The sequence below is a fragment of the Chiloscyllium plagiosum genome, unplaced genomic scaffold (genome assembly GCF_037043375.1).
Source record: "Chiloscyllium plagiosum isolate Xiang-an unplaced genomic scaffold, Cpla_swu_hap1 HiC_scaffold_8, whole genome shotgun sequence".
In the NCBI taxonomy this organism is placed as follows: domain Eukaryota; kingdom Metazoa; phylum Chordata; class Chondrichthyes; order Orectolobiformes; family Hemiscylliidae; genus Chiloscyllium; species Chiloscyllium plagiosum.
The window spans coordinates 77,958,327-78,102,505 of record NW_028270146.1 but is presented as its reverse complement, the minus strand read 5'-3'; positions in this window follow the sequence as shown (position 1 = coordinate 78,102,505).

Here is a 144,179-nt window from a genome sequence, read left to right as displayed (position 1 = left end):
TCACACAGTGAGTAGTTAGGGTCTTGAAAGCACTGCCTGGAAATATGATGGAGGTAGGTTCAATTGAGGCATTTAAGAGGGCATTGGATGATAAATAGTGTGCCAATATATGGGGAACAAGCAGAAGCTAGGCACTAGGAAATTATTTGAAGTGTTGGGCTGAATGGCCACCTTCTGCTCCATGACAATTCTGTGATTTTTGTGAAGAGGAAGGGGAATGAGTTCCATGCCTCTGAGATTTCTGATTGCTTTTGCAAATTGTGCCTGCAGTGACATTTTAAGGTCAATTGTGATTATTTCTGTTTCACAGCGATGACCATGGTCAATCTGTAGTCACCAATGATGTGGTAAAGATTGCTAGTGACCAGGAAATGTATCCCATTCCATTGGATTCTGCATGTATTTTACATGCAAGGTGCAACCTGGACTGTGAAAGCACCCGATTGATGCGATAGAAGGGCTTCACATTGCTCACAGCTACAACCAGACAGACAAAACAATACTTCCTCTGTCCATTCCACAAATGGCTGCAACCATTTTACAATTCCATTGTGCATTTATATATCGCATAAGGATGAAGCGCAACACAAGGAAGGGGCCAACTCACATTGTAATGGCAGCAAGTTCAAAATTGGCCTTCTGCACCAATGGGATCAGAGGCTGATTTGCATAATTAAAAGCCCTATTAAAGGCAATTCTATGTATCAGCTAGTGTGTAATAGTCAGGGCGGGGGTTAGGGGTGAGGGGGGGGTGGTGGGGATGGGTGGGTGGTGTGTGGTGGTGTAGGGGTGTGCATTGGCCCAATGGCCAATGGCCCAAAAGATGGGCCTTAGACAGGGAAAGCGGCTTCTGGGCCCCAACATTTTCCACAGGAGGGGTTAACCTCTTTCCTATGATTCTGGATTTTTTTTTGTTCTACATGTAATCTGTTTACTTGCAGGGACCACAAGGTCTCCCAGCTCACCCCAGCAGCATTCTCTTCTTGAGGTGACACTACTGAGGTTTCAGAGTGCTGCCCTCTGTCAAATCGGTGCAAATCAGTAGCTTGTTCATTCCTTAATTGGTTGGGGATGGCGGAGGGAGGAGAGAGGGAGCTGCGGTGAACAGGTAGAGACCACCAGTGACAAAATGGCTGAGCTGGTGCTGCAGCTGGCTATTACAGGGCTGGCAGATGTTTTTTTGTCCTGAAGCAGGGGTTCCAAATCCTGAGGTCAGTGTCAGCCAGCCCATTGTTACATTGTCTCCATTGTTGACATCACACTTCGCTTATAATATAACTTCAGTCATTTCATTCACTCAACAAGGCACCAAATTTAAAGGGAATGTGTTGCAGAATCACATTACAGTGTTGTCAACACTTCAAGTTGGGGCTTGCCCTGGAAAGCATGGACCCTGTGTATTTGCTTTATAAAGCCATGCTTCTGTCTTTCGATTTTTCAGCTTTGAATTGAATGTTTATTCATGAAATCTTCACACTTCATAGTATCTTTGTGGAAGCATCAACACGAACATACTTTATTTGATGCGTTTTTTTTTGTTGTCACATGTACCGCGATACAGTAAAATGTGTTGTTTTTGGTGTTGTACAGGCAGATCGTACCATACAAATTGCATCAGGTCGCAGGTCAGAGTGCAGATACAGCCACTGGGAAGGTGCAGAGAGAGAGAGAGAGAGAGAGAGAGAGAGATAACAAAGTTAACATTGAGAGGTCCAAAAGGTTTGATAACAACGGGGAAGAAGCTGTTCTTGAATCTGTTTGTATACGTATTCAAACTTTTACATCTTTTGCCCAACAGAAGAGGGTATAAGAGAGTATAACCAGGGTGGGAGGAGGTATTTGATTTTGTTGCTTGCTTTCCTGAGGCAGCGAGAAGTATAGATGGAGTCAATGGAAGGAAGGCTGGTTTGTGTGATGAACTGGGCTGTATTCGTAACTCTCTAGTTTCTTGCAGTGTTGGGAAAAATAGTTGCCATACCACACTCTGATGTACCCAGATAGGATGCTTTTCCTTGAACATTGCATTCCAATGTAAGATGATTTAAACATAACTGCTTTTGTTCTGTTCAAGTAATAGGATTTTACAAATCTTGTGTAATATATTTTTGAAGGTTTAAAAAAGAAATTGTGGCTTTTCATATTGGACCATGCCACTCTATACACGTTCAAAGCAAAATTAAGAACTTTCGGCAGAATCTGCTGTCAATCTCCTCTTTCCCAACCAGAACATTAAAACAATCTTCTTCTTGATGTCTTTCTGGATATGATCGAACCATCTGGTTTTTGGATTTTGTATTGGGAGACCAATGTTGGAGTCAAAGAAGGCGTCCTGAGTCATCCCACATTGTATTAGGAGCAGTCACCCGACAGTGAATTTCCCTGAACTGAGAAGTTAGGAATCAAAACATATGCTCACTGTCCAAATTGGGACATTATGCAGGTTTTTGATACAATAGGAGTCCCTCTAGAATGCTAGGAAGTGTAACCTGATGTTTTAAGTAAGGGAGAGATGGAAAAGGTTCCTCTTGGGGTGTCAATTTAGCAACTTTAAAATTGTTTAAAAACAACCACAACTGGAAGGCCAGCATTGTGGAAGGAGAGTTGCTTTACAGGGAGACACCACCAGTTGTGGTCAGTTAAGCAGGGAGATGACCTCAGAGATTACTATGAGCATTGGCTCATGGTTTGCCACAGAAAGCAGAGGGACTGCTCCTGACCCCACTGGGACCCTCCAAACTGATTGAAAAATTCTAGTGGGCCCTCTGGTAATTGGCCCCAAACATACCTTCATAGGTTGCCTGCTGCTTGTGAAATTACAAGGCTGCCCCTCTCTCTTCTCGTCTCCATATTGGAATGAAAATTCTCCCCTCTGCCAGGTTCTGCTGTCCATGTGGATTACTTTTACCATGATGCAATCTCTTCTCACAGGCTTTATCCTGGCGTGTGATTTAAGGAAATTTCTAAATGGAGCCATTCCAGTGATCTCAGCCTCATCAGGGCTGGGGCACAATGAGCACTAAGAGTGGGTTTCCTGTTTCTCAGTATTTTCCAAACAGCTCTGCTGGTGTAGTTCCAGTTCAATGAAATAATCATCGAGTGCCTCATTTTCTCCTTTATGGTGTAAACCCTTGATGATTTTAGCTATACATTGACTGTATATCTTGACTTGTTCACAGCATTAACTCGAGACATGTATGGTATTTTCCAGTGTTTTCGCCAGGTAGTAAGCTTCTCCATTGATCCCTGTCCTTTTCAGCTGCCTCAATTTCCATAATACTCACATAGTGCCTCCTATGTTGCTGAAGAATAGTGTATTCCCTTCAGAGTATAATCAGTCTGGAATTTCTCCAATAAGGAATGAGCTAGTTGAGATGATTTGTTTTACATTTTATAACTTAAAAAAAAAATTGCGAGAGAAAAATGGGTTCGGATGAAGAACCGCAAATGGCCACTTAAAAGGATTTTTCAGACCATAAACATACTGTCTGGATTAAATATCTGAACAGTTAATATAATCATGGTTCACAGACCTGTATATTGACACTTTGTATATGCAGTTATAACTAATCCAGAAAAGTCTCCCTTTGATTAAAAGCTGTAACACATTTACTGATAGCATGTAGATAAATGGCTCTATCTTTGGGGTTGCTTTTCCCAGTTAAGTCAGATCATTAATCTTGTCCTATAACAGCAGTCGAAAAAAGATGCAGGAGAGTGTGTTCCCTTCATAAAATGACAAAAGAACTCATTCAGAAACACCTGTGAAAGGAGGACAATTGCTGGTATTAGCAGCAAAACCAAACAGTGTAGGTCAATTGATCAAAAGATGAGTTAGTATGCTCTTTATCAGAGAGTGCTTATTAAAGATTTGGAAGATTCCATTGAATCTGAATGAAAGTCATTGTCAAACGCATTGAGAGTTCTGCATAACTAACAAAGCACAGTTAGCATTGTTGCTGCAAATGTCTGAATGTGAAAACCAGGAACAACATTGTCCACTGAGATTCATCAGGGCATTTACATCACACTCAGATTTTCTACAATTCCCAATTTAACAAAAACAAAACATAAGTTCTTACTTTTCATTTGTAATGTGCACCACTTGTTTAATCATATAATTGGCAACTTTTTTTTCCCCTTTTGTAGGGAGTTCCAGATAATAGGGTTCAGTCCAATGTACTTTACTTTTAATGGTTCCAGGGTGGATATAAAAATCATTTTCTTTGAACCATTATTAAGCAATAATGTTTTTTAGAGACTAGCAAAGTACTAGCAAAATCTTTATCACAATAATCCAAAATGAAAAATGCAGCAGCTTTTCTCTGTAGATTTAACTGGACCAAACACATTCATAGTTCTCTTGGCTTCATTCACTGCTAATGCATTATCATTGATATAATAAATAAACCATAAATCACCCCAGTATAAATAAACTCACTGCAACTCTGAAAGTTCACATGGTTAAGGAAGAAGATAACTATTATCCAAGTGAAAACAAAACCATTCAAATCTATATAAACTCCCTAGCTCCTACATTTACATTAAAAAAAAGAAATTTCAAGAAAAGCAAACATGAATGAAACTTAATCAAGAGAGATTTTGACCAGGTAGGCATTCAAGGTAATTGCAGAATTCAACCCATAATTTAACTTCTCTCCTTCATTTAAATGCTGCCACTTAATTTTACCTCGTGCCTGGAATGGCTGACCTAAGTGGAGTCTTGATGTCTTGTGGCCACCCAGCAGTTTTGGAATGGATGAATGTGGGGGAAAGTCAGGAGTGTTGGATTTGTTAGTGTCAATATGAGGAAAGGTGATGAATTACTGGGAATCTGGGACCCTGTGGAGCACTTCTGTTCCACTGGCCTCACAGGAAATATCTTCATAAACGTGGAAGACCTCTTAATTTTTCTTGCTGCCTGTTGAGGTTGTGAAAGATGTGAAGTCTTTCTTTCTTGCAGCCTTGCAGAAAAGCTGGCCACCCTCATCGCTAAGGCCCCATTTGAAATGCCTGCAAGCTTTTACTTTTACTCATTTGTGAGAAGTGGGTGTTTATAGGCAACGTATTGCAAATCTCTAATTGTCCTTGAGATGTTGGCAAGTCATTGCCTTGATTCACTGCATTTTGGACAGCCACATTGCTCTTAGGGAGGGAGTTCCACAATTTGACACAGCAGCAGGAAAGGCACACTCATACATTTCTAAGTCAGAATGGCGAGTGATTTGGAGAAGACTTGGTTCTGATGGTTTTCTACGCTCCTGTCATCCTTGTTTTGCTAGCTGATGGACATTGGGGTGTGGAAGGCACTTTTGAAAGAGCATTGGTGAATTGCTGCAATGCATCTTGTATACTGTTGTTACAATGATTTGATTCTGGAAGGAATGTATGCTTAGGATGGCAGACAGTGTGCCAATTCATTGCGCAGCTTTGTTTGTATTGAGTTGAGCCTCTGAGTGTTGTTAGATCTGTACTCATCCAGGCACATGTGGAGTATCTAATAATACCCCCAAACTTGTGCCTTGTAGATGGTGGACCTGGATTTTGGGAGTTAGCAAGTGAGTTATCTGACACAGAATTGCCAGCATCTGACCTCTTCTTGTATTATATGGCTGGTCCCACTCAGCGTTTGGTCAATTTTAACCCCTACAATGTTAATAATGAGTTAATCTGTAATCGTAATGTCATTGAAAGTCAAAGAGAGGTGACTAGAGTCTCTGTTGTTGGAAATGGCAATTTCCTGACAATTTTGTGATGTGAATATTACTTGCTTCTTATCAGCCTAAATCTGAATTTTGCAAATGTCTTGCTCTCTCAGACAACAATTAGGATTTATGTAAGATGCTACTGTCTGATTGTCATCTACACACAAAACCAGTGGAACAAAGAATACAAATAACTGATAACAAAGTGGGAGAGCCTCCCATGTGCTTCATTCCTGCCTAGGTGGGAAAGTTAGCATTCACCCCATTGTCCAGTCTTTCTTTTATTCAATAAAACTAATCTGAAAATCTTACAGAATCTTCATTTCCTGTTAGCTACAATTTCATCATCATAAATGACAATGATTACAGTGAGAATTGTACAACATCACCTTTGCTTATTAAAATATCTTCACACAATTAATATGGGTCCATACAAGCCTTTATACATTTATAATGAGCCCTTTTAATAGCACAGTCAGATTTACAGAAGTCATATTACAACCATGTTTATGTGTTAGGGGAAGTTCAGCATTGAAAATAAAAGCTTAATGGCTGATCAAGTTAATGGACTTCCCACCCTGATTTAAATCTTAACTTCTTGCAAGGTCTCAGATTCAATCTCTGTTCTGTGCTAACTTACCTGATTGTGGGTGGTCAGCATCAAACATCCAACAGTTGGCTTCAGCACTACTGGGAAAGAAAGCGAGAAATGCCCTCCTAGCTTCCTGTTCCAATTGGTGCATGTGCAGTTTTGCCAGAACCAATGGAAATAGAAGTTGGGCAAGCTCCATAACTGGTTCAAGATCTGCTTTGCTGGTTAACTGACCAAGTAATGAACCTGAAAATGAATCTCCTCATATTGAAGGTTCACACAGTAAGAATGTCACCTTAGAAAATGCATCAGAGGTTGACCAGCTCATGAAGTTACACTACACAAGGTTGAAACTAAGGAGAAAGAAAAAGGAAGAAATAGGAGATAAATATTACAAAAATATTACGTTATACATAGCAAATTTTTAAAAATCTATATATAGTAGCCTCCTTTGGAAGTTAACAGAATAAGTATACCAGCAGGGCATAATGTTTGGTATCTTGCTTTTGCTTGCTAAATCATTTCATATCAAAATAACATATGGTTAAAATATTAGCAAAGAAGTGTTTATTCTTTGACTGTTTAGATTCCTGGTGATGAGATTTTAAAAAGTATAGGGTAAAAACAAAAGAGGTAGTAAATGTGTTGTCATTTGATCAGACTCAGAAAGCATTTCTTCATTTGTAATTTAAATAAAAATAACAGGATTCAACGATATATAAAAAATGTGCTGATTACAGGAAATTCCTAGCTCAGGCTTCCCTCATCTACATCTCTTAGATCTAAGAAAAAAAGATAAAATATTGTGTAAGTACTCTTTTCACTAACACTGGAACAATAATTTTCAATTTCATTGCATACACTTAGACATTATGTAAAAGCAACCTTTTCATTTTCTGTCTGCTAGTTTAATATTTACATTAGTGTTTTATCTTGAAGCTTTGTCAGAGCACAGTTTGTCAATATAGGGGAGGGATAGTCAGAAACAAAGACAACCATTTACTTAAGGAGCCAGAAGTTTTTGATTGGCAAGGACTGTGCTCTATATAAATTACTGCAATGTTACAGGTAGCAGATTGCTTCTTCATTAATTGAGAGTGCCTGTACCTGTTCCAGATAAGTGAACTCTGGAAGCCAGACTATAATGAATTTGCTAATGATAGAACACATGGATGAAAGCTTTTGTGATGACCAATTCTAGTGCTAGTGATAGAGAGGATACTGAATACACAAATCACAGCAATTGAAAGTATAGAGAATCATTATAAAAAGTGTTGGTTTTAAAACTCAAAAGGTTTAATTTTGTATATAATTGAAAATAACTATTTGTTTAAGCTTATTTTCCAACTGGAAAACTGAAGTTTCATGTATTACATTAGAACCATTTGGCTCAAAAGACAATGCCAAGAACCTTCCTTTGCATTTGAACATTTCCAAAAATTGTGAAAACATTTTTTTAAAAACTTATTTTCTCCCAGGAATTTGTTTGGATCAGTATTTATCATATTAAATGGGTACAAAAGTTTACCTCATGAAAGTCTCAGTTATATGAAGGGGAGAGCATGAACAACCCAAGAGAAACTTCAAAGACTGAAATATTCTATCCTAAGTTATGGAACTGCCAAACCTTTCTAATATTACATGGAGAAATATCTATCATAAGACACCAGATGATTTAGATCCTAAAATTTCTCAATTGTTGCAAAGTTGTGAATTACATTGAAAACCAATCAATAAAAATGATCAAAATTGATTACCTAACTAATAACTTACTCTTATGTAAATCATTTCACCTCAAAAATTGCACAACAGAGTATTTGTAAATTTTTCGAATTTCCACTGAGCAGATAAATTGTATATGAAATATGCGTAAATGATTAAGTTAATGTATTCACGTGTTTAATTCTGTAGATGGTAAACCTATTTTTTTCCTTTTCTAAAAATTTCCCTAACAAAGAGAACATTATTATAGATTCTAACATATCTGCTTGCCTATTATCATTAGTCATAAGCTAAGCCCTGCACTAAATGTCTAGCTAGCACAGATAATGTTCATTTTGTCTGGAAGACAGGTTGCCGCCTGTCAAGAAGAGATGGAATAAATGACAGGTTTGGACTTTGTGCCTTGCAGGCATATTAAGCTAAGAAATCGGCAACATGATGAAAAATTATTTTGTCAAAAATTTGTAGGTCACCCATCACTGTCTAATGTATTCTGTGATTAATTGCTAGCATAGATCAGCATTATGTCTTTCCACTGAATCGCTTAATTGTTGCCTGCTCAATGCTCTTAATGTAATGACAGGGCATCTGGTCCTTTCAAATATGCATTTAAATAGTGAATTCTCTGCATCCAGGTTATGAGAACTCTAACATTAACCGAATAGTCCTTGTGAAAAATGAAAATTTACAGAACGTACTCTCTTTATGTTTTTTAACGGTTATGCACATGGAAGGCTGAGTGTTAGTGTTAATATATGTAGATTTCATTTCTGATGAGTGATTATTTGACTGCTCATTTTACGAAGATTTATAGTGTGCTTTCTATCTCCTGACTGCAGTGCTACTCTTATCTTTAATAAAAGAGATGAGGACATTAATCAGCTGTTGTCAGGAGACCTGACTAAGACATTAAATGTACTGTATGGGATAGGTAAACACGCTCCAGATCTCGCTCTACTTCACTAGATCAGGCAAAAACCTTCATTATATTTATCATAATTTCACATCTGCTGTTTTTGAAGCAATGTACCATGAGGCCATAAACTGTGTTACAACCGTGCATAAATTCAACTGATTTGTGGTTGGAGTAACTAATTCCTAAAGTACATTTTAGAAAAACAAGCAGTGAGCCCTGAAATTGCGATTGCGTATAGGTACTAAATTACTCACTGCAGATTCAGGAATTTGCTTGATGTGGTTTTGCAGTGGCCATATTACAAAAAGAGGCAGCAAATGTGTAATGAAGTCATTGAAACAAGAATGAAAGAATAAGAGACACCGGGGACAAAGAAAATAAGACAAAGAGTGAAAAGGGGACAGAAATAAGTATTTCCTTAAGAAGCATGGATACAATAATTAATTGGTTTCTTGATATTAAAGATCATCCTTGTACTCTAAATTCTCATAACCTTTAATCCTTTATACAGCCTTGCAACAACTGTTCTTTGCACCTCTGCTTAACACATAGGACCTAATTGCTATGCAACATTCTGAGCACAAAGCAAAGATTAGCATTTACTCTTAATAACAACTGAATGTGTAGTAATCCATTTCATTACTAATCATCAGAAAATGTAAAACAAAATGTTCTTAATGCACTTTGATAACTTTTTTCCCCTATTAATGAAACTTCATGTTGGAAATACAAATCCTTTTATTTTGCCCACTAATTACATTTTGAAAATTACTTTAAGCCATTGCAAAATCTACTCAACGTATCGCCATTACTGTCCAGTACATAGCAGACAGTGTAATATTATAATAACTTCTCTGCAGTGTATAAAACAAAGTGCTCAATTCCCTTTATTAAAATATCTAATAATAATTGATTTAAAGACTGTAAAATGTGTTCATTAGAGGGTTTATACTCAAGAAATATTGAAAGTATACCTAAAACTGTCATTTTTATTGTGAATGAACAGGATAATATAATTTGAAAAGTGTGTGATCATACTGAAGATTTGTCCTGCAGCATTATCTGATAGCTCGTAAAGCGCTGAAATTTAATATGATGCATTCAGTCAGTTTAATTGAAATTTAATTGCCACTTTGGGCAGAAGGTTTAGATCTGATCAATAAAATATTAAAGAATCTGTGCTTTCGGTTGGAACAGCTTCAGACCAAATGCAGCAAGGGAGGTCTACATCTGAAAATTATCTGTTTATTATGCATCAGACAAGCTCTTGAACTGACTTCCTTATCTTCATGTAGGCAGAGAATTGGCTGTTTTAATATGCAGCATGGATAAATAATAAAAATGAATGATTGCAGATTTTATTAATTGCACTATGGTTAAAAACCACCAATCACCTTACGATCTATAAGGAATGCAGTAATGCAGAAGAGCAATAAATATTTTGAAATGTCAGACCTCAGAGAGACAGAGTCCAGCATTATGAACCTCATGATTTTGTGCTGTCTGGCCTTAAATCAAATGCTTAGAAGAACTCTGGAAAAAGGTGGCTCTCCTGTATTTTAGAAATAATTACTAATATAAAAAAGATAATGAACTAAACTATAAATCAAATTAAACAAGGGATTAATAGAAGTTGTGTTTGTGGGGTTAGGCCTAAATCTTTTCGAGTGATCGCATTGAACATTTGTCCACTTTTCTTTATATTAATACAGCATAGGAATAAGCTTGAAAGGAGCTTCAAGCTCTGTGATAGATTAAATTAAATAAGCCTTTTCATCAGTCATGGATTTTGAAAAAAAACTGGAGTATCTGAATTGTACAGAAGCATGGATTGAATTACATGCAACTACAATGTACACATTGACCTTCACTGCCTCTGGATGTTCATTGTTAGATGATGTGCGCGTAACAGAAAGTACCCATATTATGGTTCTGTTGCATACACTTGCCCAGCTTGTATCAGGTTTTTTCAACTTGCTCATGTTGTGGTTGCAATGTGTAGCTCCTGCTCTCGTAGAAAACATAACACCATCATGACAGTTGTAAACCTTGGACAACATCTTGATCAGTATGTAACTGGGCAGTGTAACCAACTCATTAATTAACTGCATATATAATTTTCCCACAATTTAGTACAACACATAAGGCAAAATTTCTGTCTGTAAGCCTATATACTATACTCCAAAATTTTATCTGAATAATTATACAATCATAAATTGATTTTCTACAAAACAATATACCATTCAGAAACAGACATTTCGAAATCCATTTCAGATTTCCTCCCAACATGTGTCTAACCTCCATTCAATTTCTTTGCTGCCAATTCCCTGTGTGTCAGGATAACAACCATGCTTACATATGTGCCAGACAAGCTCCAGAATATTGAAGGAAATGTATTAAAATAACGCTGAAATGCCCCTGACTGACTCTGCTCAGGAGAGAAAATAACAATACAGTTCTATTTATAATGGACAATTGTGTTTGACATGGTATCCATATGCCGAGCTTAATATGCAACCTATGAATGTCATTGCAACCTTGGCTGCTACTTTTTGTATTGAATGATAATGTGAATTCTTTGTGTCAGCATGATAATATATCTGAAATACACATGCTCTTCTATAAATACATGTAATTCATGTACACTAAAAGTGACTGCATTGAAATTGTGCACAGATAGATGTTTATTTAAGTTCCATCTGTATCACTACAAATCTATTTCCAACAAAGTTGGTCAGTGACTATTTGGTCATTTTCCATAGTTCCATAATCACCGAATTATAAATAAGCACCTGCATGTAATTTTATGGATGGAGAAATGTCTTGTTCTTTTCTGTATCTCATCAAATATCATTTTCTAACTTTTTAAAGTGCAAATATTTGAGAAAATGCCATCAGTTAATGATAGTCTCTTCTTAGTGAAAACAGAAATTTACAAACATCTGCCAAACAATATTGACTGCCCTGCGAGTAGGGAAGTGGACAGCAGCACGTTGGTCATCTGATTTACACTGTATTGGCTATTCTTTTCTTTTCCTTTCAGTGGAGACTTGCCAGCTTCTATATCCTGGCCAGTGAGTACTGTTAAAATGCACCCCCCCCCCAACCTTCTGCTTCATTCATTATAAAATTGCATTTAATTGATTCATTATGATGGTAAAATAAACCCCTGACTGCAAAGAAAGCATCACAATCTAAATAGCCAGATACCAGCAAATAAAGTCCAAAATCATTTGCAGGGTTCCTGGCAAGTAATGGCTTTTTACAAATTTTTTCCAGTCAGTGAAGTTGGCCAGGTGTCACATTTACAAGAGTAAGCCAGAGTAGCATTCAGCAGGATAAATTGCTGAGGAAAATCATGAGATATTGATAGTCACTTTAAATTTTGGTTAATGCCCACAGTCAGTCTTCAACTCCAATTATGCAAGTCATTCTGGATAAGATGCATTGCTTTTGTATTCCTCTGAAAGGAAAGGACATCCTTCCTTTTTATTTCAATCAACATTCTTCGTATAAACATTCTTCATTCAATTATATCTCTGGCTCCTTCTGTTCTGATGAAAGATTATCGACCTGAAAAGTTAGGCTGAGGTTTTCCAGCCCCTTGACTGACACAGGCAATGGTGAGTCAGTGGGAATATATTCAACATCAAAAAAATGAAATTCCTGAGGTTGCAACAGCAAAGTCTGATTTTCCACCCCAGGTTTGAACAATGGAATGAAAAATCTTGCTAGTGAGTGACAAAGACCCTTTGCATGCATTTACATTTCATTACTTCCATTCTCATCTCATTTGTATGCAGTTTGCTAATCTCCCGCACGATCAAGAGACATTATTCAGTGACAATTCTCATCATGAAAGTCAGAGCAGATACTCAGTGGCTCCAACTTTCCATATGCTCCTTGGGCCACCAGCTTGGTTTCAAGCTATGATCCTTAGCCAGTGACTGGTTGCAACCTTTGTCCATGGAAACTGGCATCAAACACACATCAGCCTGACCATTTCAACATGGCATTTCTCTGAATCGCTTAGAATGCAGTTATCCACTTCAATACTGAACTTTGGAACTCATCAACACCTTGTAATTAAAGGCTACTGCCAGGCCACTTTGTGTATAGGATAGAGACATATTATATCAATTGGAGCAGGGTGCATGGATGTTGGATTGCTCTCTCAATGCCCACTTACTCTGTACCTACTTGGATGCTCACAGAATCTCTGCCTTTCCTTGTCTTGCCATTTTGTGCAATGCCTCATCATTCAGAAATTAGAGGCTCACCATATTTCTGTCTTGTCTTGCCTTTTAACACAAGTAAAATGCCACTTAGCTTATTACATTTGCCAGAGTGATCAGTTGATAGGATGGATATATTTATTGCTTTATGGCATCATGCCATGTTAATATCATACCTATAGCATGTGCCAGCAGCCTATGTGGCAAACATAGTAAATGTGTTTCAAAAAAATGGTCACATCTGCAAGTCTAAGGGGAGCAGTGTTTTTCGCCAAACCATAACCACCTGACGCCTGGAGGAAGAATGCCTCATCTTCCGCCTTGGAACCCTGCAACCCCATGGGATTAATGTGAATTTCACCAGTTTCCTCATTTCCCTTCCCTTATCTTATACACGGCCCCAAGCCTCCAACTCGGCACTGCACTCTTGACCTGTCTGTCATCTTTTCCATCCATCTACTCCACCCTCCTCTCCAACCTATCACCTTCTCCCTCACCTTCCTCTACCTATTGCATTCTCAGCTACCTCCTCCCCAGCCCCACTCACCTTCCATTTATCTCTCTGCCCTCTTGGGCCACAAGCCTCATTCCTGATGAAGGGCTTATGCCCGAAACATTGATTCTTCTGCTCCTCGGATGCTGCCTGACCTGCAGTGCTTTTCCAAAGCCACACTCTTGATTCTGATCTCCAGCATCTGCAGCCCTCACTTTTTCCATAGGGTAGTTAGGGTCAATGGTTCCATTTCATTACATTTCAGGGAGTGGGCCGCAGTCATTCCTCAGCAATGATGAGATGTTATGCTACTCTGGGTGTTGAGGGAAGTATGACAGTTCCTTAGACATGAAATGGCATTGAGGAAGGGTAGCTTATGTAGCTTCATTCCTGTACCTGCAGTAATGTAGGCTTTCTCTCCATGAGGCCTCTCATCACATCTTACCAAACTCACCTTATTAACTATTTATCCCACCCCAATGGCACCCTTCCTATCCCCATTCTGCCACTTGTCATAGCTGGAACAACTCACCACTGCTGGGATATTCCAGAATGGATTGCCAACCCTGAGGCTGATGCCAGCTTTAAAAGCACTGTTAGCCCAGCGCTGCCCTGCACAGTTCCTGACATTACTCTGGATATGGCAGACAAGGGAAAATTGGTGCCCTGCTTTAGGGCCAGGAACCTGGAAATCCTGATGAATGGAATGGTGCGGGACACCCTCTTAGTTGTTTCACATTTCTTGTGCTGCTGCTTCTTTTGAATGCCACTCATATAAGGATGATGAGTTCCCAAACAAGCAGTGTCAAGACCAAAAGCAGCGACCCGTACTGACACCTGGTTACCACTTCACATATAGCACCTGTGCTAGAACCTGCCTCTCATGCTATGGTTTCTTCAGTCATCAGCAATAGCGCACCATATGAAGCTGAACCATCCCCAAGCATTTAATTTGATGCATGCCCATCATTTGCATAAAAAGAAGATGCCAATGATGATGGTTTCACCAAGTGGAATAATTCTTTGCTTCTTGTTTTTTGAAGATGGAGAGATAGTTGCCTGCGCAGCAGATACACGTTGTACCTCTCTTTAACCAACATTTACAGATTGACGTTTAATTGACTGGTAGTGACAGTTTGAGTTTGATCACACAGGCCCCAAATAAGTCAGGTTCAGTGCAAGACTGTTTGCTTGAAGAGCCATGCTGGTGAGAATTCATGTTGACATCAAGTTGACATCAAGTCCTAAGAGGTGAAAGTGAGTACTGCAGATGCTGGAGATTAGAGTCAAGATTAGAGTAGTGCTGGAAAAGCACAGCGGGTCAAGCAGCATCTGAGGAGCAGGAAAATAGACGTTTTGGGCAAAAGGCCTTCATTTTCATGCTTCTCGGATGCTGCTTGACCTGCTGTGCTTTTCCTGCGCTACTCTAATCTTGATCATAAAGTCCTAAGAGGATGCCTTATTGTGGTGAACAGGGCCACCCACTTCAGTAAGATGTTCAGCCATTCCTTCTACAAGCATGAGTTAATGTTCAAAGTTCTGTTGTTGATATCCAAGCAAATGCAATTCTAAAAGGTAGCTTAAAAATAATTTCCCTTTCCTCTTTTCTATCTCAATGAAATTTTAATGACAAACTCAAAATAGGCAAGGAACTTCATGATGCAATGAAATCATTATCAATGATGTAATGAGATTTAATTGGAAATCATAGCCCTAATTCAGTTTAGTTATATGTTTGGTACCATCACTGACTTTTGAGAGTTTATTACTTTCTGTTTTTCCTAGTTGCAGGTCAAGCACTACCAGTGACACCAGTAAAGATTTGAGCTTCTAAGTGTCTCACTAACCCAAAAAGAAATCAATTAAGTATTCAGATACAGGTTTGTTGTCAGTAACTTTGGAAAAGTGTGGTTTAGTTTGTTATTTTGTGTCCAAAGTGGGAGCTTATGTAAAATATTCTGTCGAAGTAATGCAAACCTCTCTGTTATCTTTGGTATTACTTGTCTCATAATTAAAGGCTTCAATCCAACATGTAAAACGTAACCATAGTCTGCTTTTACCACCACATGGAATGAAATGATAAAAGTATCCCACCTCATTTGCTAATAACAGTAACCAGGATTTCAACTCAATGCTTGCACTCACAACATTACTAAGTACTGGCTTTGCAAAAATATACTTTGGAACACAGGCAGCAAGGGCTTGTTGATACAAGTGCCATTTAAATATAAGAAAAAATTAGGAATCCTAAAAAGCATCAGCAATGAGAGGAAATTGGGGTTAGGTGTCAATTACAAAACAAAAATAAGTTATTTCGATTTGGAACATTCAGAGTAAATTGAGTAATAGAAAACAGCATGATCTAAAATGAGAATAAGTAATGCAGACCATGAGCTGAGTTGGCCTGGTTCAATGGAAGAAGCAAATGGAGAAAGAACATATTTAATTAGAAGTCCTTTAACTAGAAGAGGGAAAGAACATTTGAGGCATGTACCACTGCAAACCCAAGATGAAGTGAGAATGGCTCGTGAAAAGGAGTAAAAGTAGCAGCATGTTGAGTATGGGGGAAAATGAAGCACAGACCCACAAACACACAATGGTGGATATTTCATGATAAATAAGGTCCAAGTGAATGTAGGCATGTAAATGAACATTGAAATAAGATCAGATGTAGACCATTCAGCCCCTTGGCATTCAATAAGATCATGGCTAATCTGATTGTGTTTTGAATTCCATGCTCCCCCAAATAATAAGAATTCACTAAAAATATTAAACTTCCATACCTCCACTGCTTTCTGAGGCAGAAGGTTCCAAAGTTGCACAAGCCTCTGAGAGAAAGAAATTCTCCTCATTTCTGTTTTGAAAGGGCAACCCTTTGTTTTGAAACAGCACTGTTCAGTTCTGGACTGACCACAGAAGAAAACTCCTTTCCATCCCCACCTTGTCTAGACCATTTAGGATCTTATGCACTTCGGCCAAGTTTCCCCTCACTTTTTCTGACTGCAGTGGAAACAAGCTCATCTTGTCTAGTCTATCCCCATAAGACAATACACACATTCCAAGTATCAAAGTAGTAAATTTCCTCTGAACTGCCTCCAAAGCATCCTTAAAGGATGGCTCAACAAGTTCATGTTGTTATATTATGTATTCAATTGACCTATTTTGAATTTAAACTTGAAAATTACATCACGGGGTTTATTGGACATTTGAATTGTTATTGCACCATCGAAATGGGATTGTGGTATTACATCTGATAGTTGGCCTGAAGGGCTTAATATAAAACATTTACATGAGTTATATAGGACTGTCTCTGTGAGGAGCTGGTCATTATGTTGTGTATGTCTGTTTGTCTTATGTTTATCATTAAAATTATGTAATTTAGATTTGCCTGGTATCTCAAGTGTCAAGTGTCATATAATTAATCAGTCTTAAGCTAATAGAACTCATAAACTTAGTTAGTACACAATACAATACTTTTTCCTCAGGTTCTGCATGGTGACTCTTCCTTCACCACTCGTGAATCCCACAGATTTATTATAGGAACAGTTAGTGGTAGCATACCTACCCAAAGGAGATCCTAAAAGAACCAGGTGCCAACACAGGCATCTTTTACAACATGTGGAACGTATGCAGAGAGATTGGCATAGCAAGTGGGAAAGTCTTAGCAGCATTTTAACCTGGGGAGCCAGTATTCCACCCAGACTATGAAGCTAAAATATATAACCATTGCATTTAAATGCAGGCAAATTGGGAAGACATGTTCTCCCAATTTTTTACTATAAGCATTTCTGGAAGACCTTTGGAAAGAATAATAAAAATAGACTGTCAACAGATCTTCTGCCAAAGTTACAGTGAACAATTTGGAAAATCCTATGGAAATCAAGCTGTAAAGATTTGCTAACTCCAACTAAATGCCTGAAACATGCAGCTGAAATTCAAAAAGTTGCAGGCCATTTTCAATTACATGGGCTGTTAATGTTATTGGAAACCAATATCAACAAGAAAGGTGCCTGATAATAAGACCTGAACTGCATTTTCTCAGTTAAGTCATCATATTTTGTAAAAAAAGACTTCAAAGCAGACTTGTTTCCCTTAATTAGTTCCTACTTATTAAAGCTAGTTTGCTTTTCTTGATGTACATTTTGGCAGCTCTATATCCAAACTGTACAGTATTGCTGAAAAGGTAAACGTGTTGCCGAAGTTTTTTTCTCTTGTATTCAAACACAAGAGTAACAAATTTCAAATCATCATGAACATTTTTATTAAAGAAGGAAAGAATCACTACTTGGTTCAGGCATTGCTGTGGAGATGGCAATAGTGAACTATAGGCTTCTCAAACTCCCAGGTAATTCAAAAAACTATGCATGGCTTGAACATATTATTTCTATTTGCAGATAACTGGTTCTTGTGTATGATTACATGTTGCTTCTAGCAAGCCTAAATGAACCATATTATAATCTTGACTGATCATCTTAAATTGATTGCTAGTATAACTATGGTCACACTCATGAAAAATGCCTGTGTGCAAATTCTGTTAATGTGTGATGGCCATTGCACACCAGCTACTGCATGGGCTTGGGCCAGATGTAAGGATATCCAAGATAACTGGAGCCCAGAGTCTGCTGTGCGAGCCTAAGGCATATATACTTCTACTGTCTTCAATGCAGTCCAAACATTTCCTTCTGTTGATAGGTGTATCAGCAGTAGTTATCCAAACATATAATCTAGCAGGAGACATTTTGCTAGCATATGATTATTAGACAAAGGATATTATAGTTCCAAACCATAATGACATAGTTACATATGGGAGTAGGGTAAACCATTGAAACTGTACTGCGTCTTTTCTCATTCTAGATTTATACAGTTATTTCTGTGGAATGACCCTGAATCTCTCATTTTCCTAAATACAGCTGTCTCTTTTTCTAGTGTATGGAGGTGTAGAATCAGGGAACACATACCAAAGCAAGTATATTTGCCCGTTAGATTCATCCTTGTACCAACGCTTCAATCTAGACAGCCAATGATGATGGTTCCTGATGAATGTTGAAAGAAAACTATGAATGAAACTGCAGCCAAACAAGACAAACAGTTCCAACACAGGATCTTGAAGGTTACAGCTGCATTGAGCATTTGCATGACATGCTCCTTTCAGACATGTGGGAGATTTATATCACATTTCCCAACCTTTAATGAATACAAGTAGGTCACATTTTGAGTGGGGTTTCACAATTTCTTGTTGGAAAGCAGCCAGAAGCAAGAACATGCTTCCAACTCATACTGAGTATTAGATTCTTATAAGTTCAATGCATAAATTAGTGGAAAGGGACATCGCTCCATGAATTCTAGATGGATAGTAGGAACAAAATTGTGCATGTGGTACCTGTTACTCTGGCAGTTCCCATAATGACTCTATCCTATGCACGTTAATGTGCCAGTGTTATTTGAGAAGCTAAGAAAAACCCAGAAATATCCAGGCCACCATGTATATGCATTGTCACTATGTACCGCTGCTACATTCAAGGACCAGCCCTGACATGTGGTATTTTCCAGCAATCTATTAAGAAAGCTATGGAATATCAGGTTTTATTGCAATTGGATTTGAGACCAGGGATAGTGAAGTGTTGCTTCAATTGTATAGAAGTTTAGTTAGACTGCACCTGGAGTACTGAGCACAGTTTTCATCTCCTTATCTCAAGGCATATATTCTTGATGTAGAGGGAATGCAACAAAGGTTACCAGACAGGTTCTTAGGATGGTGGTATTATTTTATAAAGAACGATTGAGTAACTGGGATTGTATTTGCTAGAGTTTTGAAGGATGAGAGATGATCTCATTTAAACTTACCTAAAGGAATAGATAGGTAAATGCAGATAAGGTGTTTAGTTAGGGAGTCGAGAACCAGGGGACATAATATCAACATTAGGGGAATGTTACTTTGGCTTGAGATGAGGAGACAGTTTTTACTCAGAAGGTGTTGAGGTTTTGGAATTCTTCACCCCAGAGGGCCACAGGAGTTCAGTCATTGAGTATGTTTAATGTAGATATTAATAGATTTCTGATCATGAGTGGCATAAATGGGGTTAGGGATGGGTTGGGTAAACGGCATTGATGTTTTGATCAGCTGTGTACCTATTGAATAGGGGAGCAGGTTCAATGGGCTGAATGGTCTAGGTCTGGCTCTAATTCACTTAATAGAAATTCAACTGTAGGCATAGCAGTGAAGGAGCCTAGCCCGGCCCAATGAGGGCATTAATCTCAGTTCCTAATTGACTTGTCAGAAAAGGAACAAAACTTGAAACAGAGGAATGGTGCTGAACATTGTCCAAATCATCAACAAACATCTCCACTTCTGATCTTATGACGGGAGGATTGAAGCAACGGACGATGTACGTCATTCTCTGAGCATCTCCTGCTGTGATGTCTTGAAGCTGAGGTGACAGGCATCAAACAACCAGACACATGTTCAGAAGGTCAGGTGGGGAAGTGAGTAAATGTGAAGATATAAGTTGGTGATTGTGCCAGGAGTTCCTGGAGCAAAATGGAGGTCTGCCTGAAAATGTTTCTGGGCATGCCGTCTCTCTCCTCCTCATTTCTCAACCAATATGTTTTAATAGATATTCATTGAGGCTGCATATTGAACACATCATTTTGTGTATTGTAAAATGAATAATAAAGTATTGTTATTGCATCATAGCATTGATTCAAATATTCAAAGTGTAATCATAAAAGGATGCCTGAGGAATTTTTAGTCTTCTGTCCAACAGAGAAACTAGGCAATATCAACTGTTTCTACTATATTTAACAACTACTTGCATTTACATATTGCCTACAACATCTCAATGTATTTCCCAGAGGTGTATGGAATAAGATATTGAGAGGAATGACTAATTGGATTTAAGAGTGGCTTTAAATAAGGAGGAGTAGGTGGATTGTTTTGAGAAGAAATTCTGGACAGTTTATCCAAGGTGACTGAAGGCACAGCTATCTAAGGTCAAACAAGAACTGAGGTGGTCAGGAGAGAGTCAGGGACAAAGAGGTTGTCATACTAAGAAACATTGCACAGATAAAGAGCGGCAGAACCCTAGATGGATAATGCTGTGAATGGATTCCAACTTAGAAATGAAAATATTACATTTAAGATTTAGAATTCAGATCTTAAAGTAAAATTAAAATGTTGGGCGCAATGATCCAATGAAGACAGGGACAATGGGTAAGTGTGATGCTGTGCAGGATAGGATACTGGCAGGAAAATATCTATGAATAGGTAAAGTTTTTGGTGGTTGAAAAACACAAGACAACCAGGAGAATATTGGAAATTAAATCAATCTGGATAAGGTTTCAAAATATATTTGGTTTGGTGTGGGGTGGTTGAAATATTTGATTTGATTTATTACTGTCTCATGTACTGAGGTAAAGTGAAAAATGTCATCCTATGTTCTTTAAAGGCCGATCATACTATACCCATTTATCAGAACAGAGTGCAGCATGCAATGTTACAGCTGCTGAAAAGATGCAAAGAGAGAACAATATTAACATTAAAAAGGACCAATCAAAAATCTGATAACAGCAGGGAAGAAGCTGTTCTTAAATCTGTTTGTATGGGTATTCAAACTTTTATATCTTCTGCCCAACAGAAGAGGGCGGAAGGGAGTATAACCCAGGATGGGAGAGGTCTTTGATTACGTTGATTGCTTTCCCAATGCAACAGGAAGTATAAACGACGTCCATGGATGAGAGGCTGGTTTGTGTGATGGACTAGGCTGTGTTTACAACTCTTTGTAGTTTCTTACAGGCTTAGGAAGAAGAGTTGCTATACCATTCTCTGATGCATCCAGATAGAATTCTTTCTAGGGTGCATCCATAAAAATTTGTAAGAGATTTTATGGACATGCGAATTTCCTTAGCCTGTGGCAAAACAGGTCCATGGCGAAGCCATTTCCCTTGCCCTGCACTTATCCCCGGAACATCTGGATAACAAGAAAGTCTAAGTCAAGCTCTTACTCATCTACTACAGTTCTGCCATAATTCCCTCCAGACTGATCTTAAAACTCTGAGACCTGGATCTTGGCTCCTCCCCCTGCAAATGGATTCTCAGCTTCCTGACCCTCAGATCGCAATCAATGAAGATTGACGACTGCACTTCCTTCACAATAATCCTCAACACTGGCACTCTGAAAGAATGCGTTCTCAGCCCCCTACTATATTGCCTGTACACCCACAACTGTGTAGCCAAATTCCGTATGAATGCCATCCCCAAGTTTGTTGATGACACCACAGTGGTAGGCCAGATAGCAAACAATGATGAGTCAGAATACAGAAAGGAGATTGAGTTCTTGGTGTCACGGAGCAATTATAACAATCTCTTTCTCAATATTGGTAAAACTTAAGAACCGATTATTGACTTCTGGAACAAAGAAGAAGGACATGCCCATATCTACATCATTGGAGTTGAGGTGGAGAGGGTCAAGAGCACGAAGTTCCTAGGAGTAACAACAGCCAACAATCCATCCTGGACTTCCCACGTAGATGTGACGGTCAAGAAGGCATAACAATGCCTCATCTTCCTCAGGCGGTTTCAGAATTTCAGCATGTCCATCAGGACCCTCACCAATTTTTACAAATGCACCATAGGAAGCATTCTATCCAGGTGCACAACGTCCTGGTATGGCAACTGCTCTGCTCAGAAGCAGAAAAATAAACTACAGACAGTTGTGTGCACAGCCCAGACCATCATGGAAGCCAACTCTCATCCATGGACTCCATTTACACTTCTCACCGCTATGGAAAGACTGTCAACATCATCAAATATCCCTCTTACCTGGGCAATGCTCTCTTCCAACTTATTCCTTCAGACAGAAGATATTGAAGCTTGAACGCATGTATTAACAGGTTCAAGAATAGCTTCTTCCCTGCCGTTATTAGACTGGCAGAATGGACCTCTCTAACTTCAAATAATGTTGATCTTGCTGATGTTGATTTGTGCACCTCCTGTGCAGTGTAACCTGTATGCCTCGCTCTGTCTAAGCACCCTGTGATCTGTATGTCCTTGTTTGCTATGATCTGCATGTACTGCTTGCAAACAAAGCTTTTCGCTAACTTCGGTACATGTGACCTCAATAAATCAAATCAAATCAAATCTTGAGGAAGTAGAGGTATTGCTGTGCTTTCTTGAGCGTAGTGTCAACATGGGTGGATGAGGACAGATTGTTGGTAATTGTCACTCCCAGGAACTTAATGATCTTGACCACCTCCCCCTCAGCACCATTGATGCAGCCAAGGGCGTGCCCACTACTATGCTTCCTGAAGTCAGTGCCCAGCTTCTTCATTTTGCTGACATTGATGGACAGACTGTTGCCTTTACACCATGACATTAAGCTGTCTCTTTCTCCTTTCTGTACTCAGTCTAATCGTTGTTTGAGATTCAACATACAACAACGGTGTTATCAGCAAAATTGTAATGGAGTTAGTATAGAATTTGGCCACAGAAACATCTGTGTACAAGGAGCACAATAGGGAGTTGAGTATGCAACCTTGTGGGGCACCAGTGTTCAGGCTTGTCGTGGAGGAAGTGTTGTCACCTGTCCTTTCTGACTGTTTATTTTTATGATGATAAGGTATATGGTCTGAAGCTCAACTTTGGATCATATAGGATGTTGAGGTGTGATTGAGATTAGATTAAACTAATACAGTAGGCTAGATTGTACTGAAGTGAGTAGCAGAGGTATGGAATAAGTAACAGCAGGCAAAGAGTTTGTGTTGGATAAAATGACCAGTCAACTAAGAATGGATATCAGAGAAGTAGTCTATGACATAGAGATATTACAGAAAGGTTGGGGGATGGGTGGGCAGGGTCAGATGCTGGGTAATATAGTAGACAAATAGAACTACGTAAATGCATAAGCAGTTCAATATATATGATCGGATTTTATACAATGAGGAAGCTAAGGATTTTTGTAAGCCGTCTAAGATAATGGTGATGAGTGGAAGATGAAACTATTGTTAAAAATGATTGGCTCAATTAGAAAAGTTCAATAGCGAATTAAACAAAGACCTTCCCATTCCTGGTAGGAAGAGACTTGCAGGATTTTGACCCAGTGACAGGTGAAGGAATGGCAGTGGAATTCTAAGTCAGTGTGGTGTGTGGTTTAGAGGGGAACCTGCAAATGGTAACATTCCCTTGCAACTACTCTTTTGCCCTTCTAGGTGATGGAGTTTACAAGTTTGAAACATACAGTCAGAGGTCCCTTGGTGAGTCATGGAGTCATAGAGTCATTGACATGTACAGCACGGAAACATACCCTTCGGTCCAACTCGTCCATGCCGACCAGATATCCTAAATTAACCTGGTCCCATTTGCAAGTATTTGGCCCATATCCCTCTAAGCCCTTCCTATTCATAAACTCATTCAAATGCCTTTTAAATGTTGTCATTACACCGGCCTCCATCTGTTCCTCTAGCAGCTCATTCCATACATGCACTATCCTTTTATATTTTTCCCCTCTCATTTTAAATTTGTGCCCCCTGCCCCCCCCTCCCCCCCCCCACCACCAGTTTTGGATTCCCCACCCTGGGTAAAAGACCTTGTCTATACCCTATCCATACCCCTCAGGAGTTTATAAAACTTTATAAGGTCACCCCTTAGTCTCTGACGATCCAGGGAACTGCAGGGCCTTGTAGCTGGCACACACAGTTGTGAAGAAAATGACTGTTGAAGATGAAGGATGAGGAGCTAATAAAGTGAGCTGTTTTGTTTTGGATGGTGTTGAACTTAAGAGTCTTGTTGGAGGTGAGGCAAGTGAAGAATATTCCATCAGACACTTGACTTGTAAATGATGGACAGGCATTGGGGAGAAAGGTGTTGAATTACTCAACATAGAACCCCAGCCTTTGACCTGTAGCCAGTGCAGAGCAGACTCAAAGGCACAAGACCTATTTCCACTCCTATTTTCTTTGTGCTCTGTGTTATATGGCTGTTCCAGTTCAGCTTCTGGTCAATGATAGTTCCCATGTTGATGATGGTAAAATGCAGTTATGATAATCCAATTAAATGTTAAAGGGTGATTGTTAAATTCTCTCTTGTGGGATATGGTCATTGCCTGATATTTGTAAGACATGAAAATTACTTGCTAATTAACAGATCCAGGCCTGCTGTTGTTGCTGCATATGGACATGGACAGTATCATTATCTGAGGAGTCACGAATAATGCTGAACATTGTGTAGTCGTCAACAAACATCCCACTTTTAACCTTATGATGGAGGAGGGGAAATGAAGCTGCAGAAGATAATTTGGCTAGGACACAATCTCCTACCGTGATGTCCTAGTGCCGCATTGATGGACCTCAAAACAACCACAACCTCAATTTGACTCAAACCAGTGGAGAATATTCCCCTCCTCTCTTTGGGCCGAATCTTACCAGAAATTGGTTAAGTGCCAATTTTGGTGAGTTTCATAGAGGGATTCTATCTCTGTGAGGCTGAGAGAGTTGTATATTCCCAAACTTGCCCATTACCCATGCACCACACTTTTATGGCACCCTGATTGTACATACCCTCACTTGCCATGTACTTGACCCTTACAGAAGAAACTGGATCCTTGCAAATTCTTTAAAAGCTTAGCCATACACCAGACAAGCACTGGCAGGCTACAGCTGCCCTTCACTGCTCACATTCCTTTGTTGTTGCTGGGTCAAAATCCTGGAATTCCCTCCCTTAGGGCACTGTGGATCAACCACTAGACTGCAGCTATTCAAAGAGGCAGCTCACCACTACCTTCTCAAGGACAACAAGGGACCGGCAATAAATGCTGGTCAGCCAGCAATGCCCACAAATGAATAAGTAAAAACAAAATTGTGGTAGAGTAACCACAAATCCAAGGTTCTGAGGGCATAGTGACATGTTCTTACATCTTTCTCTATTTAGAAACCAAACCTCTCACCTAGCCCTTCCTTAGCTTCATTGCACTTTACCACCCTGTCTAAGTGAGAGCTACTCTTTCCTCAATGGCCAGGATAGCCCAGCATCTTCTCATTGTTCAACATGGAACCATCACACACGGGAAAACCTTCAAATGTTCAAAAGGTTCACTTTTATTCAGCAACAACCAAGTTGAAGAATGAACAAACAAACAGACAGAAGCTGCATTTGGCTTTGGGAACAGGTAGATGAGTTGGCTTTTAGGCTGCAACAAATTTACACTCAATAAGCAATCATTGCATGCAGCTCACATCTACTGTAACTGGCTTTTCAGTTAAGTCCTGTCTTGATTAATGCATCTGCAGCACTCTCTTATGTAGAAGATGCTATTCCTCTCACTCAATGGTTTTCATCTTCCTCACTCTTTCAGCTCCTCTGTGACCATAACATTCCCTTGTTGCCTGCTCCATTTGTGCAGAACATGACATTCTCGGATGATGTCACCAATTCTGTCTGTAGTGTACATGAAACATAAGAACAAGAGCAAGAGTAGGAAATTCATGCCCTTGAGCCTGCTCCACAAAATAAAATACAATCATGGCTGCTATCAACCCAGCCTCAACTACATTTTCCTGTCCACTCCCCATAACCCTTCAACCAGTTACTAATTAAAAATCTATATATCTCCTCTGTAAATTCATCCGTTGCCTCAGCACAACCGTACTCTGGCGGAGTGAATTCTGCAGATGCATGATCCTTTGAGAAGTAATTTCTCATCATCAGTTTCAGATCTTCTACCCCCATTCTAAAACTATGGCTTCTCATTCTAGATTGCTGCACAATCTAGTGAAGTGTACAGCAAGACCTGCCCAGATCAATTGAAGCAGCAGAGCCTCACCTTCAGCAGGCTTATTGTCCGCTCCACAATGGCCCTGATGGAAGAGTGGGCTGCATTGCAACTTGCCCTCAGTTACAGGGATTGTGTAATGGAGTCAACAGCCATGGTTGCAGAGGATTGCCTTTTTCTGCCATGAACTATCTTTTTAAGGCATCCACCCCTTAAAACAAGCAAGAATATGAGAGTTCTCAAGGATATAAGCATCAAGATTGCTCCCAATGTGCATGACACAAACTAAGATGTAGTAACAATGAACGCAGATACTTGTGCATTGATGGAATTGGATCTTTTCTATTGATAAAGTCAACTGTACTTTAATATAATACTCTCAACATAACATGTTTACAGTCTATAGTATCCTACACCTGAGTCAAGCCAATTATATTTCCAAAGTGTACTGCCTAGGCTACAGCACTGAACTTGACACAGGGAAATGAAACGAAACAATGTGACCTGGCAAAAAATTATATTGGGAACAGCCTTTTGTTGATTAAGGATTGCCAGTGCCAGATGTGCAGTGGCTTCTTTACATATTGTGCAGTGGAGCTGTCTTGTTGATGGAATGGCTGCCCACTCTTTCATGTTGCAGGTCTCACACACCAGCAGCTAGCACAGATCTGTGACAACATCTCGGGACATCCTCAGTTTGTGGTGACACTAAGCCTCACTCAGCTGGAGAAAATGGAGCCTCCTGCACATCCTGAGGTGACCTTCTCCTGCAATCTCTTCATGTGAATGCTGTTTGGCATTTGCTGGAGATTATTGCTGGTGTTGGGCTTGTTGATGTATCTGTTCCTTTTTCATTTCTCTGTATCTTTGCTGCACACCAGCAATAATCCCCGCAGTGGATGGACCCACCATTTCATCCTCCTTGTGAACCTGTGTGTGGGCAGCTTAAGAGCATGTCCTTCGTGATGTGAGCAGTCAGCTTTCACATGACTCACAAATAATGGTTCAGTGTAAACCTTCATCCAGTAGGAGATGGAAGGCTCCAACAAGAAGGCCCATGAATGCCTCTAATGGTTCACATAGGGGCCTTAAACCAATGAATACAGCATAGGTCATAGCACAACAAGGCAATGGGAGATTGTAAATGCAGTATGAGTGCAGAGACTTTAGCCTCCCAGCCCCACATCATGCAAGAAAGGCATATAAGAACACATTGACAAATACTTACAGTTGAAGCTGCAATGACATCAGTCCTTTGCTCCAGTGTAGCCAGCGTTATCTGAAGCATTTTTGAATCAATCCCTTCACAGCGATTATTACACATTTCTGGAGCAGGTGAGACTTGAACCCAGACAGCCTGGTTCAGAGGTAGGGACACTACCACTCTCTGCAAGCGACATGAAAACTTCTTTTTAATATCCAGAAGTGATCTTAAGCTCACAACTGAATATTTAAATATGTATATAGCCTAAATGGTGCCTCTAGAATTTGGTACTTCTCAGTAAGTGGTGTATCTAACTCAGGGAGCCTGACTGGAAAGGAGCACCATCTAATGTTGAACACCAGAATACAGCTGCCACTCATGGCATATATAAGCGAGTCCCTGCCCAGGACAGGCAGTTCTGCAGACCCATTCCTGGGTTTGCCTTTTTATGGCATTTTTATTTCCTTCTATTAACCACCACAAGGAAAATCACCCATGGTTTTCAATTGATTAATTTAAGTGCAAAGCCTATCAAGGGCAATTCAAATCATACTATGAAAACTTACATCATCTGTGTGAATTGTGGTCCACAGATGACATTTTTACTGCTGCCTGTGATTACCTCTGCTTCACAGAGATGATCATCTTCAATATGCAATGACTGATGGCATGATCAAGAATACTTGTGTTAGGGTTAGCACTCAGTTGTTAGCACTACTGCCTTATAGCATCAGGGACCTGGGTTTGATTTCAACCTTGGGCGACTGTCTGTGTGGAGTTTACATATTCTCCCCGTGTCTGCGTAGGTTTCCTCCAGGTGCTCCGCTTTTCTCCCACAGTCCAAAGATGTGCAGGTTAGGTGAATTGGCCATGCTAAATTGCCCATAGTGTTTTGGGATGTGTTATTTAGGGGTAATTGTAGAGTAGTAGCGTAGGGGAATGGTTTGGGGGGGATACTCTTTGGAGAGTGTGTATGGACTTGTTGGGCCAAAGAGCCTGTTTCCACACTATAAGGATTCTTTAATCTAAATATTCCAAACATTTGCACTGTACACTGTTATACATTGCATGCATTTCACATGCACAGTGCTACGATTAAGACAACTTCAGCCGATACTGTAAAAGTACCTGATTAATGCAATTGCCCCTTGAAGGGTCTCACATTATTCACAATCATTAGAGCCCACATGATCAGAGAGAAAGAAAACATTGTCTATTCCAGGTGTGCTCACAGGGATTTCCCAATTTCCAGTGTGCATTTACAAATCTCATGAATAGGTTTGTTCATAACTCTTTAATCCTTTTTCATTTAGCTAAAAACCATCGTTGTGAATTTGATTTTTTAAAGTTTCCTTATTTAGTTCATAATAGTGTTTACAATTGAAATACATTATCAATTTGCATTTTCAATTTTCCATTTGAATAAATTTATGACACTATGACCTGAAAGTTCACGTTATTTTCTGATCTGTTTAGCATCCTTTTTATATTTCTTTAGAACAAGTTGAATTTCTTTCCCAAAATATAAAGGGAAGAGTCACTAGATAATTCTATTACTTTTTTTCAGCTGTTGCCTTGCTACATAGAATAATAGAATAGCCGCTGTGCAAAAGGGCGCGATTCAGTTTGTAGTGTCTGTGCTGGCTCTCTGCAAGAGTAATTCAACTTAATTCCACCTCTTCCTCCCCCTGCAGCCCTACAAATCTCTTTTGAAGGCCTTGTGAATTGGCTCCCATCACTCCCTTCGTCAGCTACCAACCACTTGCTTAAGCCAATCACCACCCACAACCTTTCTCTCACACTTGTTTAATTGAATAACCATTATTCATCTGTAGAATGTTATTTCCTCTGTTTGCCCATCACTTCCAATAACATCTGCATTTTCCTTGTAATATTGGTTAGGTAACTAATTATTTGCAAGTGATCAAAATATAGTGATTTGTCTTTGTATTATATAAATGTATAAGCTTCATAAAACTGTTTTATTAAAATAACTGTTCACAGTTTATTACCAGTTGGATGTATTTGCAATTCTTGAGTTAATGATAGATCAAGTGTCTGTAATCTCCAGCTTTGAATTTCAGCAGATGCCAAGTTGATAATAAGCTTGTGCAAAATTCCACGATACCTCCTAGGTTGAGAATTGCACTGTGTTAAATTAATGATATCAGTTTTGTGTTGTGGTGATGAGGTCTCATACTTATGACCATCTGTCACATTGCAAAATATAATGGGTTCTATCTCTTAATATAGTAGAACATAATCATGAGGTTTAGTTTCAATTAGAAAATGGAATCAAGTAACAGATAGTAGGATTTTTGTTTTTTATTGTGGACATAAGGTTGGAACACAATTGTTCTTAATTTTATTTTTTTGCATTTCTGTTTTCTTAATAATAGTAAGGTAGATTGGTTGAAGAGTTGCTTTATTTTGATTGAATTTTGAATAAACTCTGGAAGCTATTGTTTTCTCTGTCAATGTGTTAATATTTTGCAGGTTATGATGGTGCTCACCCTTTTAATCCCAATTTATGTGTTTCTTTTATCAATTCGAATTCAGTTCGTAAGTGATCTATTTTAGAAAGAGAAGAGTAGCTTATTCATGATCTGTTCATAGGTAGTCACTTATATGTAGTTGATATTTTTTATTGCAGTTTTCTTGTAGCGTGAGAATCCATCACTGTAAAACAGCAAATATACTGAAATAATGTCGCACATGATTGGCACTGCAAATATATTACAATCCTAACTGATACCGCAAAATATGGGGCCCCATGGGTATAGTATTATGTATTTAACACTTCATAAATCTTGGTTAACATCAAGAAATTTTGCTTTCCTCTTCTTGCACCTTTTGGATGTTAAGCAATTTAAATTACAAAATGCACCTTTGTTTGACTTTCCATGGTGAGTTTGTGGTAATTCTTGCTTTCAAGAAGCATTTTTGTTAAGTTTTAGCATAGTGATAAAACATATATTTTCCCTCTACTTTCTTCCTAAAGTGGATTTGTAATTCTTGTTGAATTTATTGTTGCTTAGAATTATGACAGTGTTAATTACATAAAGTAGGGCTAAGAGTATACAAGTGGGGCTAACTCATCGGATAATTATTTGAGCGTATATAAAGAGAAATTTAACAGGTCCAGGCAGAGACCTGTGAAGGGGACATTACATCCAATAGCCTGCCTCTTTTCTATGGTCATGCCCATAGCTTGTACCCTTGGAAATTAAGCACAGAATAACTCCTGGTCATAGGGGTCAACAGGAATCCGTGCTGTGATCGGGGGTCCATGCTGTGATCAGGGGTCCGTGCTGAGATCGGGGATGTGTGATCGGGGGTCTGTGCTGAGATCGGGAGTCTGTACTGAGATCGGGATTCTGTGCTGAGACTGTGAGTCCGTGCTGAGGCTGAGAGTCCGTGCTGAGGCTGAGAGTCCGTGCTGAGGCTGGGGGTCCGTGCTGTGATCGAGAGTCCGTGCTGTGATCGGGAGTCCGTGCTGTGATCGGGAGTCCGTGCTGAGATCAGGAGTCCGTGCTGAGATCGGGAGTCCGTGCTGAGACTGGGAGTCCGTGCTGAGGCCGGGAGTCCGTGCTCTGATGGGGAGTCCATGCTGAGATGGGGAGTCCGTGCTGATTTGGGGAGTCCGTGCTGAGACTGGGAGTCCGTGCTGAGATCGGAAGTCTGTGCTGAGACTGGGGAGTCCGTACTGAGATCGGGAGTCTGTGCTGAGATTGGGAGTCTGTGCTGAGATTGGGAGTCTGTGCTGAGAGTGGGAGGCCATTTTGGGGCTAGGAGTCTGTGCTGAGAGTGGGAGTCTGTGCTGAGTCCGAGAGTCAGTGCTTTGATAGGGAGTCCGTGCTGAGATCAGGAGTCTGTGTTGAGGCAGGAAGTCCGTGCTGAGACTGGGAGTCAGTGCTGAGATCAGGAGTCCGTGCTGAGGCTTGGAGTCTGTGCTGAGGCTGGGAGTCTGCGCTGTGACCAGGAGACCGTGTTGAAGCTGGGAGCCCGTGCTGAGGCTGGGAATCTGTGCTGTGATCAGGGGTCCGTGTAGATATTGGTAGTTCATGCTGAGGCTGGGCATCCATGCTGAGGCTGGGAGTCCATGCTGAGACTGGGAGTTTGTGCTGGGATCAGGAGTCTGTGCTGAGACTGGGAGTCTGTGCTGGGATCAGGAGTCTGTGCTGAGACTGGGAGTCTGTGCTGAGACTGGGGGTCCGTGCTGAGGTTGGGGGTCCGTACTGAGGCCGGGAATCCGTGCTGAGGCCGGGAATCCGTGCTGAGACTGGGAGTTTGTGCTGAGGCCGAGAGTCCGTGCTGCAGCGGGGGGTCCGTGCTGAGATGGGGAGTCCATGCTGAGGTTGGGAATCTGTGCTGACACTGGGGGGTCTGTGCTGTGATGGGGTTTCCGTGCTGAGGTGCGGATTCCGTGCTGAGACTGGGAGTCCATGCTGAGGCTGGGAGTCTGTGCTGACACTGGTAGTCCATGCTGAGGCTGGGAGTCTGTGCTGAGGCTGGGAGTCTGTGCTGACACTGGGAGTCCATGCTGAAGCTTGGACCCTGTGCTGAGGCTGGGAGTCCATGCTGAGGCTGGGAGTCCGTGCAGAGATGGAGTGTCCTTGCTGAGATCAGAACCCGTGCTGAGGCTGGGAGTCTGTGCTGTGATCAGGAGTCCGTGCAGATATCGGAGTCCATGCTGAGGCTGGGTGTCCATGCTGAGGCTGGGAGTCCGTGCTGAGACTGGGAGTTTGTGCTGGGATCAAGAGTCTGTGCTGAGACTGAGAGTCTGTGCTGATACTGGGGGTCCGTGCTGAGGTTGGGGGTCCGTGCTGAGGCCGGGAGTCGGTGCTGAGGCTGGGAACCCATGCTGAAGCTTGGAGTTCGTGCTGAGGCCGGGAGCCCGTGCTGAGGCCGTGAGTCTGTGCTGAGGCTGGGATTCAGTGCTGAGGCTGGGATTCCGTGCTGTGGCTGGGAGTCCATGCGGATACTGGGAGCTGTGTTGAGGCTGGGAGTCCATGCTGAAGCTTGGAGCCAGTGCTGAAGCTGGGAATCCATGCTGAGACTGGGAGGCTGTGCTGAGATGGGGAGTCCTTGCTGAGCTCAGGAGTCCGTGCTGAGGCTGGGAGTCTGTGCTGTGATCAGGAGTCCATGCAGATATTGGATGTTCATGCTGAGACTGGGAGTCCATGCTCAGCCTAGGAGTCCGTGCTGAGGCTGGGAGTTTGTGCTGAGGCTGGGGGTCCGTGCTGAGGCTGGGAGTCCATGCTGAGATCGGGAGTCTGTGCTGAGATTGGGAGTCTGTGCTGAGGCTGGGAATCTGTGCTGAGACTGAGAGTCTGTGCTGAGATGGGGAGTCCTTGCTGAGATCAGGAGTCCATGCTGAGGCTGGGGGTCCATGCTGAGGCTTGGGGTCCATGCTGAGGCTAGGAGTCCGTTCTGAGATGCGGATTCTGTGCTGAGACTGGGAATCCTTGCTGAGGTTGGGAGTCCGTGCTGAGATGGGGAGTCCGTGCTGAGGCTGGGAGCCCATGCTGAGATGGGGAGTCCGTGCTGAGGCTGGGATTCCGTGCTGAGGCTGGGCGTCCATGCTGAGGCTGGGAGTTCGTGCTGGGATCAAGAGTCTGTGCTGAGGCTGGGAGTCCGTGCTGATACTGGGGGTCCGTGCTGAGTTTGGGGGTCCGTGCTGAGGCCGGGAATCCGTGCTGAGACTGGGAGTCCGTGCTGAGGCTGGGAGTCTGTGTTGAGGCTGGGAGCCCATGCTGAAGCTTGGAGCCTGTGCTGAAGCTGGGAATCCATGCTGAGGCTGAGAGTCCGTGCTGAGATGGGGAGTCCTTGCTGAGCTCAGGAGTCCATGCTGAGGCTGGGAGTCTGTGCTGTGATCAGGAGTCCTTGCAGATATTGGGTGTGCATGCTGAGACTAGGAGTCCATGCTGAGGCTGGGGGTCCATGCTGAGACTAGGAGTCCGTGCTGAGGCTGGGAGTTTGTGCTGAGGCTGGGGGTCCGTGCTGAGATCGGGAATCCGTGCTGAGATGGGGAGCCTGTGCCGAGATCGGGAGTCTGTGCTGAGGCCGGGAATCTGTGCTGAGACTGAGAGTCCGTGCTGGGATGGGGAGTCCTTGCTGAGATCAGGAATCCATGCTGAGGCTGGGGGTCCGTGCTAAGGCTTGGGGTCTGTACTGAGGCTGGGATACCGTTCTGAGATGCGGATTCCGTGCTGAGACTGGGAATCCTTGCTGAGGTTGGGAGTCCGTGCTAAGGCTGGGAGCCCATTCTGAGGCTTGGAGCCTGTGCTGAGGCTGGGAGTCCGTGCTGAGATGGGGAGTCCGTGTTGAGGCTGGGAGACCATGCTGAAGCTTGGAGCCTGTGCTGAGGCTGGGAGTCCATGCTGAGATGGGGAGTCTGTGCTGAGGCTGGGAGTCCGTGCTGAGGCTGGGAGTCCGTGCTGAGGTTGGGAGTCCATGCTGAAGCTGGGATTCCGTGCTGAGGCTGGGAGTCCATGCTGAGGCTGTGAGTCTGTGCTGAGGCTGGGAGTCCGTGCTGAGGCTGGGAGTCCGTGCTGAGGCTGGGATTCCGTGCTGAGGCTGGAATTCCGTGCTGAGGCTGGGAGTCCATGCTGAGGCTGGGAGTCCGTGCTGAGGCTGGGAGTCCATGCTGAAATGGGGAGTCCGTGCTATGATCAGGAGTCTGTGCTGAGATGGGGAGTCCGTGCTGAGATCGGGAGTCTGTGCTGAGATCAGGAGTCCGTGCTGAGATGGGGTGTCCGTGCTGAGACTGGGGGTCTGTGCTGTGATGGGGAGTCCATGCTGAGACTGGGAGTCCGTGCTGTGGCTGGGAGTCCATGCTGAGATGGCGTGTCCGTGCTGAGATCAGGAGTCCATGCTGAGACGGGGAGTCCGTGCAGAGAGTGGGAGTCCATGCTGAGGCTGGGAGTCCGTGCTGAGACTGGGAGTCCGTGCTGAGGCCGGGGGACTGTGCTGAGGCTGGGAGACAATGCTATGATTGGGAATCAGTGCTGTGTTCGGGAATCTGTGCTGAGATGGGGATTCCATGCTGAGATGGGGAGTCCTTGCTAAGATCAGGAGTCATGCCGAGGCTGGGTGTCCGTGCTGAGGCTGGGGATCCGTGCTGAGGCTGGGAGTCCATGCTGAGATGCGGATTCCGTGCTGAGACTGGGAGTCCGTGCTGAGGCTGGGAGTCCGTGCTGAGGCTGGAAGCCCATGCTGAAGCTTGGAGCCTGTGCTGAGGGCGGGAGTCCATGCTGTGATCGGGAATCAGTGCTGTTTTTGGGAATCCGTGCTTAGATGGGGATTCCGTGCTGACATGGGGAGTGCGTGCTGTGATTGGGAATCCGTGTTGAGATGGGGATTCCGTGCTGAGATGGGGAGTCCTTGCTGAGATCAGGAGTCTGTGCTGAGGCCAGGAATCCGTGATGAGACTGGGAGTCCGTGCTGAGATCAGAAGTCATGCTGAGGCTGGGTGTCTGTGCTGAGGCTAGGGGTCCGTGCTGAGGCTGGGAGTCCGTGCTGAGGCCGGGAGCCCATGCTGAAGTTCGGAGCCTGTGCTGAGACAGGGAGTCCGTGCTGAGACTGGGAGTTCATGCTGAGATGGGGGTCCAAGCTGAGATAGGGAGTCTGTACTGAGATGGGGAGTCCATGCTGAGATGGGGAGTCCATGCTGAGATGGGGAGTCCGTGCTGAGGCTGGGATTCCGTGCTGAGGCTGGGAGTCCATGCTGAGATGCGGAGTCCATGCTGAGGCTGGGATTCCATGCTCAGGCTGGGAGCCCATGCTGAGATGGGGAGTCTATGCTGAGATCAGGTGTCCATGCTGAGATGGGGTGTCCGTGCTGAGGCTGAGAGTCCGTGCTGAAATGGGGAGTCCGTGCTGAGGCTGAGAGTCCGTGCTGAGAGGGGAGTCCTTGCTGAGACGGGAGTCCGTGCTGAGGCTGGGATTCCGTGCTGAGGCTGGGAGTCCATGCTGAGATGGGGAGTCCGTGCTGAGGCTGGGAGTCCGTGCTGAGGCCGTGAGTTTGTGCTGAGGCTGGAGGTCCATGCTGAGATCAGGAGTCCGTGCTGAGGCCGGGAGTCGGTGCTGAGGCTGGGAACCCATGCTGAAGCTTGGAGTTCGTGCTGAGGCCGGGAGCCCGTGCTGAGGCCGTGAGTCTGTGCTGAGGCTGGGATTCAGTGCTGAGGCTGGGATTCCGTGCTGTGGCTGGGAGTCCATGCTGAGATGGGGAGTCCGTGCTGAGACGGGGATCCGTGCTGAGACGGGGAGTCCGTGCGGAGAGTGGGAGTCCATGCTGAGATGGAGAGTCCATGCTGAGATGGGGAGTCCGTGCTGAGGCTGGGATTCAGTGCTGAGGCTGGGAGACCATGCTGAGATGGTGAGCCCGTGCTAAGATCAGGAGGCCGTGCTGAGATGGAGACTCCGTGCTGAGATCAGGAGTCCATGCTGAGATGGGGTGTCCATGCTGAGATGGGGAGTCCGTGCTGAGGCTGGGATTCAGTGCTGAGGCTGGGAGTCCATGCTGAGATGGTGAGTCCGTGCTAAGATCAGGAGTCCGTGCTGAGATGGGGAGTCCGTGCTGAGATGAGACTCCGTGCTGAGATCAGGAGTCCATGCTGAGATCGGGAGTCCGTGCTGAGATCGGGAGTCCGTGCAGAGACAGGGAGTCTGTGCTGAGATCAGGAGTCTGTGCTGAGATCAGGAGTCTGTGCTGAGGCCAGGAATCTGTGCTGAGACTGAGAGTCCGTGCTGGGATGGGGAGTCCTTGCTGAGATCAGGAGTCCATGCTGAGGCTGGGGGTCCGTGCAAAGGCTTGGGGTCTGTACTGAGGCTGGGAGTCCGTTCTGAGATGCGGATTCCGTGCTGAGACTGGGAATCCTTGCTGAGGTTGGGAGTCCGTGCTAAGATGGGGAGTCCGTGTTGAGGCTGGGAGACCATGCTGAAGCTTGGAGCCTGTGCTGAGGCTGGGAGTCCATGCTGAGATGGGGAGTCTGTGCTGAGGCTGGGATTCAGTGCTGAGGCTGGGATTCAGTGCTGAGACTGGGATTCTGTGCTGTGGCTGGGAGTCCATGCTGAGATGGGGAGTCCGTGCTGAGATCAGGAGTCCATGCTGAGATGGGGAGTCCATGCTGAGACGGGGAGTCCGTGCTGAGACTGGGAGTCCATGCTGAGGCTGAGAGTCCGTGCTGAGATGGGGAGTCCTTGCTGAGCTCAGGAGTCCATGCTGAGGCTGGGAGTCTGTGCTGTGATCAGGAGTCCTTGCAGATATTGGGTGTGCATGCTGAGACTGGGAGTCCATGCTGAGGCTAGGGGTCCATGCTGAGCCTAGGAGTCCGTGCTGAGGCTGGGAGTTTGTGCTGAGGCTGGCGATCCGTGCTGAGATCGGGAGTCCGTGCTGAGATCGGGAGTCCGTGCTGAGATGGGGAGTCTGTGCTGAGATCGGGAGTCTCTGCTGAGGCCGGGAATCTGTACTGAGACTGAGAGTCCGTGCTGGGATGGGGAGTCCTTGTTGAGATCAGGAGTCCATGCTGAGTTGGGGAGTCAATGCTGAGATGGGGATTCCGTGCTGAGACGGGGAGTCCGTGCGGAGAGTGGGAGTCCATGCTGAGATGGAGAGTCCATGCTGAGATGGGGAGTTCGTGCTGAGGCTGGGATTCAGTGCTGAGGCTGGGAGTCCATGCTGAGATGGTGAGTCCGTGCTAAGATCAGGAGTCCGTGCTGAGATGGGGAGTCCGTGCTGAGATGGAGACTCCGTGCTGAGATCAGGAGTCCATGCTGAGATGGGGTGTCCATGCTGAGATGGGGAGTCCGTGCTGAGGCTGGGATTCAGTGCTGAGGCTGGGAGTCCATGCTGAGATGGTGAGTCCGTGCTAAGATCAGGAGTCCATGCTGAGATGGGGAGTCCGTGCTGAGGCTGGGATTCAGTGCTGAGGCTGGGAGTCCATGCTGAGATGGTGAGTCCGTGCTAAGATCAGGAGTCCGTGCTGAGATGGGGAGTCCGTGCTGAGATGGGGAGTCCGTGCTGAGATCAGGAGTCCATGCTGAGATCGGGAGTCCGTGCTGAGATCGGGAGTCCGTGCTGAGATGGGGAGTCTGTGCTGAGATCGGGAGTCTGTGCTGAGGCCGGGAATCTGTGCTGAGACTGAGAGTCCATGCTGGGATGGGGAGTCCTTGCTGAGATCAGGAGTCCATGCTGAGGCTGGGGGTCCGTGCTAAGGCTTGGGGTCTGTACTGAGGCTGGGAGTCCGTTCTGAGATGCGGATTCCGTGCTGAGACTGGGAATCCTTGCTGAGGTTGGGAGTCCGTGCTAAGGCTGGGAGCCCATTCTGAGGCTTGAAGCCTGTGCTGAGGCTGGGTGTCCGTGCTGAGATGGGGAATCCGTGTTGAGGCTGGGAGACCATGCTGAAGCTTGGAGCCTGTGCTGAGGCTGGGAGTCCATGCTGAGATGGGGAGTCTGTGCTGAGGCTGGGAGTCCGTGCTGAGGCTGGGAGTCCGTGCTGAGGTTGGGAGTCCATGCTGAAGCTTGGAGCCTGTGCTGAGGCTGGGAGTCCATGCTGAGATGTGGAGTCTGTGCTGAGGCTGGGATTCAGTGCTGAGGCTGGGATTCAGTGCTGAGACTGGGATTCCGTGCTGTGGCTGGGAGTCCATGCTGAGATGGGGAGTCCGTGCTGAGATCAGGAGTCCATGCTGAGATGGGGAGTCCATGCTGAGACGGGGAGTCCGTGCTGAGACTGGGAGTCCATGCTGAGATGGGGAGTCCATGCTGAGATGGGGAGTCCATGCTGAGATCAGGATTCCATGCTGAGGCTGGGAGCCCGTGCTGAGGTGGGGAGTCTATGCTGAGATCAGGTGTCCATGTTGAGATGGGGAGTCCGTGCTGAGACTGGGAGTCCGTGCTGAGGCTGAGAGTCCGTGCTGAGATGGGGAATCCGTGCTGAGGCTGGGAGTCTGTGCTGAAATGGGGAGTCCGTGCTGAGGCTGAGAGTCCGTGCTGAAAGGGGAGTCCGTGCTGAGACGGGAAGTCCATGCTGAGGCCGGGAATCCGTGCTGCGGCTCGGATTCCGTGCTGAAGCTGGGAGTCCATGCTGAGGCTGTAAGTCTGTGCTGAGGCTGGGAGTCCGTGCTGAGGCTGGAGGTCCATGCTGAGATCAGGAGTCCGTGCTGAGGCCAGGAGTCGATGCTGAGGCTGGGATTCCGTGCTGAGGCTGGGATTCCGTGCTGAGGCTGAGATTCCGTGCTGTGGCTGGGAGTCCATGCTGAGATGGGGAGTCCGTGCTGAGATGGGAAGTCTATACTGAGACGGGGAGTCCGCGCGGAGAGTGGGAGTCCATGCTGAGGCTGGGAGTCCATGCTGAGGCTGGGAGTCCGTGCTGAGGCTGGGAGTCCGTGCTGAGACTGGGAGTCCATGCTGAGATGGGGAGTCCATGCTGAGACGGGGAGTCCGTGCTGAAACGGGGAGTCTGTGCAGAGAGTGGGAGTCCCTGCTGAGACTGGGAGTCCATGCTGAGATGGGGAGTCCATGCTGAAATGGGGAGTCCATGCTGAGATCAGGAGTCCATGCTGAGATGGGGAGTCCGTGCTGAGACAGAGAGTCTGTGCGGAGAGTGGGAGTCTCTGCTGAGGCTGTGAGTCCGTGCTGAGACTGGGAGTCCATGCTGAGATGGGGAGTCCATGCTGAGATGGGGAGTCCGTGCTGAGGCTGGGATTCAGTGCTGAGGCTTGGATTCAGTGCTGAGGCTGGGTGTCAATGCTGAGATGGGGAGTCCGTGCAGAGATGGGGAGTCCGTGCAGAGACAGGGAGTCCGTGCTGAAGCTGGGATTCCGTGCTCCAGCTCGGATTCCCTGCTGAGTCTGGGAGTCCGTGCTGAGCTGGTATTCCATGCTGAGATGGTGAGTTCGTGCTGAGATCAGGAGTCGGTGCTGAGACGGGGAGTCCGTGCTGAGGCTGGGAGTCCGTGCTGAGGCTGGGAGTCCGTGCTAAGGCTGGGAGTCTGTGCTGAGGCTGGAGGTCCATGCTGAGATCAGGAGTCCGTGCTGAGGCCGGGAGTCCATGCTGAGATGGGGAGTCTATGCTGAGGCTGGGCGTCCGTGCTGGGGCCGTGTGTCTGTGCTGAGGCTGGGAGTCTGTGCTGAGGCTGGAGGTCCATGCTGAGATCAGGAGTCCGTGCTGAGGCCGGGTGTCGTTGCTGAGGCTGAGAGACCATGCTGAAGCTTGGAGTTCGTGCTGAGGCCGGGAGCCCGTGCTGAGGCCGTGAGTCTGTGCTGAGGCTGGGAGTCCGTGCTGAGGCTGGGATTCAGTGCTGAGGTTGGGATTCAGTGCTGGGATTCCATGCTGTGGCTGGGAGTCCATGCTGAGATGGGGAGTGTGTGCTGAGGCTGGGATTCAGTGCTGAGGCTGGGCTTCAGTGCTGAGGCTGGGATTCAGTGCTGAGACTGGGATTCCGTGCTGTGGCTGGGAGTCCATGCTGAGATGGGGAGTCCGTGCTGAGATCAGGAGTCCATGCTGAGATGGGCAGTCCATGCTGAGACGGGGAGTCCGTGCGGAGAGTTGGAGTCCATGCTGAGACTGCGAGTCCGTGCTGAGACTGGGAGTCCGTGCTGAGATGGGGAGTCCATGCTGAGATGGGGAGTCCATGCTGAGATCAGGATTCCGTGCTCAGGCTGGGAGCCCGTGCTGAGATGGGGAGTCTATGCTGAGATCAGCTGTCCATGCTGAGATGGGGAGTCCGTGCTGAGACTAGGAGTCCGTGCTGAGGCTGAGAGTCCGTGCTGAGATGGGGAGTCCATGCTGAGGCTGGGAGTCTGTGCTGAAATGGGGAGTCCGTGCTGAGAGTCCGTGCTGAGAGGGGAGTCCGTGCTGAGACGGGGAGTCCGTGCTGAGACGGGGAGTCTGTGCAGGGAGTGGGAGTCCCTGCTGAGACTGGGAGTCTATGCTGAGATGGGGAGTCCATGCTGAAATGGGGAGTCCAAGCTGAGATCAGGAGTCCATGCTGAGATGGGGAGTCCGTGCTGAGACGGGGAGTCTGTGCGGAGAGTGGGAGTCCATGCTGAGATGGGGAGTCCATGCTGAGATGGGGAGTCCGTGGTGAGGCTGTGATTCAGTGCTGAGGCTGGGATTCAGTGCTGAGGCTGGGAGTCCGTGTTGAGATGGGGAGTCCGTGCAGAGACAGGGAGTCCGTGCTGAAGCTGGGATTCTGTGCTCCAGCTCGGATTCCCTGCTGAGTCTGGGAGTCCGTGCTGAGCTGGTATTCCATGCTGAGATGGTGAGTTCGTGCTGAGATCAGGAGTCGGTGCTGAGATGGGGAGTCCGTGCTGAGGCTGGGAGTCCGTGCTGAGGCTGGGAGTCCGTGCTAAGGCTGGGAGTCTGTGCTGAGGCCGGGAGCCTGTGCTGAGGCTGGGAGTCATGCTGAGATCAGGAGTCCGTGCTGAAGCCGGGAGTCTATGCTGAGGCTGGGAGTCCATGCTCTGATCGGGAATCAGTGCTGTTTTTGGGAATCCGTGCTGAGATGGGGATTCTGTGCTGAGGCTGGGAGTCCGGGTTGTGATTGGGAATCTGTGCCGTGTTCAGGAATCTGTGCTGAGATGGGGATTCCATGCTGAGTTGGGGAATCCTTGCTGAGATCAGATGTCTGTGCAGAGGCCGGGAATCCGTAATGAGACTGGGATTCCGTGCTGAGATGGGGAGTCTTGCTAAGATCAGGAGTCATGCCGAGAATGGGTGTCCGTGCTGAGGCTGGGGGTCCGTGCTGAGGCTGGGAGTCCGTGCTGAGATTCGGATTCCATGCTGAGACTGGGAGTCCGTGCTGAGACTGGGAGCCCATGCTGAAGCTTGGAGCCTGTGCTGAGTATGGGAGTCCATGCTGAGATGGGGAGTCCGTGCTGAGATCAAGAGTCCGTGCTGAGATGGGGAGTTGGTGCTGAGATGGGGAGTCCGTGCTGAGGCTGGGAGTCCGTGCTGAGGCTGGCAGTCCGTGTTGAGGCCGGGAGTCTGTGCTGAGGCTGGGAGTCTGTGCTGAGATGGGGAGTCCGTGCTGAGGCTGGGAGGACGTGCTGAGATGGGGAGTCCTTGCTGAGGCTGAGAGTCCGTGCTGAGATGGGAAGTCCGTACTGAGACGGGGAGTCCGTGTTGAGGCTGGGATTCCGTGCTGTGGCTCGGATTCCGTGCTGAGGCTGGGAGTCCATGCTGAGATGGGGAGTCCGTGCTGAGATGGGGAGAACATGCTGAGATGGGGAGTCCGTGCTGAAGCTGGGATTCCGTGCTGAGACTGGGCGTACCTGCTGAGGCTGGGAGTCCGTGCTGAGATGGGGAGTCCGTGCTGAGACAGGGAGTCCGTGCTGAGGCTGGGAGTCCGTGCTGAGGCTGGAAGTCCGTGCTGAGGCCTGGAGTCCATGCTGAGATGGGGAATCTGTGCTGACAGGGGAATCCGTGCTGAGACGGGGAGTCCGTACTGAGGCTGGGATTCCGTGCTGCGGCTCAGATTCCGTGCTGAGGCTGGGAGTCCGTGCTGAGATGGAGAATCCATGCTGAAACTGGGAGTCCGTGCTGAGGCCAGGAGTCTGTGCTGAGGCTGGGATTCCGTGCTGGGATCAGGAGTCCGTGCTGAGATGGGGAGTCCGTGCTGAGATGGGGAGTCCGTGCTGAGATGGGGAGTCCGTGCTGAGGCTGGGATTCCGTTCTGCGGCTCGGATTCCATGTTGAGGCTGGGAGTCCGTGCTGAGGCTGGTATTCCATGCTGAGATGGTGAGTCCGTGCTGAAATCAGGAGTCAGTGCTGAGATGGGGAGTCTGTGCTGAGGCTGGGAGTCCATGCTGAGGCTGGGAAACGTGCTGAGGCCGGGGGTCCATGCTGAGATGGGGAGTCCGTGCTGAGCCTGGGAGTCTGTGCTGAGGCTGGGAGTCCTTGGCGAGATGGGGAGTCTGTGCTGAGGCTGGAAGTCCATGCTGAGGCTGGGAGTCCATGCTGAGGCCAGGAGTCCATGCTGAGATGGGGAGTCCGTGCTGAGACGGGAAGTCCGTGCTGAAGCTGGTATTCCATGCTGAGATGGGGAGTCCGTGCTGAGATGGTGAGTCCGTGCTGAGATGGGGAGTCTGTGCTGAGGCTGGGAGTCCATGCTGAAGCTGGGATTCCGTGCTGCGGCTCGGATTCCGTGCTGAGGCTGGGAGTCCATGCTATGATCGGGAATCAGTGTGTTTTTGGGAATCCGTGCTGAGATGGGGATTCCGTGCTGACATGGGGAGTCCGTGCTGTGATTGGGAATCCGTGCTGTGTTCGGGAATCCGTGCTGAGATGGGAATTCCATGCTGAGATGGGGAATCCTTGCTGAGATCAGGAGTCATGCTGAGGCTGGGTGTCCGTGCTGAGGCTGGGGTCCGTGCTGAGGCTGGGAGTCCGTGCTGAGATGCGGATTCCGTGCTGAGACTGGGAGTCCGTGCTGAGGCTGGGAGTCCCTGCTGAGGCTGCGAGCCCATGCTGAAGCTTGGAGCCTGTGCTGGGAGTCCGTGCTGAGATGGGGATTCCGTGCTGAGGCTGGAGGTCCATGCTGAGATCAGGCGTCCGTGCTGAGGCCGGGAGTCTGTGCCGAGGGTGGGACTCCGTGCTGAGATGGGTAGTTCATACTGAGATCAGGAGTCCGTGCTGAGACGGTGAGTCCGTGCTGAGGCTGGGAGTCTGTGCTGAGGCTGGGAGTCCGTGCTGAGGCTGGCATTCCGTGCTGAGGCCGGGAGTCTGTGCTGAGGCTGTGAGTCCGTGCTGAGATCAGGAGTCCGTGTTGAGGCCAGGAGTCCGTGCTGTGATCGGGAATCAGTGCTGCTTTTGGGAATCCGTGCTGAGATGGTGAGTCCGTGCTCAGATCAGGAGTTTGTGCTGAGATGGGGAGTCTGTGCTGAGGCTGGGAGTCCATGCTGAGGCTGGGAAACGTGCTGAGGCCGGGAGTCCATGCTGAGATGGGGAGTCCGTGCTGAGACTGGGAGTCTGTGCTGAGGCTGGGAGTCCTTGCCGAGATGGGGAGTCTGTGCTGAGGCTGGAAGTCCATGCTGAGGCTGGGAGTCCATGCTGAGGCCGGGAGTCCATGCTGAGGCCGGGAGTCTGTGCTGAGGCTGTGAGTCCGTGCTGAGATCAGGAGTCCGTGTTGAGGCCGGGAGTCCGTGCTGTGATCGGGAATCAGTGCTGCTTTTGGGAATCCGTGCTGAGATGGGGAGTCCGTGCTCAGATCAGGAGTTCGTGCTGAGATGGGGAGTCCGTGCTGAGACTGGGAGTCTGTGCTGAGGCTGGGAGTCTGTGCTGAGGCTGGGAGTCCGTGCTGAGGCTGGCATTCCGTGCTGAGGCCGGGAGTCTGTGCTGAGGCTGTGAGTCCGTGCTGAGATCAGGCGTCCGTGTTGAGGCCGGGAGTCCGTGCTGTGATCGGGAATCAGTGCTGCTTTTGGGAATCCGTGCTGAGATGGTGAGTCCGTGCTGAGATCAGGAGTCCGTGTTGAGGCCGGGAGTCTGTGCTGAGGCCGGGAGTCCTTGCTGAGATGGGGAGTTCATACTGAGATCAGAGGTCCATGCTGAGATGGGGAGTCTGTGCTGAGGCTGGGAGTCCCTGCTGAGGCTGGGAGTCCATGCTGTGATCGGGAGTAAGTGCTGTTTTTGGGAATCCGTGCTGAGGTGAGGATTCTGTGCTGACATGGGGAATCCGTGCTGTGTTCGGGAATCCGTGCTGAGATGGGGAATCCTTGCTGAAATCAGGGGTCTGTGCTGAGGCTGGGAATCCGTGATGAGACTGGGAGTCCGTGCTGAGATGGGGAGTCCTTGCTGAGATCAGGAGTCCATGCTGAGGCTGGGTGTCCGTGCTCAGGCTGGGGGTCCATGCTGAGGCTGGAGGTCCGTGCTGAGGCTGGGAGTCCGTGCTGAAGCTTGGAGCCTGTGCTGAGACTGGGAGTCCATGCTGAGATGGGGAGACCATGCAGAGGCTGGGATTCCATGCTGAGGCTAGGAGTCCATGCTGAGATGGGGAGTCCATGCTGAGACTGGGAGTCCATGCTGAGATGGGGAGTCCATGCCGAGGCTGGGAGTCGGTGCTGAGGCTGGGAAACCATGCTGAAGCTTGGAGTTCGTGCTGAGGCTGGGGGTCCATGCTGAGGCTAGAAGTCCATGCTGAGATGGGGAGTCCATGCTGAGACTGGGAGTCCATGCTGAGATGGGGAGTCCGTGCCGAGGCTGGGAGTCCCTGCTGAGATCCGGATTCCGTGCTGAGACTGGGAGTCCCTGCTGAGACTGGGAGTCCGTGCTAAGATGGGGAGTCCGTGCTGAGACTGGGATTCCCTGCTGAGGTTGGGAGACCAGGCTGAGATGGGGAATCCATGCTGAGGCTGGGATTCCGTGCTGTGGCTCGGATTCCGTGCTGAGGCTGAGACTCTGTGCTGAGATGGGGAGTCCGTGATGAGATCAGGAGACCGTGCTGAGATGGGGATTCTGTGCTGAGGCTGGGAGTCTGTGCTGAGGGCGGGAGTCTGTGCTGAGGCTGGAGGTCCATGCTGAGATCAAGAGTCCGTGCTGAGGCCAGGATTCGGTGCTGAGGCTGGGAACCCATGCTGAAGCGTGGAGTTCGTGCTGAGGCTGGGAGTCCATGCTGAGATGGGGAGAACGTGCTGAGATGGGGAGTCCGTGCTGAGGCCGGGAGTCTGTGCTGAGGCTGTGAGTCCGTGCTGAGATCAGGCGTCCGTGCTGTGGCCGGGAGTCTGTGCTGTGATCGGGAATCAGTGCTGCTTTTGGGAATCCGTGCTGAGATGGGGAGTCCGTGCTCAGATCAGGAGTTCGTGCTGAGATGGGGAGTCTGCGCTGAGGCCGTGAGTCCTTGCTGAAATGGGGAGTTCATACTGAGATCAGAGATCCATGCTGAGATGGGGAGTCTGTGCTGAGGCTGGGAGTCCCTGCTGAGGCTGGGAGTTCATGCTGTGATCGGGAGTAGGTGCTGTTTTTGGGAATCCGTGCTGAGATGGGGATTCTGTGCTGACATGTGGAGTCCGTGCTGTGATTGGGAATCTGTGCTGTGTTCGGGAATCCGTGCTGAGATGGAGAATCCTTGCTGAAATCAGGGGTCTGTGCTGAGGCTGGGAATCCGTGATGAGACTGGGAGTCCGTGCTGAGATGGGGAGTCCTTGCTGAGATCAGGAGTCCATGCTGAGGCTGGGTGTCCGTGCTCAGGCTGGGGGTCCATGCTGAGGCTGGAGGTCCGTGCTGAGGCTGGGAGTCCGTGCTGAAGCTTGGAGCCTGTGCTGAGACTGGGAGTCCGTGCAGAGACTGGGAGTCCATGCTGAGATGGGGAGACCATGCAGAGGCTGGGATTCCATGCTGAGGCTAGGAGTCCATGCTGAGACTGGGAGTCCATGCTGAGATGGGGAGTCCATGCCGAGGCTGGGAGTCGGTGCTGAGGCTTGGAAACCATGCTGAAGCTTGGAGTTTGTTCTGAGGCTGGGAGTCCATGCTGAGATGTGGAGAACGTGCTGAGATGGGGAGTCCCTGCTGAGGCTGGGAGTCCATGCTGAGATGGGGAGTCCATGCTGAGCCTGGGAGTCCTTGCTGTGGCTGGGAGTCCATGCTGAGATGGGGAGTCCGTGCTGAGATCAGGAGTCCATGCTGAGATGGGGAGTCCATGCTGAGGCTGGGAGTCCATGCTGAGATCCGGTTTCCGTGCTGAGACTGGGAGTCCCTGCTGAGACTGGGAGTCCGTGCTAAGTTGGGTTAGTCCGTGCTGAGACTGGGAGACCCTGCTGAGGCTGGGAGTCCGTGCTGAGATGGGGAGAACGTGCTGAGATGGGGAGCCCTTGCTGAGGCTGGGATTCCGTGCTGAGGCTGGGAGTCCATGCTGAGATCCGGATTCTGTGCTGAGACTGGGAGTCCCTGCTGAGACTGGGAGTCCCTCCTGAGGCTGGGAGTCCATGCTAAGATGGGGAGTCCGTGCTGAGACTGGGAGCACATGCTGAAGCTTGGAGATTGCTGAGACTGGAGCCTGTGCTTTGACTGGGAGTCCCTGCTGAGGCTGGGAGTCCGTGCTAAGATGGGGTGTCCGTGCTGAGACTGGGAGTCCCTGCTGAGGCTGGGAGACCAGGCTGAGATGGGGAGTCCATGCTGAGGCTGGGAGCCTGTGCTGAGATGGGGAATCTGTGCTGAGGCTGAGAGTCCGTGCCGAGATGGGGAGTCCGTGCTGAGGCTGAGTCCGTGCTGAGATCAGGAGTCCGTGCTGAGATGGGGAGTCTGTGCTGAGACGGGGAGTCCGTGCTGAGGCTGGGAGTCTGTGCTGAGATGGAGAGTCCGTGCTGAGATCAGGAGTCTGTGCTGAGATCAGGAGTCCGTGCTGAGATGGGGATTCCGTGCTGAGGCTGGGAGTCTGTGCTGAGATGGGGAGTCCGTGCTGAGATGGGGAGTCCGTGCTGAGGTTGGGTTTCCGTGCTGCGGCTCGGATTCCGTGCTGAGGCTGGGAGTCTGTGCTGAGATGGAGAGTCCGTGCTGAGATCAGGAGTCTGTGCTGAGATGGGGATTCCGTGCTGAGGCTGGGAGTCTGTGCTGAGATGGAGAGTCCGTGCTGAGATCAGGAGTCCGTGCTGAGATGGGGATTCCGTGCTGAGGCTGGGAGTCTGTGCTGAGGCCGGGAGTCTGTGCTGAGGCTGGAGGTCCATGCTGAGATGGGGAGTCCGTGCTGAGATGGGGAGTCCGTGCTGAGATGGGGAGTCCGTGCTGAGGTTGGGTTTCCGTGCTGCGGCTCGGATTCCGTGCTGAGGCTGGGAGTCTGTGCTGAGATGGAGAGTCCGTGCTGAGATCAGGAGTCTGTGCTGAGATGGGGATTCCGTGCTGAGGCTGGGAGTCTGTGCTGAGATGGAGAGTCCGTGCTGAGATCAGGAGTCCGTGCTGAGATGGGGATTCCGTGCTGAGGCTGGGAGTCTGTGCTGAGGCCGGGAGTCTGTGCTGAGGCTGGAGGTCCATGCTGAGATCAGGAGTCCGTGCTGAGGCCGGGAGTCGGTGCTGAGGCTGCGAACCCATGCTGAAGCATGGAGTGTGTGCTGAGGCTGGGAGTCCATGCTGAGATGGGGAGAACGTGCTGAGATGGGGAGTCCGTGCTGAGGCTGGGATTCCGTGCTTAGGCTGTGAGTCCGTGCTGAGAATGAGGAGTCCGTGCTGAGATGAGGATTCCGTGCTGAGATCAGGAGTCCATGCTGAGATGGAGAGTCCGTGCTGAGACTTGGAGTCCGTGCTGAGGCTGGGATTCCGTGCTTAGGCTGGGAGTCCGTGCTGAGATGAGGAGTCCGTGCTGAGATGAGGATTCCGTGCTGAGATCAGGAGTCCATGCTGAGATGGAGAGTCCGTGCTGAGACTTGGAATCCGTGCTGAGGCTGGGAGTCCGTGCTGAGGCTGGAGGTCCATGTGGAGATCAGGAGCCCGTGCTGAGGCCGGGTGTCTGTGCTGAGGGTGGGAGTCCGTGCTGAGGGTGGGAGTCCGTGCTGAGATGGGGAGTTCATACTGAGATCAGGAGTCCGTGCTGAGATGGGGAGTCCGTGCTGAGGCCGGGAGTCCATGCTGAGGCTGGGAGTCCATGCTGTGATCGGGAATCAGTGCTGCTTTTGGGAATCCGTGCTGAGACTGGGAATCCATGCTGAGATGGGGAGTCCGTGCTGAGATGGGGAGTCCGCGCTGAGATCAGGAGTCCATGCTGAGGGTGGGAGTCCGTGCTGAGGCTGGGAGTCCGTGCTGAGGCCGGGAATCTGTGCTGAAGCTGGGAGCCCGTGCTGAAGCTTGGAGCCTGTGCTGAGACTGGGAGACCATGCTGAGATGGGGAGACCATGCTGAGGCTGGGATTCCGTGCTGAGGCTAGGAGTCCATGCTGAGATGGGGAGTCCGTGCTGAGACTGGAACTCCTTGCTGAGATGGGGATTCCATGCTGAGATGGGGAGTCCGTGCTGAGATCAGGAGTCCGTGCTGAGGCTGGGAGTCTGTGCTGTGATTGGGAATCCGTGCTGTTTTTGGGAATCCGTCCTGAGATGGGGATTCCGTGCTGACATGGGGAGTCCATGCTGCGATCTGGAATCCGTGCTGTGTTTGGGAGTCCGTGCTGAGATGGGGAGTCTGTGCTGAGATTGGGAGTCTGTGCTGAGGCTGGGAAACTGTGCTGAGGCTTGGAGTCCATGCTGAGATGGGGAGTCTGTGCTGAGGCTGGGAGCCTGTGCTGCGATGGGCTGTCCGTACTGAGATCAGGAGCCCGCGCTGAGATGGGGAATCCGTGCTGAGACGGGGAGTCCGTGCTGAGTCTGGGAGTATGTGCTGAGACTGGGAGTCCGTGTTGAGATGGGGAGTCCGTGCTGAGGCCTGGAGTCCATGCTGAGATGGGGAGTCCGTGCTGAGATCAGGAGTCTGTGCTGAGGCTGGGATTCCGTGCTGAGATGGTGAGTCCGTGCTGAGATAGTGAGTCCATGCTGAGATGGGGAGTCCGTGCTGAGGCTGGGAGTCCATGCTGAGCTGGGGAGTCCGTGCTGAGATCAGGAGTCTGTGCTGAGGCTGGGATTCCGTGCTGAGATGGAGAGTCCGTGCTGAGACTTGGAATCCGTGCTGAGGCTGGGAGTCCGTGCTGAGGTTGGGAGTCCGTGCTGAGGCTGGAGGTCCATGTGGAGATTAGGAGCCCGTGCTGAGGCCGGGTGTCTGTGCTGAGGGTGGGAGTCCGTGCTGAGGGTGGGAGTCCGTGCTGAGATGGGGAGTCATACTGAGATCAGGAGTCCGTGCTGAGATGGGGAGTCCATGCTGAGGCTGGGATTCCGTGCTGAGGCTGGGAATCCATGCTGAGGCTGGGATTCCGTGCAGGGATCAGGAGTCTGTGCTGAAATGGGGAGTCCGTGCTGAGACGGGGAGTCTGTACTGAGATGGGGAGTCCGTGCTGAGGCGGGGTGTCCATGCTGAGGCTGAGAGTCTATGCTGAGCTGGGGAGTCCCTGCTGAGATCAGGATTCCGTGCTGAGACGGGGAGTTTGTGCTGAGGCTGGGTATCTGTGCTGAGGCTGGGAGTCCATGTTGGGATGGGGAGTCCGTGCTGAGACTGGGAGTCCGTGCTGAGGCTGGGAATCCATGCTGAGGCTTGAATTCCATGCTGAGATCAGGAGTCCATGCTGAGACTGGGAGTCCGTGCTGAGGCTGGGAGTCCGTGCTGAAGCTTGGAGCCTGTGCTGAGACTGGGAGTCCATGCTGAGATGGGGAGACCATGCAGAGGCTGGGATTCCATGCTGAGGCTAGGAGTCCATGCTGAGATGGGGAGTCCATGCTGAGACTGGGAGTCCATGCTGAGATGGGGAGTCCATGCCGAGGCTGGGAGTCGGTGCTGAGGCTGGGAAACCATGCTGAAGCTTGGAGTTCGTGCTGAGGCTGGGGGTCCATGCTGAGGCTAGAAGTCCATGCTGAGATGGGGAGTCCATGCTGAGACTGGGAGTCCATGCTGAGATGGGGAGTCCGTGCCGAGGCTGGGAGTCCCTGCTGAGATCCGGATTCCGTGCTGAGACTGGGAGTCCCTGCTGAGACTGGGAGTCCGTGCTAAGATGGGGAGTCCGTGCTGAGACTGGGATTCCCTGCTGAGGTTGGGAGACCAGGCTGAGATGGGGAATCCATGCTGAGGCTGGGATTCCGTGCTGTGGCTCGGATTCCGTGCTGAGGCTGAGACTCTGTGCTGAGATGGGGAGTCCGTGATGAGATCAGGAGACCGTGCTGAGATGGGGATTCTGTGCTGAGGCTGGGAGTCTGTGCTGAGGGCGGGAGTCTGTGCTGAGGCTGGAGGTCCATGCTGAGATCAAGAGTCCGTGCTGAGGCCAGGATTCGGTGCTGAGGCTGGGAACCCATGCTGAAGCGTGGAGTTCGTGCTGAGGCTGGGAGTCCATGCTGAGATGGGGAGAACGTGCTGAGATGGGGAGTCCGTGCTGAGGCCGGGAGTCTGTGCTGAGGCTGTGAGTCCGTGCTGAGATCAGGCGTCCGTGCTGTGGCCGGGAGTCTGTGCTGTGATCGGGAATCAGTGCTGCTTTTGGGAATCCGTGCTGAGATGGGGAGTCCGTGCTCAGATCAGGAGTTCGTGCTGAGATGGGGAGTCTGCGCTGAGGCCGTGAGTCCTTGCTGAAATGGGGAGTTCATACTGAGATCAGAGATCCATGCTGAGATGGGGAGTCTGTGCTGAGGCTGGGAGTCCCTGCTGAGGCTGGGAGTTCATGCTGTGATCGGGAGTAGGTGCTGTTTTTGGGAATCCGTGCTGAGATGGGGATTCTGTGCTGACATGTGGAGTCCGTGCTGTGATTGGGAATCTGTGCTGTGTTCGGGAATCCGTGCTGAGATGGAGAATCCTTGCTGAAATCAGGGGTCTGTGCTGAGGCTGGGAATCCGTGATGAGACTGGGAGTCCGTGCTGAGATGGGGAGTCCTTGCTGAGATCAGGAGTCCATGCTGAGGCTGGGTGTCCGTGCTCAGGCTGGGGGTCCATGCTGAGGCTGGAGGTCCGTGCTGAGGCTGGGAGTCCGTGCTGAAGCTTGGAGCCTGTGCTGAGACTGGGAGTCCGTGCAGAGACTGGGAGTCCATGCTGAGATGGGGAGACCATGCAGAGGCTGGGATTCCATGCTGAGGCTAGGAGTCCATGCTGAGACTGGGAGTCCATGCTGAGATGGGGAGTCCATGCCGAGGCTGGGAGTCGGTGCTGAGGCTTGGAAACCATGCTGAAGCTTGGAGTTTGTTCTGAGGCTGGGAGTCCATGCTGAGATGTGGAGAACGTGCTGAGATGGGGAGTCCCTGCTGAGGCTGGGAGTCCATGCTGAGATGGGGAGTCCATGCTGAGCCTGGGAGTCCTTGCTGTGGCTGGGAGTCCATGCTGAGATGGGGAGTCCGTGCTGAGATCAGGAGTCCATGCTGAGATGGGGAGTCCATGCTGAGGCTGGGAGTCCATGCTGAGATCCGGTTTCCGTGCTGAGACTGGGAGTCCCTGCTGAGACTGGGAGTCCGTGCTAAGTTGGGTTAGTCCGTGCTGAGACTGGGAGACCCTGCTGAGGCTGGGAGTCCGTGCTGAGATGGGGAGAACGTGCTGAGATGGGGAGCCCTTGCTGAGGCTGGGATTCCGTGCTGAGGCTGGGAGTCCATGCTGAGATCCGGATTCTGTGCTGAGACTGGGAGTCCCTGCTGAGACTGGGAGTCCCTCCTGAGGCTGGGAGTCCATGCTAAGATGGGGAGTCCGTGCTGAGACTGGGAGCACATGCTGAAGCTTGGAGATTGCTGAGACTGGAGCCTGTGCTTTGACTGGGAGTCCCTGCTGAGGCTGGGAGTCCGTGCTAAGATGGGGTGTCCGTGCTGAGACTGGGAGTCCCTGCTGAGGCTGGGAGACCAGGCTGAGATGGGGAGTCCATGCTGAGGCTGGGAGCCTGTGCTGAGATGGGGAATCTGTGCTGAGGCTGAGAGTCCGTGCCGAGATGGGGAGTCCGTGCTGAGGCTGAGTCCGTGCTGAGATCAGGAGTCCGTGCTGAGATGGGGAGTCTGTGCTGAGACGGGGAGTCCGTGCTGAGGCTGGGAGTCTGTGCTGAGATGGAGAGTCCGTGCTGAGATCAGGAGTCTGTGCTGAGATCAGGAGTCCGTGCTGAGATGGGGATTCCGTGCTGAGGCTGGGAGTCTGTGCTGAGATGGGGAGTCCGTGCTGAGATGGGGAGTCCGTGCTGAGGTTGGGTTTCCGTGCTGCGGCTCGGATTCCGTGCTGAGGCTGGGAGTCTGTGCTGAGATGGAGAGTCCGTGCTGAGATCAGGAGTCTGTGCTGAGATGGGGATTCCGTGCTGAGGCTGGGAGTCTGTGCTGAGATGGAGAGTCCGTGCTGAGATCAGGAGTCCGTGCTGAGATGGGGATTCCGTGCTGAGGCTGGGAGTCTGTGCTGAGGCCGGGAGTCTGTGCTGAGGCTGGAGGTCCATGCTGAGATCAGGAGTCCGTGCTGAGATGGGGAGTCCGTGCTGAGATGGGGAGTCCGTGCTGAGGTTGGGTTTCCGTGCTGCGGCTCGGATTCTGTGCTGAGGCTGGGAGTCTGTGCTGAGATGGAGAGTCCGTGCTGAGATCAGGAGTCTGTGCTGAGATGGGGATTCCGTGCTGAGGCTGGGAGTCTGTGCTGAGATGGAGAGTCCGTGCTGAGATCAGGAGTCCGTGCTGAGATGGGGATTCCGTGCTGAGGCTGGGAGTCTGTGCTGAGGCCGGGAGTCTGTGCTGAGGCTGGAGGTCCATGCTGAGATCAGGAGTCCGTGCTGAGGCCGGGAGTCGGTGCTGAGGCTGCGAACCCATGCTGAAGCATGGAGTGTGTGCTGAGGCTGGGAGTCCATGCTGAGATGGGGAGAACGTGCTGAGATGGGGAGTCCGTGCTGAGGCTGGGATTCCGTGCTTAGGCTGTGAGTCCGTGCTGAGAATGAGGAGTCCGTGCTGAGATGAGGATTCCGTGCTGAGATCAGGAGTCCATGCTGAGATGGAGAGTCCGTGCTGAGACTTGGAGTCCGTGCTGAGGCTGGGATTCCGTGCTTAGGCTGGGAGTCCGTGCTGAGATGAGGAGTCCGTGCTGAGATGAGGATTCCGTGCTGAGATCAGGAGTCCATGCTGAGATGGAGAGTCCGTGCTGAGACTTGGAATCCGTGCTGAGGCTGGGAGTCCGTGCTGAGGCTGGAGGTCCATGTGGAGATCAGGAGCCCGTGCTGAGGCCGGGTGTCTGTGCTGAGGGTGGGAGTCCGTGCTGAGGGTGGGAGTCCGTGCTGAGATGGGGAGTTCATACTGAGATCAGGAGTCCGTGCTGAGATGGGGAGTCCGTGCTGAGGCCGGGAGTCCATGCTGAGGCTGGGAGTCCATGCTGTGATCGGGAATCAGTGCTGCTTTTGGGAATCCGTGCTGAGACTGGGAATCCATGCTGAGATGGGGAGTCCGTGCTGAGATGGGGAGTCCGCGCTGAGATCAGGAGTCCATGCTGAGGGTGGGAGTCCGTGCTGAGGCTGGGAGTCCGTGCTGAGGCCGGGAATCTGTGCTGAAGCTGGGAGCCCGTGCTGAAGCTTGGAGCCTGTGCTGAGACTGGGAGACCATGCTGAGATGGGGAGACCATGCTGAGGCTGGGATTCCGTGCTGAGGCTAGGAGTCCATGCTGAGATGGGGAGTCCGTGCTGAGACTGGAACTCCTTGCTGAGATGGGGATTCCATGCTGAGATGGGGAGTCCGTGCTGAGATCAGGAGTCCGTGCTGAGGCTGGGAGTCTGTGCTGTGATTGGGAATCCGTGCTGTTTTTGGGAATCCGTCCTGAGATGGGGATTCCGTGCTGACATGGGGAGTCCATGCTGCGATCTGGAATCCGTGCTGTGTTTGGGAGTCCGTGCTGAGATGGGGAGTCTGTGCTGAGATTGGGAGTCTGTGCTGAGGCTGGGAAACTGTGCTGAGGCTTGGAGTCCATGCTGAGATGGGGAGTCTGTGCTGAGGCTGGGAGCCTGTGCTGCGATGGGCTGTCCGTACTGAGATCAGGAGCCCGCGCTGAGATGGGGAATCCGTGCTGAGACGGGGAGTCCGTGCTGAGTCTGGGAGTATGTGCTGAGACTGGGAGTCCGTGTTGAGATGGGGAGTCCGTGCTGAGGCCTGGAGTCCATGCTGAGATGGGGAGTCCGTGCTGAGATCAGGAGTCTGTGCTGAGGCTGGGATTCCGTGCTGAGATGGTGAGTCCGTGCTGAGATGGTGAGTCCATGCTGAGATGGGGAGTCCGTGCTGAGGCTGGGAGTCCATGCTGAGCTGGGGAGTCCGTGCTGAGATCAGGAGTCTGTGCTGAGGCTGGGATTCCGTGCTGAGATGGAGAGTCCGTGCTGAGACTTGGAATCCGTGCTGAGGCTGGGAGTCCGTGCTGAGGTTGGGAGTCCGTGCTGAGGCTGGAGGTCCATGTGGAGATTAGGAGCCCGTGCTGAGGCCGGGTGTCTGTGCTGAGGGTGGGAGTCCGTGCTGAGGGTGGGAGTCCGTGCTGAGATGGGGAGTCATACTGAGATCAGGAGTCCGTGCTGAGATGGGGAGTCCATGCTGAGGCTGGGATTCCGTGCTGAGGCTGGGAATCCATGCTGAGGCTGGGATTCCGTGCAGGGATCAGGAGTCTGTGCTGAAATGGGGAGTCCGTGCTGAGACGGGGAGTCTGTACTGAGATGGGGAGTCCGTGCTGAGGCGGGGTGTCCATGCTGAGGCTGAGAGTCTATGCTGAGCTGGGGAGTCCCTGCTGAGATCAGGATTCCGTGCTGAGACGGGGAGTTTGTGCTGAGGCTGGGTATCTGTGCTGAGGCTGGGAGTCCATGTTGGGATGGGGAGTCCGTGCTGAGACTGGGAGTCCGTGCTGAGGCTGGGAATCCATGCTGAGGCTTGAATTCCATGCTGAGATCAGGAGTCCATGCTGAGACTGGGAGTCCGTGCTGAGGCTGGGAGTCCGTGCTGAAGCTTGGAGCCTGTGCTGAGAGTGGGGGTCCATGCTGAGATGGGGAGTCCGTGCTGAGGCTGGGATTCCGTGCTGAGTCTGGGAGTCCATGCTGAGATGGGGTGTCCGTACTGAGATGGGGAGTCCGTGCTGAGACTGGGAATCCCTGCTGAGACTGGGAGTCCGTGCTGAGATGGCGAGTCCGTGCTGAGATCAGGAGTCCATGCTGAGATGGGGAGTCCATGCTGAGACGGGGAGTCCGTGCTGAGACGGGGAGTCCGTGCTGAGGTGCGGATTCCGTGCTGAGACTGTGAGTCCGTGCTGAGATCAGGAGTCTGTGCTGGGACAGGGAGTCCGTGCTGAGACGGGGAGTCCGTGCTGAGACTGGGAGTCCGTGCTGGGACAGGGAGTCCATGCTGAGGCTGTGAGTCCGTGCTGAGGCCGGGAATCCGTGATGAGACTGGGAATCCGTGCTGAGTTGGGGAGTCCTTGCTGAGATCAGGAGTCCATGCTGAGGCTGGGATTCTGTGCTGAGGCTGGGATTCCGTGCTGAGGCTGGGATTCTGTGCTGAGGCTGGGATTCCGTGCTGAGGCTGGGAGTCCGTGCTGAGGCTGGGAGTCCATGCTGTGATCGGGAATCAGTGCTGGTTTTGGGAATCCTTGCTGAGATGGGGATTCCGTGCTGACATCGGGAATCCATGCTGTGTTCGGGAATCCGTGGTGAGATGGGGATTCCGTGCTGAGATGGGGAGTCCTTGCTGAGATCAGGAATCTGTGCTGAGGCCGGGAATCCGTGCTGAGATGGGGATTCCATGCTGACATCAGGAGTTCGTGCTGTGATCGGGAATCTGTGCTGAGATGGGGATTCCGTGCTGACATCTGGATTCCGTGCTATGATTGGGGGCCTGTGCTGAGACTGGGAGCCCGTGCTGAGGCTGGGAGTCCGAGATTACTTTACTCAACGCTTTCAAGGTTGGGAGTCCATGCTGAGGCCTGGAGTCCGTGATGACTTCAGGTGAGGCTCAAAGAGAAGAGGCTAAAAGAAAGAAGGAAAGAAAACCACAAAAAGAAAGAGAAAAAGAAATGGAGGAATCATACTCTGCCACCAGCTATGCTGTGGAATTCTGTTTTTTCCAAGCTGGGACTAAGGCTTTAATAAAGGATGGAACAGAATGGCCCTGGAAAACGCGAACTAAACATCGGTGAGTTATTAGTGACTCGATGTCACTTGAAAGTGCAGTTGATGAAATCTTCCATCATTTTAATTGTTGAAAATAAGCAGATGGGTTGATAATAGACTATTGGATTGCTTCTACTTTTTTTATTGACAGGACTTTGCTACAGTTTTGGGAAAATACTAGATTTGTGGCTGTACTGTTACAGATTGGATAGAGACAAGGCCACATATTTAGTCCATATCCTCAGTGCTGTAGCTGGGATATTGCATTTGCTGTGTCCAGTGCAGGTCAGATGTTTCCTAATTTCATACTGAATTCGTGGATGATGGATATCTGTGGGCGGGACTTCAGTAGGAAATCATCTACTTTGCACTTCTGAGCCTGGTTACAATTGCTTCAGTAATATATCTTGCTCATGTGTACTGGGATCAAGCATTACTGATGGGGTTATTCATGGAATTACTTTATCAAGTTAGTTGCTTAATTGTCCACCACCAATTACAGTATGGCAGAGTTTAGTCAAACCAGTTAGTTTTGGTATTTCTGTTTCTGTCTATTGTCTGTTGTTTCAACTGGTTAATAGGTATACTGACTTGCATGGGAGCTTCAACAGGTTGGCACCTCTTTCAGATAATATGGTATTACTTAATGGCATGCTCATCTACATTCCTCATTGAGCCAATGTCTGGCTTTATGGTGATAGAGAAGTGAGCAATATACCAGGATATGAGGTTACAAAGCAGATTTAGAGATCATGGTCATGGGCCCATCCTCAGCCACTCTGCATCCCTTCAACCCAATTTAGTGCTACTTAGCTGCTCAGAGTCTGAAGGCCTCAGCATCCCTGGGGTATCTCCTGCCTCTGAGAGCTGTAGATTCCATTCGGGGGCAGAGAGATTGATAATAAGGTCAGGCAGGAATCTTCACCTGTAGGTCACCCATGCCATGTATCTCCTTTGAGTAAGGTTTCCAAGTTGACAGAAACCCCCAATCCACCACTGCCAGGTTGAAGGCACGCTTATGAGGCTTTACATGGTGAGTTGGCCTTATGACATGGGCCTTGCTCATTGCTGGTTGAATACTAGCAATATTGGCACAACTTCGAAGGGTTTCATGATTGGTTTCTTGACAAGATGGCTGTTCTAGAGTCTTGCTGCACTGGACTGAAATGTGGCAGTGAGTCTAGATTAGAGTGGTGCTGGAAAAGCACAGCAGGTCAGGCAGCATCCGAGGAGCAGGAAAATCGACGTTTCAGGTGAAAGCCCTTCATCAGGAATGTGGCAGTGAGTGTCTACCCCATACCATCTCATCTTAATCAGGTAAATGAGCCCCTTCACCTCCTAAGCTACCATAAGGAGAGAATGGAATTCTACACACAATTTGATGCTATGCAGTTTTACTGGTGCTGATGGCCCACAGCGACTTATCAGTTTTGAGCTGCTTGATCTGTTCTTAAGCTGACTCACCTTGTATAGCATTATGCCACAGGATAGAAAGGGAAGATATCCCCAATACAAATATGGGACTTTGTTTCAATGACGATATATGAAGTAATTTCTACCAATACTGACCTGGCTGGAAGCATCGTCTACAGGTTTAAGCAATGTCAAATTAGTCTTTCCTCATTATAATAATTATGTCAAGATTCAGCTAGCTCAGTTGGTCGTGTTGTTAATTAATACTTTTGGTGAAGGACATCGCCATACCCCACTATAGTTCTTGTTACTGTTAACACTTGATCCAACTGGCGTTCAACATATAGAAAGACAGATTCATCCACTGACGAAGTGTAACAATAGGAAAATATCTGTTTGACCTGATTAAGGCTTACAGTGAGCACTTCAATGTTTGGGACAAACACAATGAAAATAACACAACCACAGTGAACAGCAATTGTTATGAGGGCTTTTCACAAACAGTAGGAATTCCCCAATGCTCATATTCATAAAATTCAAAGCTGAGTTTTGATTGTGAGCAAAGTGTATATTTTTTAGATCCTAACAGGACAAAATTTCACAAGTTATTTTTGTTTCAATTTGAAACCAGCTTTTGGAGGTTTGAGAGATTATTTTTAACTCCCTGCCATTGGTTTATTTGACATCAATACCAGTGTAAACCATCAAAAAAGCTTTGCTCCTTCCATGCATATAATTTCAATAAATAAAATGATAACTGTTGGTAAATAGAAGGGTGTACTGTTTGTCTTTTTATTTTTTTAATTTGACCAAAGTGAAACTTTCAGCTTGGTTTGAGCATTCATTATATTCATTTTAAATTAGCGCTTCAGACATCAGTCTGAACTCTTCAACAATAGTAATTAAAAGTGAATCTGATGGCTTTTTAAAATAGATTGTTAGTCAAGAATTCAACACAGGAATATGAAGAAAGTTGTTATCTATGTGTCAAAGGGTTATGTCACAGAATGAGTACAACGTGGTAAATAGGTGAGGTTCGGCCTCAGTTGAATCAGCAGCTTTAACTCGCTATGGCTTCCATTTGAAAGTCATTGCATGCTTCTAAAAATGAGGTAACAGCTGAATACATATATCATTTAATCCTTTTCATTTTCTTTTACATTAAAATTATATTCACAGTGATACCAGTGAATATAAATTCAGAATAATGAGGAGTGAATATGAGGCAATCATCAAACCAAGGGTTAGTATGATGTCATAAAGCATGGGAGCAATGCTTGTGCAGTTTGTAACTTGTCATTTTAAACACAAGTATTAGATTACTGACTTGGAACTTACCTTGGGCTATCTGTTGCTTTATATACAATGCAATCATAAAGTTTTGCACATTGTTTAATTCAGGTTTTTTGCCCATTTCTTGTGCTGAGCTTGTTTGACACTTAAGGTGTTGACAGCCAGTTGATGATTACAATGAAACAGAGTTTACAGTTGTGATGCTATTAGTGTAAGCTGATAAAATAAATATTCTGCAACCAATTTGCTAGGAAATCTGATGGACAATATACCTTCAAAAAATGACAATGCACACTAATGGAAATTAAAAGTAACCATAGCAACTATATTTAGCATTTACATAATCCACAAAAGAATTAATGGTAAGATGCAGGACATAGCATAAAATGTTGAAATGCTACTGTGATGAAAGACAATAACTGAACACTGGAATGTATTTTTTGATACACTGGAATAGGGCTGAGAAAGCAGAAGGGCTAGTATTATGGTAGAGGAAAGCATTAGGGCTGGGGAATTCCAATTGTATATTGCCAGCGGTGGGAACCTTAGTGGCTTAGTGCCCTCCAGACAGCCAATTAAGACACTTAATAACTCTATTAAGAGCCATTTCTGTTATAGTCAAAAGAGCCCACTGTTATTGATAGATAAACTCTGGTAGCCTTCCAGTAAGTTCATCAGAGAGATTCAACATTATGGGCAGTGCATGTTCCATGGAAGAGGCCTGAGGCAGTGATGGCTGGCCCACCCATCCCACAATAGGAATGACATTACTGGTGGAGTGTGCTTCCGAACTCCACAGCCACTTGATTATCAGGATGTCCTGTCTGGTCCAACCTTGTCCCCAAACAACAACCAGTATCCGAATGTGCTTTACCATTAAGGCATCCTCACCATGGCACTGTGGTCTGAGTAGTGCTTACCATGAGTCGAGGTGCTATCAAGAACTGTTGACCCTCTGAGGGTTGCCACCTGTTCTTGTCCTTGATATTGACATTTCCATATAAGCCAAAAAGTTAATTCCATTACAGAACATGATTAATTATTTCACAAGTTAATGTCTAGTCATCTCTCAAATCTCTGAAAAGACATGCCACATAAGGGAACGGGAGAAGTCACTTAGCATTTTGGGTTTTTCTAGCATCTCATTGGGCACCTGAGAGAAGTTTACACTGACATAGCTTGTGTTCTATGGACTGAAGCTCTGATTGAAAGAGAATTGTCACCTAAACAATTACAGTTTGGATTTAGTTTGGGCAGTACTTAATCCAATCAGTAATGGTAACTATTGTTGGCTATACTTGGTCCCGTAAATTGAAACACACTGATGCTTGAACAGGAATAAGACACATTGAGTATACTGTACTTGCCCAGTGCAGAAAAAATGAGTATATTTGTTCATCCTAAAGCTTAGTATTCTTATTCATTGATATTTCAAATTCTAGATTTTTTGTTTAATAGGAAACGTGGATTTTCTGAAGGAAAGCACTATCTATCATCGATTTAGGGAGGCAGAAACAGGGCCTCCCTGTAACAGTCTGCGATTTGTTGATAACACTGCTCAGTCCTACTATTTTGACCATGAATAAGGGAATACAGGGATATATGTTACTTAAAGTTTAAAACACCCAGACATATGGGTTTCGTAGTGTATCGTGTAAGTGCATTTGCTTTTAAGTGATAGAATGCTGATTGTTGCAACAATTCATCATTCAGAAAGCTCCTATTTGTTTAATGGTCAGGGACCAGTCACAAGTCAGTGTGGGGCCAGCTTTTCAATAGGAAAGGCACAGTGGTGAGTGAGTAACCCTGGGACATTCCACTTCCCCTCCCAACAGTTGGTTCAAGAACAACACTGGCAGGGATCTATTGCACATTGCCTCTTTTCTCAGCCACAAACAAATGCATGATGTCAAGAAGAAGCACCTGATAGGGCAGCAAGAGAAATTATTAAAACTGAGGCCATCTTTCTCATCATATCTTCATCGTACACCTCTATAGAATTAAAGTGCATTAAAGTGCATTGCAGAGTTATGCAACAGTCGATACGTAGCTTGCAACAGGGAAGTTTGTTTTGTGCTCCATGACATTTTAGTAAGTTATCAACAAAGGGGAGTTCTGCCCTTTAAGTTCTGGTCATTCATCAGTTATTCATTTTGTTTTCATGCTGTCTCACTCATACTTATTTTGGCATGTAAGAAGATAATTTGATTTATTTTATTTGACTTAGAAGTCAAATATTTGATTTCCTAAAAATATGGAAACTATACAAGTATAAGTTATCCAGGATGCATGTTATTCAAACCCAATTGAATGATTATGAATGTTAAGTAGATTAGATTACATTACAGTGTGGAAACAGGCCCTTCGGCCTAACAAGTCCACACCAACCCGCCGAAGCGCAACCCACCCACACCCCTACATTTACCCCTTACCTAACACTACGGGCAATTTAGCATGGCCAATTCACCTGACCTGCACATCTTTGGACTGTGGGAGGAAACCAGAGCACCCGGAGGAAACGCAGACACGGGGAGAATGTGCAAACTCCACACAGTCGGTCGCCTGAGGCGGGAATTGAACCCGGGTCTCTGGCGCTGTGAGGCAACAGTGCTAACCACTGTGCCACCGTACTGCCCACAAGTAGTTGCTACAAGTATCAGAATGGCAGATTTTCTGAGTCAGTAAGTCTACTGTGCGTCAGTTATTGCTGCATATTAAGAAATAAAGGGGGACATGCATACAAACTTACAGAGAAGCATACAATTTAGGAGCAGGAGAAAGCCATTCCATCCATTAAGCCTGTAATGTCATTCAATGAGATCATCACTGATCTGGTTCTAGCACAGACCCGCATACTTACCTACCCCCAACCACTTCACTTAACAAACATTTTTTCACCTCTGCCATCAAAGGCAACAAGGACTTTTCTTCCACTAGGTATTAGCTGGGATAATGAAATATGAGTCCAGGGTCATTACCGCTATAGCACCGCCTTCCTGTGATATTAGTGATAACAACATTTAGGTTTTTTTTGTTTGTAGTTGTCCATTATGAAGCTCTGGCCAGCTAGTTGAAAAGGAATATGCACATTTTATAGACAAATGGCTGCATTTGTGGGCAAATAATGTTTTAAAATGTCATTTTAGATAGCCAGTGTGTGCCATGGCTGGGAACAGGAAAAGAAGGAAGAATCAGCAAATCATAGAATCAGCAAATTATAGAATTTTACAGGATGGAAGGAGGCCATTCTACCAATGCTGTCTGTAAGAATAACAGGTGTAAATGAACTGAAAGAACACCCAATGTGGGGGTGGGTACATGCCGTATCAATGGCTGGCAAAATGGGCATGCAGCAGCGAAAGGTAAGTGTGGTGAGGACATTGGTACTTCAGTCAACCCACAGCTGGGTATCATTCCTTGCAGCGGGTGGTGAATATGCTTTATACCAGTTCTGCACATTCCAGGAACATTTCATTGCAGCTCTTCAGGCTTTGTGCACCAGTATTCTACAAGGCACAACCTCAGGATTAATCCTACAAGGCAAAAAGTTGCTACCCGCAAATCTTCCAAGATTGTCAGTGCTCAGGTTTTTGTCAATTAGCCTATTTCTGTGATGTATTTTACTGGCACATAGGTGGGTTCCACGTGACTATCATTGTGCTTGGGCAGCTTTAACTTCCAGCATTTCAAGACTACATTTCTGCTCATTCAGCAAATTGGTTTTCTGAAAGCCCACTCCCTACTTTCAGAGATACATTCCTGATGAAACTTAGGTAAGGACATCAGTGTATGCAGCTAGTTTGAAATTAAGCTCATTTTATGAACACACTGTTCCTGTTGTGTAGAATGTTTTGCTTCCCTCCCACACCCAATTTTGAGCTTGATAGTTGGCCAGATGATTAATCAGGTGAGAATCCTGCATTGTCCCAACTCCACTAAAATTGGCAATATAATCCATCTGTATTTATTGGGAAGCCTTGATCAAAGGCATTTAGTGCCTAGATAGGGAGAGCCAGCTCCCTGCCTATGCTGCCAAATTTCCTCCTGCTTCCTTGGTGTGACACACCACCATGTGCACCCTAAGCCACAGTCAACCTCCTGGTTCCCTCCTCCTTCCCGCTATCACTCACCTCTAGCCTGGGATTCAGCAACAATCCTTAGTTTCAAAGGGGTGGTATAATTGTGCATCCACCGCCTTTCTGGTAGCACAGCCCTACCACAGAGATGCCGGACTCTGAGTGGCTGACAGCTCTTGGTGAGTTGGCGATCTGCCTCTGGAGTCCTTCACCCGAGTAGAAGACCCACTGCAATCTGGCAAGGGCCAGAAATCCCTTAAAGAGGTTTGCCAGCTCTCCAACCAACAGCCAAGACCTCTGTCACACAAGATCTTGCAGTTACCAAAAACATGCATGAGAAAAAAACCGTGCCTTAATTTGTATGCTTTAGTGCAATCATTAATTGGTTTCTTTAAAAATTTAACAATACATTAAAATTATACATAGATAAATTTTATACATAAGTGTTAAGTTGTCTGTCACTAACTTTATTTTATTCTTTTAATGGATGTGAGTGTTGCTGGCAAGGCCAGTATTTGTTGTCTATCCCTGATTGCCCTTAACCTGAATGGCTTACTCAGCCATTGAGGGTCATGAAGAGTCAACACACTGTTATGGATCTGGAGTAACATGTCAGCCTTACCAAGCAAGGATGTCACATTTTATTCCTTAAAGGACATTAGTGAATCAATTGTGATTTTATGACAATCAGTAATAGTTTCATAGTCACCATTCTTGAACTTCAGTTTATATTCCAGATTTATTAATTGAATTCAAATTCTATGAGCTACACTAGCAGGATTTGATTTCATGCCCCCATGTTTGAGCTTCATAAATGCTAGCCCAGTGACGTTTCTGCCATGCCACCATATTACTACAAAGAAACCTTCTCATTTACTTGGATATGAAACAGAAATTCTCTGAGTTATAACACAGGAGCAGGTTTGAATATCAAGAGTATTGAATACTGAGATGAGAATTCATAATAGAAGGTGTAGTGTTAAAGCAGGTCTCAGACCGATTAATTCAGCCTGCTTTAGGCCACACTGAATAAATTTGTTGTTAATCATGTCACTGCCAGTGTTGAAAATTCTCCAACCACATTGATTTTTATGGCTTTTTGTGTTTTTACTTCATCCATTCTGCCTTGTTGCTCATACATACCTGACATTTTCTTGCATCAGAGGGGTTCCTGATATTGCAAACAACAAACTGTCATAAGTAAAGAATTTGTCTCCAATATTCATGCTTAAGTGACAAGAATAAGTTGGCTATTTATTTTCTGTGCCTTGCATAGTATGTCATTGATTTTGGACATAGTGATGATGTATAGGCTGATTCTGGGAAGTGTGTTAGATTTGTAATGTCAGAGAAACCATCAGCATTTCAGAGGTAACATTCTAGAGATTTTTGCATCTAATATTTGCATCATATTGATAATGTACGATTTTAATTGCCTGTCATCCAATGTAAGCATCCTACCTTTAGACAGTAGCTTGTGTGATAGAATAAAGCAACAAATTAACTATTTAACATTATGAAAGCACACTGCATACAAATTGTCACCTTCAATTTGGCACATTGTGTAATGTACAGCAATTCCTTATTTTGATCACACCAAAAGAGATGGGCTTGTTTTCTGTAGCATGTTATAAATTTTGTGACCTACAAAGTATAGCTTGGGCATTTTACTTAAACTGGCATATAACCCCCAGAGTAGAAGACTTCCTACAGTGTTAAAGAAAAAAAAAGGCAGCTGGTAGAAACAAAAATCGTGTGTAAAGTGAACATAGTGGGGCTTCCTGCCGTTTCAGCAGTGCTGTGTCCCTGGGTGAGACATCTGTTGTATAAATATCAGAACACAGTACTTTTTGTCATGTGGTATTCCTCTTTTACACTACATCCCTTGTTTTGAACAAGTAGCTGCAGTATCTTCTTAGTTTAATTTATTTTTTAACGGGGCACATTGGTCACTGAAGAAAAATCTTGACTGAGGATTTAAAACAAAACTATCATATCAACCTTGGTTAAATTTCTTCACTTCCTTTGAGGCTTAGTATGGATCCAGATGTTATCCTTTTCACACATGCTGGGTGACATTGTACCATTATGACCCTTTCTTTTGTAAAAACCCACGGCACCATCTCTGTGGTAATGACTACACTAGCCCCCGGCCTGGCCACAGCTGTCTGTGTTCGTTTTTTTTTCTGTATCCTTCTCATTACTTGCCATCATCTTTCGTCGATGCAGATCTCGATCAAGAGGATGTTAAAGTACCTCTTTTATTGTCCTTCATTTAACTATAAAAACTACTTTTAAAATAGTATGATTAATGCAATGTTCGGGGTGACCTAAAATTAAATGTGGAGAAGTTGTGTCTGTGATTTTTATAAATAAAGAGGGAATTTTTTGAAGCAGGCAAATTGCCAAGATGGTTGATTCATTTGCATGTGTACAGGTTCTTGCACACATCTGATTTCACAAATTTAATCAAAAATCCACAAATTACATGACTGTGAGAAACTGTGGTCTGTTAATTGAGCAGAAAACAAACTATGATTAATATCAGCAAATAAATAAATATTAGTTTTGTCAACAGATCAAATTTATAATGATTGTATCCTTTAATGCCAATTCTCATCTCCTATCGCTGCCCCACTACTGACCTCCCACTGCCTCACTTTACTTGAATAAACTGCAGTTCTGGTTGTTTTTCAATATTGTGCTCGTAATTCATGTGTGAGCCTTGACAGTGAGTAACAGCTGACTATTTGGCTGCTGGACGCATCTTGCTTTCACTTGGTCTGCATGTGATCTTCTCAAATATTGCTGGAAAATAGTTTGGTGCAGGGACATCGATCAATTTTCATCACTGTAACTCAGTGCACTGAGATCAATTGAAGGAATGAAGGGATTCCACAGCCACTTCCACTAAGAGAGAACCCAGCATAAACTTCATCGGACTGCTAAAGAGAAATGTCTCTGGTTGCTGTCATGTTGAGCCAGGTTTTCTGGGAAAGCAACTGTATTGATTGAATGTATTCAATGTGCAGTTATGATTCAACACTTGCAAAACCTAAGGTAATTTAACCTGCAGTTGGATTCTGTTCTGTCACTGATGTTTTTTTATGTCACTGCAGTTGATACACTTGGGTCTTGTTCCTGTGCATAACACATGAAATATTTGCAATTACAAAGCCTCTAGATAAAATTAACCTAGAAACTTCCATAAGTAGCGTAATCCATCCTGTGCCATTTTCTGTGTGTTGCAATTCTCAAGATGGTGGTTGAAGGTTTGTTGTCACTCACATTTTTCATTGTTTTGTCAGTCTCACTAAAAAGCTTTTGAATAGAATGAAACATGCATATTTAGATGCTTAGTAATAAAATGATGTAAATCCAGACATTGTATCAATGTTAAAATGCATTAAAACAGAAGTGCAGTCATATAAATGTATCTTGTGTGTTGAAAATGTAATGCAGACACATGACGAGATACAGGAATTTAAGTAAGAGCCATCGTGTAGTAGTCTCTGGATAACCAAGCTGAAATTGCTATCCAATAAATGGAATGACTGTTGAACATGTGGGAGGTAGAACATAACTACAAACAATGACCTGGATATTACTCTGGTGAGAGTGTCATTCAACCAGCGTAGAGTGAAGCTACACATAAAACAAAGAACTGTACAGCATGGGAACAGGCTATTCGGCCCACAGTATTGTGACGAACATGATGTCAAATTAAACTGGTGCCTTCTGCCTGACCTTCATCCAAATCCCTCCAATCCTTGCATATTCATATGCTTATCTACAAGCCCCTTGACCACCTCTATCATATCTGCCTCTACCACCATCCCTGGCAACATGTTTTAGACTCTTTCCACTCTGTGTAAACCATTCGCCTCTCATGTGTCCTTTGAACTTTTCCTATTTCACTTTCAATGCATATCCCCTAGTTTTAGGCAATTCAACTCTGGGAAAAAGATTCTGAACACCAACCCTATCTATGCATTTCAAAATTTATTTTAGATTAGATTCCCGACAGTGTGGAAACAGGTCCTTCGGCCCAACAAGTCCACACCGACCCTCGGAAGAGCAACCCAACTAGACCAACCTCCCTCTGACTAATGCACCGAACACAATGGGCAATCCAGCTCGGCCAATTCACATGCCCCGCACATTTTTGGATTGTGGAAGGAAACTGGAGGACCCGGAGGAAACCCATGCAGACACGGGGAGAATGTGCAAACTCCACACAGACATTTGCCCGAGGCTGGAATTGAACCTGGGATCCTTGTGTTGTGAGGCAGCAATGCTACCCACTGAGTCACTGTGCTGCCCATAAAAAATGTTTTATGGGGATCTCTTGCAGGTCTGCATAGTAGAAGACCCAAAGCGAGAATAATACCCCATATAGATTTTTATTGAGTCTCCCCTCAGCCTCCACCACTCTAGAGAAAACAACTTGACTTTTTCTAGCCTCTCCTTATAGCTTATACCCTCTAACCCAGGCAGCATCCTAGTAAACCTCTTCTGCATCCTCTGCAAAGCCTCCACATCCTTCCTGTAATATGGTGACCGGAATTGAATGAAATACTGTAATTGTGGCCTAATCAAAGTCTTATAAAGCAGCAACATGGCATCCTGACATCAGGATCAAGCAGCTGATTCCTTCTGAATTGCCCAAGAACTTGAACTTTCCATTGGCAATTCTCCTGCATCTGGAACTCTCCAATAGAATCCATTAACGGTTGGAGTACTCCAGGGAAGGTTCCAGCATACTTTTTCTGGGTCACCCATTAAGCTTAAAGCTTATAAACTCCTAGGTGAGTATTAAACTAAAACTTTTATTCACCGCTGACTTCCCCAAAGCCAATTTACCAACTACAAGGCACAAGTCAGGGGTGTGATGGAATACTCTCCATGTGTCTAGGTGACTGCAGTTCCAAGATGACTCCAGCTCACCACTGTTCAGGACAAAGCCGCCCGTTTAATTAACAATCCATCTACCATCTTAAACATTTGCTCCCTGCATTATTGTTGCACAGTGATTACAATATGTACCACCTACAACATGTATTCAAACGCTGCCAAGGCTCCTCAGTACTTGGATAAGGGTATCAGAAACATGGAAACATGCCACCTGCAAGTTTCCTTCCAGTCACACACTGAAATAGATCACCAGTTCTTCTACATCAGATTTAGATTCCCTACAGTGTGGAAGCAGGCCCTTCAGCCCAACAAATCCACACCGACCCTCTGAAGAGTAACCCACCCAGACCCATTTCCCTCTGACTAATGCATCTAAAACTATGGGCAATTTAGCATGGCCTATTCACCTGACCTGTACATCTTTTGGCCTATGGGAGGAAACCGGAGAATCCTGAGGAAACCCACACAGATGCGGGGAGAATGTGCAAAGTCCACACAGACAGTTGACTGAGACTGGAATCGAACCTGGGTCCCTGGCACTGTGAGGCAGCACAAGTGTAGGCTGGGCCTACTTGAGTTTAGGCTGATGGGCTCACACACTGTCGTCCTGACCAAGCTCTTCACCAAGAGGTGAGTAAAACAAAATGGAAGAGAAAAATAAATGAGAGGAGGGAGAAAGAAAATAAACAAAAAGAAAAGTGGATGGAATAGACGAGCCCCAGGCTCAGAAGCCCAACTCCACTGCCAGCTTACTGGAAGACTGGACAGAATATATTAAAAACAGAATGACTGGAAGTGTAACAAGAAGGGAAAGATTAGAGCATGAGAGAAAGCTAACTAGTAACATAAAAACAGAGTTCCTACAGAAAGTTTTTTTAAAAAGAATTTACAGAGTGAAAATTGATCTTACGTAGAATAAGAATGAGAACTAGTAGTGGAAAAATAAAGAGACGGCAGAGAAACAGAATTGGTAATTTGTATTTTTGTCTCAATTTTTTGTTACAATTTATATAAATGAAGGGACCTAAGATGTTTGCTAAATTTGCTGATGACACAAAGGTAGAAAATTAAGTTGCAAAAAAAATCATAAGAAGACTACAAAGAGAAAAATTGAGGTTAGGTGAGTGGGCAAAGGTCTGGCAATAGCCAATTGCTGACACTGTACAGGATACAAGCAGCATACCAAAAGTAGCTGAAGGAAATGGAGAGAGAAACTCAAGAAACTTACAATCATCAGGGAATGATGCTCATCTAACTGTTGGAACTGCAGGCTGACAAGTTTCTAGGACATTATCATCAGGTCCAAAAAAAGTTTGATAATGAGATGGTTGGTGCATTTTAATTTTCCAAAATCCCTTTGATTTCTGAAGGTTCCATGATGAAGGAGCAGTGCTCCGAAAGCTGGTGCTTCCAGATAAACCTGTTGGACTAAAACCTGGTATTGTGTGATTTTTAATTTTGTACACCCCAGTCCAACACTGGCATCTCCTAATCATAGAAAAAATAGTGATTGTAATATTTTTGTCATTTCAAGTGAAGACACATTGGGCCGAATGGCCACTGTAACAATTCTATGATTCTTTATTCAGAAAGGGAAGGAGACAGAAATCAAAAACTACAGGCCTGTTAAATTAGCATTTGTCATATGGAACATGTTGGACACTAGTTCTAAAGATGTCACATTTTAATAGTTGACTCACTTTAATAAGGGGTCTTAGAAAAGTTTTAGATTACCAGGCAGAGTCAACCTTTTTTTGTGAAAAATAAATTATGTTTAAAAAGTGTATTCGTGTTCTTTTGAAGAAGTAACATACAGTGGATAAATGGAAATGGGTGGAAGGACTAAACTTGGACTTCCAGAAGGCATTTAATGATGTGCTATCGCAAAGGTTATTGTTGAAAATAAAAGCTTATGGTGTAGAGAGTAAGATACTGACATGGATTTGAGAATGGTTAGCTGACAAGAAATTGAGATGGAATAAATGTGTGATTTTCTGGCTGGTAAGATGTAATGAGGCTATTGCCTCAAATGTTTACACTTTGTGCATTTGATTTTGACAGGAAAAAAAGATTTTTGCCAAATTTAATGATGACACAAATATATGTAGGTGAGTGAGTTGTGAAGAAGTCACATGAAGACTACAAAGAGAAAAAAAGTAGGTTATGTGAGTGGGCAAAGGCCTGGCAATGGATTATAATGTCAAAAATGATAAATTGTTCATTTTGGCAGAAAGAATAAAAAGAAGCATATTATCAAATTGGTGACACATTCAGAGCCTGAGATGCAGAGGGATATGTTTGTCCTAGTGTATGAATTGCAAAAGTTTAGGATGCAAGCAATTAGGAAACCTAATAAAATGTCATTGATTATTGTCAAGGGAATTTGTAGGGAGGTCCTGCTTCAGCTATACTGGGCATTGAGAAGATGACCTTTGGAATATTGTGTACAATATTCCTATCCTTATTTAATGGAGGATATAAGTGCACTAGAAGCAGTTCAAATCTGACAGAGTTTACTGGTCTAATAACTGGGATGGGGTTGGGAATGTGGTGCTGGAAAAGCACAGCGGGTCAGGCAGCATCTGAGGAGCAGGGAAATCGACGTTTCGGACATAAGCCCTTCATCAGGAATACCTGGAATGGGCAGATTGCTCTGTGAGAAATAGTTGGACAGGCTAGGCTTGTATTCTCTGGAGTTTCAATGAGTAAAAAATAACTTTGATTGAAACATGTAAGAACCCGAGATGCCTTGAAAGGATATATGTGGAAAGGATGTTCCCCTTTCTAGGAGAATCTAAAATTAAAAGTCATTGTTTAAGGAGACTTTTCCTCCCTCATACAGGGCCATGAGATTTTAGAACTCTTTTCCCTAAAAGATGGTGAAAGTAGTTCTTAAATATGTTAAGGTAAGGGAAACAGATTCTTGCTAAACAAGAGAGTGAAAGGTTATTGGTGGTAGGTGAGGATGTGGAGTGACCAGGACAGCCATGATCTAATTGTATAGTGGAACAGGCTCAAAGAGCTGAGTAGCCTTCTTTTGCTCTTGTCTTTTATGTTCCGAGATTTGTATGGGTTGTCCTTACTTCTGGCATGTGCCTAGATATGTGCCTAGACTATTGCTTCTGCTTCTTCCCTGTCCCCTGTCTGGCTCACCTCTCATCAAATTCAAATCTCCTGTGAGTCTTGATGTGGTTAAATTAAATATGCCTGCAAGTCTTGAGGTCAGATTTATGTGTAAAATACGGGCACCTGATGGTATTATAAAGCTAGAAAGAAAATACTTTGACTTCAACCCTGTTATATCCTATTAAAACTATTAAAAAGCACACCGTCACTTGAAAATGCAGTCATTGCAAAAAATTTACATTTTTTAGACCACAAAGTGATAAGAAGTAGGAGCAGAAATCAGCCATTTCACCCCAATTGAATCTGCCATTTCATGAAGTTGTGGCTGATCTGATCTCCAACTTGACTTCTCTGTCTTTTTCCCCATAAGCCTTGATTTTCTGATTTAAAATCCATCTCACACCCTTGAACATACTAATATAGCCTAGCTTTGATGGTCCCATGCAGTAAAGAATTCCAATTATTTATCACTCTCAGAGAGGAGAAGTTCTTCCCCATCTCTGTTTTAGATGTGCCACCCCTTTTCTGTGATTATTCCCTCTGGTCCCCGTCAATGGAACAATGTTTCTGCATTTACCCTGTCAAGAGGACCAAAACAGTATTCAAGATATAGTCTGACTGGTGCCTTGCATAGTTTTAGCAAGACCCCCCTACATTTATACTCTATTCCCTTTGAAATAAAGACTAACAGTCGACTTGCCTTCCCTATTAGCTTTTTGTGATCTATGCAGGAGGTCCTTTAGTTCACTTTATTCTGCAGCTTTCTACAGTCTTTTCCCATTTAAATAATATTTAGCTTTTCTATGCTTCCTTTCAAAGTGCTAAAACTTCCCATTTTCCAATATTATATTCCAGCTTTTTCACCCACTCACTTAACCTGTCTATATGTCTCTACAGACTCTGCATGATCCTCACTACGATCCTTCCCACTATTTGTGTCATCCACAAACCTGGTGATAAAGTATTTACTTCTGTCAATATATGTGGTGCTGATCTCTGTGGAACTCCATTAGTTATAGGTTGCCATCCTGAAAATTCCCTGTATATTCAAACTCTGTTTTCTATTGATTAGCTGATCCTCTATTCATGCTAATTAAAGAACCACAACAACATTAGCTTATGAAATACCCTTGTGTGGCACCTTATCAAACACCATTTGGAAATCCAAATATATTATGCCTTCTGGTTTTCCATTATCTATCCTGCTTGTTATTTCCTTAAAGAACAATAATAAATTTGTAAGGCACAATTTTCTCTTCGTGAAGGCATGTTCACTCTACTTGATTATATTATGTATTTATAATTGTTCTGCTATTGCTTTCTTTAAAATGGACTCTGACATTTTCCCAATGACAGATGAAAACTAACTGGCTTAACATGTTTTTTGGTATCTTTCTCAGGTGTACTTTAAGGTATTTCAGCTCCAACTAATGATGCAATTTGGTGATGTCACCATTCGTCAGTTTATACGGTTGCTCCCAGAGTATGAGAAAAAATAAGTCTGATGGATTGCCACATTCAGCTGTGTGAGATTGTGATAGTTCTGTGTCTGGAAATAATCATCACAAGCCTTACTGAAATAGTGACCCCATTAGTTTTACAGTTCATTTTTAAATGAAAGCAAAACAAAGTTGCTATTGCAAAAGAAAGGATGGTCTGACATTAATAACAATTCAAAATCAGTGAAGCTCAGTAGTTACTTTCTGCTTTGTAAAGGTTACACACATTCAGACATAATGACCAGTTCTCTATGAACAAAAGGAATAAGTTCAAGCTTTGCACCTTTCTCACATTAGCCAAACACTGAGAGTCATGGAGATGTACGGCATGAAAACAGACCCTGCAGTCCAACTCGTCCATGTCGACTCATCCTGAATTAATCTAGTCCCATTTCCCAGCATTTGATCCATACACCTCTAAACCCCTTCCTATACATATACCCACCCATTTAAAAGGGTGCCTTTTAAATGTCGTAATTGTACCAACCTCCATCACCACCGCTATCACTTAATTCCATACGTGCACCACCCTCTGTGTGAAAAAGTTGCCCCTTAGGTCCCTTTTAAATCTTCCCCCTCTCACTTTAAACCTACGCCCTCTAGTTTTGGAGTCCCCTAACCTGGGGAAAAGACCTTGGCTATTCACCCTATCCATGCCCCTCATGATCTTATAAACTTCTATAAGGCACCCCTCAGCCTTCGATGCTCCAGGGAAAATTAGGAAGCGATAGTTCCCATTGCTATGTCCTAAGGTGAATCAAAGGTGACTTGCCAATAGTAACTTGAAACTTGGAAATCTTGAATTTGTCCTGATGAGTGTCAGGATAAAAGCTCCAATGACACATCTCTCTTTTCAGCTATAATCATGAAGGATAGTCTTGTGTCTGTTGGTATGTGTATACAAATTTGTTGTTAAAATTCCCACTGTAGTGAATTATCACTGAGCTCAAATATACGGGGCGCTGATTTAAAAAAGAAAGTGGGGAGGTTAGATGCTTTCCCAGTAACAAAGTTAGATTAAAGGGACTTCATCATGCACCATTCTTTTGCCTCTATCCAAAGGCTTTTATAAAGTTGTCTTGACAGAATCTGTGGCAGCAGGCCATTCCCCTGGCTTCTGGGGGTATCTGAACCTGCAGAATAGGGTAACCGATGTGATTTATTTGAAAATTAGAAGTTTGGGATAGTTGGACCTGAACTCAGACATAAATCAGACTCCATTTTAGAGTTGTACCACAGAAATTTCATTGGGATTTCTCCGATCAACCATAGAAAATTCAGCAGAATCAAATAATTGGAACTTTTGATCTCTGAATAATCTGTTCATGAGGTTACAGCAGCTGGTTGGCACAACCTTCAAAGAAACCCTTGCTGATGGATACAGTCAGACCTTATTTTTATGTTTCTGCCATAAACTCCGAGTGTATTGTGGAAATTGTTTAGGTAAACTTGTCACATTGTAGTTATGCCCTCCTACCATTGGTGATGCTGCAGTTCTTTTACTGGGAGAGTGATGCATTCAGTCAAGACTGTTGAATATTTGTGGAGTCAAATTCCATTATAAAAATGGCCATAAGATTATATAACAGAAAACCTTGAAACAAAATGCACACAATCATAATATTTTCAATATATTGTAGATAATTTTCATTTGAAAAATATATATTCTATATAGTAATAAAATTATCATGTGGTCCTTCCTCAGGCTTGAGAAAAATATATCGAATCAGTTGTAGCAAATTAGTGTTCTAATGCATTGTTCTACACAATAGCAGGATTAGGGTGAATATCAACTGGGCTGTCAGGGACTCTGGTAACCGGACACCAGACTGAAATATCAGGGAGACAATAATATTAATGTAATAAAGTGTAGCTGCTATACCAAATATATTTAGATGTATGAACGCTGAGGGTACATTAGTTTGCATCTGTCTTCAAAAGCTCACCATTTTGGAAATATCAACATGGAATAAAACTTAATATTATAACCAGATACAAGCTCCCCAAATAAATGTTTTAACAAGTTGTCAAGAAAGAAAAAAGTTAAAATTTCTCAGCATGGCTTGTTGGCATTCTAAGTGTTGTAACAAATGTTATCAGTACGAATATGTTTTTAATACTATCGGCTGATAACAGGAACACCCTTCCCACTTCAATCCCCTTTTAAAGCTGCTGATTTTAAAATATATTTACACTTACTGTGCCAATAAGTCAAGGTGACAGAAATTCAAGCTGGCGGTGAGACAAATTATTAAAATATATGATTTTTGGAGCATTAACTGAGGCAATTCTCAGATATGAGTGAAGTAGGAAATTAGTCCTAGTTCCTATGCTTGAATAAATTATGCAAATGATAGGGCCATTGAATAACAAAAATGTATTCAACAGTCTGTAGCTCTATACAAGTGATATAGATTTTAAATCAAAATGAATAGAAATGATTGTTGCAATACAAATACCTATTTTCAATGCATAACTTATCAAATTAAAATATACGAATGTATTCAGTGGTATATTACAAAGATAAAATAGGTTCATGGCATAAAATTGCTACTGTGTTTGGAGTATGATGTTGTATGAATGCCTTTGTGCAAGATATGATGCTGGCATAATCACTTTGATAATATTTAAGAAGTTAGGCCATGGTGATCTGCTTGAACTGATCAATAAATATGTTAATTAAAATAATTGAGAGAGTAGGTGCTCTTACAATGTTCTGGTATATTGCATACCCTTCCTATTCCCTTCACCTTTAACCCATCTCTCTCCAGAGCTCCCACCCTAATTCACTTGACACATGTAACAGAAACAGACTAACAGGAATCAAAAGGCTGTATGACATGGGTGCCAGTCCAGCATTCAGAAGCAGGTCAGTTTTTAACTTCATTAAATTGCTGTCGTATGGTGTCTGCTGACAAGCATCTGACTTTGGAGAGCTTTGCTCATCAGGTATTCTCTCAGATTATTATCAAGAAAAGCCATTCTCATTAGGGGTCTCGAGAAAGCAGCTAATTAAGGGACAAGGTCTGTTCAAAACTGAGACAATTACACCTGTAGACTCCCCAGAACCACCAAGAATCACAGCAAACCTCTATGTTTAGTTGCCTTGTTCAGGAAGCAAAGAACAAGTCCATTAAAAAAAATGAGAGACAGAAACTGTCAACCATTTGAAAGGCTTTACAAAAATGATCATCCAATTAGTGGTTATGATCAAATCAGGCATGAACTCTCCCTGGATGGCTCCATAATTTTCCTTCTTGCATGGTGTAATTTCATATAGCTCAAATGAACTCGTGAGAGGTAATTCAGTTCCAAACAGTTTTCTCATCACTGCTAATTATACTAATACATTGAAATGCCTCTTACAAAATGTATGAGCCCTTTAAGCCACCTCATTAATGTGATATAATTTTTGCTAGAATATGTATCAAACCTATTATCACCAAAGCTTTTCCTCAATGCTGCATAGTGCCTCTCAGAAGCCGAAACAATTCAAATCTTTGGTTTTGACCTCATTGTAATTAAGTGTTTCTTTCTTTAGATCGTTAATTTTCCATCAATAGCATTTTATTCAATTGTTTCACACTGCAATATCCATGCCTTACAAGGCTGCGATGCTGTGATCTATTTGTGTATTGCATTTAGCTGACACTTGTCCATTGATAGCAGCTTTCTCTTGAGCCAAATGGTGCATGCAGTGATTTTCAAAAAAAAATTATACCTGCAATGCAAATCTGAAGCTAAAACTAGAAAAATCAGTTGAGTAAATTGAAGACAATATAACATTTATGAAGAAGGTATTTATGTCAGTTATTGTAACTACTGGTAAGGGCCTTTGTTGAAACATGAGTTAGTTCCAGTATTTAACCCTGAAGCATTAATTTATGCTTTATGGCATGTGTGCTTTATCATTTCCTTTATCGAAAGACAGTCATCTCATTAACTAGGTTTTGATGAGATGGAAGGATATGCTTCTTAATTTTTAAAATGATCACAATACAAATCTGGATGAAACCTCAACAATGCTGTGTCGTCTTTGCAGCCCCTAAAGTGAAATGGTTTCACAAAGTCATATAAATGGCTGAGCACACAAAATTAAATGCTGCATTGACATGAAATCTCTAATGCAAGAGATTGTACTGAAAGTTGGAATGGGTACTCTAGTTTTAGAATAACCTTCTCTGGCTCTGCTGCCTTTTTAGAAATACATAAATATGGTATGAATTAAACACCATTTAAAATGCAGATTTCTCATCTACATGGGGCTACAATTAAATAGAAATTGCTGAAGAGAAATATCATCTGAGCAGATTATAAGAGACTTAATTATCTTGTATATGTTCTGCATGTACCTCATATCAGCATAGAACAACAATTGACAGTGTGGCATATCTGTGAGCTGGGGGGTGACCTTTTTCAGTTAGATTTGCATTGAATGCTGATTTGTGACCTTGAAAATTTTTGCATTGATCGTTTTCATTACTGGGTTGTACAAAAATGAATGCAACCCCTGCCAAAAAAAATCTGCCTTACTGTTTGTCATACAGTTAACAAATCCTAAAATCCAGTTGTATGCCATCTTTACCTTTGATTCTAGAAGACAATTTTCAAGTAATCTTGTCTGTCACTTTAAAAAAAATTGAAAAATCCATTTTCTAACATACAAACAAATAATACATACTTATAAGAAATAATTTCCAATCAAGAGCAAAGGACATAGAGGAATGGGTGGGGGTTTGAATTATTGTTGCAGCAGAACACACCAGCTTACTGCCAGCAGTGTGTTGCAGAACATTAACACCATAATTTACATGAAATTACTTACATACTGCTACAGTAATTTAATTTGTTTGACCAACACAGTGCAACTGCAGAAGAATAGATACAGACAACCACTGGAGGGATTGCTGCTTATTCTTCCAGTTGGTTAATTCTGTTTTAGCATAATATTACACTGATTACAATGAGAACATTAACATCAGGGCTTTCTTAATAACTTGGGATACAGCCATGAATTGAGACCAAATGTATTATCTGTTCTGAATCTTTAGTATTTAAATCACATAAAAATTTGCTTCTCATTATATGTTTGACTGGTATATTGCAGTTTGGAATATTCTTCCTTGTGTTCCAATGAATACTTGTGTACTTTAAAATCACGCTTCCTTCATGTTTGATATTTTGTAGAAAAATGTTTAAAACAAATTGTTAATACACTTTTTTATAAACATATTCCTAAATGCTACAGTGCAGCACTTTTGAGCTGCATGCCATTCACATTCATTTAATAAAAATGGTGCCTTGTGTCAGATACACTATTAAGTATTTCAGCTGTCTGTAATACGCAATGACATTTTCTTAATAAAAACAGATTTTGTCTTGATTTGAGTAAAATATATACTTTATATACACAGTCATCTTATTTGTGATTTCACATAACTGACAGATTTGAAATTAAGTTTTTTTTAACTTACTTTTTTCAGTTTGGAAATAATTATTGTCCTTTGTTAAAGTGTGAATATTGCTTTGTAACACTGATAACAGTTAATATTAGCAATTCAGTTTGTCATAGCATAGGAGTGCAATCTCGATATAGTGTACCCAGATATTCTATCTGGGTTTTTGAGATTGCACATGATAAAGTTAAATTGACAGTTAGTTGGTATTCTTGTGCAGCTATGAGGACTTACTCCTGTAATATATGCTGTATGCATGTAACAATGAGTGAGTTCTGGCACTGCATTTGGCAGTACTATAAATATAACATTAGCTCATGTGTCGTTGTACAAGCAAAATTCTGTTCATTGAAGTGTCATACTAAGCAGAATTAGGTTAATTTAGATTCACGTCAAATTATGGTGAATGAAGTATATCATGATGACCAAATCCATTGGCTGATGCCATTGAAGCGTAGTGGCTCAAGAACCAAGTGAACTCATTATGTCTTGTTCAAATGGATTGAATGTGCCTTGATATCTGTGCGCAAACTCAGAAAGCGAATTGTTGCTATTAGCTCCTTCATTTATCCATCAAGCAACTGTGTGAATCTAGGGACTGATTGAAACAAGGTGGGGAATCCGGGGTCTTGTCTGTCAGCTGGAGTGCCATTCAGAGACCCCTTGCCTCTTCCAGAGAAGATCCACTGGATCATAGAGTCATAGAGATGTACAGCATGGAAACAGACCCTTTGGTCCAAGTGGTGAGTCCAATGCCAGGTCTTCCCCTGGAATCAAGGTGTCAGGGGCAGAGGTCTGACCCAGCAAGAGCTGTTGGCCAATCATAGATTGACGGATCTTGTGCTCAGCATCCAGAAGCCAGGATTGCCGATTACCCAGGACACTGTTAATTGATTTGGGGGCTTTTGGGTCTTGGTTAGGAGTTGTGGGTGCAGAGTGTTGGAAGCAAGGGCAAAATGTTTGCTCCCAGCAAGTTTTGATAAGGCACAATGGCCTTTGGTTGAGAAACCGCACTCCACCTCCCACCCTGAGGTGACAAGTTACTCAGACTGGAGCAGCTGTTGTGTACAATGCATGGTAACAGGCCCACTTGCAGCTGGGTTAACCCCGGTGGTAGTGGGCTGATGCCTTCAAGGACTAATTGCTGATGGGACAAAAAAGCCTAGATAAATTGGATATGCCCCAACAGTGTCTAATTAAGTGCTCTTCCCAACTGCTAGCTTGCCACCTTTGGAAACAAACCATTTCACCCAATGACTCAAGTATTGGTGCCTTGTGCCACTACTAAGTTCAGTTGAAGATAATGATTTTACTTAAAATCATTAAGCTTCTAAGGGACATTTTTAAGCACTTCTAAATAACATAATCTTGGTAGTGATGAAATATTACAAAGAGTTCTTTTCAATTTATGTTTTATATGCAGAAGTCTGTTAAACAATTAAAGATATTTTTGTTATGGCCTTGTTCTGATATCCAGACCTAAAAAAAGGGGAGATACACCACAAAGAATAGGTTTCGGATTGCATAAATATGCAAACAGCTTATTAAACGTGGTGCTAGAAAAACACAGCAGGCTAGGCAACATCCGAGGAGCAGGAGAATCGACGTTTCGGGCATAAGCCCTTCTTCAGGAATCTGAAGTCCGAAACGTCGATTCTCCTGCTCTTCGAATGCTGCCTGGCCTGCTGTGTTTTTCCAGCACCACATTTTTCAACTCTGGTCTCCAGCATCTGCTGTCCTCACTTTCTCCAAACAGCTTACTAATGCAAATAAAAATAGTCCTTACAGTTTGTAATATCAATTTGATTCAAAATTGCAAAGAATAAGTAAATATAAAAGTGAATAGTTTTAAAAAATTCAAATGGCATATTATGAAACAAATTATCAAAATGATTAAAATAATTTGGAATAGTTTATGACAATTATTTGTTATGTTTATATGTTTACTGGATAGTTATCCAGTATTCATTGGCAACATGGCTAGGCCATTGAGTCATGACTGCATAATGCATGAAAGCATGTCCATTGATGTGGGAAAGTTGTTAGTTGCACAGTGTAGAAACAGTGAGTAGCAAAGTGTAAATATTCTCAGCATTTTGATCTCATATGACAGACTTTATTACACTCAAGACAATGGATTCTTATGTGCCTTACAACTGTCTGCATATGCATGTTCCGACTGTGCATCATATATGCACGTTTTTTTTCAATTTCCTCCTAAATAGATATATTTAAATATAGAAAGTTTAAAAATACACCATTCTTTTACACTGCATTCAAGAAGTAACACATGTAAATGCCACATTTCATTTGCAATTGCCATACGGATGGCTTTTATAATGAGGGAATGACTTGTAAATGATATATATTTATTAGGAAGATGAATGAGCAAACAAATTTTAAAAAGCTTTTTGTAAACCCAAGTGTTTCTGAATGTTGTGCTGTTTCCTACATTACCACAGTAACAAAACTTAACAAAAATATTTAATTGGCTGCAAATTGCTTTGGGATATCCACTGGCTATGAAAAGTTCTATGTTAATGGAAGCCTTTTTTATTCTATGGAAAAGTATTTAATCCTCAAGGTGAAGATAATATTGTGTCCCATTTATAAAGATATTATGAAATTGAACCTGTGAAACAATGCACATTTTTCGTTAATCAATATACAAATATAATTTCCATAACACAAGATTGAAAAATAATCATAGTTCACAGTTGTGGTGTTTGGTTCAACATAATGTCATGCATCAATTTATTTGAGTAATAAGATTAAATTTCTAATATAGCTATCAACAAAATTTGCAGAACTTGCTGAAAATGCAAATAAACGAGGCCTCTTCGTAGCGTACAATTTTTTTTAGTCGATGTCTGGATATTATGCAGGTTTCTTCCTGCTGTCTTTTTTGCCCAGGTAACTATATTTTTCTGTTTTAAACAATCTGACTGAGAATGATGATGCTGATTAATTTCTTGCTGCTAAGGAGCATTGCACTTTAAAGGGTCCAAATGTAAACTTTTCCTCTGATAGGTTTGTACTTACTTATCTGTCTAATGGATGCAAAGGCTGAGTGCCTTGTTTTCCATTGTGTGTAAGTATCAGCTAATCATGGCTGAGTATAGTTTATGACAAGGTCGTGGTTGAATATACCTGCATATTTTGAATGTCACCTCGCGTTTGTTTCTATAGAGCTGCAGACCAATGGCATGGTCCAAATGAGAGCAGCTTGTTAGTACAGGATCCTTAGTAGTTCAGTTTATAGTGCTTTGACCGCAAGCCAAGAAGACCCAAGGTTCAAGTCCTCTTTCAGAACCTGTTAGCAAATAAAGGTTATGGATCATGGTTGGTTGTTAATTAGGCTGCAAACCCTTTCCAAAATTCCCCGTCATTTTCCAAAGGAAGAATGTGTGTGAAGAGGCATAAACAAATGTCAGGCTCCCTGTCATGCTGATATACACTATATAAGACCAATTTAAAACTAGGCTTAACAGGACCACCTTTAAGGTGAAATATGAAACATAGAGTCATAGAGATGTACAGCATGGAAACAGACCCTTCGGCCCAACCCATCCATGCCGACCAGATATCCCAACCCAATCTAGTCCCACCTGCCAGTACCCGGCCCATATCCCTCCAAACCCTTCCTATTCATATACCCATCCAAATGCCTCTTAAATGTTGCAATTGTACCAGTCTCCACCACATCCTCTGGCAGCTCATTCCATACACGCACCACCCTCTGCGTGAAAAGGTTGCCCCATAGGTCTCTTTTATACCTTTCCCTTCTCACCCTAAACCTATGCCATCTCGTTCTGGACTCCCCAACCCCAGGGAAAAGACTTTGTCTATTTATCCTATCCATGCCCCTCATGATTTTGTAAACCTCTATAAGGTCACCCCTCAGCCTTTGACGCTCCAGGGAAAACAGCCCCAGCCTGTTCAGCCTCTCCCTGTAGCTCAGATTCTCCAACCCTGGCAACATCCTTGTAAATCTTTTCTGAACCCTTTCAAGTTTTACAACATATTTTCGATAGGAAAGAGACTAGAATTGCATGCAATATTCTAACAGTGGCCTAACCAATGTCCTGTACAGCCGCAACATGACCTCCCAATTCCTGTACTCAATACTCTGACCAATAAAGGAAAGCATACCAAACGGCTTCTTCACTATCCTATCTACCTGCGATTCCACTTTCAAGGAGCTACGAACCTGCACTCCAAGGTCTCTTTGTTCAGCAACATTCCCTAGGACCTTACCATTAAGTGTATAAGTCCTTCTAAGATTTGCTTTCCCAAAATGCAGCACCTCGCATTTATCTGAATTAAACTCCATCTGCCAATTCTCAGCCCATTTGCCCATCTGGTCCAGATCCTGTTGTAATCTGAGATAACCCTCTTCACTGTCCATTACACCTCCAATTTTGGTGTCATCTGCAAACTTACTAACTGTACCTCTTATGCTCGCATCCAAATCATTTATGTAAATGACAAAAAGTAGAGGGCCCAGCACCAATCCTTGTGGTACTCCACTGGTCACAGGCCCCCAGTCTGAAAAACAACCCTCCACCACCACCCTCTGTCTTCTACCTTTGAGCCAGTTCTGTATCCAAATGGCTACTTCTCCCTGTATTCCATGGGATCTAACCTTGCTAATCAGTCTCCTATGGGGAACCTTATCGAACGCCTTACTGAAGTCCATATAGATCACATCTACTACTCTGCCCTCATCAATCTTCTTTGTTACTTCTTCAAAAAACTCAATCAAGTTTGTGAGACATGATTTCCCATGCACAAAGCCATGTTGACTATCCTAATCAGTCCTTTCCTTTCCAAATACATGTAAATCCTGTCCCTCAGGATTCCCTCCAACAACTTGCCCACCACTGAGGTCAGGCTCACCGGTCTATAGTTCACTGGCTTGTCTTTACCCCTCTTCTTAAACAGTGGCACCATGTTTGCCAACCTCCAGTCTTCTGGCACCTCACCTGTGACTATCGATGATACAAATATCTCAGCAAGAGGCCCAGCAATCACTTCTCTAGCTTCCCACAGAGTTCTCGGGTACATCTGATCAGGTCCTGGGGATTTATCCACTTTTAACCATTTCAAGACATCCAGCACTTCCTCCTCTGTAGTCTGGACATTTTGCAAGATGTCACCATCTATTTCCCTACAGTCTATATCTTCCATATCCTTTTCCACAGTAAATACTGAAGCAAAATATTCATTTAGTATCTCCCCCATTTTCTGTGGTTCCACACAAAGGCCGCCTTGCTATCTTTGAGGGGCCCTATTCTCTCCTTAGTTACCCTTTTGTCCTTAATATATTTGTAAAAACCCTTTGGATTCTCCTTAATTCTATTTGCCAAAGCTATCTCATGTCCCCGGTTTGCCCTCCTGATTTTCCTCATAAGTATACTCCTACTTTCTTTATACTCTTCTAAGGATTCACTTGATCTATCCTGTCTATACCTGACATATGCTTCCTTCTTTTTCTTAACCAAACCCTCAATTTCTTTAGTCATCCAGCATTCCCTATACCTACCTGCCTTCCCTTTCACCCTGACGGGAATATACTTTCTCTGGATTCTTGTTACCTCATTTCTGAAGGCTTCCCATTTTCCAGCCCTTTACCTGCGAACATCTGCCTCCAATCAGCTTTCGAAAGTTCTGCCTAATACCGTCAAAATTGGCCTTTCTCCAATTTAGAACTTCAACTTTTAGATCTGCTCTATCCTTTTCCATCACTATTTTAAAATGAACAGAATTATGGTCGCTGGCCTGAATTCATGTCAATGAATTACAGATTATCACTTAACAAAATTCCATCACAATCATTCAGCCTGAAATAAGGCCAGTGTTTTGTCTCAATTGAATGAAGTACCTTTTATTTTTTGATGTCTCCATTTCAAGCACTAGTGAGAAGAAAGTGGAGTGAAACTGCCTCCATGCATAGTTTTCTGATCATTATTTTATTATGATAATGAACAATGCTAGCTTTGCACCAATGGTTCAGACAGTTAATTTTATGCCTAGAGCAGTTCATTGCTCAGTAATTTCATTTTCTGTTTAAGATAAATAAAATAGTTAGATTATGCATTTTTGATTGTTGTGCCAGCCTATCTTGTTTCTCCCTGAAAATATGTAAAGATTGACTAACCAATTAGATAAGAAAGCAATGAGGCCAGCTGCATATAAAAGAAATATTTTAATTTGGGAGTGTTGTGCATCTTTGTGCACATGAGAAAAGATACGGTTTTGTCAGGCACTCGTGAGAGAAATCATGGGCCCTTTATCCCTCGTACTATATCTCTAGACAGTTATAGTTGAACAGCTTCAAGACAGGTTTTGAGTCCTATAGAATAGAATAGTGCAGAACAGAAGGACGCCATTCAGGCCAATGAGACTTTGCTAGTTCTTTCCAAGACAAATCCAGTTAGTCTTAATAACTCCAACACATCCCCACCCTTCTAACCATTCATTTCCTATTTTTATATTCTCCAGGTAGCTATACAATTTCCATTTGAGCACTCATTTATGTTATCACTTAAGAGGCCTGAAGGGATTTCTGAGACCAAATCAAACAAGGGAATACGCGATGGATATATTAAGGGTTAACTGGCTGTGAATTGATTGCATAAATGTGGACAGTTAAACAGTGGAACTGTTTCTATAGGTGGTGGGACCTACAAAGGTTGGACGGGTTACCTCTGCTTGTACTATCGGGCTGGATTTAAATTAAATTGGCAGGGAAATGGGACCATGACACATACTTCAGAGAGGAGAGAAGCCGAGATAGAATTAGAATTTAAGTAAGTCTGGAAGACAGAAGAAAACTATTCTATATAAGAAATAAGTGAGCAACTATAAATGAATATACTTGAACCTAAGGAGCGTGGGAATTAAGACAATTGAACTGAGAACACAGAAAGGCACGTGGGAGTATGATATCATAACAATGAAAGATGGGCAAGATTGGCAGCTCACCATTCCTTGTTACAGATTCAGATGAGATAAATAGATAATTAGAAGAGAAGGAATAGGGTTGCAATATTGGTCAAGGAATCAATTGTGGCTGTGAGGAGGGATGATATCTTGAAAGTATCATCAATTAAAACCATTCTGGTCGAAGTCAAAACACAAAATGGGCAAAAGCGCTATTTGCTGTGTGCGTAGGCAGTTGAACAATTAAGGAGAGAAAGAGGATCAAACGTGGAATCACATTTCAAGGAAATATAAGAATAAAAGGTCACAAGTGGGGATTTTAACAATTCAAATATTAACTTGGATAGTTTTAGTGTGCAAGATAGGGAAAATTCTTAAATTGCTTCCAGGAGAACATATTTAGCCAGGACATAGAAAGCCAAACAGAGGAGGGGATAGCTCTGGCTCCAATGTTCAGGAATACATCCAGGCAAAAGGAAGATGCATCAGTAGGGGAACATTCCAGAGACAGTGACCATAACATAATTAGATTGAGGATAATTATGGAAAAAGATAAGGATGGGCCAGGAATTAAAGTTTTGAACTGGGAAAGGGATAATTTTACTAATATAAGAGAGGATTTGACCCAAGACTTGGAGCAGCTGCTTTCAGCTAAAGCTATTAGATTAGTGGAAGGCAATTCAGGAGACAATGGCATAAGTACATGGGAAATGTTATCCGGCAAAGACAAAGGGTGGGGCCAAGAACTGTGAAGCCTCGATATCAGGGAACATAAGGGGTAGGATTGAGAGAAAAAAGAGTAACTTATGGCAGATACCACAGGCTCAATATGATAGAGTCCCTAGAGGAGAATAAAAGTGCAGAGTGGTATATGAAAAGAAAATTAGGAATGCAACAAGGACGCATGAGAAAGCATTGGTGGATAGAACAAATGTGAATCCAATGTTTTTTAATAATACAAGGAGCAAGAGAATGACTAGGGAAAGAGTATGATGTATTAGGGTGATAGAGGTAATCAGTGTGTGGCAGAGCAAAGTCTGCAGAGGACTGTGAAACTTTGCAGAGAAACATAGATACTTTAAGTGAGTGGGCAAAGGCCTGGCAGATGGAATACAGTGTTAATAAAGGTGAAATCATCCATTTTCGTTGGAGTAACAGTAGAGGACTTGAATAGCAACAAGTTACAGCACACTGCTGTGCAGAGGGACCTGGGAGTCCTTGTGTGTGAATCACAAAAGGTTGGTCTGCAGGTGCAACAGGTAATTAGGAATGCAAATGGAATTTTGTCCTTCATTGCTGAAGAGATTGAGTTTAAAAGTAGGGGGTTATGTTTCAGCTGTACAGGGTGCTGATGAGGCCACACCTGGAGTACTGCATGCAGTTTTGGTCTCCTTACTTGAGAAGGGGTGTACTGCCACCACAGGGGGCACTGAGGAGGTTCACGAGGTTGATTCCAGAGTTGAGGGGGTTGACTTATGAGGAGAGAATGAGTAGACTGGGATTATATTCATTGGAGTTTAGAAGAATGAGGGGGTATCTCATAGATACATGTAAAACTATGAAGGGAATAGATAAGATAGAAGTAGAGAGGATGTTTCCACTGGCGGGTGAAACTCAGACAAGAGGGCATAGCCTCGAAATTAGGGAAGCAGATTTAGGACTGAATTGAGAAGGAACTTCTTCACCCAGAGGATTGAGAATCTATGTAATTCCCTGCCCAGTGAAGTATTTGACGCTACCTCACTAAATGTTTTAGAAGCCAAGAATGATTTTTTTTTGAACAATAAAGGAATTAAGGATTATGGTGAGAAGGTGGGTAAGTGGAGCTGAGGCCACTAAAATATCAACCATGATCTTATTGAATGGCGGAGGAGGCTAGAAGGGCCAGATGACCTACTCCTGCTGCTAGTTCTTATGTTCTATGTTCTTATGTGACCTGGGAGATGAAGGCACTGTCCTTAATAAGCACTTTATGTTGGTCTTTAAAATACAAAAGGATGATGCAGGTATAGCTATCAAGGTGGAGAATTGTGAAATATTAGAAGTAAATTAATATAAAAGGAGAGGAGGTAGTAGCAGGTTTATCAGCCCTGTGGGTCTGAATGAGATAAATCCCATGCTGTTGCAGGAGTCAGGGGAGGAGATAACAGAGCTTTGGCAATAAGTCTCAGTCTCCTGTGGCTACAGGTGAGGTGCTAGAGGGGTGCTGGTATTGTCCCATTATTTAAAAAAGGGAGGAGGGAATTGACCATGAGATTCTAGGCCAATCAGTCTAACTCAAAGCTGGCAAAATACATAAGGAAACATTCTGAGGGACACAACATATCTGCATTTGGAGAGATAGGGATTAATCAGTGATAGTCAGCATGAATTGTTATGGTAAGGTCACGTTTGACAAATTTGATCTAATTTTATTGAGGAGGTAATACAGAGCATCGGAGATTAGCAAGGCATTGGATCCAAAATTAGCTGAGAGGCAGGAAGATGGTCGAGCGATGTTTCTGTCACTGTTGCCTGTGGTATTCTGCATTGCCTGCTACTTGGGCTCTTGCAGTTTGTAGTGTACTTTTAATGATTTGGACTTGAATATAGAGGGTATGATCAAGAAATTCACAGATGACACAAAAGTTAGTGGGGTAGTAAATACTGAAAAGGATAACTATAAACTGCAGGAGTATATCAGTGGACAGCTACAGTTTGCAGCAGGAGCAAATGAAAATCAATCTGGAGAAATGTTATGCAATGCTGTTGGAGAAGGCTAACAAGACAAGGGATTACAACAGGAATTATAGGACCCTAGAAAGTATTGGAGATCAGAAGGACATTGGTTTGTATATCCACTGATTATTGAAGGTAGGAGGCGGGTAATTTTACTAAGAAGGCATATGAATATTAGCTGAGGAATTCAAGAATGGGGAGGATATGTTGGAACTGACTAAACAGGCTGGTAACGTGACAGCTGTATTACTCCATGTATTTACGGTGAGAATATTATGAAGGTGAGGTCACCATAATCCTAGAGGAAAATGGGGTGGATCTGAAATTAGGGAGAGATAACTGGTCATGGTTTAATCTGGTCACTACATCTCAAGCGAGGGGAAAGGTTGAGAAGGTGGTGATTCTTGGCTGGAGAATCTGAGCTGTGATGCAAGATTGGACAGTGTTGTGTTGTCTTCCTCGGAGCAGAAACGATTGAGAAGGGACTTAATAGAAGTGTATAACAATTATGAGGGCCATAGGTAGGTTAGATAGGAAGACATTCATTTTCATTAGTTAAGGTATCCATAGCTAGATGTGGAAAACCACAAAATGGTCATATTTTGAAAATCTGCGAATTTGCAATTTTCCAAAGCAGAATGCAATTGTATTAATTAATGAAATATGATCACTCCACTAAAGAAACATTCTTGATATCAAAGGGAGTTGGAGCCATACTTGGCATATAGAAGGTGATTGTGGTTGTTGGAGGTCAGTCATCTCAACTCCAAGACGTCTCTACAGGAGTTGCTCAGGGTAGTGTCCAAGGTCCAAACCCCTTGACTAAACCCCTTGAGCTGCTTCATCAGTGACCTTCCTTCAGTGTAAGACCAGAGTGGGGATGTTTGCTGATGATTGTGTAATGTTCAGCACTATCTGTGACTCCTTTGACACGGAAACAGTCCAAGTTCAAATTCAATAAGATTTGGATAATATCTAAACCTTGGATTGACAAGTGGTACATAACAGTTGCATCACACAATCCTTTGCAATTTGCTTACCGGCACACCAGGTTCATAGCAGACACCATCTCCCTGGCTCTACACTCCTCCCTGGAACATTTGCATAACAAGGATACCTATGTATGGCTTCTACTTATTGACTACAGTTCTTACTTCAACAACATAATTCCAAACAAGTCTCATCCCTAAGGTCTCGGCTCCCCACTCTGTACCTGGATCATCAACTTCCTGACCATACACCACAATCAGTATGAATAGGTAACACACCTCCTCCACCGTAATTGCAAGGCTGCATATTTAGCCCCCTACTATACTCCTTATACCCTCACGACTGTGGCCAAATTCTGCTCCAAATCCATTTACAAGTCTGCTGATGACACCCCTACTGATGGTCAGATTTCAAACAATGCTGAAACATAATACAAAAAAGAGATTGAGTGCTCAGTGGCATGGTTAAAGACAATTTATTTATCAATGTCAGCAAAATGAAGGAGCTGATCATTGACTTCAGGAAGTGGAGTGGAAGGTATGCGCCCATCAGCATCAATAGTGTTGAGTTGGAGATGGTCAAGAATGTCAAGATCCTGGGCGTGATGATCGTCAACAATCTGTCCTGGTCCACCCATGTCAACGCAATGGTCAAGAAAGCACAACAACATCTCTACTTCCTGAGGAGGCTAAGGAAGTTGGGCATTTCCACAAATGACTTAACCATTTTTATAGATGCATTATAGAAAACATCCGATATGGATGCATCACAGCACGGTATGGTAACTGCTGTTCCCAAGCCCGCAAGAAACTACCGAGAGTCACAAACACAGCCCAGTCCATCACACAAACCAGCCAGCCATTGACTCCATCTATACCTCCCACTGCCTTGGGAAAGCAACCAACATACTCAATCTCTGCCACCCCGATCATACTCTCTACCACCCTCTTCCATTGCGTAGAAGATATACAGGTTTGAACACATGTACGAACAAATTCAAGAATAGCATTTTCCCCACTGTTATCCAGATTTTGAACAGGCTCCTCAAATGTTACTTCTGATCTCTCTCTCTGCGCCTTGGTGGCATGGTGGCTCAGTGATGAGCACTGCTGCCTCACAGCACCAGGAATCCGGTTCGATTCCTTCATTGGGCGACTGTCTATGTGGAGTTTGCACATTCTCCCCCTGTCTACGTAGGTTTCCTCCGGGTGCTCCAGTTTCTTCCCATAATCCATAGGTGTGCAAGTCAGGTGAATTGGCCATGCTAAATTGCCCATAGTGTAAGGTGCATTAGTCAGGGGTAAATATAGGGTAGGGGAATGGGTCTGGGTGGGATACTCTTCGGAGGGTTGGTGTGGACTTGTTGGGCCCAAGGGTCTGTTTCCATACTGTAGGGAATTTAATCTAACCTTCACTGCAACTGGAACACTGTATTCTGCACTCTGTTCTGCCTCCTTGATGCACTTTGAATGGTACCGTCTGCCTGTATAGCAGATGTGATGATGCTGCTCTGTTAAGAAGGTTATGTTGTCCTTGGTTTTTTTCAAAAGGGGTTGCAAAAGGCAGAGGTTCCAATTTGTCTGTGATAAGGCCACTTTATCATAGAATCCCTAAAGTGTGAAATCAGGCCATTAGGCCCAACAAGTCTACATTAACCCTCGAAAGAGTACCCCACCCAGACCCATTTCCATACCCTATTACTTTACATTTCCCCTGTCTAATGTACCTAACCTACACACCTCTTGAACACTGTGGGCAATTTAGCATGTCCAATTCACCTAGCTTGCACAACTTTGGAATATAGGAGGAAATTGGAGCACCTGGAGGAAACCCGCACAGACATGGGAAGAATGTGCAAACTCCACCCAGACAGTCACCCAAGATTGGAATCAAACCTGGGTCCCTGGCACTGTGAGGCAGCAGTGCTAACCACTGAGCCACCGTGGCTAACAGATACTGCCTAAGACAACAATCAGGGAAAAAGCTTTTAGGGTATTTTGAAAAAAAAATCACTTGTACAATGAAAGGGGAGTGACCAATTCTCCCAGTTCAGGGATTTTTCTCATTTGTTTTTGTTTTATCTCGGAACCCCGGGAAGCTGCTGGGAAAAAAGAAGTTCCATGTTTCAGCCAGTGATCCCTGGCTGATCCTCTCTGCAATCTCTCTCTCCTGTAAGAATCTGTGTTTGAATTAATTCTTTTGCCAAGGAGTGTGTTTATGGGGATGTTGCAGGAAATTGGAACAACATAATTAGGTTGTGATAGAGTTGGTTGGGTATTCAGATAGGTTAAGTTATTCTATATTCTAATCTTTTGTGTTCGTGTTTCATTCGGTAATCTGTAAATAAAATCTCAGAACTGAATAAATATCTCAAAATAAATAAATAAAAGTTTAGAAATGAAAACACAATTGCATTAAAATCACATTGGCAATTTGCCCATCTATCCTCTAAAACATTTAGCACTTCATTGTTAACCAACAGCTGGAGAGCACTTCTCTGCACTTCACTGATGGGCTAATAGATCAGGCAAGACTTCATTTAACCCCACTGAAGGTGATTGTATGAGAGTGCAGCCCATTGCTGAGGACCAGCATGGACTTGGTTGCCTGCTGTGCCTCATGCTCCATGTAAGGGATCACTCTTTCTGTGGTGATGGTCATCAACACACGGTGACCGCGGTGGGCGGCACGGTGGCAGTGGGCGGCACGGTGGCACAGTGGTTAGCACTGCTGCCTCACAGCGCCAGAGACCCGGGTTCAATTCCCGCCTCAGGCGACTGACTGTGTGGAGTTTGCACGTTCTCCCCGTGTCTGTGTGGGTTTCCTCCGGGTGCTCCGGTTTCCTCCCACCATCCAAAGATGTGCAGGGTCAGGTGAATTGGCCATACTAAATTGCCTGTAGTGTTAGGTAAGGGGTAAATGTAGGGGTAGGGGTGGGTTTCGCTTTGGCGGGTCGGTGTGGACTTGTTGGGCCGAAGGGCCTGTTTCCACACTGTAATCTAATCTAATCTAATCTAATCTGTAATCTAATCTAATATAAACACAAAGGCTGGTAACATCATGACACTTAGGTTAGAGACCTACTGTAATCTGCAGGGATACACGTTCACTGTGTAAATGCTGACAACATTTCTCACATTTTCTGCTGTTACTCTAGCATTGTCCTCTGTGTTAGTGACATCTGACTCTAAGTACCTCCATCTGATTGAGCAGAGCTTGGAGGGTTTGCTGCCCTCTGCCTTCTCGCTGTCTCAAACACATGCTCTTGCTCATCTATGATGTCCACTTTGCCATGTGACAATCCAAATTCCTATGTGGCAATCCTATTGCAGTCTTTTTATCTGAGCTAATGGAGAGTATTAGAAAATTCATACGCAGAATTAGTGACCTCCTCTGAGAAGTCTTTGAGCTCCTCCGGGACTATGTCCTGAAGGATAATTGTAAAACCTGCAAAGAAAGTATGTCCACCATCTGCATTGGAAGTGACAAACGTGGACAGTTCTACATTGTGATGCCCCCTGGCAATTTTTAGACTCTAAATATTTTTGATCAATCTATTTACACCTCTGGAGCAGGTGAGACCTTAACCCAATCCATCTGGTAAGTAGAGGTAGGGGCACTACCATTGTGCTACAAGAGACCTTCAATTCTAATTTCATGACCAGTACGTACTGGCCAACCCAATAATGAAGTAAAGACAACTGCACATTTGCTGAGATGTTCAGTGCAAATACTAATCTTTCCAAATGAGTGAATCTTATGTTTGTCAGTCTTTTTCCATTCATAATCTCAACAAATTAGCATGTATCAGTTTAAGTCACCTCTTGCTTTGCTGATCATAGTCATACTTGGGAAATTAATCTGTTTTCTGCATTTATGATTTGAATAGCTTCTGTAAGAGGAATGAGCAACAAGGTCACTGCTCAGGCATGCACACCTATAAGAATGCCAATTATTACAGTGTATGATTTTATGTCTGTCATTATCTTTCCACTATATTATAGAAGCTGTGAGATAATATTTGTCTGACTGGTTTAATTTGGATATATGCAGTCAACATTTGTCAATTATCAGGATGCATTACCAAGCTTCTCTTGGAAGGTCCTGATGATTTTAAGGTTATTTACTCTTGTCCTGGATTTCCTGTCCAACAGAACAATTTCCTGTCTATTGACCCTTCCAGTTTCTTTCAAAATCTTGAAAACCTGAATCAACCTTCACCTTTTATATTCCAGGAAGTGTAAGTTTATTGAATTTTTGTTTTTCTCTGCGGAATACAACATTGTACTTATAGTCGTTTTACTTCAAGATTTTTCCAAGCATGAATAAGTGATTAACAATCTCTTAACAATATAATTTTTAAACTTTCTTTTCATATTATTTGCTAAGTCTTTTATATATGGAAGAATGTAAATGCAGTTTTTTTTCTATCTATTTTTCATCAAAATGCATTCCATTATTTATTGTGTTGTGCATATTTCTAGCTCTCTGCAGAATATCGTATGCTCCATATATCTTTACCACTTCCTTCAAACAAAAATTTAATTTGAAGTGCAAAGGATCACATTCAAGATCATTTTTTTTTTCATGATTATAACTGGTTTTGTTTAGAACTTGTGGGCACTAATCACTTAGGCTCTTTCCCATCATCAATCCAGTCCAGAATTTATTGGCACATGTTCAATTTTGTCAAGAATCTTCCTTTATTGAACACTGGCGATAAGTTACTATTCTTCAGTTGTTCAGGGGGCAAGCTTCATTGGATGATTGGATTAGACTATTAGGGAACCCAGAGACACATTTCTCCATATTGCTGCCTTCTGCACTTGCATTTTCTCCAAAGAAGTATTAAGTACTACATCAGATATTTAAAAATTTGAGTATATATTGATTCAAGCTGCCATAAATTCTGCTGTCCATGTTTACACAGAAGGCGCTTATCTGTCATTTGATCGAGTGGAAGAAGAGCACAGACCTTTTTAAACCCTTGAGTTCGTTCTTCAGTGAATAGTGAAGTTCATAAGTAGAGTAAATATTTACATATCCTATCCTTTAAAAGCAATATGGATCATAATTAGTGATTTTAATCAAAGTGTTGACAGATTAATAAATGTGTAGTCACCACACTCTTCCAATTTTAAGATTGGAGTGAAACATTTCAGAGGGGAACAGTGGGAAAATCCCTTCCGGAAGTAATTTCTTTCCAGGGTTCAACTTTCTCCTTTCAAGTTATTCTGACCAGTTTAGCCTCTGCATGAGTGTGAGTGTCTTTACCCATTAGTCCATTTCTCTTGCTTATCTGTTGAGTCATAGCCATTTCTTATTTAAAGTGGAATCCATCGTAGAATCAAAGGCTGGGGTTTTTATCTGCTGGTTTCTGACAAAACAGTGGGACCATTAGGCCAGGTATCCATTTACAATAGCAGTTAGCTTTGCCAGGGCCATTAACAGAGTACTAGCATGTACCTTTGAGTTCCCTAGTTAATCAAAGAATTGATTATGTGCCGAGTGTGTCAAAGGAAGAATTGTTAATTAAAGGCACTTCTAAAGTCACCCAAAAGGGCTAAACTGCACATGACGCTTTCATGCTGTAGCAGGAATGGAGAGCAGACCAGGAAAGATCCCGAGAATGGGAAGGACTATTCCAGGTCTCGCACTCTCTCCTACAAGTTGTGAATTAAGAGTATTAGATGAAACACAGTAGAGAGATACATGTTCTGAGGAAGGGTCACTGGACCCGAAATGTTAACTCTGATTTCTCTTAACAGATGCTGCCAGACCTGTTGAGCTTTTCCAGCAACTTCTGTTTTTGTTTCTGATTTACAGCATCCGCAGTTCTTTCAGTCTTTAGAGAGATACAGATTGTAGGGATACCCAGGGAGTTATTGAAAAGTGTTGTATAACAGTGTAAGGACCTGAAAAGATTAATGTTGAAGAGTGCTTTAAGCGCAATCCACCAGGATGATGATCATTTCAGTATAACTTGCACTGGTTGTAATCAAGCAATGAACTACAGCTTGAAATATTTTGTCAGCGCTTGTTCTCTTGCACTAATCAGGAAAATTTGCAAGGAATTCCGAAGTAAAGTGAAAACAGCATGTGTATGTTATGAGAGGAGAGTAATGATTGGTTGGCAAATGCATACTGATGGGTAAAGATCCCACCATGGAGAATGCATCAGTCAACAATGATTGACAGTTAACTGTTAAACTTTGTTTCAATGTTGATCCTGATTGATCAAAGCACTGCTCTGCGAAATGAACAAGAGAATAGTTTGTCATTTCTTTTATTGCATTGAACTGGGGAGTATGTGCTTGTGTTCTTTTTCAGAAAAAAAAAGTAGCCTGGGTATTAATGTATAGTTTCCTACACATTCTAGTACTCATATTGCAAAGGCAATTGACAATTCTAAGCTTCAGCGCAAAACAGTCTTTACACACTCAGGATTTGTAACAAATGTTGTCCAAATGTGGAATGACCTATAATGATAGACACTGTTGAGAGCTCTCCAAGCATGGGCTTGTTGAATACAATTTGTACCTTGGGAACAGCCAAAAGGATATGTTATTTGATATGATGCAATAGTCTTTGTCAAATATAACCTACATATCTAGCATCACACCAGCACTGAAATTCACATATCACAGTATGCATTTGTGTGATAGGCAGAATATTTCTTCTGGCTTAATGGCAGCATCCTGTTCATAGCAAATACCAGTTACGTTGTCACTACATATTAGCAGCATGAAACAACAAGCTTAACACGTTGCTCAAATATTTGCAATGCTTCACTTTACCTTTCCAAGATTTCTTTTGGGTAGATTTGGAACTTTTCAGATCAAAAGTGATGGTCTTAGACCCATTCATGGTTTTGCGTGATAAATAACAAGAAAATATCATCTTTAACCTGTCTGGTTTAATATGTAAACAAATATTGACAGTTAACTGTTAGTCATTACTAACTGAATCATTCTCCTTTGGCAGCACCTGTATTGATCAGAGTCTGCTTGCCAAGGTGTAAACGAAATAACAGATAGTTTTCAAAAAAAGTACTGAATACCCCTTTGACAATTACTTTAATCTCAGAATAAATAAAATGCTTGAAAGAGCAAGATTTAACAGAAGGTTGTGGCATACAGACATATTCATAAATAATTTAGTTAATGATGTCTGCATTGATATAGGTGGGTTGCTGGAAAAATGTAACTACAGAGATTTAAAGTTAGAATTTATAAGAGACAGAATAGTTGTTGGAATTGCTGATAAGTCTGTGTCAGATTTATTATGGTCAAAAACAGATTTGTCTCTGAAGAAAGCCATACATTTGATGGATGTAGTGAGTCTGGAAATAATGTAGATCAATCCCAAGAGGAAAAGATCAATTTTATCACTGAATCAATAAAATCCATTCAGTTTTTGAGGTGCATAACCAGGAAAGGCACAAAAGAATGCTTTATTTGTAAAATAATAGGTAATTTTCAGAAAATGTGCTGACGTAGGCCAAAAAGAGCAGTAATAGATCAAATGGTTAGTCATGTAAAGAAGTTAATGACTAGAACAAGCTACAAAAACTAAAAAAAAAGGTGAATGTATTCCCAGGGAAAATAAGTGATCCAGAGTTAGCTTTTTGGCAAGAAGGTAGTTATGTTAGTAGACATCTTCCTAAATTTAGCCTTGATAAAAGGATGAATGTCTATATATTATCAAATAGAATGCTGTGATTTAAAAGGTAATGGCTACAACTATCAGCAGTGCAGAGGTATATAATTTAAGATTAAGGGTATTCTACAAGCTAGTCTTCAATACAAAATATCAGATTGTGAAGGACATATTCTTCACTGTCAAAAAGTATTACTCTTGATAATGAATGCATGTCTTGACCTCAATCTTCTTCAAATGGTGGAAGAAGTTAAAATCAATAAACAATTGACCCATTAACAGCTAATCATGGAACGATGGGTCAAAGGACGTCTGAACATTCAGTCGCTGAATAGCCAGTCATGGGACAAGTAGTCACTGGACAATCCATTGAAGATTTGATCAGACTTGCTAGGATACTGACAGAACCCAAACTAAACAGATTTCGTTAAAATTAGCTACGTTGTCATAAGAAAATCTTTCATACCCGATGCAAGATGAAAATCTGCAACCATTCTGGACTGACAGAAATATTTTCCACTGCTACCAATGCAAAAGAGTTAATTTTATATTAATCAGCAAGAGTTGTAAAAGTACAAAAGCAATCAGATAGCAAATGAGCAGTATACCCTGGTGATCTTATTGATGAATCTTAAACTGATATAATTTAGAATGCAACTCAACTTGATGAATAAATTGTAATGACAGATTTAATGTAACTTTGATGTCAGCTGCTGAGGTGATTTAGAAAATGTAAATCTAAACAGTGAATTTAATTTCCTGATCTCCCTGGAATAAATTCTCAGTAACAGTGACAGAGATCATGGTAGGCAAGAAGCAATCCTCAAATAAGATGACAGATGAAGCGAGCATCCTGGTTTCATTCATAATGCAAATACTAAGGCTGAGTGAAAGCTTCTGACCCAATAATCAAGCTGAAGGAAAGAGTCTTACACACTTCAATACCAATTTACTATCAGGTGGAGAATAAACATGTGACAGGAATTGAAGATGTGGTACATAGGAAACCAAATTCCCCACATTCAGGGCATGATCAAGAAGAAATTACCTGGTTTACTGATTTGGATATTGCAAAAAAAAGCAAGTACCTATTTCAGGGCAGCCATCACCCTTTCACAAAGGAAATCCAGTCCGTCAATCTCAATTTCAATGGACCTTCAGGTCTCAAACTCAGAACCAGAATCAAAGTCAAACGTCTTCAACCCAAAGACCTACCAAGTTCAAAAGGAATGCATCCTTGGAGGTTAGTGAAGTTCCAGACCATTTGAATATGTGAAATCTGAGACTTGGGGAGAGATGGGTTAATGACGAAAGTACCAATATGACAAGTGTGTGAATATTATAAATGAAAAGGCCTGTCAAGAGATGTATAAGGATTTAAGGGCCTGAGAGGGTTGATGCTGAGGAGTGCCTTAACTGCACCCAACAATGATGATGTCAGAGGATTTGTTGGATCTTAAAGGAGTAAGTTCTATCATCAGGGTCTTCCTCATATTCCCTGTAACAATGAGTCTCACATCAATGTAAGTTGTACATACCAACTATCATACAATGAACATAATTTTGTTTAAAACCAGAGCCCTTTCTCATTGGACTACCAAATTGGTTTTCTCACCACACTGGATCAAATGGACTCTACAGATCACTACCCTGAAAAAAGATGGTGGCAACTAGCTTACTTCAACAGAGAGCACACGCAACATGATGACCAGTGGTATGGATTAGCTATAAACAATGTCCTTTCAGAGACCTGTAAAAATCACTGTAAAAGTAAAAAGACCATGTGCTGATGACAACTGCTGTGTACATAAGACTTGTTGACTTGTAGAGGACGTTTTTGTCAAATGATTCACACACTGCTGCTCATGTATTTCTAAGTTGGTCACTTCTGTTTTGGCATGGAGGCAACTGTAATTAAAGAGTTTACCATCCAACAGGATTGTATTGGGGACCGGTGAACTCAGTTGGCTGGTTAGTGTGGGTTCAATACCTGCAATGGCTGAGGGTACTATGACATATTCTCCTTCTCAACCTCTCCCCTTGCATGAGCTGTGTTGACCTTTAGATTAAACTACTACTAATTATCTCTCTATAATGAGAGAGTAGGACTATGGTGACTGTACCTTTAGGTTTACTTAATTAAATGCATGAGAGAGCCATTGATTTTTAATAAGATGAATAATTAATGTCAGGTACTAGAATGAAAATAATAGTGGGCTATCACACAGCGTTGCTTGCTACTGATCCAGATTTTGAACAATCTGTTTCAGATTTCCTATACAAAGCAGTTTGCAATAATACCAAGATGAAGGATTTGGAGGATTGCATTGAAGTTACTTAGACATTCAAGATTATTGTGAACAAACGAAGAAATCTCATGACTTACTGAACCAAATGTTTTAGTCAGGTTGATGATGATGGTGAAGAGTTCCTGGCGTAGTTTTGACATTTTACTTGGAGTTTCTTAGTGACAGAGACAATATTAGAAGTTTTTTCTGGGATGCCTAAGGCCACATTGTGTCTGGGGGAGTATTACCTCAATCAGAAAAGTAACTTGCTTCAAACACGCAACCTCTCCTTTCACTGTCTTTGGTTTAATGCAATATTTATTTCCCTTTTTAGTCAGCAGTTCAAAATAAATAGAAGTAGAAAGATGTGGTCTTTAAATATTGACCTATTTTTGATTCGTGCCATGAGGTGACATCATGAAGTTCATAAATGACCCTCTGAACTCATTACAAAACTACCTCTCTATTTGTTCTCACCTTTCCTTTGGAATGTGACACAAATGTTGCCCCAGTAAACAAGCAAGCAGTGAAATGATGAAAAGGAAAAAAGATGTGCATATACGTAACATTTATCACAATCACCAGATGATTTAAAATATGTTACAGCCAATGAAATACTTTTCAAAGCGTTCTCACTGTTGTCAAATAGGCAGCACTGCAGCCAATTTCTATTCAGCAAACTCCTCAAAACAGCTATCAGATGTTAATGAGGTCATCTATTTTAGTGATATTGATTGGATCAATATTGGCTATTTCACTATAGGAAGATTTGCTTGAGATTCATCCTTGAGTTTTGTGCTCAAACCCTGGGAAGAGACTTAAACTTGCAATCTTGTCATTCAGAAGCAATCTGGCTACCAATTGAACCACACTCGAGATGTAAATGGTGGAGGCATTGGTGAATAGATAAGTGATTAATTGGTTGAACGTCACTAGTAATTGAAATGAGCCAACAATATAAATGTTTGATGCAGTTTTTTCTTCTGCAGTAACAGGCAGCTGTGAAGATTGTCCAGAAGGCAGGAGGCAGGAGGCCACTGTGACTGCCTTCCTGCAGAGTTGGACGTGGAACAGGCATTTCCTTCTGACAGTGCCTGGGTTATGTGCATTGTCCCTGCTAAGATGTGTGACCATGCAGTAGCCTGACAGATATCAGGAGGGCATTGTTCTGGAATAAGTTAATGAATGTGGCTGGCTGCACAAAAAAAAGGCTGTACACAGCAACTTAATTCTAAATAAACATTCGTTATGTAATTCCATATTTTCCTAATGAATAGTTGTCAAGCACTGACCAAACTAGCACAGCTGTCTCTACTATCTCCGCTTCTTCCAAAACCAGCACTGCCACTAGGTTCAATAGCAAAGTTGGCGTGCCCTCACTGGACCATAAGGCTGTGCATCCATTAGAGAGAAACCACTGGTGATGGTTTAGCCTGAGGGTTACCGCACTTCAGCTGAGGGTAGAGGTTGAGAAGGTGAATATTTCATGGTAACCTCCTCTTGTACAGGAATTGAACCCACACTGTTGGCATCACTCTGTGCTGTAAACCAATTGTCCAGCTAACTAAGCAAACCTACCCCAAGCAGTCCATAAGCATTTAATGCAACAGTAGTGTCTGGCAAGTCAAAAGCAGAATGCAAACCTCATTATTATGCCAACATGATTTTAAATGGTAGGGTTTAGCAATAAACAGCTCAGAGACTCTGTGGTGCAATGGTACTTAGTCCTGGTCTCGGGAACAAAAGCTCTAAGTTTAAGTCCCATATCAGGACTTGTTGGTCATGGAATGTTTAGTTGTGATGTGTTTTGACAGACTGGTAATTAACCTTGGAATCCCTCCAGCACCACTTCCTTTTCTCAATCAAGGGACAAATGCGTGTGTGAACAGGCACTAAAAAAAACAATTTGCAAGTTCTCCCAATGTTTGCTTTATACAATGTCTTAAAAGGCCAATGGCAATTCCAGGGTGACGATAATTTCCATTGATTTATGCAAATTGTTGATATATAATGGTGCCCCTGCATACTTAATACTAAATCTCACTGTGACATTATATATGAGCAAACAATTAAAAGATGCACAGACCTTTTCACCGCTCTCACCTTTTTAACTTGCCTCTTCCACCGCTCAGTCACTATAGCAGCACCACATGTTGTTTTTCAACAATTTTAGATTATTTGAAATGCCTCTGCTGCTCTGAACTTAACACCCATTAATGTCTCATTGGGCTATCAGCCTGGACTTGCTGACCTAGCTTGGCTCCTGATCCAACAATGCAGCAAATATAAAATCCTCATTCTTGATTTCAAATAATTCTCTTGTCTCTCCTCATCTTTCTGATATCCTCTGGCCTAAAAGCCTTTACGAAGTACATGCTCCCTCAATTCTGGCACCTTACATGTCTCCAATTTTAATTCTGCCAACCTCATGCCTATGCCTTCAGCTATCTAGATCCTAAACTCTGGAATTCATGCTGTACCTCTCTGCCTCACTAATTCCCCTTCTTCCTTAAAATTGCTCTTCAAACCTTTGACCTTTTGACCAAACATTTTAGTATCAGTTTAGAGATGTCTCTCTTTGTCACTGTGTCAACATTTTTATTCATGACACTATATAAACAAGTGCCTTTTTAATTTTTTCCTTTGTTAAAAACATAATAAAAATATGGCTGTTCTTATGGTTTGAAGCTCAATTTATTATTAGCATACAGTGACCATTTTATATTGGGAAGGCTAGTTACATAGTTTAATGATTTTTATTGATTAAGCTTTATCAATTTGGTACATATCAAGCAAGTTGAGTTTGCACCCAACCATTCAGAGCTGACGTTGGTAAATGCTGGCTTGACTGTTGAATAGAATTGTTAGTAAAGGAACTGCAAATACAAAGAAAGCTGGTATTTGGCGAATGAAAGTGATTAGAAATCATTTACAAAGGATTTGGAAAATGTTAATACTTAAATGGACAAGTGGTAAAACAGCTAAAGCATTTCATGCAATAATGGGGCAGTTTCCTGAGTAAAGCATATAATTAATTAAAGAGTTTTTAGAACATGCTTCCAATATATTGCAATGACCTACTTGTGGTTAATTTTAGTCTCCAAGCTGTGGTAACAGCACAAACCAGTTGGATTACCATGTTCATCTCCTAAATAATATCGATGCATTTTTTATGAACGATAGTTACCTTTTGTTTACAGTAAAGACAAAATGTCACTTTGAGGATTAGTTCTAGCAGCCATGTTGGATTGGACCCATTGACTTATGGTTTACAATGTCTAGTAGAACCAAGCATACAAATGAACAGGGAGTCATCCTGGGTGGATTTGGATAAAGACAGCATTATTAGTGTCATGTCAAACTCACTGATCACCAGACAAGAGAGAGGTCTCTCCTGTCAGCTGTGTGGTCTCTGGTACTAAATATAGAGTTGTATATGGTATAGGCTCATCTCATTAATAAGAACAGAATATGTAATCTGTACATGGAGTGAAAAGAAAATGTGTGAGGCAAATTTCTCTACCCATTTCCTTGTCCGCAGCTGTGAATTTTAGTGAGAATTAAAGTAAGGCTAATTCTGCAGTCATCTTATGACCTGTCAGGTTAGCTGTCACCCTCATGACTCTCAATGCGAGTCTTTAGTTTCTTCTCCTGAACACAGCCTCTGCCAACTGACAGAAAAATACAGCCTATGACAGAAAAAAAGAACATTATGTCCCATTCTTCCATCACCACTCAAAATTACTCAGTCTTAACAGGTATATTATTATGTCTTTTCCTGAAATGCAGTTTTTATTTCCATTAACAAACATTTGTGTTATGAAGGTCAATGTTGGTATTTAAACTATTTAGTTTCGATTTTTAGGTATATTATGTGCTTTTACAAAAATCTAACTAACATGTTTTCAAATGCACACAACTAAAAATTAGAGATGGTGAAGTTTTGTGTCCTGATGGGAAGCTTTTGTGCGATAAAGTAAATATTGTAAATCAAAACAAATTGCAGTGTATTAAAAAGAATGTGCTTTCTAAATAAAAAATTTCTAATCCTTCTTTATTTCAAATGCAGATACGGCTGCATTGCTGATTTAGTTTCCTTAAACTTAATTATAAGCAAAATGTATTCGAAGCAGGAAAGCATATAAATAGTTTTCAAATGATGCTGTTATTATTCTATGCTTACAATAAATTTCTGCAAGCTTATTTTGTTTCAGATTTAAAGTGGTGTCTCAACCAATTCTGAGCATTCAGTAATTTAAGAAATACCTCGCACTGACAAGACTGGCTTTCTTTTTGACGGATGTTTGAACCCCTGCAAAAAAACTCTTATTTCTTGCATCTGACAATGGTTTTTATAATAGTGAGCACATTCAAATCATAAAAATTCTTGAAATTGAAGTTAGTGCTACAAAATAGGCATACTAGCAGCCTGCTTTTCTTGCTTCGTCAATTCTTCTTTCTCATTTAAAATTGCAGTGATTTGTCCATACAAAACCAAGTGTGAGTTAAAAATTAATCATGCTTTTTATTTAGGGAGCAGAGACCAAGGCAGAGAAAATCTTGCCTGCTTAGGCAAATATGTAAATATGTTCAGTTTGTGAAAAAAATGCAACTCTCCTGCAACAATTACAGTCACAATGCATCCTTTGCATTTCCAAGGAAAAATTGACAATTTGATTACGACTTGCACTTTTTCTGCTGCCATGAAAGCAGTTTATGTTTGAAAAGTATCAGCTGGAAAGTACTTATTACTCATAAATGGTCTGCTATTGCACTTTCTGCAAAGTGAGCTGTTAACGGATATAATTTGGCTAAGATAGCCAGAGGAGGCCTTTTGATATGCAGAAAAGTTGACCCACGTGCTGAGTCTTTAATTGGGTTTTTAATTTTCCAGGCCATCTGACAATATCAAACATGATCCTGAAGCCTGAAAGACTCATTGGTGTCTAAGCATGAGGTGCTGCCTCATTGGCGTCACAGAGGGAAGGTTGAAAGAATACAGCTCAAATGGAAGGGAAATGATTCATATTTAAGCATGCACAATTTTCCAATATTAAAGGCAATTCAAAATGTAGAATTTTGTTAAGTCCACGAATACAAGTATTTCTATGAAAGCTAGACTCTTGATAAAGCATTCAAACCAATAAAATTCTCAATAGCAATCATTCATCATTTTAATTAAGTTGAAAAAAAATAGGAGCTTGTTTTATTTTTTAACATTAAAAGTTAAATAGAAAAGTTATTTCAGAAAAAATGTACAATATAAACCTTTAATACTGTCTGCCGATTCAAAAATAATATGCCTTAGTAATGAGAAGGAAATTTGTTTTCACTGGATGCCAACATTATATATATTTTTTAAAAATCACAACAAAACAGAAGTTACTCCAGAGGTTTGACACATCTGGAGGCCAATTTTTAAAGCATTTTAATTGGATGCTAAACTAGATTAAAATGTTAATGCTCATGTAATTGAGACAAAAGCTGATCTACAATGGAATCAAGTTTACAGTGCATGCAGTTATAAACAACATGGAAGCAGACACAGATCCCTGAATAATTAAATATAAACCAAGCTCATTTCTGAATGCTGCAAGATAAAAAAAAGTGACTATAAGGTCACTCCTGATAATGTTAAAAAGTAAGAGCAAATTTGTCACATACCAAGTTCATGAATTTAAATGGCACTAAATTATGGATTTTTGAACTCTGTAAATCTCTTTAATAAAGGCCTCAGGAATTATCAAATATGACAATGTATAACATATGACACTTACATTTTCAAAAGCAGAACACAAAAATCTCGTTAGAGAAATTACTAATGGCAGCTGACAAATGTTAATGGTTTAAGCAACTTAGCATCTGTTAGCATGAAATATTAGAAAGCAGAGATTAATTATTACCTCTACTATCAATCTGATAAATCATTGTGCAAATTACACGCAGAACTCAGACATTTGCAGGGTAAATTCAGAACTGTAAAATTTAATCACTATACGCAAATTATAGTGATTTGTGACTCAACAGATATTCTAGCAGATTACACATAAACTTAGAACTGAAATGAAACTTGCCGATGAAAAGAGACTCAATGGTATATAATTAACAGAAACTCTATGGGCAAATTTTCATTTTAAACTGGTTGCATTTCTTCCTTACCATTTTTGTCGACAGTCAGATAAATGCACCACAGGTTGCAGCCATTATTTTCCTATCTACACTAAAGGTCGACAAATAATTTCCCCCAACAGATTGTGAGTTCCAGAGGAAAAAAAGATATCAAATTTAATGACTGTTTAAACCGAACTATTGGCACTGGTAATCTAGCTCTCATTTGGCTTTCTGTAATCTGCTTTCATGGCTAGAATATGTGAAAATGTTGATGACTTATTTCTGAACTTTTTTTTGTTTTATTTCATGTCTCTTAGCAAAAGTGAAGATTTTAGTATAACTGAATATTTTGGACAATTATGTACGTTGGTGCATATTATGTTCCATGGTAGGAATCGTGTTTTTCACAATAATATCTCACACTGAATTAATGAAATAATATTACTAAGGCAGTAAATCAGTAATTTTCTTGTTAGATTATTCTTGCATCCAAATTGAATGAATAGGGTGGAAATTATTCTTGGCAATCATAGATGGATCACACCTCTCTCATTCACGTTGCATTCCTGTGTTCCCTCGAATTATTCCATATGTATCCAAGCCTCTATTAAAGTAGCAGAGGAATATTACATGAATCAGTTAAGTGGTTATCTGCTTTTAATACCAATTTTAAATTCTATCCAATCATTTAATCGGGTGAAGTAACCAACGAGGTTTCTTGGGACTGGGCAATGTGAAGCGCAAATAACGTTGCTAAACATTCCTGAAGAAGTTGCTATATGGCATGATTTTAACCTTTAATTTGACAATATTTTATGAAGTTTAGACTGTTTGACACTACTTTTGGATTAGATAAGCAATTTACTAAAGTGTTCTTTCTATCTGTATATCTGACACTATCTTCATTATACAAATAACAGGAGGTCTAAGCACTTATCCCTGAATAGTCAATGCATTGGCATAGCATTTTTTGGATGGGAGCAGTAGGATGTACATTTTGTGGCAGTAAGAGAAAGATTGCATCACACTGTGGAGTGTTTCTAACCCCCCCCCCCCCCGCCTTTGGAGACCCAAGGAAGAATATTCCAAGTACCCATGGGCAACCACAACCTTACCAGTGAGTTTATGAAAAACCATGAGCGATGATACCACAATTTTCAATGCATGGCAGATATATAAACAGCTCCAAGTGACTCCATCAGATATTCCCAGTTAAGATGCATTGCAGAGTTGATGGAAAGCAAAGCTCATAAGAATATAAGGAAAACTAATCATCAGAAAACATTATTTGAATCTCTTTCCTTATCCCCTCATACAATAACTCTCTGCTCTGGCATCCAGCTGTAATTTAAAAATTTCTAGTATTTCAGTCTCTTCTGCTCTGCCTAAAGTATTTTTCCAAACACTGATCACTCTTTGACCAAAGAGGTTCTTACTAACATCTGTTTTAAATTTACTTTCCATGAATTTAAATTTATGTTAGCAGATCTTGCTTCTGTGCCTTGCTTTGAAGTATTATTCTGGGTTTACCTTATCTACAGCATGTAATACTTCATCTTTTCTAGATGAGGTCCCCTGCCTTAATCAATTTTTCCTGGACAAAAGAGTTTGAGATCCTCTTATATTTCTTCACTATGCTTCCTCTTTCTTCTTGACATCATAGCTTCACCCCCAATTTATGAAAACATTTTTGTCATGGTGTGCAGAACCTAACCAAGCACTACAAGTCTCCTTCGGCCATTACATTGCAAGGACGTAGCATAAGTTCTGAACTGTTCTGGGTCTGCATCCCAGCATTCTACTAGTTTCTTATATTACATTGTCTAGACACTGAAAGCAATTAATCTCCCACTACCTTTGGGTGTCTCAGTGCTAATTTACTTCTAATCACTGTATTATCTCACAGCCTATTCTTTGACCAATATGAAAAAATATATTTATCAAAGTTAAATTTAATTTGCCATGTCCCTGTTCAGTTGAATAACTGATCTAAATGTGCAAACAATTTTTTTATGCTGCATCCTCTGCTTCTATTATGTTTCCCATTTAAGTGCTATCAGTTAATTTGACAAACCTGTATGTGGTTTTGGTATCCAAGTTATTAATATAAGTTGAAAACATCAGGGATCCAAGCAGTAACTCCAACCAGACATCATTACCTGCTCTCTGCTATCACCCCAAGAACCAACATTAATATTGGGACAGAGCTCCTATGGGTTGGAACTTCAGTTGCACGTTTGCACTAACAGTGGTCCATTTTTCTGAATGTGGAATCGTGAATTATGCATGCTAGTTAGCAGGAAGACAGGAGAGTGAGAGATAAAGACAGCCCACCAAGAAGGACATTCTGCAGGTAGTCAACAGCAGTAAAAATGGGGCTGAAGCATGGAGAGGAGCCAAAGGACAGTCTTCGGAGAGAATAAGTTTTTTGACAGGTTTGCCACTAGGACTTTGGAGAGGTAGAAAAAGGGGGTGCTAAAGAAGAACCATTGTAGTCAAAATGTTAACTCTGTTCCTGTGCTAGCCTTTGCCCATGGGGAAGGTGGAAATTGTGTAGAAAATGGTTATCTCAGCTGGGTAGTTATAAGTTTCATCACCCCATTGCACACTCTGATCCTGATATCCTGATAGCAGGCTTGCAGAGTATCATTGCCCTGAAAATATCTGATAATAAGGAGATATTTTAACTTGCAAGGGGCTAGGTGTCAGTGGATTTGGGGATCTAAGAAGCAAGAAGTGCTTGCTCAGAGCTCAGCAAGAAGGATCTGCACCAAATAGATCTGCATTTCTAAGTGTGCAGGAAACCCTGGTGGGACAAGTGAGTCTATGATTTAAATATGACGTAAAGTCAATTGACTGCAGCCCCATGTTTAACCCTAGATTCGAGCTCTAACTGCCAGTGCATAGATTTCCTGAGCAGCCTGAAAATTGCCAGGTTCAATTAATGAATAGCACATTGGGGATTGATGGGACTGAGTATTTCACAGGCTTGAAAGCCTTTAAATACAGAGTTTAACAGATGCTTCATTGCCTGAGTAAGAGGCATTTACTGACAGCACTTATTCTGAGAGGGCATTTTCTTTGCTTTGAAGGTGGTTTTCAAGACTTTAGAGATACGTTTTGCTACCTCAGAGCTTTTGGCCTTTGATCTGGATTTGCCAATTGTCATTCATCACAGCAACATGTGAGCTAACTATGCAGTTCTACCTTGGATCTCTGATAAAGAACAAGAGGAGCATCAGGAAGAGATCGAGCTGTCTCCTCCTCAGTCACTTGCCACAAGATGGGGTGAGGTGGGGATGGGGGATGGGGTGTGTGTGGGGGAGGGGGGGGGGGGTAGGTGAGTAGACTCAGATCCCTATCTGGTAGGTGCTGGCCTCTCTTACTGGGGAATACAGCCAGAAGATTATCTTCTGAACAAAAACAAACCCAAAGAATTGTGAATGCTAGAAAGCAGAAGCAAACATAGAAACTGTTGGGAACACTCAGCAGGTCTGGCAGTATCTCTGGAGACAAAGCAGCACTAACATTTTGGGTCCAGTATTCCTTCTTCAGAGACATTAACTCTGCTATCTATCCACAGATGCTGCCAAAGCTGCTGTGTTTCTCCAGCAAATTCTGTTTTTGTTTCTGATTATTTTCTGAACTTCACTGAAAACCAGTGCCTTCGGAGGCTAAGACCTTTAGGCAAGTAATTACTACTGACTCCTAAAATAAGACCTTCTTCCAAATAGACTAAGTGGTGCATGTGTTGCCAGTGGCAGTCAAGGCAAACACTGCCCTAAATCTATTAAGTTTTATTCAGTTGCTGACAGTTTGAGAACTGAAAATCCCTTTAATTAGGGCATTTTCCATTGATTTACCATAATCAAGTGATGTCAGATGGCTGATCTTCAATTGGACGGGGTTACTTGCAGTTGCTTCATTCAACTCCTTTTGGGAGGTCGCAGTTCTTCGAATGACCATTCCTTTCCTATTGAGGTCCAAGCTGCTGACCTTGGCCTAAGTGTGATGGTGATGCCTGTTACATTGTGTGGCCTGATGCACATGGTGGGACTACTTCCTCTTTGGCACAGCTTTTGGAGCCTGTCAATATGAATGTGGATTCAGCTTCATTGTTAGGATAGGGAACTGAATCTTTAACATCCTGCTCACAACAACTCTAATGGATTATCCTTGGGTAGAATGGATCAGTAACTTGACAATGTTGCTTGGAAGTCAGCATTTTTCCTCAGAAGCTATTGAGCTGTCCGGAGCCCATGCTCAACTTCCCTATTCAAATTGTGGCTAACTTAGTGAGCTAGTGATAAGTTTAAATCTAATATTGGCTGAACATTGATAGAAGCACTCATGAATGAATTGTAGTCCATTGCCTGAAATGGCCACATTAGGAATACGATGTATTGCAAATACCTCCTGCGACACTCTGCCATCTGTGTCTACAGTGGCAATATGTAATGTCTTCACATATATCCATTGTGTAAAGTTGTCACTGGAAAGAAGGTAAGAATTACTGCTAAAAAGTAATAGCAGTTTCCCCAAGTTCCCACGGTCCAGAGGGTAAAGTGATATATATATATATCTCTCTCATTGCTTGAGCCTGTGAATAGCACAGATTTCACAATCAGCTGTGGACCTTCTGTCTTTTTGGAAATACCATGTCACCACACCACTGACCTAGCTCTGGCCCTGCAACTGGTGATCTTCAAATGTTAGTGGTGTATCTTGTAACGGATATCCTCCCTAAATGAAGCCGAAACAACCAGCCTTTCATTATATATATATATCAGTAAATCATCCATGATGGTGCAATATTGTTTGTACTCAGTACATGTTTTCATGGCTATCCTATTTGAAGTGACCAACTTTCAAGACAATACTTTATGAACGGTAACACACGCTGATCATGTCAGATTTTGTTGCAGCGGTTGTGGTTTGCTGGCCACTGTGTTACCTTTTACTGAGTGTATGGTTCAAGCGTATGAACAAACTCAGTATCATACCTGGTAATCTGTCCTTGTCTGTCATTTTCCTTGTGCCAATACTGTTTTATAGGCAAACCTCAGAGTCCAGGGTTAAAATCTATATTTGTAAATCATCTTTACTAATTCTTTCTCATTTAGTAGAAGAAAGAAGTTTATAGTCAAGATTAGAGTGATGCTGAAAATGCACAGCAGGTCAGGCAGCATCCGAGGAACAGGAATATCGATGTTTTGGGCAGGAGCCCTTCATCAGGAATGAAGAACTGATGAAGGGCTCCTGCCCGAAATGTCAATTTTCCTGCTCCTCGGATGCTGCCTGACCTGCTGTGCATTTTCAGCATCACTCTAATCTTGACTCTAATCTCCAGCATCTACAGTCCTCACTTTCACCAAAAAAGGTTTATAGTCTACCTCTGTTACCAGTTTCAGGCCAAGGATAAACACTGAAAATCCCTCTCAAACTGATGCAAATGAGAGAGCCTCTTCTCTAACAATATTCATGAAGCATAGTAGACCAGCTTGTGACACCTATCTTATTGTTCCTGAAAGAGTACTGTTCTTAATCCTATAGCTGGAGCACCAGCATCTAGGGTTGTTGGAAAGAATGGATTGTAGTCAGCTAAGCCATCCATGAATGTCAATATTGTATGTTTCTTTGAAAAGCTCTTAATGCGTTTTCCAGTATCTCCCATCATTGTGGCTCCTTCAAGAAGTGTCTCAGAGATTCTGCAGTAGTTGTCAAACCTTCATCAACTGCTTTACCACCATTAAATTATTTACCACCATTAATTACCACCATGGACTGACTTTGGAGTGGAAACTCCCATAGCTTTGGTTTTCTGTGGGTCAACCATGATCTCCTCATCGTTAACAAAGTGTCCCAAGAAGTGAATCGATTTTTTGGAGAATTCAAACATGTCATTAAGGGGAAGCTGTTCTACCTGTAAGCACTGAGATTGCTTTTGCTCTGGGATCATGCTCCTCGATACTCACTTTTTATCAATAAGTCAACTGGGTGACAATTTTTGTAGATGCTTCATAGAAAGCACTCTATCCAGATCAATCATGGCTTGGTATGGCAGCTCTGCCCAAGAGTGGAAGAAACTACACAGAGCTGAGAACACAGCCCAGTTCATCATTCTAACTAACCTTCCATCCATTGACTCCATTCATACTTCTCGCTGCTTTGGGAAGGCAGCCAACTTCATCAAAGACCCCACCCACCCTGGTTATCATCTCTTCCAACCTTTGCTGTCAGGCAGAAGATACGAAATCTTAAACACACGTACCAGCAGATTCAAGAACGACATTTTCCTTGCTGTTATTAGACTGCTGAATGAAACTTTCAAATTTTAAATTTAATGTTGATCTTACTCTTTGTGCACTTTCACTGCAGCCATAACATTGTAATCTTAATTCTGTTCTATTATCCTGATGCACTTTGTACAGTTTGATCTGCCAGTACTGCATGCAAAACAAAAGTTTTCTCTTTATCTAGGTACATGTATCAATAATAAACCAAATCAAATCAAAGACTCATTCAAGACCTTGCAAAATGTTAGACCCAGTCCATTGAAAATCTCTAGGGTTAAGGTGATGCCAGGTGGCAATCTGATGAAGCAAAACTTCCCATCTCGAGTTATCAATATTAATTGCTTGTACAATGCAATCCGTCAGAATCAACTGTTTGCACTGAATTTCATGAAAATCACTTGTGGATAACTTAGCCATACTTTTGTGAACTATAGACAACCATTAGGTTAATAAAACTGCTTCAGAACCTCTTGATTAGTTTTGTAACTAGGTTTGTTATGTCCACTTTGGTCATCTCTACAAATTGTTTATCAATTTTGCATTTATTAAAGGTTGTGGATTCTTTCTGGATGTGTAGAGGTATAATTGTTTAGCAATTTTCATCACTGTCATGGTATTCAGTACCGAGCTTCTTTAATCCATGGAATAATTTAGGGTATTGCTGTTCAAATTAGCTTTTTTATTTTCTCTTCTTTAACCTCTTAAAACTTAAGAAGTTTGAAGTAAAGACATGTCGTCCTGCTCAAGAGTGAGAAATCCTGACTGTGAAGTATAATAACTTTTTTTGTTATCTGATGCCCCTTGTGTCAGAGTTGATTGTAGCACATCTTTAATTCCAAGCGCTACACCTCCTGGACATACAGTTACACTATTGTCAAATACAGACAGTGTATTTTCAATCCTGGCTCAACCTTGAAATTATTCCGACGCTTATTGGCATAGGTATCCTCATGATAAAAATCGAGGTCTGGACCTCCTTTTTTCCCAAAGGATTTTGTTCTATTGCAATCTGTTCTGCATTCTTAATTTGTTATTGTGGGTGGCTATTTTACTTCTTGCTGCTCTGTGAGTGCTTCCTACTTCACAGTTTCTTAAAATGACCTAGTATTTTACTGATTAATAGCTGAGCATTGCTTCTGCCTGTGAGGTTTTCTTGCTCCCCAACACTGACAATGACTGTTAGTATCTGAGGTCTGTCCTATTAACTGCATTGGTTCCTCATTTGTGTCTTTTGTCATTTTGTACCTTAAGAATTGAATGAATTTTACTGATCTCCTGAAATATGTTCGATCACTTTCTCTTAGGAATAATCTGTGTTGTTTTCAGACTTCAACTTCACTCATCACCAACATAGCTTTCTCTGGAGTCAAATCTGCTTTCGACCATAAATCTAGCACAGCATCATCAGCAATTCCAACAAGTCTGTTCTAACCTCTAATTTTAAATTTCCAAAGTTTCATTTCTTCTCAATGATCTGTAGAGATCATTTAATTAAATGTACAATGGGATCCCATCAATTTTCTATGGATGTTGAACCCTTTTGTTAAATCTTACACTTCCAAGAATTATATTTGGTGTGAAATTAAAGTTATAGCAAAAGGCTTTCAGGACTTCAATTGGTTATTTTACAAATTGGTGAGCTTTCGCATCATCAGTTATTCTCTCAATTGTATGTACAAGTGTATTACCTTGTTCAACTTCTCATTTTCTGTCTAGTTGGATTAAGAATTGTTTTCTCCAAGATGTCAACCTGATGTCCTATTTAGCCCATTTCTAAAGTTAAATAGTTTGGCAATATTATTTCTCATGTGAGGTTTTCCCAATGTGATTATTTATTTTCCTTGCTTCAAGACTTTTAATTTTGCAGTAGAATTAGTACTGCTACTATGTGCTACTTTAGAGTTCTTCCACATTTTGTGGTCAAAATGGAGGACACCCACTTTCTGTGTTAAAATGAAAGTTTCCACCCTTTTCAGCATTAGAAATTTCCCTGCTCTCCAGCAGAATACTTCTTCCTAGCCTGAAATATATTTTACTGTTGAATAGATTCTGCCTTGTTGAATCGTGCCATGATCCTTTCTACTGTAGGATTCTTCATCTTCAGCTCTCCTAGCTGTTGACTGCGTCTGAATAAGTGGGATTTTTAAAGTAGTGACTGAAAAGATTTTCAGATTTCCACCACTGTCACTGGATTATTAAACTGCTAAATGGAATCCATATCATTGCTTATCATCATGATTAAGCAATCCTCACCACTGAATGCCAAGTGTTTTTTTCTATTCTGTCATGGGACGTGGGCATCATTGGCTGGCCAGCATTTATTGCTCATCCCTAATATGAGGTTTCCTGTACTATGTGGCAGGTTTGCTTTTTTAATGTTTGGGATCTACAGAGTCTGATGTGGTCGTAGATCCCTACAGTGCAGAAAGAGGCCATTTGGTTCATTGAGTCTGCACTAATCTTCTGAAGAGCATCCCACCCCAGACCCAACTTCCCCCATCCTATTCACGTAACCCCACTTTTTTTAACCATGGCTAACCCACCTAACCTACTCATCTCTGGACCCTATGGGACAATTTAGCATGGACAATCCACCTATCCTGCATATCTTTGGACTATGAAAGGAAACCGGACTACATGATGGAAACTCATGCAGACACAGAAAGAGTGTGTAAACTCCACACAGACAGTCACCCAAAGCTGGAATCAAACCCAGGTCCTAGCATGTTGAAACAGTAATGATAACCACTGTGCCACTATGGTGCCTCATAGGTTGAGGAAACCCATTTGCTAGATTAAGAGAAGAGGCTCTTTTGTAGTTTATTGTGTATTATTGATTAAGTATAAGTTGATCAACATTGTTACATTGATAGTTGTCTTCCTCCTTCAAGGTACTAAATTGTTGTCGCACCAAATATATATGACATCATCATAATGGGTGGTTCTTCATGTAGTCCTCAGTATTAACACTTCCACAGACACTTACACCCTCATACAAGAAATGGGAAATTTAACATTGAACATTTTGTTGAGATTCTGAAGATGTGCTTCAGATTCACCAATGGATCGGTCAGTTCCTTTCTGCAGGATTGCATTGCCAGCTCCTCGTCCTATTTATTTTGCATGCGACCTTATTCAGAAGTGCAGTGGTGTGCTATGTCTTGTGTAATGTTGTGCAGCAGACAGGACTGGAGCTGCAAGAAGAAATGTATGATTGCTCTGCACCTGAGGAGGAGGAGGGGAAAGGTGGAAAAATGAAAACAGGATGAGAAGCATAATATGACTTGAATGCACAACTCTGTGTGAGAGCTATGCAGCACGGGCTCAATCTAGTATGATTCTGCTAACCCGAAACCATGCACCCATGTTAGTCACATTGTCTGTCAAAATGACAAATCAATATACTTCTAGATACAAGTGATTTCCCTTATGAAACTGTAAAGTCTTTCTCTTCCATGTGCCTGGTCTTGTACAGAGTTCTATTCCTGCCTGTTTAGCATAGTTAGTGGCAGGCTGTTCATTCCCCAGCACTGAGTAATGACTTGCTCGTAGCTCGCACGCTTTGAATTCTGAAGCAGATGAGGGCTGTGAAAACTCCTATCAACTTTCCGCTCCTGCAACTGTGCAGGAACAGGCTTAGCCATCAGAGACTGAGGCAGCATTTAGGGCTCAGGCTTGGGCAGGAATGGAAGCTCCTTGTACACAGTGGTCACTCCTATGGACTGTTTTTACATCTCCCCTCCCATGGCCCACCGACTAGGAGCTGGAGAGAATGTTGTTGTGCTTTCGAGAGGTGTTGTGAACAGCCAAATCAAAGCTCTCATCCATCTTACTTACAAATGAAAATAGAGTGTGCAGCTCATTCATGAAGGGAAACGTACACTTGATCACCCGATGCGTGGTCCTCCATGCAGCTACCGTTATTTCCGTGGAGGCCGAATATCTATGCAAATAACCAAGGCACCACTCATGGTGGAACCGGACGCTACCATTCTTTCTCCTGTGATGCATTGTATCTCTAGAAATGCTGACTGAGTCTCTCGCACTTTCCGTTGCTTCTCCAGAGTTGGCTTCTCCATTAATGATCCCTGAGCATCTGTGTCCAGCTGAAGAGAGGAGCCATCGCTGTCTGATGGCGATCACCACTGCTACCCTGGCTTATGTAAGACATCGCCAGGTCGAGTCCTTATATAGTTACTATGACTTAGCAGTGTAACTACACTCTGCAGTCTGTGACTTATCATTTGTCATAGGTGTGTGATTGTTGTCTAGCATGAGTTGTCATCCTTTGTGATGGGTGGTTCGTTATAAGTATCACAGAATAGTTACAGAAGAGAAGGAAGCCTTTTGGCCCATTGTGACTCCACTGGTTTTCTGACTTTGACTGCCTACCTTTTCCTTAAAACTTTGCATGTTGATTCCAATTAAGAAATCATCCTCATCCAGATGAAGCTACCTCCAATACACATGTGCGTCTTTTAGAGACAACACTTTAAAACAATGCTCTCTGATCCTGGATCCTTGGTATTGAAAACCTTTTCCAAATCTCTGCTCAGCCTTTACCTCTCCAAAAAAAAACTGTCTCAACCTTTTCCATTTATTGTCAATTAAAGTTTCTCATCTCTGGGACCATTTTTGTTAACCTTTTCTCCACTCTTACTGCCTTTTCATCCCTAATATAGTGCAGTGGTCAGAATTGTACACAATACCTGAGCTAAGGTCCAACCAGTGTCCTATATAGGTTGAGCACAACATCCCAGCTCTTGAACTCTGTACCCCTATTAATAAAGTCTAGAATACTAGGCTTTCTTAACAGCTTTCTTTACATGTCCTGACACTTTTAAATGACTTACACAGACATACACCCAGGTCCCTCTATTCTTGTACATCCTTTAGAATAGTATTCTTTATTTTAGTAGCGATGCTGGAGAAATGCCAGCAGGTCTGTCAGCATATTTAGAGACAAAACCAGTTTACATTTCGAGACTAGTGACCCTTGTTCAATTCTGACAAATGGTCACTGTATTCAAAATGCTAACTCCTTTTTTCTCTGACCACATGCTGTCAGATCTACAGTGTTTCTCCAACAATTTGTTTTTGTTTCAGATTTCTAACATCTACAGTTCTTTGTGTTTGTCACCACTTACTTTATACTTTGCACCAAAATGCATCATCTCACACTTCTCCACACTGACCTTCATCCACCATCTGTTTGTCCACTCTACCAGTGTCCATTTGAAGTTCTACGCTGTCCTCCTCAAAGTTTACAATGTTCCAAAGCTTTGTATTGTTGTGAACATTTAAAATTCACCTCATGGACCAAGACCTACATTATGTACATTATGTATCAGGTAAGGTAAGGGTGCCAACATTGACCTTTGGGAACTCTGTTACAAGCCTTCCTCCAAACTAACAATACCCATTAACCATTAGAAACTGTTTCAATTCACTCGGCTAACTTTATATCCATACTTCTACTGACCCTGTTATTACATGACCTATCACTTTCCCCACAAATCTTTGTTTAGCTCTTTATCATACACTTTTGGAAGACCACTTTCACTATGTCAACAGCCTTGATCTCACCAACCTTCAGTAGTTGGGATGTGTTACCTATTTTTAGTTGTAGAATTTAGACATTGAAGTGAACAACGTTATATAACATAGACAACACCCAACGATGTCATATCTTTTCATGAATTCATTTCTTTTAATGAAAGCTTGAACTCTTGTGCTTGACTAATCCTGAGCTGGCTGCATCCAAAGGAATCTGTGAGGCTAAGTCTACAGCAAGGAGCGAGGGAACTAGCAAGATGGAAAGCTCATAATATTTTGTTCTCACAAATGTGTCTGTCACAGAGGCATCTATCAATGGTTGTCATGGTGGAAATGACTGCATTATGGAGACAAGGATTTATCTTCTCATTGCAGGTATCTACCGTCATGATGTGTGACACAATGACCCAAACTGATCTAGCAGCTCAAAATACGACATCCATGATGGTACTGTGGGCCCTCAGCAGCAGAATTGTATTTAATCACAACCTGAAACCACATAACCCAGCATATGCCCCACTCCACAATTACTGTCAAGCCAGGAGATACACCCTGGTTAAATGAAGTGTGCAGGAGGCCATCCCAGGAAGCGCACCAGATAGACCTAAGATTGAGGTACCATTCTAGTGAAGCCATATTGGTGGACTGATTGCATGTGGAATTTCAGAAGCAACATGTGGTGGACAGGCTTAAGTGATTCCATAACCAATGAATCAGACCTCAGCTCTGTAGTCCTCCTACACCCAGTCATGAATGGAGGTGAGCAGTTTAACAGCTAGCCCAAAGTAGAGGCTGCATAAATATTTACATATTCAATAATATCTGAGGGCTCTGTCAACCACAGTGGTGAAGAATCCTTGGTTGAGGAGAAAGATGAACATTTCTCAGGCCTCCTACATAAAGGTGGCATCATCAGAACAGATGTGATGGAGATGGAGACACTAGGAAAATGGAATGGAGTCTTTACAGGAAGCAGGGTGTGAGGATGTATCATCATGGTAACTGTGGGAGTCGGTGGGTTTTTAGTGGACATTGGTGACCAACTTATCTCCAGCAATGGAAACAGAGGCATCGAGGAAGGAGAAGGAGGAGTCAGAGATGGATCAAGTGAAGGTGAGAGCAGAGTGGAAATTGGAAGCAAAGTTGATAAATCTTTCTAATTTCAGACACGAGAGGGAAGCAACACCAATGATGTCATTGATGTACTGGAGAAAGAGTTGAGAGTGGGAGCCTGAGTAGGACTGGAACAAGGAATGTACCATACCTTCCAAAGAGATAGGCACATAGGGCCCATGTGGGTACCCACGACCACACCTCTGACCTGAAGAAAGTGAGAGGAGTTAAAGGAGAAGTTGTTCAAACTGAGGATGAGCTTGGCCAAGCGGAGGAAGGTGGTAGTGAAAGGGGACAGTTCAGATCTTTTTTGCGAGAAGAAGCGGATAGCCCTGTGATCATCCTGATGTGGAGGTGGACATGTAAAGATATTGCACTACCATGCTAGAGAGAAGGCAACTGGAGCCTGTGTGCTGGAAATTCTGAAACTGACATCAAGTGTCAGCCGTTGGACAAGCGGAGAAAACTATGGATTCGAGGTAGGAAGAGATATTTTCTGTGGGGTGGGAGCAGGCAGAAAACATCGGTCTGAGTGGACTGTTTGTGGATACTCTCCCTAGCATTTCTTTTCTCTGTGGAAAATCAGTTTCCTGTGCATTTCTTTTGCAGCCTTGAACTACATAAGAATAAAAAGGAAGTTTTTAATCTTCTTACAGTTCAGACAAACAGACAATTAACACTCTATCACCCTCTGTCTAATCCTTTGCCTGCATATGAAAAGCTTTCTCACAAATGAGTGGGCTTTTGGTGAAAATAATTCACCTCTTGAGGACAAAATTAATCACTGGTCCCCATGCTTGACTTGAAGCCTGGTCGCTTCAATATGAAGTACATGAAAGAATTGGCATGCTTGTTTCATGATGGGATGAGTACAAACATTTTTTATTATTCAGTTTAAGGAAAGACAGTATGTCATGGTGGTAAATTATCCTCATGTTGTTACTGATGCACAGTGTAAAAAGTTGACAGTTGACATACAGGGAAAATATTATGACATCTGTCAACAAATGACATTAAAGTAACATGATTTTGTTTCTTTTTTTGTTTCTTCTATACGATAAAAAAAACCCCAAAAATATGCAATAGTTTTGTTTTGTACATGTAATGCATAGAAAACTATTGTTTTGAACTGCTGTGGAATTAAGATGATTTTTGACAGAAGAGTTCCACTTTGAAATCCCTCGAGCTTTGACTGTCAAAATCTGGCTGGCCTTTCATTGATACCAAGAAGTACAAAAGGAACATCGGGGGTGCGGAATTAAAGAGTCTTGTTTAAATATTTTCAACTGTGTAACCTATTTGGTTGTGAGACTAGTCAGATTGCCCTCATATCAAAATTTAAGAATGAGAATCAAAAAGCAAAATCAAAAACAGCTGCAAATAGACACCTTTTTGCAGGTTAACCTCACACTACTCAAGGTAGAAATGTTTGAGATGATTTGATTTTTCTGAACTAAAATTCAAGCTAAGATATGGTTCGTGTAGCCTGTCCTTCTGCTGAACATGAGGTCATATATCAAAAGAATATTTGAAAAATATCACCTGTCCCTGAGGACTACAACTTGCTGGTTTTGTTTCTGATTTTAACTGCTTGTATTTTTTGGCAGTCCTTTTTTCACATTTCGTTACCCATATATATTTTTTTGTCTCTTAAGTTTGGAGTCTCCAAAACATGGGGCGTATGAGGCTCAAAAACCTCGAAGAATTCAGCTAACCAAGTCCAGGTGGCTTCCTTCCTCTTTGCAGTTTGATTTCTGATGGGATGCCCATCACTGAATTCTTTGGGTTTAGAGATTTGAAAAGTTTGTTCTAAGTAGTACTGTCTCTTTAATAATCAAATCTGATATCACAACACCAAGATTTGTTTATATCATCTTCAGAACATGTATTTAAACATTTCTATGTGGTGGGGAAGAATCAATAGTACACACCTAACTGATTAACAAAAGATCTTCTGCTCACGTTTCTTAACCCTCAACCCATTTAATAGTTTGCATTTTAACTGTGCTTTCAATATTTTTGCTGTTTTGGTCAAAGTTGTAATTCTTCTCTTGGTTTTTTTTTTCTTTGCCTTTTTTATCTCTTTGCTTTAAGAAAATTATATGCATTTTTTCCACCTCTGCAGTTGAATTCTTCATGTTCTTAATTGTATTTTCCATGTCTCTTTCATTTTCTGTTCACATTTTTAGAAATCACAACATCTTGCTTTCATTAACCGCTTTCGTTTTTACTTAATGTTACTCTTTGCTGAATTCTTCAGTAAAAAGATTGACAGAGAAAGGAAACTAAGTGATCCAGGATATCAGGAGAAGCCCACAGGCAATGCCAAGTAGCAATAAAGAGTAGTTCAGAGTACAGGAAAGCCAAACTGAGTCAACAATTATAGGTGAGTGACACAGTTTCACATATTGTATTACCAAAACTGTCATGGTATTGAATTTTATCATCTACAATCTAAATGTCATATTGAAAGTCACAAGTTTAATTTTGAATTAAAAAAAATGAAACAAAGCTACATGTCCCTGCACAATACTTGACTCTGGATCCAATAGGTGCTAAATCTTGGTTCATCATGCTCACAAAGACAGTTGCAATGATAACAACATGGTAAATGTTCTTCTTTTTGGAAGAATCAAACTTTGGTGATACTTTGATAGGAGGGAAGGGCTTAATGTGGACTGAAATAGGTTTTCTCCCCCCATTCAGATTCTGCGATAATCGCTGGAGAAAAGGAACAGACAGTTCTTGGAATTGCTATTGTTAGGGCCGCAATTAACCAGACTTGGGAACATATTCGCGGGTGTTTCCAAGCTTTCCTGAGAATTCCATCCAGTTTTTATCTGGCACACACAGTGGAACATGCTCTCATCAGGCGTAGGTCTGTACCAAGAGTTAGGAAGGCTCCAGGAAAAGAAAAGTACACAAATAATTGATCCTAATCAGTTGTCTTTCCATCACTTCAGCACTGAAAGAAGAAAAACGTACTTTGGTCTCCATCCTCAGAATGTTTTTATGTTTCAGGTGTCTCTTCTCAAGGAACCACTCTAGGCCATCTCAATGGGTCAGCTACCTGTGCAAATATTTGTTAATCTCAGCTGTGGGAGTTGTGATGGTAAATAGGAGGCTAATGGAGAGTAAACATCTGGTCAACATCTCTGTCTCAGGCTTGCTGGAATGCTCCACCAAAGCTCAGTGCAAGCAGCAAGATTGGTACCCAATTTTCTGCTTGGGAACCCTGCAACCTTCTGGACTTAATATCGAGTTCAATAATTTTAAGGCCTGAGCACCTTCTCCTATGTCCTTACACCAACCCCCAGACATTAGACTTTGTCATCCCTGATGCCAAAAATAATCTATTGTCAGCCAATAAAGACCCTTCTTAGCAGCTCCCACGCTGACCTTCATCTATTCCTTTGTCTCTCTCTCTCTCTCTCTCACACACACACACAGTCAGACCTGCTGAATGTTCCACCAGTTTCTGATTTTGATTGAGGCTAAAGGGGAGTTACTGGAATTCCTACCCTTGGGCAATTCCATCTCTTCCCACTTCCACTGAAGTGTTGCACTATTTGCAAATGCCCCAAAATTGGGAAAATTGCATTTATAAAAAGAAAAGTTTGAGAAATTAATTTTGAAAGAAGAAAGTATAAGTGTTCAAAACTATTGAAGGATTTGGTAAAGCATATGTAGGAAACTCTTTTCACTGCTCATTGAGCTATTAAGTAGGGGGCATAAATTCAACATTGTCAGCTGAAGAACATAGGGAGATGTTAGGTTTTTGTTTTTATAGGCAAGCTTGATTGGGCTCACTGGACCTTTCATAAAACAGTGACTGAAGTACAATTAATAATATCCTTCTGAAAGAGAAGTACATAGGAATTTTTAAAATAGACAAAAATTAAAAGGAGATGGAGAGAGGGTGGAGATGTGGCATTAAGCGAAGAGCACAGTCAGTAAAGTGGGCTTCTGCTAGACTTAAAATTATATGATTCTAAAATAACAAAACTATCGTAGCCATTGCCAAGTACTACAGATTTAAATTAAAAGATTTCGATGTCATTTATTTCATTCCTGGGACTATTTAGATTTTTGGTTAACCAAATATTTCCAATCTTTGAGCAATCAGGAAATGGTCTCCAGAGACATGGTCAAATTCCTGTGCCAAAAGTGAACAAGTTAATGACAATTTAAATTACTCGCAATAATAACTGATGGTATGAATGTGAATAAAGGATACTTTATGATTTAGAACTTTGGCTTAGATGTTCCTGTTGGATGATAGTTTTTACAGATATGTATCCTGAAAGATGGGCCATGGGGCCACTTGGAAGTCACAGTGCAACATCTGGGAAGTTTAAATTTCTAGTGGGCAATTTCCCTGTGTTTGGAACCTTCCAGAAATGTCCTCCACTCTGACTTAGAGAAGACTTCAGATGGTGCTGACTCACTTTCCTGTAAAGTCCCCCAAGCGATCTTTTTAGAGTGGTTAAAACTGGGTCAATCTCCAGGCAATTACAAAACTGAGCAGCTAACTGATTACTGACCCTTCACTTCCCAGCCCTGAGTTTCCTTAAGCTGAAGAACAGTCATTATCTAACTTCAAACATCTCTCCACAGATCCTGCTCAACCTGCTATGTGTTTTTAGCACTTTATTTTCGTTCCAGATTTCCAGCACCTGTGACACTTTGTTTGAATTTTAATGATGGTGGAAAACTTAACACTATTATGGCAACTATGTTTTGCCTGTGTTTTGTTTATAACAACACCCACTGTTGCTGGATCCATCAATTATGCTGACAAGGAACCTTCCTGGGGATTATAGGAATAGGTCCTTTTAATGTGAGAAGTCAGTATTCATTTCACTCAAATGATGGTTTAGCATGCTCCTCCATACAATGGGACATGGAACACTCCAACAAGGAGGATCATGGAATGTCTGTATATGGAACATCAATGTTGCCACTTATCCCAATGAACGCAGCACCAGTCATCTCACAGAGACAGGAGGAGATTAAATGCTGTATGAAATAACTCCACAAAGGCTGGTATACCATCACCAAATCACTCTTTATATATATATGGAGAGTCCTTGACACTGATTCGGCTTCCTCAGAGTCAGCTCTCAAAGTGAACAGGATGTCAGACACTCCTGTTCTTATCTGTCAGCCAGGGTTCTCATTTGGACCAGGTGAACAGCCCTAATCAGAGAACTCATATTCTCTGAGGTCTATCTGACTGACCTCATTACAATCACTACACTGAATGAGTACTATCACCTTAATCTACCAGCCCACCCCACCCAGGAAAGGCATCTTTCCATATAAGAGCATGGTGCATTAAATATACAGTTTAAGGTGAGAGGGAATCATTTCCATGCCCTGTGTAGCTTATGATATCTTGGATCAGCATTTTGCTTTGTGCCTTTTTGATGTCAGTATTAAGGTTGCCTGCTTCATGGACATAACCATCTTCAATCTGCAATGACCAATGACATAGCCAAGATTGCCTGTGACCAGGATTTACAGTCCATACCTATACCCTATATGCATTTCATACGCATGATGATTTGATTGCAAATTACTTCAAGCTGTACTCTGTAAGTGCATAAGTGATGCAATTGCCCTTGGAAGGCCTCCTGTTTATCAGATGTGAAGCAAGCATGTTGGGTCAGAAAACTGATTCCGCCTATCTGGGTGAGATCACAGCCATTTTCCACTTGTAGTTTGTGTTGAGGAGATGTGAGAACATGGAAGGGAACACAGATTGCACTTGACACCATGGGTTGAAATCTCAGCTTGACAATCAGGTTTTGGAGATTAATACCATGAAGGAGGAGGTCAGGATGGCCATGAAGGTGGTAAGACTTGCTTCCTTACCATTTTATCTATGCTGTTGGGTAAACGTCAACCTCTATTGATTTTATTTGTATTCCCCTAATAGACCATGACAAACTATATGTTTACAGTAGGCACTGAGGACAGAGTAACATAGGCTTAGAGAATGATATATGTAGCAAGGGGCAGGTAAACTATGTGGCCTGGATGTTAAACAATTACAAAGATGAGGGAATGGCATATGAAGACAAAATGTCAGCTATGCCACCTATGTGCTGCTGCCAGTGATGTGCAATGCTAGATTTCCAATGCATGTCCTGACACACTGTGAGCTTTGAAGGATGGTGTTGTTGCATATAGCGAGTTGTCCTGGGAATGTATATGGTAAGATGGGCCAGAATTAGATGAGATGGTCCTTATGGGGCAGTGTTGGTATTTAATGAAGTGAGTTTGTTATGACATGACAGGAAAGTTCAATAGGTCTGATGGAAGAAATCCCTTCAACAAACTCTATTCAATTTGGACTCAGCTAAATAAACCATAAAATCAGCCCATGGTTTCCAAATTTTATACATCTGCCAACTTTGAAATGATGTACTGTACTTCCAAGTCCAGACAATTAATTCTATCTAAATAAAAGCAATGGCCCAATACTCAAACATGGGTGACAGAGTCAAATGTTTCCCTCCATCGAAAATAAACTCACCAATGATATTACTTTCTCTCCTTTAGTCAATATTGGCATGCTACTTTAATAGTAGGCTTTTGAAAGTCCAGATAACAACATTACCTTTAATCACTTTCTCCTTTTCGACCTGAAAGGGTGGTGAAAACAGTTTGAATAACTTTCCAAGTGGAGATCGGGTATATACTTGAAAAAGAATTAAATGAAACAAGGCTATGGATAAACAGCAAGGTAAAAGCTGGATATGCAGTGGACACGGTGACAATGGGCCAAATGGTCTCCATCTGTGTTGGAAGGTTCTATAATTTCTATCCTTCATCAGAATGTTTATTCTCTTATTATCATTGTGGAAAGTGCCTCAGGATGTCTTGTACATTTAAAGCCCTGTAGAAATGCATGTTGCTGCATTGAAAAGGTATTTCTACTTCATAAGGCTAAGTAAAATATTCAACAGTAGAGAACATTTTTGGGACTTTCCATCTATCCTAATTGGTTTAAAATCCAGAAGATCTCAAATTTATTTAGTTGGGTTATGTACACAAAAGGGCCAATTATAACCAGAAATGTAAAAGCAATACTGCTATTAAACTGGAAAGAGATGAGGCTTGGCATAGATGACTTATGAAGCTTTTATATTAAAAATCTCAGCTGAAGTTCTTTACTCAGCGATGCAAGCACGAATCGAGATATATATCTAAAGAGAGGCATTGGTGGGGGAAGTGAAGGAAGAGGCTAACAAATAGATATGTAATGCTGCTAGCCAATATTAGGGCACATATCACTCTCCATATTGTGAATGCCAATGTCAAAAATAGCAATAAGAATCCAGAAGCCTGCTGAGCAACTAAATATTCATATCTGCCATTTACCACAATAGAACAAAATGGTAAAAATGAATTGACTGAAGCAAATTGTCCACTACTGCATCTTGAAGCAAAATTTAGACTGTGGTCTCTTACAATGCTTCTGCAAGCTATTGGGACAAAAATCAATGCCTTTGATTTATAAGTACAAATTAAATCAATTAGAATGAATTAGTGGTTGAAAAGAATGGGTAAAGTTAGTAATACACTGAGTTAAACTATTATTGGCAAACATAAATTTGAGATGCTGTGGGCTCAGCTTTGAATCAATTGAGGTTAAGATCAACAAGGATAATAACTTCAAGCGTTAAATCCAGATGTGTCAAAAGAATTTCAAATATATGATAAAAATCATTGCTATGATTAAATCGTCAGGATGTGCAGCCAAGCAAAACAGATTATATGAAAGATAATGTAACCCAAATATAGTGAAACAATTCCTAAGTCCTGATTCATTTGCCACATGACTAAGTGGAACAATATTCCCTGTTGTTTATTTTTTTCACATTTTTAGCACTCATCAAGTTGATGGATATTAGTGCTAGCGAACTAGTGCTTGGATTACACTCCTTTTGAACACTCATTGTCTGTACTTCTTTGTTCCTCATTGAATTGGGAATCTGTCCATTTATTTTTTGAACTCTTCAGAATCTGCTCTTCACAGGGTGATGGCAATATGTCTATACTTCTGCAACTCTTAAGTAATCATCTATAGGACTGATACCATTTGGATGTTCAACACATAAGCATTGATTCAGAAACCACAAGCCCTAAACACTTGATCGGATAATCAGTCCTTATAAATTATTTTAATTGTCTTTCACAACAGCTTGTAATTATGTTCCTAAACAGTTAATTTATCTTTCTACCCAAGTGGTAATGTTCCACTTTATTCCCATCTTCACCTGAGGGTAAAAGTGCCCAGTATCCGTGCTGCTCTGTCACAATTCAATGATTCCTATGTTCTCTCTGATAGTGAGCACTAATCTAATCACCCAAGAATTCATGAAAATCACCTAAACAATCCTGTGTGACAAATAAGCAACAGACCCCACACTCCTTTCTTTGAAACCAAGTCTATGACAGCTTGTATGGTATTAATAGTTTAGGCACTAGATTATGAAATGAATTGCTTTAAGCATATACTGGGATGAAACAATATAAAGCTTTAAGTTTCTAATAAGACTGAAACATCAAAGAAGTTAAAGATAGTATGAAATTGAAATTTTAAAAATGCAGTAATGATTACTGGTGAATCAGAAGATTGGAAAAGCTTTTAAAGCCTACAAAAGGCGACTAAATAAAGAGAGACAATAAATCATGAAGGCAAACTAGCAAATAATATATAAAAATGAAAAGTAAGAGCTTCTTTAAATGTAAAAAAAGGAAGAGAGAAGTCAGAATCAACGTAGACCGCTTAGAGAACAAGGCTAGGGAAATAATAATGGGGGATCAGGAAATGGCAGAGGAGTTGAGTAAATACTTTGCATCAGTCTTCATGGCACAGAACATCAATAATATACCACAAAATCGAAATAATGAAGGGAAGGGAGAGAGGAAATAAGCATAATGACTATCACTAGAGAAAGGGAACGAGGGAAACAACTGAGGCAAACGGCCAATAACTTATGTGGACAGGTGCATCTGAGGATTCCAAAACTCAGGAAAATCCAAGAGGATTGGAAAATTGCCAATGTGACATCCTTATTCAAAGAGAGGGAGAGTCAAGAATCAGGTAAATATTGATCAGTTAGCTTAGCACCTATCTTATGGAAAATGTGAGGATCTATTAAAGTATATAATGATAGAATATTTATAAATAAATAATTTAAACAAGGATGTATATGACTTCATGAAGGAGAAATCATGCTTGACAAATTTCAGGTGGCCACAAGTAGTGTAGATAATGGGGAACTAGAAGATGTAATATATTTACATTTCCAAAAAATGACCAGGTATTACACATAAAGCTACTTAAGATAAAAGCCCACATTGTTGCTGGTAGTATATTACGTGGATAAAGGATTGGTTAACTAATAGAAGACGAAGAGTTGGAATAAAAGGGATATTTTCAGGTTTGCAACCTGTCTTTAGTGAAGTACCACAGGGATCAGTGTTGAAGCCACATATTTTTATGATATAGTTTGGTTTCAGAAATGAATGTACTACTGCCAAATTTACTGAAGACAGAAATAGGTGAGAAGTTAAGTCGTGAAGATGACACAGAGGGATATGAACAAGTGCATGTGCAAAACCTTTACAGTAATATATAGTGTGGGAGAATGTGAGATTCAGTAGGAAGAATAGACGAGCTGAATATTATTTAAATGGGGAAAGACTACAGAAAGCTGTAATACAGAGGGATTTTGGGGGCCCTCATTCATGAACTACAAAAAAAATAGCATCCAGGTAAAGTGGGTAAAATGCAAAGCAATTGGACAGTTGGACTTTACTTCACAAAGAATGTAATATAAAAATGGGGAGTTCTTATTAAAATTATACAAGACAGTAATCAGATCATATCTGGAATATGGTGAAAAATGTTGATCCACTTATCTAAGGAAGGCTATACTGCCATTAGAGGCAATTCAGAGAAGCTCCTGTAGGCTGATCCAGAGTATGGAGGGACTGTCTGATGAGGAAACATTGAGTAGGCTGGGCCTGTTGGAGTTTACTAGAATGGGGTTAAGTAGAATGAGAGGGAACTTTATTCAAATGTACAAGATTCTTAGGGTAGATACAGAAAACGTGTTTCCTCTCAGGGAATCTAGGACTATCGGGTATAATCTCAGAATAAGGTGTCACCAATTTATCTGTAAAAGACTCCAATTTCTTTGTGGAAAATATTTGGAAAATTAATTGATATTGAATTGGCCAACAGTTTTGGACAATAGCGAGTTTGGAAAAAGGATTAAGCAGCATCACTTTCTGCAATACAGACAGAATCTACATAGGGCATTGACCATCAAGAAAACTGCTAATTTAGTCATAAAGGATTTATATTCTACTCCTGCTCATTGACTGCGACTTCGCCCTCAACACCATTGTCCCCTCCAGACTGATCTCAAAACTCCAAGACCTTGATCTCGACTCCTCTCTCTGTAACTGGATCCTCAGCTTCCTGACCCACAGACTGCAGTGAAGATAGGTAACTGCATGATAACACTCAACACTGGAGCCCCCCGAGCATGCGTCTTCAGCCCCCTACTGTACTCCGTGTACACCCGTGACTGTGTTGCAAATTCTGAACAAACACAATCTGCAAGTTCACTGACAACACCACTTTAGTAGGACGGATATCTAACAACAACAACAAGTCAAAATACAGAAGGGAGGTAGAGGCAGCAGCAAAACTAAAGAACTGACCATTGACTTAAGAAAGAAAGAAGAACACACCTCCATCCTCATCAACAAAAACTGAGTTTGAGAAGGTGGAGATCATCAAGTTCCTTGGAGTGACGATAACTGACAAACTATCTTGGACTTCCCACATAGATGCAACAGTCAAGAATATCAATGCCTCTTCTTCCCAAGGCAGTGCAGGAAATTTGGCATTTCCATGAGGACCCTCACAAACTTCTAAAGATGCGCCATTGAAAGCATATTGTCCAGGTACACAATGGCCTGGTATGGCAACTGCTCTTCCTAGGACCATAAGAAACTGCAGGCTGTGTGCACAGCCCAGGCCATCACAGAAGTTAATCTTCCATCCATGGACTCCATTTACATAGCTCATAGCCGCAGAAAGGCTGCTAACATCATCAAAGACCCATCACACGCCGGTAATGATCTCCTACAACCTCTTCCATCAGGCAGAAGATACAGAAACTTAAACACATGCACCAGCAAGTTCAGGAACAGCACCTTCCCTGCTGAGATGAGACTGATGAATGGACTCTCTAACCTCAAATAATGTTGATCTTGCTAATGTTAATCTCACCTAATGCATGCCCTGAGCAACATAACCTATATGCCTTTGTCTAAATCTTTTTATACAACCTTTGATCTGTACATCCCTGCTTATTATAATCTGCCTGTGTTGCTCATAAACAAAGCTTGTCACTGTACTTCGGTACATGTGACAATTAATCAATCAATCAATTCTAATCAAAACTAAAATGGATTTCTCAGATCTAGATTGGGTTGGGATATCTGGTTGGCATGGGCGGGTTGGACCAAAGGGTCTGTTTCCATGCTGTACATCTCTATGACTCTATGAGTCAAATGAAGAAAAGAATGCTATAGTGAATATTTGAGCTGGAGTATCTGGCCAGTGTAATGCGCTACAAAACATTAGAAGCTAAAACATTCTCTTCCTAAAAATTGATACGTAACAGTTTCTTATAACAACTGCAAAGTCTTTATTCTTAAGGAAGGTGCAGTTTTAATTTACAATTGTACAAAGTCAGGAGCATGTGACTTAAGGCAGATGTTTTTAAGGCAAAATCATGATTGGAAGAAAGCTGTTTATGGGTTGGGAACACCTTTTATTCCATTGGTACATCAGGTAAAATATTGCATTGTTGGATCAAGTAAAACATTTTTTGGAAGCATATTGACATGAAATATTTAGGACGTAAAATGATGAGTGTTGAATTTTAGTAAATAGTTTTAAAATTACGGTATGTTTGTATATTTGAAAATCTTTTATGCACTTTCTATTGAGAAATACAAGTTACTCTATCTTGACATTGGGATATGTTTTGCGTTTCAATATTAAACATTGGAACTGAATATATAATCCTTTACACTGGAAAAGCACAATCTCTACATATTAGATTTTCATCATTAGAGTTTGTGACCAATCAAATTGTTCAAATGTCAAGTTGCCCAATTGATTGAATGCTGCTTCTCTCTGAATCTACTTAGTTTTTTTCACAAAATTATTTTTAGGTGATCGGAAAAAGTTCAAAAGCTGAATTCTGGTAAAATTATTAGTTCTTTTTTAAAAAGGAACAAAGATTATTAGATGTAATTTTAATTCAATTTGTCAGGTAGGAATCTCATGGGTTATATGAGAATGCTGATTTTAAATGCTATCCATTGCAATTCATTGATTTCAATGAAATATAAAAACAGACAGTGTGAAATCAGTTACCCGGATGGCTTTGGTTAAAATTGCCCCAGTCTGTGTTGTGAAAGAGTGCTATCAAGCAAGAAACATGACAAATTGTACTCATTACACAGATTGTAGCTTTGGTTAATATTTGAAGTATAAATGTTCTATAGTCTCATGATTAACTCAGGATAAGAGCTTTACAGGTGAAACATAAATGAATGGTAAGCCCCCCCACTAACCTTAAAGGTTTGAGACCAAATCATTTAAACTTGGTAATTACCCTCCCAACACTGGTGGGGAGTGGTAGCTCACTGTAGCATGACATATAGTGGCCATTACAGGCTAGAATAAAAGTCCTGAGCACATGGATATGTCACAAGACAGAGTTATAGTTATCCTGTTAATTGATGATTGAGAGCCAGGCACATCTTGTTTTGTCATTTGCTGATGGATTCACATTTCCTTTACTTTCTAGTTGAAATGGGGTTAAAAAACCCATCTCTTTTACATTAAATTCCTGTGCATTTTTGCTTCTTAGAAGCAGTTAGGAACAACAGAAGGATGCCAATCTGGTGAAGGTGCACCTAAGGTACATTTTACCTTTCTATTGATATCATCTTGTAACAAGGTATGTAGGCAGTGATACTGTTACTTACACTAAGTCAAGGAATAATATCTATGGACACTTCACTGATTATCAAGATCTTGTTGTTTCTTGTTATCAAGACCAGGGATCATAACATTGGCTAATCTATGGAGATATTATACTTTTAATTACAACATGTGTCTTTGACCTAACAGCCAAAAAAAAAAGCCTGTGGATGTATTTTCAGTGGATGTCTGGAGAGAGAGACAGAGACAGACCTTGAAATGCCACATCTGATAAGATGTGAAGGAAGCTTCGAAACAATGAATTTAAAAGATAGAAATGCATTGCAACCTGATCTGTAATTCCTGGCAGTTACTTCAGACTGTAAACATGATGCAAGAAAAGACAGAAATCTGGGCAAGAGACATATTTTATGACTTCTGCTTTCAGGAACAGGAGTCAAAACTTTCAACCCTGGCCTGAGGTGTTAATAGAAGAACTTGTGCCAGTGAGCTGAGTTACCCATGTACTAACCTGAGTTTGACCATTCGTGTGCTGTGACCATCAGTCAAAGAACCACCCATTAGTCACCCCTGCATTGCAGGTAAAATACTCTATGGATCAGCATACCAGAAGCCAGTTAACCAGTGAGTTAATAAATGGAAACAGGACCAAAGAAGGACTCTCTCATGCTGAGTAATGTCAGCTACCACAAAAAAAAATGGACAAGAGAATTTCAACTAATCTGCCAAGCCAAAAATCCTGAAATCAACAACTTAACCATCAGTGTTCATGATCTAAAAACTGAAAGAATTGCTGATACTCTAAATTAGGAACAAAATAGAAATTTCAGGAAAATCTCAGCAGATCTGGCAACATCTGTAAAGGGAAATCAGAATTAACATTTTGGATTGAGTGACTCTTCCTCAGAACTCAGTTGTTGCCAGACCCGCTGAGCTTTTGCAGCAATTTCTATCTTTGTTAACATTCGCTATCTGCTTCTCATGAATGATCCCAAGATTGTCCTGAATATCTTTTAATTTTTATCCTATTTTCCTTCTCATTTCTAAGTTCTGTGTATGTGTTATTATTTCTTTTCATGTTCAGTAAGTAATAAACTTACTTTTTTTGCTAACTCAGGAAAGTTTGGTTAAAATGGCATTTTTTAAACACTAATATTTATTGTCTGAGAGAAATGCATCGACGAAGGAGGGGATTCTTTCTAATTTAACCGTATTGCACCCAACTGAGGGAGCTGATGAATAAAGAAAGAAAATCAGTTCAGACCTTCACACCAAGGATTTTGACAACTGGGGAATATGATGATCTTGGTGGTCTGATTAAATTGGAGGCTAATCTGGAATTTAATCATAATATGGAAAGTAGGCCAACAAACCTCATCCTTCCAGGGCTTACTTAAAGTTAAGCTTACTTAACTCTTAAGTTCTTGACTTTTCTTAATTTCTTTGCTACATGGTTATAGCGGTCTGTTACTGAGGACACTTGTAACTGTGGCCATTACTGAACAAAGAGACCTTAATGGTTATATTCTAACCTAGCAATGCTGTCTCCTTCCCAGGGACAACAAACTCCAAGATATTATAGGATACATGATTTCCTCAGGTATGGAAGCTATAGAATGAAAACCAGTCCCAGTATATGGTCCGCCAACATGAAAGCATTTTCTCAATTTGTAGCTTATTTAAAAACAGCATAGTGAAAGTGCATATTTATTTTATTCTTTTTAAAGCAGTTTACAGATCTGTGGCTATAAGTTTCTGAGTGGCTACTGAAAGATCAAAACTAAAACCTTCCTCTTTGACAAACTTTTAGTCATCTTGATAAATATCATCTTATAGAGCCAGGTGACAAATTGTCTTTGATTATGCTTATAAAAGACCTTGACATTTTTTCATGTTATTTGTACTATATGAATGTATTTTGCTGTTGGAATTGTGGCTGTTGATACCTGCACACTTTCTAGGACATCAATGGAATATTGCTTTAATAAGATCAATGCATCCATCAGCGTCACCATTATGCATAACCATAGGAAGTTAAAGATGCACTACAGATGTTTTGTATGGATCTCGGATCATTTAACAATGCAGTTCGCTGATGACACCACCATAGTCAGTTGAATCTCAAATGGCAACGAAACAGATTACAGATGGAAGGTGGAAGACCTGGAAAAATGGTGCGCTGAGAACAACTTAGCTCTCAATGCCAACAAAACCAAGGAACTCATTATTGACTTGCAGCGGGATGTTACTCATGCCCCTTACACATTAACAGAACAGAGGTGGAACAAGTGGAGAGTGTCAAGCTCTTGGAAGTGGTTATCCACAACAAGCTTTCTTGGGCTCTTCATGTGGATGCCCTGGTTACAAAGGCCCAACAATGTCTCTTCTTCCTCAGGCAGCTGAGGAAATTTGGCATAATGGCAAATACCCTTGCCAACTCTTATAGGTGTGCCATCAAGAGCATTCTATCTAGATGTATCACTACCTGGTATGGAAACTGTACCATTTAAGATTGGAGACGGTTACAAAGAGTGGTGAACATGGCCTGACAATTACAAAGGCCAACCTCCCATCTATAGAATCCATCTACCAGGCCCACTGTCAAGGAAAGGCCGCCGGAATTCTAAAAGGCCCATCCCACTCTGGCAATGTTTTTCTACAACCTCTACCATCAGGGAGAAGGTACAGAAGCCTGAACATATGCACCAGCTGGTTTTGCAATAGTTTCTACCCTACTGTTGTTAGAATACTGAATGGACTCACAAACTGTTAACATTTGCCTACAACTGTTTTTTTTGTTTTTTCCGCTGTTTACCTATTATTTACTTATCTATGCTACATAACAATGTGATCTGCCTGTATTGCTCGCAAGACAAAGCTTTTCACTGTGTCTCGGTACACATGAAAATGAATTCAAATCAATTCAGTTTGCCAAGGTTCTTATGAATCTTGTTGACATTCTGTACCTTATTCAGCTTTGCTTACCAAAGAACCTCCTGATCAAGTAATATTCTTCAATGGTCAGCAAGAGAATGAGAATGGTTGAGGAACATGCAGAGGGCTTTATAACATATTCGTTTCTACCATCACTTCTCAAAATCTCTGGGAAATCTGCCATCTTTACTTTATCTGGCCTACATATGTCTCTGGACATCAGCGGTGTGATTGAATTTAACTGCCCTCGGATGTAATCTGGCCACTCACTCAGTTCAAGAACAATTAGGGATTGGCAACAAATGCTGGCATCATAATTGATGCTCTCATCCCATGAATAAAGAAAAAGATATGAATAAGTTCCTAATGGGAAGCATTCCTGATATCTGTATCAAACACCAATTATTTGACTCTGGAACCTATTAAAATATTGATATGAATGTGCAAAAATTGAGTTGATTTGACAAATATTCAATGTATGTGTACATTAACTAAATAATGTACTTTTCACAAGGTGAAGGAGAAAATCAAAGGAATATATTGCTGAGCGTAATTCCACACTTTCTAATTCATACTAAGAAAACAACTTTAATGAAAGCTGAGCACATATTCTTTGACCTGCTTTATGGGGTAAAAATGGAGGGTGACAAAGGAAATCAAAAAATGAAACTGATTCCAGGTTTAAGCATTTGAATATATTGTTTTAAGCAATAATTCCAATTTTATTGAAAGAGACAATGTAGTCATTCATCCCAGACTGACAATTACTAACATATCATAAATGTTATTGTTCCAATATTAACAACTCCTGTTGTAATTTGTGATATATTATTCCAGAAATGATCAATCGCCTAGTCTAGAAGGAGCTACATACCCAATGGTGAATGTATGTTCCACCACTGCCCTAATCTCTGTTTTCTTCAGAATGGTCCTTCAAGAGTCAACAGTAGGCTTGACAGATGGCATATATGCCTAGTTCCAATAGACACTCCTCTCTTCAACCTATGATAATTATTGTCAAGCGTGTGTTGCTGGGAAAGCACTGCAGATCAGGCAGCATCCAAGGAGCAGGATAATCAACCTTTCGGCCATAAGCCCTTCATCAGGAATCAATCCTGATGAAGGGCTTATGGCCGAAACATCGATTCTCCTGCTCCTCTGATGCTGCCTGACCTGCAGTGCTTTCCCAGCAACACGCGTTTGACAATAATTATCAAGTGGTGTGCCACAGGGATTGGTGCTGGAACCTCAACTGTTTGTGATCAATAGAATTGACTTAGATGAAGGAATGGAAACTATGGTTGCCAAATTTGCTGATGAGACAAATATAGATGGAAAAATAAGTTGTGAAGAGAACACAATGAGGTTAGAAAAGGATATAGACAAGTTGAATAAGTAAATGTAGAATGGTGTATAATATGAAAAAATATAAAATTGTCCATTTTGGCAGAAAGAACAAACATGAAGAACATTATTGCAATGGTGAGAGATTGCAGAGCTCTGAGATGCAAAGGAATCCGGGTGTCCTTGCGCATGCAATGTAAAAGGCTAGCAGGTACAGATACAACAAGTAATTGGGAATAGAATGTTATCATTAATCACAAGCGGAATTGAACATGGAAGTTAGAGATGTTATGGTTCACATATACAGGGCACTGGACTGATCACATTTAGAGCATTGTGCATAGCATTGGTAATCATATTTAAAGGAGATATGAATAGATTGGAAGCAGTTTAGAGAACAGTTATTAATACCTGGAATGGGCAGATTATCTTATGAGTAAACATTGGTCAGGCCGTGCTTTATCTACTGGATTGAAGAATAAGAGGTGACTTGAGTGAAGCATAGAAAATTCTGAGTGGTCTTGATAGAGTGAGTGTAAAGAGGATATTTTATTTTATGTAAGAGTCCAGAATTTTGTTTAATAATCAGGTTTTGCCCATTTAAAACAAAGATTAGATTATTCTTTTTTCTCTCAGATGATTGTGAGTCTTTGGGACTCTCTTTCTGAAAAGGTGTGGATGCAGAACCCTTGAATATTTTTAAGGCAGAGGTCAATAGGTTTTTGTCAAGCGTGGGTGTGAAAGGTTGTCAGCAATAGGAAGGAATGTGGATAAGAGTTTACAATGAGCTCAGTCATGACCTTCTTGAGTAGCAGAGCAGGCTCGAGAGACTGAATGGTCTGCTTCTGATTTGTATGTTTGCATATGTTCATATATCCAAACCCTTTCCGTCCCCCATTCATACCATCTTCGCCAGTCTGCCACATGCAGAGTCTATGCTTTAGGCTTATACTCTATTCTCCTATTACTGTCCTTGAAAAGGCTTACAAATATTTAAAAGACTTACTGATTACCTTTTATTTTTCTTCCATATGCCCACATCTTGTCAACCACCTGATGAAGGAGCAGTGCTCTGAACACTAGTGCTTCCAAATAAACCTGTTGTACTATAACCTGGTGTTGTGTGATTTTTAACTTTGTACACCCCAGTCCAACACTGGCACCTCCAAATCATCCTAATTAAACTCCATCATCTGCACTATTATTTATTTATGATATGGAAAGGAATCTAAAGACACCTATAACAATATTTTGATTTGATCTATGAAGATTATTCTTTCCAAATTTTGCTTTTTTTTACTTGGAAGTTGGAAATTTCTGACACAGATTAACAACATTAACTGGTATGTGCTCAAAAAATACTCTCACCACTGAAAAATGTTCCCAATAGATCAGTTATTTCTAGGTCTGTTTGTAAGCATCCTCTCAAAACCAGTACGAATAAACAATGAAAACAAAGTTGCCTGTTAATTTGAAAGAGTTCTATTTAATTGGCTACTCTATGCATTTTGGTATAATTTTATCCTTTTCAACATCTATCACTACAAACTATTGGGGTAGAGAACCATTCCAAAAGATGGACAGCAATGGTAATAGATGAAAGTGCAACACTTCAAAAGATCATGAAGCATATTCAAAGCTCCCAACACATGCCCATATTCAAAGATAGCACAAGTCTGGAAATTAGATCTTTGCTATTGTAACATTATCTCTGATTCATTGAACTCCATGCACACTGTAAACTCAGACATTAGGCGCATGTTACACAATGTCCTCCTGAATGTGAATGTATGGGTTGAATTTTGCCTGCCATCCTAATTTTTTCAGCCATTTCTTTAAAATGATTTTATTTTTAAAGGTGTTATGATAAAGAGCAAGCTTAAAGTGTTACTTTGTCCTCATCACTGCTTTCTTTGTCAGACTAGATTTGCTGAGATCAGTGCATGCTGAAGCTCAGCAAATTGCAGCCTGTTCTCAATGAATAGATTCTATCTTGCCTTAAATAGGGCCAAGATTCATAGAAGTCAAATTTCTGGAGTGGAGACTGAGGAGAAAGTCTCCCAATTATCCCCAGTAACATTGACAGAAAATTCTTCAGGAACAGCATGAAAATTGTGTCTGCTATTTCTTTGGAGTTTCCACAGATCCTCAAGCAGAGTTGCAGGAGAATCCCTGTGGAAGTTCAATCCCATAGTTTCTACTAATCTAGATGCTCAAAATCCTTGTCAAAGACATCTTCTCAGTCTTTAAAGGCTCACAACAGAGAATGGGAAACTTCAGCACAAAACTGTCAACTCTTGTAAGCAAACAGAATTACCGATAAAAGTAGCTGCCTGGGATTCTAAATTGTCTTGTCAACACTTTAGATTCTGAAAAAAAACAACTTAGAGGTAATCAATATGACTGCAGGCCACAAAGCCAATCATCAGTACTATTCAAAAGGTGGAAGAACAAGAGATTAATGTGAGAGGCCAGAGCAGAACTGAACAGGCAGACAAGGACCTGAACTGATCGATTTTCCAGCCTCATCTGAGTCCATGCACCACCTTGCAGTTTCTGCTGTGGTTTGCTCAATTGTGGCAGTAACTAGATGGTTGGAGCGGGACATAGAAAAATGAGTTATTACACTGATTCTCAATTTTATGAGCATTCAATTTTGGGCCATTGATTTGTAGCAGCCAATGGAATTTCCACTCTTTTCTTTTGGGTAGAGTGTTGACACATGAGGCAGCAGTGACATGACCACTAGGCTCGTATTTTATAATGACCATCCAATTTCATTACCGTATCTCTACGTGCTTTGCTCAAAGGTGATCCTTGGCTCCTCCTGCACTTTTTTCTTGTTTTTTTTTTGCTCAGTGACCTTCCACTGCCATCTCATTTACATTTCTTCAATTTTATGTTTGTATGAAACAAGCAGTCCCTGGCAAATACAATGGGCAGAGGCTGATGACATGCATGGAAGTCTTTGTGATTCTTTCCCTTACACCAACTTTTGCAATTTTTCATCGGAAATGCTGTGTGGCATACAAACACATCCATTATGTCTGGATGTATTTCAAAGAGATGTATTATCGGAATATGCCTTGGCCACATTTTTATATTAATTTGCATCACAGTGATCAGCTGTCATATAGAAAATGACAACTTCAAATGTAAATGTGCTCCTGGTCTCCAGGATTGCAAAGGTGGTTGGGATGTGCATTATTGAAACTCACCAATACAGACTCACTTGCAAAGTAATTGATTTTAGCAGATAGGGCGGGAGATTTGAGATGATTTTCCAGCACTTATACCCCAACCCACTCCCACTTCCCACTCATCACTTCTGAGTTCTTTTTTCAAAAACCCAAGAGCTGCATCCTGCTCAAATACAGTGGCCCCAGAGGGAGGAAATAGAGTAAATGGACAGTACCTTTGGGAGAGGCCCCATTACTTGATCTGACATTTGCAGTCACCAATTCAAATATTGCCATTGTATGCACTTTGGAGGTTAGTTTAGATTGGGATCAGCATGAATTATCCAAACACCATTGTGCTACAACCATTCCAGAGGTGAAAGTTTACTTACCCGTTCACTGGAGGGTGAGATTACAGAAGAGTTCTACTGCAGAACATAGATGAGGACCTTGATGGAGCAATATGTAGGACAGTGCCAGTGGGCATGTCTGCCAAGATAGTGGGTGTATTGTCTGGCCTATTGGGCAGTCTCCTCTCATTAAAATAAAACAAAGAACTGCAGATGCTGGAGATTTGAAGCAAAAACAGATATTGCTGGTGAAACTCAGCAGCTTTGCTATTTTAATTTTCTTCTTCCCTGACAACAAACCTTAAAACACTCTTCCAGCAGGCATAACTTATGTCCTGTATTCACTTCACCACTATTTGCAATAACTTTTTAATTTTCTTTTGAAGGAATGCTACAAGGAAGTTACTTTGGGGCAATATAGTTACAAAAAGTATCACGCTTAGAATAGACAATATTGTCAACAAAATTTAACCATATGAAACTCTGGTTGGTTTTATCAGGTTGAAGTCCTCTATGCTTTAGTGGAGTGTATGTTTGAAAAAGGTCAAAGGTAAATTCCATTGAATTTAACTATGTTGATAATTGTGATTCGATCCTTGACCATATGGACTAGATTCAATGGGAGTCATGTTGACTTTGACTGGAAAATGGGCAATATCAATATGATGCCAATTATAATCCTGATTTCCCATTATGCACAATGGGAGACTGAAACAATAATGCCTAGTTTGAATCATCACCCTTTGGGGAAATTATCCCAGTGACCATCCAGGATGTACTTACAGAGAATTATAAAGTAGGTCAAGGCACTGATGCAGCTTACATATCAGAATAGGGAGACATTTTGATAACTGTTGAGACATTTTGGTTAGATCTTTGAAATGAATAATATGTAAAGGGCATTAGCAAATCAATTCTGAACTATGTTGACATTAATTATTGGAATATCAATAATAACCCACTTAAATAGTGAGTTATGATCTTCAAAATAGAATCTGAATGTTAGTTGTGTTTCTTTCCCATGTGACTATCAGCTCCTTAGCCAAGTCAACTGACATCTGTTCCAAGTAATGCGATGATCAAAACCTCTACAGTCCTTGCTCATTTGGAATGCTACTGAACTTAAAAATGTAGTAAGTCCTATTGCAATATGATGAATATTGTTTTCTTCAGTCCAGTAAAAGGTTTTTAGTCTGATCATGAATGGTATGTTCCAAGATGCACTAGGGTGGAGTTTTCTCTCATTCATGCTAAATGTTTGGCTCAGCTTACCCAAAATCAGTTCTCAGAATTTTAAGTACAAATTGCATTCAGTGCAATTGAAGTTTTCACCGTCTTACTCGATATTTTGTAACGAGCTGGTCCTGATCACAAAGTTGGCTATTGCCTAGCATTCGGAATTTATTTACAGACCTTCAAAGTAGGGGTAGGGGTGTACAAATTGAGCTGTCTCTTCTGGTGCAAGGATTGTAAGATATGTTTTAAAGCCTGTTGAATTGTAAAAGCCTTTTACTAATACTGCTCAAAATGAGTTTATTATAAATGTTAGATACGTTTTTGTTAAACAAAAATATTAAGGGACATGAGCCAAAGGCCACAGATCAGAATGATCTAATGAATGATGAAATCAGCTCAAGAGGCTGAATCTACTCCTTTTTCTATATTTCTGTTCACATCAACGTAATTAGCAAATTAAAGTGTATTTTTTTAAAAAGTCATGCTCAGTCATTTAAACATTATGGTATGTCTGAAAATTAATATTTATTTAATAATTTTGGTTAATCAGAACAACCTCGTGTAAATTACTAGCATGGGAGTGCCACCTTCAGGCAAGGATGTGAGAAGAAATGAGGGACAATCTTTAATGTGCAGTAGGGATAAGAAAGAAAGGTCAATTCCAATTGGAAGGAGTTTGTGTAATATCTCTTCTGCAAAGTCAAAGGATGAATCCCGTTTTCTCCATCAGTTGTATCTCTAGGGAACTTTTACTAAAACAATGTGGAATTAATATTTAATCATTATTGATTGGAACAATCCTTGCATAGCATGCAATTTTAAACATTTAAACTCAACAGAAGCACAATCGACACAATTTATTCAGTTCCAAGGGAGTGAAGTAATGATGCAGAATTCTTTGTGTTGACTTGGAAGGATCTAAGAGGCACAAAGCATGGTCCCTGATCTAGAGAACTAACTCTTGTGTGACCTGATAATTGAGCAGCACTGACAGTGGTGATTATAAAGTGTGGATCTCAATTGCTCACCAAATGTCACTATCCACAATGGGCCACTATAAAGTTACAAGACTTCCCATGATGCACTTCTAAACTGCAGAGTCATGGACCGCCTGCCCAAGAACAGATGCCTGACCATAACTAATCACCTGGACAGGCAGGGGACTCCTGATTTGCTGTGCTGCGACCCTCACCTTACAGGTTCCCCTGTACACTTTGGTGAGGACCAATTCCCTAAGACTTTGAGACAAGGCTTGTTGCATACGTAGTTGTTTGCCACGTAAGCTGCTGCCACATGGTGCAGTTATGAGGTTGATGTGGTGCCATACAGTAAGATGTATGTCCCATTGATTAAGTGCAGCTAAACAGGTAAGCTTCCTGGTTGTGAGTGGAGTAATAGGCACAACAAGGGAAGACAAGTTTAGGCAGGGATGCTGTGGGCATGTGAGTATCATAGAATCCTTGGAGTCTGGAAGCAGGCCATTCAAATCCATTGAGTCCACATCAACCTGCCGAAGAGCATCCCTCCCACAATGCTGCATTTCTCATGGCCAACCGACCAAACTTGCACATCCTTGGACTGTGGGAAGAAACTGGGGCATCCAGAAGAAACCACGCGGACACCGGGGGAATGGCTGTGTGGAGTTTGCACAGTCTCCCCAGGATGGAATTGAACCTGGGTCCCTGGCACTGTGAGGTAGCAGTGCTCACTACTGAGACATCGTGCCACCCACTAGGTGCTAAGTGAGTGAGTTCTAAGCAAGCAAAGAGGCTCCCTCACAAGAAACCTGCCCTGACACTGGGAACTTAGTTAAAAGATGCTGCAAGTTGTTCTAAGTTCGAGAGAAGCCTCAATAGACATCTTGCGCAATTTTGCCACTTCTCTCACGACAGCCCACATTGTTCAGGCCTCTATAAGATTCTGCATGTCATATAATTTTGTCCTGTAGTGTTCTTACATCTGACAGACATGAAAATCAGGAAAATATAATTTTCAACAGTGGAAAAAGATTTTAAAAAGTAACAATATGTTTACTACTCTTTTATGATAAGCAAAGCACAAACAAATGGAAATATTATTAATGAATCAACATATCCGTAATGTTCTGGCCTTATATGTGTTGTGAAATTAAATCCTATGCTGTGAAATATTAATATTTATATTGAAGTGAATATTGCTTGTTTAATTTCTTGTTCCCATGCGTTTCTATTAGATGGTGTCTTTTGGATGTGCATTTTATGCTGATTCTTGAGACTCCAAACTATAGTGGGGTAAACATAAAAAAATTAACTTCTGAAAAGAATAGTTACCAATAAATTGTGAAATGTATTACATAAATCCTGTTTATCAGTTTAACATTCCCCTGCCCCTCAACTGAGAATTCAGAGTGATACATTATATGTGTCTATGGGTTTCATTTAGTCTTTCCTGAAAGCATGCTGTTATAGAGTCATAGAGTCATAGAGATGTACAGCATGGAAACAGACTCTTCGGTCCAACGCGTGCAACCAGATATCCCAACCCAATCTAGTCCCACCTGCCAGCAGCTGGCCTATATCCCTCCAAACCCTTCCTATTTATATACCCATTCAATTGCCTTTTAAATGTTGCAATTGTACCAACCTCCACCACTTCCTCTGGCACCTCATTCCATACATGTACCACCCTCTGCATGAAAAGGTTTCCCCTTAGGTCCCCTCTCACCCTAAACCTATGCCCTCTAGTTCTGGACTCCCCCACCCCAGGGAAAAGACTTTGTCTATTTATCCTATCCATGCCCTTCATAGTTTTGTAAACCTCTATAAGGTCACTCCTCAGCTTCCGCCGCTCCAGGAAAAACAGCCCCAACGTATTCAACATCTCTCTACAGCTCAAATCCTCCAACCCTGTGGCAACATCCTTGTAAATCTTTTCTGAACCCTTTCAAGTTTTACAACATTTTCCGATTATGCCATGATGTTTATAATCAGTTTTGAAAATTAAGTGTTCAACCATATATGCTAGGACTGTTTGTGAAGATTTAACTTAACAAAAACTATATAAACCTGAGCAATTCAAAGATTATATGCAAGCCAGCACAATAGATTCATAACCATTTTTTTATTTTGATATTGTTACTCAAATATTAGTAGTCTTGAGAATTAGCTTAATGTAATTGGAAAAGTCTTTTTAAATGCAAAGTTAAAAATCACACAACACCAGGTTATAGTCATACAGGTTTAATTGGAAGCACACTAGCTTTTGGAGTGACACTCCTTCATCAGGTCAATTACCTTATGAAGGAGCAGTGCACTGAAAGCTAGTGTGCTTCCAATTAAACCTGTTGGACTATAACCTGGTGTTGTGTGATTTTTAACTTTGTACACCCCAGTCCAACACCGGCATCTCCAAATCATTTTTAAATGCAATAACACAACTTAAGTCAGTCCCAAATCTTAAACATGCAAACCTTCAATACAAAAAAAAAACTGAAGTCCTGCACTATTAACAGCTATTCCTGCGCATGAAATCTAGTAATGTTAGGATTAACCTTCTAATAGCATGTTCAGTTTAAATATAAGATTATAAATGCAAGAATCCTGCATATGCATTACAATGTAAATCACATATATAGCTACATAATGCTTAGATATACAGTGCACTTTGTTGAAACTTATCTTATACTAGAATATAGACTATACAATAATTTAGGTCATTTTGTGATTTGCAACATAAAGTAGTTATGATGCTGAGAACAAAAAACTGTAAAAATTGGGTTGAATACTCTTTGATTATACATTATCATCTTTGGTCAGGGCAGGCATAATGTGTGCTGTATGAATTCAACATGGCTAATCAATACACAACTGAACAGAAATTAATGTTGTTCAGAAATCTAAATACAAAATCAGAATATCAGCTGAGCTAAACAGAGGCTGTTCCTTCAGCTTCTCTGACTGCTGAGGTGCTCTTGACAATTGCCATTTAGTTCTAGGGTCCGTAACAGACCTGTCAAAGTATCTTCTACCTGTTTCAGTGCAAGGGCAGATTTGTTTCACAGAACATGAGGCAGAAACTGAGCCTTTAACTGAGGTGAAGCCAACTTGCAAGAAGCAGAAGTGCTTTTAAATACAATCTCCACCTCAATGAACCCTTTCTCCACCTTATCTCTGATTGATCTTGCCTTGAGCTGGAAAGCACTTAGTGACACCTCAGTGAGATGCTGCATGTACTAGGTGAGATTTTCGTTGATGCTGTTGAAGCTGGCATTCAGAGGCTGCAGGCCATTGGTGAGGGTAGCATGCACTAATTTGACTGCTGCCCTTAATGCACCATGCAGGTGGCCACTCTTCCTATAGATTTGAACATCAGCACAAAGGCTTGAAACATCGTGGCACACATACTTGAGATGTACAT